This window comes from Rattus norvegicus, chromosome 10 (genome assembly GCF_036323735.1).
Source record: "Rattus norvegicus strain BN/NHsdMcwi chromosome 10, GRCr8, whole genome shotgun sequence".
Classification (NCBI taxonomy): Eukaryota; Metazoa; Chordata; class Mammalia; order Rodentia; family Muridae; genus Rattus; species Rattus norvegicus.
Window position 1 is genome coordinate 35,745,382 of NC_086028.1, and position 121,896 is coordinate 35,867,277.

General features: G+C 44.3%; 10 protein-coding genes, 1 long non-coding RNA gene and 2 pseudogenes across 14 annotated transcripts in view; 9 read left to right on the forward strand and 4 right to left on the reverse strand.

The window, feature by feature from the left end:
• The window catches only part of Znf354b (zinc finger protein 354B), an 18,089-nt gene extending 10,588 nt beyond the window's left edge, over positions 1-7,501 (reverse strand). The window contains exon 1 of one of the 2 annotated variants that reach the window (NM_001399458.1): positions 441-532. The gene's annotated coding sequence lies outside the window, so the exon portion shown is untranslated. Of the gene's footprint in view, positions 1-440; positions 533-6,251 lie in introns of those variants that run through there. The other variant, XM_039087182.2, reaches the window with a different exon arrangement.
• Positions 7,502-18,902: 11,401 nt separating this feature from the next.
• LOC134480687 (uncharacterized) lies at positions 18,903-25,054 on the forward strand. 2 transcript variants are annotated; one of them, XR_010055341.1, is made up of 3 exons: positions 18,903-22,257; positions 24,045-24,223; positions 24,777-25,054. It is a non-coding gene; the product is annotated as an uncharacterized LOC134480687 (long non-coding RNA). The 2 variants fall into 2 exon arrangements; XR_010055340.1 differs by lacking the exon at positions 24,777-25,054 and having other exon boundaries at positions 24,045-24,372.
• Positions 25,055-27,586: 2,532 nt separating this feature from the next.
• Positions 27,587-30,062, reverse strand: Prop1 (PROP paired-like homeobox 1). Its single transcript, NM_153627.2, has 3 exons — positions 29,951-30,062; positions 28,674-28,897; positions 27,587-27,939 (listed from the first exon to the last, which is right to left on the reverse strand). The coding sequence occupies exons 1-3, from the start codon at positions 30,057-30,059 to the stop codon at positions 27,601-27,603; spliced, it is 672 nt and encodes a 223-aa protein (NP_705891.1). The 5' UTR covers positions 30,060-30,062; the 3' UTR covers positions 27,587-27,600.
• Or1ad1b-ps1 (olfactory receptor family 1 subfamily AD member 1B, pseudogene 1) lies at positions 34,324-34,879 on the forward strand (annotated as a pseudogene).
• Positions 43,910-44,857, forward strand: Or1ad6 (olfactory receptor family 1 subfamily AD member 6). The gene has a single exon (NM_001000787.1). It carries the CDS (start codon positions 43,910-43,912, stop codon positions 44,855-44,857), a length of 948 nt encoding a protein of 315 aa, NP_001000787.1.
• A 10,515-nt stretch (positions 44,858-55,372) lies between these two features.
• Or1ad1 (olfactory receptor family 1 subfamily AD member 1) lies at positions 55,373-56,296 on the forward strand. The gene has a single exon (NM_001001012.1). It carries the CDS (start codon positions 55,373-55,375, stop codon positions 56,294-56,296), a length of 924 nt encoding a protein of 307 aa, NP_001001012.1.
• Positions 56,297-63,286: 6,990 nt separating this feature from the next.
• Or1ad5 (olfactory receptor family 1 subfamily AD member 5) lies at positions 63,287-64,198 on the forward strand. The gene has a single exon (NM_001000786.1). The coding sequence runs from the start codon at positions 63,287-63,289 to the stop codon at positions 64,196-64,198; it is 912 nt and encodes a 303-aa protein (NP_001000786.1).
• Positions 64,199-77,042: 12,844 nt separating this feature from the next.
• Positions 77,043-77,966, forward strand: Or1ad8 (olfactory receptor family 1 subfamily AD member 8). Its single transcript, NM_001000005.1, has one exon. It carries the CDS (start codon positions 77,043-77,045, stop codon positions 77,964-77,966), a length of 924 nt encoding a protein of 307 aa, NP_001000005.1.
• A 1,620-nt stretch (positions 77,967-79,586) lies between these two features.
• Cycsl2 (cytochrome c, somatic like 2) lies at positions 79,587-80,048 on the reverse strand. The gene has a single exon (XM_039087827.2). It carries the CDS (start codon positions 79,993-79,995, stop codon positions 79,678-79,680), a length of 318 nt encoding a protein of 105 aa, XP_038943755.1. The 5' UTR covers positions 79,996-80,048; the 3' UTR covers positions 79,587-79,677.
• Positions 80,049-94,849: 14,801 nt separating this feature from the next.
• Positions 94,850-95,791, forward strand: Or1x2b (olfactory receptor family 1 subfamily X member 2B). Its single transcript, NM_001000785.1, has one exon. It carries the CDS (start codon positions 94,850-94,852, stop codon positions 95,789-95,791), a length of 942 nt encoding a protein of 313 aa, NP_001000785.1.
• A 1,554-nt stretch (positions 95,792-97,345) lies between these two features.
• Tubb4b-ps3 (tubulin, beta 4B class IVb, pseudogene 3) lies at positions 97,346-98,772 on the reverse strand (annotated as a pseudogene).
• On the forward strand, positions 98,297-110,065 carry Or1x2 (olfactory receptor family 1 subfamily X member 2). 2 transcript variants are annotated; one of them, XM_063268581.1, is made up of 2 exons: positions 98,297-100,523; positions 108,381-110,065. In XM_063268581.1, the coding sequence occupies exon 2, from the start codon at positions 108,400-108,402 to the stop codon at positions 109,339-109,341; it is 942 nt and encodes a 313-aa protein (XP_063124651.1). In that variant the 5' UTR covers positions 98,297-100,523; positions 108,381-108,399; the 3' UTR covers positions 109,342-110,065. The 2 variants fall into 2 exon arrangements, with proteins under 2 accessions (XP_063124651.1, NP_001000004.1); NM_001000004.1 differs by lacking the exon at positions 98,297-100,523 and having other exon boundaries at positions 108,400-109,341.
• Positions 110,066-120,287: 10,222 nt separating this feature from the next.
• Or1x2c (olfactory receptor family 1 subfamily O member 2C) lies at positions 120,288-121,229 on the forward strand. Its single transcript, NM_001000784.1, has one exon. It carries the CDS (start codon positions 120,288-120,290, stop codon positions 121,227-121,229), a length of 942 nt encoding a protein of 313 aa, NP_001000784.1.
• The last annotated feature ends 667 nt before the right edge of the window (positions 121,230-121,896 follow it).

Here is a 121,896-nt window from a genome sequence, read left to right on the forward strand (position 1 = left end):
GCCCGGCTCTTCTGCTTCCAGAATGGAAAGTGGGAGCCGGGAGTGGGTATTGGGGCATTGACAAGTCACCACTCTTCTGGTCTCTATTTCCAGAAACAAGACTCAGGTGACACTGGACTCCATCACTGAAGAGACTCACTATGCCTCTACGATTCTGGCATCATCCTATGCTGTTCACCACAGCTGAGCTGGCATTGCCAGTCCTCTTCAGATCAGGAAACTGAGGCCAGAGTGCAGCCACAGTAGGGACACAAACACTTTCCTCCCGTTCAGATCTGACCACGGGCCCACTCCAAGTGCTGCCCACCCAAATGCTCTGCTGCTGTCAAGGGGTCAATTTCCACACCCCCAGAGAAAACTCCAGAAAGGGGACCATTGGCTCATGGCGGCTCACGCTGGAGTCGCCACAGGCCTCCGTGTCCTCCAGCCTGGCTGCTCACCTCCCCCCAGGTCCCGCCACGCCTCATGAAGGCTCAGAGCCGCCACGCATGGAGACTTAGCCTGGGGAGCTAACCCAGAACAGCGAATCGCGCCACATACACCCCGAGGCCAGATGAAGCTCACAGGGGGCGGGGCTGGGAAGGTATGAGGATCGCTGACGCCGAGGCCTCTGGGAAATGTAGTTTACTTCAGGACTCAAGGATTCTGGGATATAAAGTTGACCTCTCCGGTGCGCAGCTGCAGTGGAGAGCCCACCTCCCCTTCCCAGCATCCCAAAATGCTGGAGTTCACCAGCTCTGTGAAGTCTTAGATGTGGAGTGTATTGTAATTTCACTTTTGTGGACCGTGGTAAGGCCAGCTGACAGTGGCCGGAAACAGACCCATTTCTCTCAGTCACTCATTGAAATCATATTGTAAGCCTTTTGAAATAAATCAGAAAACAAAAGGCACATCACTTGGTAAGCAGTGGCTTTTAGTAGGATAAAGAGTAGACTGTGAGCTGTGGAAATAATTATATATTGATTTAGACTCAGAGGATAAAGCAGAAGAAGAACCAGCTAGCTGAAACCTAGGGCTCGGGGATTTAAAATAAAAATTAATGAATGAATGGATAGATAGATAAATAGATAGATAGATAGATAGATAGATAGATAGATAGATAGATAGATGGAGAAAGATAGATGAAGACACCTGATATCTACCACTGGTCTGAGTACAATGTAACACACACACACACACACACACACACACACACACACACCCCTGAGATTCTCTGAGATTCTGGAGAGGAAAAGACCAAGTCTACTATTGTCCAATTAAAGCAAATTGTATTTTTGGTGCACCCAGGAGAGCTGGCCAGTTGGCTACCTCATTCTAAGTTGGCATTTGAGAGAGAGAGAGAGAGAGAGAGAGAGAGAGAGAGAGAGAGAGAAGACCCCTCTGGGTTCTTTAACTCTCCCCACCACCCCTTTTAAAAACAAATTGATTCCTTCTGAGTTTCACATCATGCATCCCAGTCCTGTCCTACTCTTCTCCCCATCCCCTCATATCTGCACCTTACCCTTGCAGCCTCCCCCAAAACACACATACAACACACACACACACACACACACAGCATAGAAAGTATTATTGTGGAAGCTGTAGTATGTCACAGTGTGTCCCACAGTACAGTACTGTTCACAGTCCCTCTGTTCACACATCTTCACTTGCAAATATTTATTACAATGAGTCATTGGTCTGGCTCAAGCTCTCACTTCTGTGATACCATTAATATTGGGTTATCACTGGAACTCCTCCCAGTTATCCTGTTGCTGGCCTGTGTGTTGGAGATCCTGCAGCAGCTTTGGGTCAGCAGGACTGGCCCAACAATTCACACATGATACGGATTTTATGGTGGGCCAACTCAGAGCCCTGGATCTGAGCCTGGGTAGCAACTGAGCTGGTCAGCTCAATGACTGTCCCTTATCTGAACCATCAAGGATAAACTCTCCAGCACTGCTCTGGCAAGGCCACCCGATGCCACTATCAGCAGGAGACAGAGTCATCTCTCCTACTCTCATGCCCTTGAGCCAGCTCACCAGTGTCTTTGTCATCATGGCATCTTCACTGTGTTGCCCAGGTGAGCTATACATAGGGTCTGCTCCCCAGGGTGCTACACCCAGTGAGGGGACAGGGCCAGCTCCCCTACTACAGGTGCTACCTCAGGTGGCAAGGGACAAGGTGGGGGAGGGCATCACTCCCATCTCCCCCCACCCGACTAGGCCATTGAAATCCCTCTGATAGGAGAGATAAGGTGTTCCCAGGGGTCAGGGAGTTAAAAGGATACAATGAAAAGGGAAGGAACAGAAGCAAGGATACACGTGGAGTGAATTGGGTTGCAAGCAGTTTGCATCAGGTCTAAGAAAGAGTTACTTTTAATTACAAATAGAAACCTTATTCAGCAAGGTCAAACAAAAACTTATTAACTAGGATTTAGCACAGGACAAACTTTAATTACAATGAGAAGCCTTGCCTTGTGGAGACAAAGCAGGGCAAGCAGGAACTTCTTTTTGACTGTCTGAACTGCAAACAGAACTCATGCTGTAAGGTGTGTTTTCCTGTTTTGGCCTCCCACTACCCTTCTGAGATATTTGTTCCTGTTTTGGTCTCACAGCACCAGCGTGAGTGAACATTCTTAGCTCCTACTCTATAGCTATTGTTGACACACTACTGTAAGCATTCGTTACAGTCACGGGAATTTCCTAATTCTCCTGCAGCTGAACTGTCTTCCTGATGAGTCCCATTCCCGGCTTATAAAATGCCAGCATTGCTCAAGACTGAATCCTGGGGTCTCCTCATCACTGACTCTTGAGTTCTCCCTATTATTGTTTTAGTTGCCTTCAATTCTGCAATATTCTCCCAATTTTCTTCTGAGTTCTGGTAATCCTCCAGATGTGCCCTCTGAACTCTGCCACTATCCAATTTTAATAGGGGCTGAGAGAGGGTCTCAAGTAGCTAGCCTCAGATTTGTTATACACATAAGCTGGCCTTGAACTCATGGTGCTGCTTCCACCTCCCAGTTGTTGGGATAGAAAAATGTGTGCCACCTAGCCTGCACAGAGGCATTCTAAAGAGTGCTGTTTTTATAAGGGCTTCTATTGAGCAACTGAGAAGTATTTCACTGTCACCGTGCCCTGGAGCAATACGTTTGGAGTTTATTGTGGTTAACCACAGCCTGACCTTGAGGTAAGGTCTTGCTCTGAGTTGTTGAAGGGTTTTTGATCACACTGTTGTTGTGGCTCAGCCCTAGCACAAATCTTTAACTCAAGAGTTTCTGTAAACAAAAGCTAAACAAAGTCAAGGATAGGTCCAAAGGTGGAGCAAGCAACCAGTAGATAGGGAGTGAACAAAAGAAAACCCAGGAAAGAGAAAGGAGGGTCTTTGAATTGAAGGGTATTTAAGACAAAATGAAGGAGCCTTTTCCTTCTGGGATGTTGATGAAGTAGGGAGGTCAGCTGGGTGTTCTCTGCCCCTCTGAGCTAGCAGGCTTTCACCACAGCATCTGGCTCCCGAGTCTTCACTTGGTAAATGGAATGTTTGGGATTTTGTTTAAAAACAACACCGCGTCAGACAGAAATGGTTCACCATGACCACTTACCTTAAATTTGGCCTCTGTATTTCCCTACTAATAGATTAACAATGTCAAATATTTGATGTGAAATATATGCCCCTCTGTTGGTAGTAATTTAGAGCTGAGCGGGCACAATACAATGTGCAAAGTCTAGAGCCTCCTTTGTATTTGAACCTGTCACTGGCTCTTTTTCATACTAGACCTGGATGAGAGTGATTAGTGATAACCACATGACACAGTCGATATTAGGGTCTCTTGAAATGTTCTCCTTCAACAAAATTAATCTCTTGATTTTAAATTTAGTCTTGGGTATGTTCTTAGGACAAGGGTTAAAAGGAGTCACATTCTTTGCCAAAATATCACAAGAATGGTCTCTAGCCCAGTTGCTGAAATTGTTTCCCTCTGAAACCTCTTGAACTGGGCTTCCATAGTCCACATTGCTCTCAGCATTGTTTTCTCTCAAGATCCTACTAGGCTGGCCTAAGCTCTACTTACAGCATTCAAGCACCCTTTGATACCAAAGTTCCAAAATCTTCATCCCTCCAGAAAAGCCCAAAGGTCAGGTTATTCATTACAATGTCCCTGTCCTGGTATCAATTTCCGTATGTTACTTTTCTATTGCTATGACAAGACACCATGACCTAGGCAACTTTAGAAGGCAAGGTTCATAGTTCCAGATTGGTAAGAGTCCATCGCCATCATGATGGGAAAGCACTTGCAGTGAGCATCAGGTATAGCATCAGGAGCAGCCGAGAGCTAACATCTCAAACCACAGCAGGAAGCAGAGAAAGGACACTGGAAATGGCCGTTGAACTGTTCCCACTGAAATAATTTCTACAGCAAGACCCACTTCTCCTAAGCCTCCCCAAATACCACCACCCTAGCACCAAGCATTCAAATGCCAGAGACTACAGTGGGAACCCACGGCATCATTCAGATCACTACAGATATCGTGGGGTTAGTTCACGAAATACTGGCCAACACCTTTGTTACGTAACCCATTTGAAGTTGAATCTGCTGTAAGTTGGAAGAAACATTAATGGAACCAAGAACTGCTAGCAAAATAAGAAATTGTAGACGGGTGGGGACTCTTACCATGACTATGCCCTTCCAGCCATGATTTGTAAAGCTGTCCACGAGAAGAATGAACATATGATTTAGCATGAAAAAGATTTGACTGAAAGACCCACCCCATGAGTCTTAACTCAGAGCTGCAACAGGCTTGAACAAGCCCAGGCACGCCCAGATACCTAGGGCCGAGTCACCGTTAAAACTAACAGACCATAAAAGGAAAGGAATACAGAACAGACTAGGAGTACCGGATCTGACTCACAGGCCACCTGGCAGGAAGGGATAAGCCCCTAGCCCCCAACATTCAGGACATCCCAGCCCGCACGTACTCTCTTACCATGTTACAACCTCATTCGAATATGATTCAAACCTGCCAATGTGTGTAGCTATACCTTATTACCTCATCATGTGAAATAACCAATCATATGTGAACATGTCTATATGCCTCGTTTAAATCCACCAATCCCCATAACTATGCATCTGCTTCTGTACGCCCGCTTCTGCTTCCCCAAACCCTATAAAAGCCCCATGCTGGAGCTGCTGGGTGCGCAAGTCCTTCGAAGAGACTGTGTGCCCGCAGGTACCTGTGTTTTTCAATAAACCCTCTTGCTGATTGCATCCGAGTGGCCTCGGCTCGGTCATTGGGCGCTTGGGGTCTCCTCCTGAGGGAAAGGTCCTCTCCGGAGGTCTTTCATGACCATTAGGGAAGAGAAAGAAGTGTGTCAAGACAGTGGGTGGCAGAGTATTTACTCTAGCATTAAGTGTCACCAAGCTCTCTTGCTAGGGTTGCTGTGATAAAACACCACAACCAAAACAACTTGGGGAGGAGAGGTTTTATTTCATTCTGTAGTTCCACACCACAGTTCATCACTGAAGGAAATCAGATCAGGAACTCAAGGCAGGAACCTGGGTGCAGGAGCCGATGCAGAGTGGAGGAGTACTGCTTACTGGCTTACTTCCTGTGACTTGTCCAGTCTAGTTTTTGATAGTACCAAAGGCCACCAGCCCAGGGGTGGCACCATTCACAGTGAGCTGGGCCCTCCCTCACCATCAAGAACATGCTCCACAGCCTTGCCTACAGGACGACCTGTTGGCGGCATTTTCTCAGTTGTGGCTCCTTCTTCCCAAATGAACCTAGCCTGTGTCGTGTTGACATAAAACTAGCCAGCACATGAGAGAAGTGAAAAGCTCTGGTTTCTTTAAAAAGTCAGCTATGTCAAAAGATATTTTCCTTAAGCAGAAACAGGTGAAAGGATGTTTCACGAAGTCAGACGTGTAAAGGAACATTTCACTAGAGCAGACACAGGAGAAAGGATATTTTGCTAATGCAAACACGTAAAAAGACGTGATGAAAGATTCTTCACATAGGTATATTCGTTTGTCTTACACTGCACAGCTGAGCTCCATTTATAATGACTCCCTAGAGGAAAACATACCCAAGGACTTCTGGTGGTATTCTGGTGGCTTCTTGCTGCTTCCACAGACTTGGGCTGACTGACAGAGTGATGTCAGTTGGTACAGACTCACACAGAGTTTTAGTAAGACCGACTCAGGTACTGAGACAAGACACGTGATGAGACCAGACCAGTAGAGGCCACATAATGTTTAGAGGGATATAAATACAACTCACCGGACAGGGACGGGGCTACTTGCATGGCTAGTTTACAACGCTTTGCTGTTCTCACATCTTCGTCTTCACTCCGTGGAGAGAGGCACGGCAAAGAACTCCTGGTGTCCCCAGTGGTCCTAGACCCTCCTGCTGACTTGTGCTGGTTCGTTGGCGGCCTGGCTGTTTCTGCTGGGTCATGCCACCGCTGCTGATTCGTGTTTGCTATCCCAACTACTGGTTACTCGTGAAATATTCGTGAGTGGATAGGGCTGCTGCTGATTTCTGTGAACAAAACTGCTTATTTCCAGACAACACAGACTAGATTTGCTCCAAAGACCGATTTCTAAACAGATCTGCTATCCCCGTATCCTAATTACCTTTCTTCTCTACTACCTCTGGTGGGTGGTGGGCTGGAAGAGAGGTTAAAATATTTAAAAACGACCCTTGGATCCCGGCCCACAGCAGCTCTCTGCTCCCAGACCCCGTGAGAGAGAGAGACCTCACCACCTGGTCAGGTGGGCACTCCTGAGGCTGCAGAGCGGAGGAGACCACCAACACTGCCCACCCCTGCCCACATCCCTGGCCCAAGAGGAAACTGTATAAGGCCTCTGGGTTCCCGTAGGGGAGGGCCCAGGAGCGGCAGGACCCCTGCCTGAGACACCGCCGGAACCTGAAGGAAACAGACCGGATAAACAGTCCTCTGCACCCAAATCCCATGGGAGGGAGAGCTAAACCTTCAGAGAGGCAGACAAGCCTGGGAAACCAGAAGAGACTGCTCTCTGTACATACATCTCGGACGCCAGAGGAAAACACCAAAGGCCATCTGGAACCCTGGTGCACTGAAGCTCCCAGAAGGGGCGGCACAGGTCTTCCTGGTTGCTGCCGCCGCAAAGAGCCCGTGGGCAGCACCCCGCGAGCAAACTTGAGCCTCGGGACCACAGGTAAGACCAACTTTTCTGCTGCAAGAAAGCTGCCTGGTGAACTCAAGACACAGGCCCACAGGAACAGCTGAAGACCTGTAGAGAGGAAAAACTACACGCCTGAAAGCAGAACACTCTGTCCCCATAACTGGCTGAAAGAAAACAGGAAAACAGGTCTACAGCACTCCTGACACACAGGCTTATAGGACAGTCTAGCCACTGTCAGAAATAGCAGAACAGGGGTTGGGGATTTAGCTCAGCGGTAGAGCGCTTGCCTAGCGAGCGCAAGGCCCTGGGTTCGGTCCCCAGCTCCAAAAAAAAAAAAAAAAAAAAAAAAAAAAAAAAAAAAGAAATAGCAGAACAAAGTAACACTAGAGATAATCTGATGGCGAGAGGCAAGCACAGGAACCCAAGCAACAGAAACCAAGACTACATGGCATCATCGGAGCCCAATTCTCCCACCAAAATAAACATGGAATATCCAAACACACCAGAAAAGCAAGATCTAGTTTCAAAATCATATTTGATCATGATGCTGGAGGACTTCAAGAAAGACATGAAGAACTCCCTTAGGGAAACACAGGAAAACATTAATAAACAAGTAGAAGCCTACAGAGAGGAATCGCAAAAATCCCTGAAAGAATTCCAGGAAAACACAATCAAACAGTTGAAGGAATTAAAAATGGAAATAGAAGCAATCAAGAAAGAACACATGGAAACAACCCTGGATATAGAAAACCAAAAGAAGAGACAAGGAGCTGTAGATACAAGCTTCACCAACAGAATACAAGAGATGGAAGAGAGAATCTCGGGAGCAGAAGATTACATAGAAATCATTGACTCAACTGTCAAAGATAATGTAAAGCAGATAAAGCTACTGGTCCAAAACATACAGGATATCCAGGACTCAATGAGAAGATCAAACCTAAGGATAATAGGTATAGAAGAGAGTGAAGACTCCCAGCTCAAAGGACCAGTAAATATCTTCAACAAAATCATAGAAGAAAACTTCCCTAACCTAAAAAAAGAGATACCCATAGGCATACAAGAAGCCTACAGAACTCCAAATAGATTGGACCAGAAAAGAAACACCTCCCGTCACATAATAGTCAAAACATCAAACGCACAAAATAAAGAAAGAATATTAAAAGCAGTAAGGGAAAAAGGTCAAGTAACATATAAAGGCAGACCTATCAGAATCACACCAGACTTCTCGCCAGAAACTATGAAGGCCAGAAGATCCTGGACAGATGTCATACAGACCCTAAGAGAACACAAATGCCAGCCCAGGTTACTGTATCCTGCAAAACTCTCAATTAACATAGATGGAAAAACCAAGATGTTCCATGACAAAAACAAATTTACACAATATCTTTCTACAAATCCAGCACTACAAAGGATAATAAAGGGTAAAACCCAACATAAGGAGGCAAGCTATACCCTAGAAGAAGCAAGAAACTAATCGTCTTGGCAACAAAACAAAGAGAAGAAAAGCACACAAACATAACCTCACATCCAAATATGAATATAACAGGAAGCAATAATCACTATTCCTTAATATCTCTCAACATCAATGGCCTCAACTCCCCAATAAAAAGACATAGATTAACAAACTGGATACGCAACGAGGACCCTGCATTCTGCTGCCTACAGGAAACACACCTCAGAGACAAAGACAGACACTACCTCAAAGTGAAAGGCTGGAAAACAACTTTCCAAGCAAATGGTCAGAAGAAGCAAGCTGGAGTAGCCATTCTAATATCAAATAAAATCAATTTTCAATTAAAAGTCATCAAAAAAGATAAGGAAGGACACTTCATATTCATCAAAGGAAAAATCCACCAAGATGAACTCTCAATCTTAAATATCTATGCCCCAAATACAAGGGCACCTACATACGTAAAAGAAACCTTACTAAAGCTCAAAACACACATTGCACCTCACACAATAATAGTGGGAGATTTCAACACCCCACTCTCATCAATGGACAGATCATGGAAACAGAAATTAAACAGAGACGTAGACAGACTAAGAGAAGTCATGAGCCAAATGGACTTAACGGATATTTATAGAACATTCTATCCTAAAGCAAAAGGATATACCTTCTTCTCAGCTCCTCATGGTACTTTCTCCAAAATTGACCATATAGTTGGTCAAAAAACGGGCCTCAACTGGTACAGAAAGATAGAAATAATCCCATGCGTGCTATCAGACCACCACGGCCTAAAACTGGTCTTCAATAACAATAAGGGAAGAATGCCCACATATACATGGAAATTGAACAATGCTCTACTCAGTGATAACCTAGTCAAGGAAGAAATAAAGAAAGAAATTAAAAACTTTTTAGAACTTAATGAAAATGAAGGTACAACATACCCAAACTTATGGGACACAATGAAAGCTGTGCTAAGAGGAAAACTCATAGCGCTGAGTGCCTGCAGAAAGAAACAGGAAAGAGCATATGTCAGCAGCTTGACAGCACACCTAAAAGCTCTAGAGCAAAAAGAAGCAAATACACCCAGGAGGAGTAGAAGGCAGGAAATAATCAAACTCAGAGCTGAAATCAACCAAGTAGAAACAAAAAGGACCATAGAAAGAATAAACAGAACCAAAAGTTGGTTCTTTGAGAAAATCAACAAGATAGATAAACCCTTAGCCAGACTAACGAGAGGACACAGAGAGTGAGTACAAATAAACGAAATCAGAAATGAAAAGGGAGACATAACTACAGATTCAGAGGAAATTCAAAAAATCATCAGATCTTACTATAAAAGCCTATATTCAACAAAACTTGAAAATCTACAGGAAATGGACAATTTCCTAGACAGATACCAGGTACCGAAGTTAAATCAGGAACAGATAAACCAGTTAAACAACCCCATAACTCCTAAGGAAATAGAAGCAGTCATTAAAGGTCTCCCAACCAAAAAGAGCCCAGGTCCAGATGGGTTTAGTGCAGAATTCTATCAAACCTTCATAGAAGACCTCATACCAATATTATCCAAACTATTCCACAACATTGAAACAGATGGATCACTCCCGAATTCCTTCTATGAAGCCACAATTACTCTTATACCTAAACCACACAAAGACCCAACAAAGAAAGAGAACTTCAGACCAATTTCCCTTATGAATATCGACGCAAAAATATTCAATAAAATTCTGGCAAACCGAATCCAAGAGCACATCAAAACAATCATCCACCATGATCAAGTAGGCTTCATCCCAGGCATGCAGGGATGGTTTAATATACGGAAAACCATCAACGTGATCCATTATATAAACAAACTGAAAGAACAGAACCACATGATCATTTCATTAGATGCTGAGAAAGCATTTGACAAAATTCAACACCCCTTCATGATAAAAGTCCTGGAAAGAATAGGAATTCAAGGCCCATACCTAAACATAGTAAAAGCCATATACAGCAAACCAGTTGCTAACATTAAACTAAATGGAGAGAAACTTGAAGCAATCCCACTAAAATCAGGGACTAGACAAGGCTGCCCACTCTCTCCCTACTTATTCAATATAGTTCTTGAAGTTCTAGCCAGAGCAATCAGACAACAGAAGGAGGTCAAGGGGATACATATTGGAAAAGAAGAAGTCAAAATATCACTATTTGCAGATATGATAGTTTATTTAAGTGATCCCAAAAGTTCCACCAGAGAACTACTAAAGCTGATAAACAACTTCAGCAAAGTGGCTGGGTATAAAATTAACTCAAATAAATCAGTAGCCTTCCTCTACACAAAAGAGAAACAAGCCGAGAAAGAAATTAGGGAAACGACACCCTTCATAATAGACCCAAATAATATAAAGTACCTCGGTGTGACTTTAACCAAGCAAGTAAAAGATCTGTACAATAAGAACTTCAAGACACTGAAGAAAGAAATTGAAGAAGACCTCAGAAGATGGAAAGATCTCCCATGCTCATGGATTGGCAGGATTAATATAGTAAAAATGGCCATTTTACCAAAAGCGATCTACAGATTCAATGCAATCCCCATCAAAATACCAATCCAATTCTTCAAAGAGTTAGACAATTCATCTGGAGTTGCAAATTCATCTGGAATAACAAAAAACCCAGGATAGCTAAAACTATCCTCAACAATAAAAGGACTTCAGGGGGAATGACTATCCCTGAACTCAAGCAGTATTACAGAGCAATAGTGATAAAAACTGCATGGTATTGGTACAGAGACAGACAGATAGACCAATGGAATAGAGTTGAAGACCCAGAAATGAACCCCCACACCTATGGTCACTTGATTTTTGACAAAGGAGCCAAAACCATCCAATGGAAAAAAGATAGCATTTTCAGCAAATGGTGCTGGTTCAACTGGAGGTCAATATGTAGAAGAATGCAGATCGATCCATGCTTATCACCCTGTACAAAGCTTAAGTCCAAGTGGATCAAGGACCTCCACATCAAACCAGACACACTCAAACTAATAGAAGAAAAACTAGGGAAGCATCTGGAACACATGGGCACTGGAAAAAATTTCCTGAACAAAACACCAATGGCTTATGCTCTAAGATCAAGAATCGACAAATGGGATCTCATAAAACTGCAAAGCTTCTGTAAGGCAAAGGACACTGTGGTTAGGACAAATCGGCAACCAACAGATTGGGAAAAGATCTTTACCAATCCTACAACAGATAGAGGCCTTATATCCAAAATATACAAAGAACTCAAGAAGTTAGACCGCAGGGAGACAAATAACCCTATTAAAAATGGGGTTCAGAGCTAAACAAAGAATTCACAGCTGAGGAATGCCGAATGGCTGAGAAACACCTAAAGAAATGTTCAACATCTTTAGTCATAAGGGAAATGCAAATCAAAACAACCCTGAGATTTCACCTCACACCAGTGAGAATGGCTAAGATCAAAAACTCAGGTGACAGCAGATGCTGGCGAGGATTCGGAGAAAGAGGAACACTCCTCCATTGTTGGTGGGATTGCAGACTCGTACAACCATTCTGGAAATCAGTCTGGAGGTTCCTCAGAAAATTGGACATTGAACTGCCTGAGGATCCAGCTATACCTCTCTTGGGCATATACCCAAAAGATGCCCCAACATATAAAAAAGACACGTGCTCCACTATGTTCATCGCAGCCTTATTTATAATAGCCAGAAGCTGGAAAGAACCCAGATGCCCTTCAACAGAGGAATGGATACAGAAAATGTGGTACATCTATACAATGGAATATTACTCAGCTATCAAAAACAATGACTTTATGAAATTCGTAGGCAAATGGTTGGAACTGGAAAATATCATCCTGAGTGAGCTAACCCAATCACAGAAAGACATACATGGTATGCACTCACTGATAAGTGGCTATTAGCCCAAATGCTTGAATTACCCTAGATGCCTAGAACAAATGAAACTCAAGACGGATGATCAAAATGTGAATGCTTCACTCCTTCTCTAAAAGGGGAACAAGAATACCCTTGGCAGGGAAGAGAGAGGCAAAGATTAAAACAGAGACTGAAGGAACACCCATTCAGAGCCTGCCCCACATGTGGCCCATACATATACAGCCACCCAATTAGACAAGATGGATGAAGCAAAGAAGTGCAGACCGACAGGAGCCTGATATAGATCGCTCCTGAGAGACACAGCTAGAATACAGCAAATACAGAGGCGAATGCCAGCAGCAAACCACTGAACTGAGAATAGGACCCCCATTGAAGGAATCAGAAAAAGAACTGGAAGAGCTTGAAGGGGCTCGAGACCCCATATGTACAACAATGCCAAGCAACCAGAGCTTCCAGGGACTAAGCCACTACCTAAAGACTATACATGGACTGACCCTGGACTCTGACCTCATAGATAGCAATGAATATCCTAGTAAGAGCACCAGTGGAAGGGGAAGCCCTGGGTCCTGCTAAGACTGAACCCCCAGTGAACTAGACTGTTGGGGGGAGGGCGGCAATGGGGGGAGGGTTGGGAGGGGAACACCCATAAGGAAGGGGAGGGGGGAGGGGGGAGGGGGATGTTTGCCCGGAAACCAAAGAATTATTATTAAGTATTAAATAAATTTAAAAAAAAAGAAAAGAAAAGAAAAGAAAAAAAATATTTAAAAACCCTTATTAAAAATAAGACTTAAGAAAAATCTAAGCTACACATAAGCTATCTCGCATTTGTATGATTCTAAGATCAAGGCATACATCAGTCTGTAAGTTTGCTTTTCTGTTATTGGTGGTCCCTGAGTTCCTTTCTTCTTATTCATCTTTTCTTTGAAAACTCCACATATGTATATGATATAGTTTGATCATAACCAGCTTCCTCTTCCTCTTCCTACTTCTTCCAGATCCCCTCATACATGGCTCCCAACTTTACATCCTCGTCCTTGTCTTTATAACCCACCGAGTCCAGTGAATGCTGTCCCTGTGTGCCTCTGAGCAGGTCCATCCACTGGGATGAGAGGCCATGAACTGCAAATAGCTCTCAGCTAGGCATGAGGCCTCGTGAGCCTCTCCCTGCCCTGCTGTAATGCTGACTGACCAGGTGGGTCTTGTGTAGGCTGTCACAGCTGTTCTCCCTGCCCTGCTGTAACGCTGACTGACCAGGTGGGTCTTGTGTCACAGCTGTCACAGCTGCTCTGATGCCAATGGCTGCGTCAACTCCAGAAGGCACTGCCTCGCAAAGTCCTTACCAAAGCTCTGGCTCCTCCCAGATGTTCTCTGAGGCTTAGGAGGAGGGGTGACACGTACATCCCATTTGGGACACAGCACTCATATGTCAGCGTTCCTCTTGCCGAGAACCGATTCACTGCTCCAGTAGCAATCTCCTGGAGGTTTTGTGTGCTTTCCAGAAAGTAGGGTCCGGAGCAGTAAACAAGGTTAGCAGATGTTTTGGAGGTCGACACCTGTCAGTGTACCTGATAAGACCGGATAAAGCCTCTTGTAAACAGGCTGAAATACAGGCTGGAAAGAAGACTCGGTAGTTCAGGATGTGTGCTGCTCTTGAGGAGTGCCTGAGTTCAGTTCCCGGGACCCACATGGTACCTCACAGCCACTGTAACTCCAGCTCCAGGGGATTCAATGCCCTTCTCTGAACCCCGTGGGCACCTACACTCACAGACACCCCCACATATGCACATAATTTAAAAATAAATGAAACTTATATGCAGCTGATCGCTTGGATGTTTTTGTGGGGCTAAAGGAGCATCAGGGTTCCTGGCTACTCTTGGTCGGTATGAGCTGTTTACCAAGATCTGGTAGAGTTTGGTTTTCTAATGCCATTTCTTGTTATTCTTGTTATACTTTACCATTGGGTCCTTAAAACCAGCTAGGTGCCAAAAAAGTAATCTTTAAGGATTTAAAACCACTCCAGGGTTTTTGGGGGTGTTGCTTTTAGGGTCTTAGGGCTTGCCCCATTGCTCCTTTAATTTTTCCTCTACCACTGTGCCATGTGAAGTAGTCAGGATTTTTCTGACCCTGTGTCTTCCATTGGAGCATAGGGAATGTTTCCGCCTTTGATGATGCCCCTCCTCCTTGCAGGTAGTGCACTGACAATCTCCATGGCCTCTCTGGAGGTGACTTGGAGGGCAAGGTACAAAAAAGATGGGCTTTTAAAATTATTTTTAAAGATCCTTAACGGTCATTGGTTCAAGCCTCCAAGTTTTGGTTGTTGAACACCCGGAAGGACACTTTAACTAGTCTTGAAGCAATGGATTTTCGCTTCAACTTCTCTGTAACACTTACGAAGCTTAGGAGAATCGCCATGGGTGGAAAATCCGAGCAATGCCCCACTACCCATCCCTCCTTTAGACAAAGCCCACGTAACCGGAGGCAAGGCAAGGGAAATCAGTTCCTGATGGGAAGTAGGCTTACATGGGGCATGAGGAACGCCGGCTATTTCCTGCTGACATACCCATGGGTATCAGGGACTGGAGTACCATAGAAGGTCAGCTGTGCTGAGTTAAGGCTCTGAGAGAAGTGGTGTCTGGTGCCTAGTTCACTGGGTTAGGAAGGACACTGTTTGCAGGAGAGTTAAGATGGACTCCACCAGGGCTGTGGATCTCATGTGAGGGGCTGCAGTGGCTTTGCTGTGTTCTGCGGTGAGATGATCGTTATGAGGTGGGAGAGACTTTGGGAGATGTGGAGGGTGGACTAAGGTATAATTTTTTTTTTTAAAGAAAATGAGCTAAAGCAATCGAGAGAGGATAAAATACGGGAAAAACAGCCAGAGCGGCCTTCCAGGGTCACTCACAGGCAAATGTAAAGTTTGTGTCATTAGAGTTCCCAGGTAGGGAAATGAATAGAAAAATGAAATGCTGTCTACCAGGAAGGGGGTCAAATGACCCTTGCACAGAAGTTGCTGCAGATCATCAGAAGGCAAAGATATTTACATTATGACTGATTCATAATGGCAGCAAAATTACAGTTATGAGGTAGTGATGAATATAATGTTATGGTTGGGAGTCACCACACTATGAGAAACTGTGTTAAAGGGTCTTAGCATTGGATGACTGAAAACCTCTGTCTGAGAGTGTGCAGTGTACACTTCCTATAAGAATACTGGAGATGTGGGCAGGGATTTGTCATTTGGTCTAAGGCCCTTTCCCAGACAGTACAGTTGATAGACGGGCAAAGGTCTGGAACCTATCACAACAGGAGACCCAGCTCCAGAGGCAGCCTTGTCAGGGAATGGCATGGCCCTCTTTTCAGTTATTGTTTTGTTTTGTTTTTGTTTTTCAACTAGACACAAGTTAGTGGTCATCTGGGAAGAGGGAGCCTCAGCTGAGACAATGCCTCAGTGGACTGGCCTGTAGACAAACCTTGGGGCATTTTCTTGGTTGATGACGTGGCTGGGCTGGCCTCTGTGAGCAGTGCCATCCCTGGGCCGGTGGTCCTGGGCTGTGTAAGAAGCAGGCTGAGCAAGCAGTGTGGAGTAAGCCGGACTCCTCCACAATCTCTGCCTCAGTTCCTGCGGCCAGGCCTTGGCTTCCCTAAGTGGTGGCTCTGATCAGGATGTCTAAGGCAAACTCTCTCTCCCCAAGTTGCTCTTGGTCGTGGTGTTTACCAGTGAAAGAAAGCAAACCAGGAAAGCATTGCCTACTCTGACCTTCCTCAGGCAGAGCAGTGCAAATTCCTTACGAAGTCTCAGAGATGGGAAGGTGTTCAATGGCCCCGCAAGAGCAGCAGCCACACCCCAGGATGATGACACTGAATGGCTTCAGGAAATGTGTGTTATAGAGGGCTAGACCAGTGTCTCACAAATATTTCACTGTGCACAACATTGCTCTTCCGATGAAACAATTGGTAGGTGTGATATGGTCCTGTGTATTAGCACTTGCTAACATCTCCCACCCCCACCCCATAGCTAAGAACAATTGTGATTGCTTAGAATAGACAGTGCTGGGACCTTCCGGGATTTTACCCATCTTCTGCAAGGAATTTTCTTTGTATAATGCTAACCTTTGAGGGCTTTATGACTTTGGAGAAGCATCTTAAACAACAAAGTTGACAGTTTGGGAGTTTAAAGGAAGGCACCCAGGAGTCATAATTATTGAAGATCCTGATGCTAGGACTCATTTCCCTACATATTTTTTTTTTTAATAGAGACAGAGTCTCACTATGTAACCCTTGGCTGGATTGGAACTCACTATGGAGATGAGGACAGTATCAATCTCAGGGACCTGTTTAGTCCTTAAGAGTGTGGGGATTGGGGCTGGGGATTTAGCTCAGTGGTAGAGCGCTTACCTAGGAAGCGCAAGGCCCTGGGTTCGGTCCCCAGCTCCGGAAAAAAGAAAAAAAAAAAAAGAACCAAAAAAAAAAAAAAAAGAGTGTGGGGATTAAAAGCATGTGCCACCACCCCCAGAATACCCCCTATAATCTCTTGACCGTAAACTATAAAGCCTATTACTATGGTTGGTTGCGTGCCAAAACTAGATGGTAGCTTCTATTGCTAAAGACACGATAGACTTTGGTTTCAGGATGCTGAGAAATCAGGCTGAGACAAAGCGGAACGTTCCCTCCCTGCTGGACGACTTTCGTAGCCGTAGAAGACATTATGCAAGGTTCTCGGGGAGAATTGTTGGCAGACGGTCCTGCTTGACTTACTGCACTACCGACACACCAGGCAGAAATCGCCTGCTCCTGAGGTAGTGGCGTTGCTGTTGTTGGCACACCTGCTTTCTGTTTGGATTAAGGACCACTCCCTGGAAGCTCATTCATTTTTGATACCAAAAAGGCCATGGATGAGGAGGAAGCAGCTGTCTTGTTAAATGGATGGGTTGTACACGCCCATCTCCCTTCTGCATATTTGTGTTCATACCTGTAAATCTTACTGTCAACTCCAGTCCTGGAGTGAAGCCTTTTGTCATGGGTGGTATGCTGCAGAGACTCAAAACCTATTTGTGTTCCAAGTGATACATGTGGAACAGTGGCCCGAAGCTCAGTCGTAGATGGAGGAAAACAAGCAGACCTCACCTCCTTCAAGGCTTGAATGGGGCGGGGCGGGGCGGGGTGGGGGATGGGGGGCGGGGAGTTAAGGTTAGAATGTTATGTTCTTCCTTCAGGGAGAGGAGCAGGTTCATAAGAAGTTAAGGAAACTTTCAAGGCTAAGGGAGCTAATGAAACACAAGCTTAATGTTGAAGGATTCACAAGTGCCTTGAGAAGCAGCGGACAGCTGTTGGGGAGAGGTGATTCTTCAGCAAATTGTACAGGGAGCTCCCCCTGCTGCTACACTCATGAGGCCTCATCCACACCAAGCTGGACTTTCTGCCTCTGAGTCACCCCTACTTCACTTAGATACCCTGTAAACTCACTGGCTTGCTTGGCCAGACTTGGTTAGAACTATTTCTTTGGTTTGTTATATCCAGTGGTACACATTGGTTCATACTTCTCCAGGAAAAGTCACACAATAGAGAATTTTGACATGGTAGGAATCGGGTCCTGCTCCAAGCGTTCAGATCCTGCTGAGAGATCTGTTAGAGTGGTCAGGTCTGACTCCTTCCTCAAGAGTCTTTGTACATGAGTTGCTCCTTCTACAGTGCGATTGTTTCATTCATACAAATGATAATTATGCCATGTTTTACTTATTAGTCACATCTAGGTGAATGTAGGATATTTGCCCCTCGGCTGGTTGTGTGGTCTACAGTTAGATTTCTCAGTAGAAGTCTAAGCTAAGGACTTTAGTGCCCTCTGATGCAGTTCTCACAGTGGCCACCAGAGGACAGTGTTGTCTACTCTTTTCTGTAGGTCAGGCTCTGCTTCCTGGGATCTTCGATAGTTAGCATATACTCACTCCTCTTGCTCCTGGACCAGAAAGAAGAGCTAGGAGTGTTAGCTGCAAATGCCCAGGCTTGTCAGGTTAGAAAACCCTATACTTTCTGTGCCCCAGATATCACTGTGCTAGCCTGAGGCCTAATCAGCTTAATGTTGGTGCAGCCAACAATGGGTTGGACCATCCCACATCACTCACCAATAAAGATCATCTGTCATGTGTATGGCTTTAGGTGAGACTGATCTGGGAAATCCTTCAGGATGGCTCTAGGCTGTGCCTAGGTGACAGTGAAACTAATAACCAGGATCCTGTCATCAACTAGTTCTGCAGAGAACTCCTAGATCCAGTGGAGGGCCCCCTGAAACCTGGGAAACTCAAAGAAGCTAATAGCTCTCTGAAGGTCTGTTACATGCCATTGAGGGGCTGGCATATAGCCTGGTCTAAGACCATTTGCCCTGGATTGGTTTCTTGTTGCTGTAATAAAAACACTGACCAGAACAAACATTTGGGCAAGAAAGGTTTGATTTGCCTTTACAGAGTAAAATCGACAACAGAGGAAAAGCCAAGGAACTCAAAGCAGGACCCCCTCCCCTTCTGCTCAGCTCCCTTATACAGCTCAAGACCACCTTCTTGGACCACTTTCTAAGGAATGGAGCCACCCACAGTGGGCTAGACCCTCTTTACCCCAATGAATAACTATGAAAATGCCTCACAGACATGGCCACGGGCTAGTCCAATCAAGGCAATTCTTCAGTTGATGTTTCCTTTTCCTAGGTGACTGTTGTGTCATGTTAACTGTGACATTTTCCTGTGTCTTACAGAGAAATGAAGACAAAATTTCAACATTTAAGAAAAATCTGACCACGTAGGTCATTCGCAAAATATATGATTTCACTGGTTGGTTAGGGTTAATAGGCAACTTCTGCTGCCTGGTATTTGGCTCTGGGCAAGGCCCGCACAGCCAGTATAAACCAGATGGTGAGGCTTGGTGTGTAACCTAGTAACATGCCCTTGGGTCAGTACCCGGTACTGTAAAAACAGGGTGTGGTGACACAAACCTGTCACTTGAGCACTGGGAGGGAGAAGCCAGGAGGCTCATCTTTAGCTAGTCTGAGGCTAGACATGAACCCCTCTCCTCAGATACAATAGGCTGGACGATGCCTCCCTAGCTAAGAACACTCAATGCCAATCACAAGGACTAGATTTTTTTTTTTTCATTTCAGCATCTGCATAAGAAACTGTGTAGCCCTGCAGGTCTGAAACTCCACTGGGAGTGTGCCAGAGACAGGAGGATGACTGTGACTTGCTCTGCCTTAGAGGAACAGGCAGAAAATAGTGGAGGAGGACAGCCTGCACCCTCTTCCAGCCTCTCCGCCTGTGCACAGATGTGCGCCAACTACTTATACATGTGCACCTTCCTACGCCTGGATGCACACACCCACACAAGTCTTTAAAACTAAACTGCACGACTGGGGTATCCCCCCACCTCTTGAATTAAGCCCCATGTATTTGAGAATCTAAATGAGGCATCTTCCACCAGGCTGAGGGAATGGTATGCACTCTCCCGCCATTCGCTTACTGAGGAAATTGCTCATTGGCCTTAGGCTAGCGAATCCAGAGTCTCTGCTTCCGCTGGAAGGAAGGGTGGGGAGTAATGAAGTATAGAGCTTCACCGTGGAAGCTCTCAGAAAGGTCCATAAACCAGAGGGCACATGAGGTTGGCTTCCTGCGAGCCCGGGTGGCTTCACGTGGTACAGCAGGGATGGGGGAGCAGTTCTGTGTACTGACTTTTTTTCCTCTGTGATGTGGGTGAAGAGAGCCTGGGAGAGAGAGTCTGAAGAGCGATGAAGATTCTGCAGGGAGGCCGCAGCACAGCATTCCAAACATAAGCCAAAGGGAGGGGCGTCCCAGCAGTCCGGAAGCCTCTCCTGCCTTGGGAGCCTGAGGACCGGAAGGTCTGCGCTTTGGTTTTCTTCATGGCAGTGCCCTGTGAGCTGCAATGATGGGCTCTCCACTTGTGACGATGTCTTTCCTCGACTACCCCTTCTATTCCCGTCCTTGCCCCCAAGCCTTTGGCGGTAGTTAGTAGCAGCAGTCTCTTGGTTCATGTGCTCATGAAGTTCCAGTCTGAGTTTGGGTATCGAGCTGGATTAGGAGGAATCTGGTGGCGTTGGAGACCATCATGGGTGACTCCGGGGATTGTGTGGGCCCGTGCATGCAGCGGGGGGAAAAAGTTCTGCCTCTATCCTTGGGATCCGAGGCAGCGCCCAAAAATTCTCTCCGGATTAGTCCTGGTCCAAAGCAAGGGTGAGAGGGCAGACGGGGTGCAGTCAGTCTGGGTTCATTGCCCAGCATCCAGTGGACCGGGGAGAGAGACACTGTCGCTGACTTGCCTCCAAGTCAGGAAGGTGACTGTGATGGCTGGGGGCAATGGTGCTGCAGATTAAAGCCACAGGGCGGGGCCTCAGAGCAGTCACTTCTCCTCCCTGGGGCACAAAGAAGAATTGAGGATGCACAGTTCCAGCCTGTGCCCCTCAGGCCTATTACAGGAGAACAAAGTCCCCCCTTCCCCCCAGCTCTGTAGTTTTCCAGAAAGTCAAGCATTCCTTAAAGATAAAATGACCCTGCATTCTCTTCTGCAATTAGGCTTTGTGGGTCATTTCTGTGTTTTTATGGAGGAAGACCGATTAGCCCCAGAGCTCAGCCCCAGAGCATCGATACATGTCCAGGAAACCCCGCAGGATAAAGTGAAGGGTACACAGCCTTAGTTAGAGTCACAGAGGACATTTTTATCGCTGTAGGACCCTCAGCACTGCCCGTGTTAGCCGGGATCCCAGGAATCTAGTTCCAGAGTCCTTTGATCATTCACAACAGCACCAATACCTCCTCTATAAAAGCCCATGAGCAAACATCCTTGAGGTCTCTTTAAGACTGTAAGAGAGGTCTGGCTTCTTGTGGAAATTAACCTGTATCTGCAGTCCTCAAGAAAAGTTGAAAGGGTGAATCAGACTATCAAAAATAAAAATTAAAAAAAGTTAAAAAACAAAACAAAACTGTCCCTGTCAGGAGGAGACTTAAGAGTTATGGATTCAAGCCTTCCTTGTTCCTCTGCCGTCAGAAAGCACCTCTCCCCGACCTCTTCCCACCCTTAGAACTCTCTTCTGGGAAAAATCACCTTGCATACCTAGTCTGGTGACAAGCCTCTGCTGATATTTTTTCTTGTTTCTTTTATGATTTTCAAAACCAACTATTCCCAGAGAAAAAATAAATCTCAGATGGAGACTTCAAAAACTTTAGAAATTTCAGGCAAGCGAATGTCTGGCAGACCTGGTTTGGCATTAGGATCGTTGGTGGGTGTCATCCAGGTGGAAGCTCTGGTCACACCCCTCCTTAATGCCCAGGGTTGTAAGGCAAAGCCACAGGAACTGTTACTGCCAACGCAGCTCTGACACTCAGGGTCCTCAGGGCCTGTTATAGAGGTAGCCGTTAACTGACTCTCTGGAAGCCCCGAGAACAGCTGCATAACCCTGTGCGTTTTTTTCTGCCCCATTTGACCCAGGTAGGGCGGAGTCTACCCACCCCACCCCCACTCTACCCCTGCATGCCCGTTTTCTTCCTCTGCAACAAAGAAGTGCCTTTCTAAGATCCGCTAGTACAGCGGAGTGTGGAACTGTCGAGTGCGAGCCAGGCACGTGCGATCGCTTTGTTAACGACAGAGCCGAGTAGTAAAAGCAGAGAAACATTTAATTCAGGGTATTTTACACTAGAAGAAAGGGGACTTCGGTGTGAATTGGAGCTAAGCTCACAGGAAGGAAGGTTGGAATTTATAGTGGGACGAACAGAGGACTAAGGGAAAACAGAAGGGGTAAGAGGGGATTCTGGGGGGCTGGGGATTTAGCTCAGTGGTAGAGCGCTTACCTAGGAAGCGCAAGGCCCTGGGTTCGGTCCCCAGCTCCGAAAAAAAGAACCAAAAAAAAAAAAAAAAAAAGAGGGGATTCTGGGTAAAGGGACCTAAACGGTCTCGTATGGCTTGCGTCAGCTATCACTTGGAGGAGCAGAGGCTAATTAGGAATACCAGATAGGATACTGGCTCAACCATGTTAACGGGATTTTTGCCAAAATTGGACAGTTGCAGATACCTTTAAAAATCATTGTCGAATGACTCCAATCTCTGGCTTATCGAAGAGTTGGAGAGACCCAAGCCTTTTTGGGGGTCAGCTTAATGTATGCAAGGAAACCCCATAATCTCCTCTTCTTTACCTTGCTCTGCTCTAAGGGTGCCCAGAGTCTTCCAAAAACTCATAAAATAAAAACAAAATCTTAAAAAAATAATCTAAGACATTTTAAAAATCTTGAGTAAAGATAGGTACACTAAACTTTGTCCTTGCATTTGCCTATTGAGATTAACCTGAACTGCTTCTTCAACTTTCCTAAAGGGTGCTGTATCTGGAGGGAAGGTAGGTCACTACACATTGGATGAAACATTCCCCAGGACTTCTGGCTTGCCGACCTACTTCAAGATGTCCCTATGTTTCTAGGCATCCTCTGGGTTCCACACTGACAAGCCTTACTGTCTACATGGTCATTTGTTCAACACATTTAAAAATTGACTCTTGTAATCAAAGCAGTGGGTTTGTTTGAAAAACAGCTATTTAAAGGCTTACTTTTTTATTTATGAATGTGTGCACATGCTGCATAAGGGGGCCATGAGGAGGATGTCGTATCCCCTACAGTTAAGAGTTGTAGGCTGTTGTAAGCTACATAACCTGGGTTCTGGGAACTAAACCCAGGTCCTCTTGCAAGAGTAGCAAAGTGTTCTTAACCAGGGAGCCAAATCCGAACCCCTGGATTGGTTTCTCATAATTCTTTTTTAATTTGCATGTATCTGTCTTTTGCTATTTTGTGAGTTTTTTCTTTCACCCTCCTCCACCCTCCCCCCCTTTTCTACCGTTTCAACCCTCCTAACACTGTATGTTAGAGAAAAAAGAATGGGAGGGGTAATGCTATTGTTAAACGACTTCCTGTTGATGGGGGCATTGAGTGACTTGGGGCAAGTTTGATCTTCTCTGTCAGGATATCTACTTTCTCTTCCTCTTCCTCCTCCTCCTCCTCTTCTTCCTCCTCCTCTTCCTCCTCCTCCTCCTCTTCCTCCTCCTCGTCCCCTCCTCCTCCTCTCTTCTTTGTGCATGACTACTTAGCAAGCAGTGACCACAGCAAACAACAGCAGCCAAGAACAGCCAACCAACCATCGACCACCAACCCACCAACCATAACAACCCCACCACTCCAGGCCCTAGCACTTACATACCCTCCCAAGAGTCCCCAGAATTACAAACATCACACGATCACAGAAGCTATCTGCAGCTGGCAAAATCACACCCCTGCTAGAGCACGAGACAAATCATAGTCAGCTGCTGTGGACAATCCGAAGCAGGCCTACGCCCCCACATCTGGGATCAAAATGAAAGCACGTTCCTATTTCTGTGTTTTTAAAACAAACCAAAATTCTCACTGTACTTGCATTTAAAACTTTTTTTTTTAGTGGCATAAAAACAATGTTTTATTCTGACATTTTCATACACAAATGTGATTGTTCTTTACTTCCACCTACTGCTTACCGCCCCTTCCTATCTTCTCTTGGTTCTTTCTCAGTGGTACGGAATTCTCAGAAGAAATACAAGTGGCTCACAAATACTTCTTAGTGCTCAACATCGTTGGCCACCGAGAAGTCCACGGAGACACCACACTCTCCAGTCAGATTGGCATTTCTCTTCTTTGGGGGTCTGGTAGACTCTGACGCTGAGGCCTGGCCTTGTCACTGGGAGGCTGTGGTAGGTCCAGTCTCGCTGCAGATCTGTTAAGCTGTTTGGAGTCTATTTAATTTTGGTGCGTTCCATGTATCTGCGAATTGACCCATCTCTTCTAGATTTTCCAGATCTTTTGGAACAGGTTTTCAAATATTCTCCAACAATTCATCGCATTTCATTGGTGTGCCGTGTGATATCTCTTCTTTATCTCTAGTTCCCTTAATTTGGAATGATGTTTCCCTATCCTTTGGTTAGTTCGTCTAAGGGTTTTGGTTTTCTATTATTTTTCCAATGAACAGACTGCTTCATCGATCTTGCTTTTATTCCCCACTTGACTGATGTCTACCCTGACCACTATGCTGGGATGGACTTACTCTTATTTTTTTTAATCCACCTTAAGGGGCATCATAAGTAGTTTATTTGAACATATATGAAAATTGGTACCAGTTTTATTGTAATATTCTGTTTGGTTTGTTGTTGAAACTAAAGCTACCCTAAAGTACGCTGTTGGTAAGTCGGGTGGTACTATGCACTATGATTTGTTTTACGTCACCTTTCCTCCTCTCCTGCCTTACAGTTTTAAGTGCACATAGCCCTCTGTGCAGCAATGGAACAGCCATGGCAGGGACAGAAAGTCCTGCAGCAGAGGAAATGCAGGGAAAACTGCTTTGATGCAAAAATGTGCCTCAGGACCTTTCTGGGCTGTTTGATTTTCATTCCGTGGAGTCTCTGAAGTCTTTAGCTTACAACCCAGTGAGTAGTGATGCAAAAGTTACTCATATTAACATGTAAATACTGTCCCTGGAACTTCAGTGGGCAGTTCTTCCCAACATATAAAGGCCAGTTTCACCCCTCATAATGTGTCTCTTTTTGGATTGGCCCAGTTAATTACTTAATCATTATCACTTAATCTTTGATCCCTTAATTGCTGTCATTTTAATTCCGAGTCCAGGAAAATCTGGTTTTTCGTTTTCTTGTTTGTTTGTTTGTTTGTTTGCGCTTCTATCTGAGAATCGTCATTTTATTTATTTATTTATTTATTTATTTATTTATTTATTTATTTATTTTTGGTTCTTTTTTTCGGAGCTGGGGACCGAACCCAGGGCCTTGCGGTTCCTAGGCAAGCGCTCTACCACTGAGCTAAATCCCCAACCCCCATCATTTTATTTTTAATCAAACATTTTTCCTTAACAATGAGCCATGTGGGGGGGGGGACAACAACAGAACACACAGTGGCATTTGTGCCGCTCAAACAATAGAACAGAACACCAACTCAACTCTGCCTCTTTCTTGCGCGTTTCGGGAATGGCTGAGAGGCCACGCGCTAGCAACGAGAGCAACGGTGGACACAATTCACTGAAAGTCGTCCACGTGAAAGGAGTTAGCATATGTGGTGCCTCATCTTTATTTTCAGAAAGGAAAGGACAGCTGTGTGCATACTCACAATTTTGATGATTGTAAATAAACGACACATTTACCTGTGACGACTAGCATTTTTCATGGCCAAGATCACTGTTAGGCAACTTTTCTAAATGGTTTCCCTGTTCAAAAAGTCTTAGGACTGATTTATAAATAGATTTGCCCCACAGAGGTCAGCGTTCCTCTGTGTGCACATCCTGGGTCTCCTTCCTTTACTGGGACTTGCTATTCTTCTGTACAGAGTTGATATTTTTCCTCTATGTGAGTAGACTATAATGTATGATGCCAGGATCATTTGCTAATTTTTAAATAATTCTTTTCATATTTTAAGGCCTACGATATGACAAATTGAAGATTTTCTTAAAAAGAAACTTCTCTATAGGAGGCATTTTAAATCGAGAATCACACATATATCAGGAATATGTAAAAATCCCCATTTGAGTTACAAAGAACAAGTATACCTATATAAAGTACTTTTAAGGTATGCCTTCCTTAGATAGAGAAAGAGCTTTTTGGTTGGGATATGTGTGTGCATGATTGTAACACCAGCACTCAGGAGACCGAGACGGGAAGACCGAGAGTTCAAGGCCTGTCTGGGCTGCATAGCAAATTCAAGGCCAGCCTGCAGCACATAGTGAGCCTGTGTCTGAATAAGGTAAAATGAAACCAAACAGCAAACCTTGCTGAGAGTCACAGAAGTCGGAAAGAAACAACAGGAGGCACCTTGTTTTGGGGGTAAGAAACCTTTTAAAGTTACCCAGCATCCTCACAATGCAGTTGTTGGTCATTGGGTTCTGGTACCAGAACAGAGGAAGGCCTTGGTGACCCAAAGCTGTCCCTGTACCCACAAGAACCTGGTGAATGAAAACATATGACTTTACAAAGCTAAGGGCAAGGTTACACCATGGTACAGGAATAACTCGTTAGCGGATTGGGGTAAAGGTGGAGGGGAGGGGAGACAAACACAGAACTATTTAACTACACATAGTCAATTAAATTTCAGTAACTCAAGGCGTAACATTTTTACGATGCTTTATAATATCCAAATGATGAAGAGAACATCGGAGAAGCCACTGAAAGCAACGAGTTCATCAGCTGGGTTCTTCTGCCAAACATGGAACACAGAAAAACAAACCAAACGACCCTTCTAAATTGTACTAGTTCTACAAAATGGACGCGATTCTAGAGCTCTAAAACAAAAGTTAAGTCTTTACATACAAGAAACGCCTAGTGGGTTGGGGTTTAGCTTTCTTAGGGAACCCTTGGTGGAAAAGGCAGAAAACAAGGAAGAAACCATCAAAAGCAGTCTCCACACACACAGCCGCACGCTCGGCCTTCTCTTAGTGAAAGACGGCTGCATGGACCCACAGATACACCTAACTCAGGCTACAGAGAGAGAAAATAAACTTTTAATAAGCCCCCAAGTTTTATCTCTCACTAGAAATAAAGGAACATTTAAAGATGAGCAAAAGTGTCGTCCTTAATTGCCAAGAATGATAAACACGAAACAAAAAAAAAAAAAAAAAAAAAACCACCAAAGATGTGCTGAAGCTAATATTTTCGGTGGTCTCAGGACTAGAGGAGTCACCGCTCAGCGTCTGTGTGCGATTGATTCTAGGCTCTTTTTTTCAGAGACCCAGAGACAGGACCGTTCGGGCATTTGCATATTATTTGCATAATCTATGCACATTCCCTGCTGTATGTTCTCCGTGGCCCTATCTCCACTGCCCTCAGGTCCTCTCTGTGCTTTTTAGCCTGTATCTCCTACCAGTTAACCCCCTCATAGTCTCTCGGCTCCTCACCCCGTGGACAACTCGTCGAACTCTCCCCCCACCTTTTTTCCATTTCCAATCTTGAACTGAGCACCACCCCATCCCTCCCGCCCCGCCCTGCCATGTTTCTAACTTCAACCCTAGGAGGAAAAGAGAAACCCCAATTTCTTGTGTTTCAAGAGGGTTAAGGCGAAAGGGTGACGGCACCGCTCAGTTCCAGGACTTTGGTGTCTCCAGGCTGAGGGAAAACATGGGTGGGGGTGGGGGACAGGCCAGATGACCAGTGTGGGTTGGGTGCAAGGTGGGGTACCAGTCCTCAGGCTGGGCAGGAAGAGTGAGTGAGGCACCCGTACAGGGCTGGGAGGGGAGAGCGTGGTTGTAGGGGTGAGGGAAGCAGGGTACGGGTGGAGGTGGTGTTGTATAGGTGTAGGGGTAAGGAGAGGACTCTGACAAGAAGCCAGAGAAGGTGGCCGGAGACAGATGGGCTGTTGGCTGGAGTAGTGACCGCTCTTGCTTCCGTTGCTTAGCCCTGCGGTTCTGGAACCAGACCTGAGGAGAGGCAAGAGAAGACGCATCAGCACGTCTGTCCCTCATGGGTGGCAGTGTCCCCAAGGACAGGGTAGCTCTCCCTGAGGTTTGTCCCGGTCAGGGCTTCTGAGGACCTAGAAGCCTCACCCATACTTCCAGCCTCCATCTGACTCTCCCAGCTCCGATTACTCTGAGTCTGAAATGGCAGCTTCCAAATGAGACGCCATGACAGTAGGCAGTGCCTTTAAAGCGGGCTGAGAGGTAAAGACTGGGAAAGTGTTACTGGACAGGGAAGGTTTAAGAAAGAGTTTGTAGTTCAGGCCACCTAACTCTAGGCTGAGACTTCAGGAATATGAGGCTTATGGAAATGTAAGACTGGCCAGAGGCAAGAAAGCACATGTGTGAATAGCTGGGGTTGCCTGTTTGCTGGAGTTTGTGACGGTATTAGAGGCTGGGGTGTGGGTCTTGACTTTACTTTTGTTTGTGTGGTGCTGGAGGGTTGGACCCAAGGCTTTGTATGTGTGAGATCTTCACCCCTGAAGTATACACCTCTCCAGACCTACATCCAGGAACCGTCAAGGTAGATGAGCTTAGAGCTGGGGCCAGGTGCACTGGAGAGTATGTTGACTGGTGAATGAATCCTATATTCTGGTGAATATCCCTTGTCAGGGTTAAAAGTCCCATGGTTATGCCCAGACAGTGCCCCCAAGCAGCTAGACAATGTTTCTTTCCCGAGTACCTTAGGGCATCATCACCTGGATTCTGGCTTCGCTGAGGCCAGTGTCTTGGGCAAGCCCCTCTCGAACCCAGATGTCAGGATACTGGTTCCTCCCAAAGGCTGACTCCAGCTGTCCCAGCTGTGCTGGGTTGAAGGTGGTGCGGTGGCGACGCCGGGAGTGGGGACGGCCCCTCTGTGGGCAAAGCTTGGGTCTCCCCAGCCCTGTACCAGAGAGTCTCTTAGAAGTCTCAGGGCTCCTGTCTATGGAGAGAGGGAAATGGAGGGAGACCCCCTTACTAATGGGACCACCCAGCCCATCCTTGCACCACTGTTGCAGGTCCCCTGTGTTCTGCTTCGTTCCTGAGATGTTGCTTCCCCGTGGGACTCACGTTCGCACGAGCTAAACTGTTTTAGCTTTCAAAATCACAGCTTCTGCCTTCTGCCTTTACCGCTGCTCTGGCTACTGGCCCCCCAGGTGTGTGCTTTACCTTCGGGCACGTATGACTCACGGGACACGCTTTGAGATTCTCTTTGCTGTCTACTAAGGACTTCTCTGGTTGCCACACACAGTTTTTAATTTCCTATGCACCTCCTCTTATGTCTCTCCTTCTCCACACAACACCTCCCCACCCTGGCCCCGCTCAGGAGGACGAAGTTTTCCCTCCCCCTCCCCTTCCCCCTTATATGCAGACACATTCTCCACTCTGGGATGAACTTCTTGACTTGTCTCTTACCTCTGCCCTGGCCCTGCCACCAGCCTGCAGGAACTTGAGCTCGTGGGAAAGGTTTGCCTCTCTTCCCCAAAAGCTCCCTAAGCCTCACATTAATTAGTCTAAGAGCCACCAGGGCAGAGAGAACAGGGAGGGAAGAGGAGACACCTGGGAAGGTGGGTGCCAAGGAAAGGAGGGGTCCGGAGTAGAGACACCATCCCCAGAGGAAACCAAAGGTGTGGCTCCCCGCTCTGCACCCAGTGTCTTCAGACAAGTACTGAACAGCCCTCCCAGGAGGAAAACCCCAGTCCCTCCAGCTCCCTCCAAGGAGGAGGGGCCTTGGGCAAGCATAAGGCTTCAGCTTTCCTGCTACCCTAGTGCTGAGCCTGTGCCTTTCCACAGTTCCCTCAGGCAGGGCCTCACTTCTCCACCTGTAAAGCAAAGGGTTTCTGCTGTCTCACTTCCTAAGGTCCCCAAAGCTTCAATTCTTCGTCCCACCTGTCAACCTTCTGAGGTACAAACCATTCCCCAAAGCCAATGCAGCTTTGGGACCCACATCTGCTGCTCCCTCAGGGACACAAGCCCATCCTGGGGATTCACTCACCTACTGTGGAGATCAGAGTCCCAGAGGCCGCCTGTGACTCAGGCAGGGATCGGCCACAGACAGGGCCCTTTGTTTGCTTTTCCTGCTGGCTCCTTCTTTGAGCTTCCATGGCCAGCCACCCAAGCCAAAGATGGTCTAGTGTGCTGTCCTCTAGTCTGCGACTCCCTGCAGTCTTTCACTGCTTCTGTCTATCCTGTCTTGTCTTCTGTTCTCTCTTCTTCCCTGTTTCTACTTTCTAGCTCTTTCTGAGTCTCTCCCTTGCCGTGTGTGTGTGTGTGTGTGTGTGTGTAGTAAGCTAGATACCTGTTTACTCACGGTTTCCCCCTTTTCCTAACTCTCCATCCTTCCTCTGAAATGACATCTCATTTCCCCCCCTCTTGGCTTTGCCCAGTTTTCTTTCTGTCTCTACTGCCTGATGCTGTTCTGCTTTCTCTTAGTTATCTACTTTCTCACGCTACCTTTCTTTCTCCCTTAGTCTCAGAGAAGAGACCTCCTCCTGGCCCCATTAGCCCGTCCAATCACTTCTTGGTCACCAGAGCCCCCAGGCTTGGGGGAGGATCACAAGTCAGATGAGAGAAGGTGGCTCTGTCAGAGGGTCCAGGGGCTGAGGCCAAGAGCTCATATTCCCAGGGGACCAGATTCTTTTGTCCTGTTAAATCTCCCTTCTGGGAGCAGGCAGGGGACCAAGGGAAAAAGACATTCCTACTGAGACACCTCTCCTCTGAACCTCACTGTAGGGAGAGGGAGTAGAGAGAAGGACATGGGTGGGGGTGGTAGGAACAAGGCATGACACCCCAGCATACGAGTGAGCGATACTGAAAAGACTCACTCCCAGGAAACTTCGAGGGTAGAAAAATCACAAGTGCATGCGGGTCTTCTTGGATACCTTGATACTTCTAGGACAGTAGGACCCTCTAGGACACACCGAAGCCAGAGAACCTTCAAACACTACTAGGTGAACCCCACCTACACCCTCCATAAAACCTGGTTTAGGATCCCACGGCAGCTGGCCCTTCCCTGACCCAAGCCCACCCCTTGATTGACTCAGCCCTGAATGAGTGGCCTCACCAGCAAGCAGACATCAGAATTCGCAAGTCTCTCTGATTTCTTCATTCAACCAATACCTCATCACTCTGAACCCTGAAGGTATCATGACCTGGCAAGGTGACCTAGATCCTCCAGAGCATCTTGGTTCCAAGTGTGTCCAACTGAGACTCAGGTCTCACCTTGAAATAAATTCAGGTTCTCAGACTCTGCCATTGTGATTCTTCAAGAATACGCTGACAGCCTCTCTGAGAGGTCAGGAAAAGCTGGTGCCCCTCGTGCTGTCCCTTGAGGTGGTTTTGACTGTGGAAGTCTGTTCTGGTATCCTTAGGATATGCACTTTTAAAGGCAAGCCAACATCTTAGGACAGTCATTAGGATCCTCCAAGACACAATGAAACCAGGGGACTCTTTGATAACCAGGACTTTCCATCTCCACTATATGATTCCCACCCCCTCCATAAAGTCCTGGTTTCTCAGGACACACACACACACACACACACACACACACACACACACACACACACACACACAAACCAATCCCTTACTACTTCACTGTCATCATAGGACAGACAACCTAATACCCAAGGTCAGACTAACTCTAAGGACACATCCCTTAAAACTATCAAGACTATTTAGAACAGGATAGCCATCAAGGTCCACTTTGAAGATTAATTAACTTGTTATCATTATTATGTATATGTGTGTGCATACATAGAGTGTGTGCATAGATAGAGGCCAGAGGATGATTTGTGGTGGGTGGGTTCTTCCCCCCACAACATATGAGTCTCAGGGAAATGACCTGATCCACTGAGCCATCTCATAGGCCCCAGGTCTTAGGTTTTTGTTTTTTTTTTTTAAGATTTATTTATTTTATTATACATAAGTACACTGTAGCTGTCAGACACAACAGAAGAGGGCATCAGATCCCATTACAGATGGTTGTGAGCCACCATGTGGTTGCTAGGGTTTGAACTCAGGACCTCTGGAAGAGCAGTCAGTGCTCTTAACCACTGAGCCATCTCTCCAGTCCAGGTCTTAGGGTCTTAATGCTCACAATATGATCCATAAAACAGCAGCACACAGCAGCTTGGGGTCAGAATCTTGGGCCTTACCTTTCTACTGCACCAGGACCTGTGACCTGCCAAAATCCACAGCAGAACTCCTGCAACGAGCACTTCATCCCCATTTTCTGGTCTGAATCCCCCTGCCACCTCCCACAGAGCTTCCCTGCCCTCCTCAGTTAGTGGAAGGAAAGGTGGATTTTGATGACGACTAGCCTCATGGTTGAGAACACGAATCTTCACTCTCCTTGTTTCTTGGATATTTTGTAGAGGGGGTGCTAAATTTCCATTGTCATTCATTTTTTAAGAAAATTACTTTAAAAAATGATTTGATCATATGAAGACTCTAATTAGAAAGGAATCCAGCGTATATCATAAGGCTATAAAATAGGGCTTAAAGATGCCAACGCCAAGGGAAGGACATGCTCTACTAGGGCTGGAGAGATGGCTGAGCAGTTAAGAGCATGGAGCGCTTGCAGGAGACCCAAGTTGGCTCGCAGCACCCACATGGCCACTTACAATCATCTATGACTCCAGTACCAGTAGCACAGCATCCAATGCCGTCTTCTGGCCCTACTGATGACCAGGGACATGGCGCATAGGTATCTATGCAGACAAAACACGCATACACATACAGATTAAAATGAAACAAATCTTAACATGTTTTATAGTTTTAAGAAAGTATTTACAAGGGAATTGCCAGTTCGGCCTTTTGTGTTTCCTGGGAAAACCCACAGTGAAATGTAAAAATCTTCTTCACTTCTCTAGAAGCTTCTGGTTTTCTGTGTCAGGGATAGATGAACTGTTACAGAGATTAAAGCGCAGAATTGGCTTTCTGTTTTTAGTCATTACTCTCTTAGTATAAATTAGTAAATCGAACCTTAATCCTGAAGGCTTAAGGGCTATTCACCGTCCCCAGGGAGGGAGGGAGAGAGAGAGGGAGGCTCTATTTATTGGCTGCCATTCTTCTAACTGACCCGAGAAAGCCCCCATGTCTTACTAGAGTCTTCTCCAGTGAGAAAAAACCTCAGCTCTAAGGTTGAGCTGTGACTTTTCATCATCCAGGCTTAAACAGGGAGTCAACAGGGACAAGGACTCTATAAAGGCATCCGACTGCAGAAGAAAGCAGCCAGTGAGAGGGCCTGCGGAAGTTAAAATGCCACTATCTCAACAGCATAGATGTTCCCACAAGCACATGCTTCCTATAAATTTCCCATCTTCCTTCCAAATGTAGAACTGAGTGCCACATCTAACTCATTTTCTTACTTTATTTAGACGAAGAAGTCTCTGAGTAGACTTGAGGATGCCCCTTGAGGATGGGGCAATGTGGATCAAGTTGCCAACTTTGAGGGCCACCAGGGCTGACTCCTTATAACTCCTCATCAGAGGTACATATGCACCCTGGACATAGAGCACCTCAGGATGAGAACAGTCTGGTGTTACCTGAATCTGGACATGCAATGTAGTTTTTCTGAGTTTGTTTTTCTATTCTGCACAGTGACAACCGTTCTGTGGTCCACAAGCACATTCTGATGCTGTGTTACAAGCTTGGGGATAGACTATCAGGCTGGTCCTTCACAGCCTTGAAGTACCAAGTGCAGGGAGCAATTAAAAGGAACCTGAACCAATCTGAGTTGCACAAACAGTGTTGTCCTCAGCTGGAGGAACCGATGAGATCCCTGAGAGACATGCCTACGTGCTTTTGTTTTGGGGGTTTCCCTCTGTTAAATGAAGCTATTTCTAACTTTCAGACTTTGATATAGAGGACCTGAGAAGATGCAGTGAGTGGCTCTCAGTTCATCTATAAATGATAGATAATGAAAATTTGGAGGAAAGAATGGGGAAGAACTAAACAGAAGCCTTAGCTATTCTACATTGTCTGAGTATTATGGGATCCATGACCGGGAAACACCATTCACTTCTGACCCTCTGTCTCCACCTCTAGGGCCTCTCCTTGAATTCTTTATATATTATAATTATCAGAGGATCAAAAAAGAGTACATGAGAGAAATGTGCATACTAGATGTTCATTAAATATGAGATGTGAATAAGTTCATGCAGTCAAATATGAATAAGTATTATAGAGATTGACCAGCTATGCATCAGCAAAATAAACACCATAGGACTGTCCTAGCCTCCGAGGGTGCAGCTCAGTGGCATAGCATTGCCCCAACATGTGTGAGATGGCCACCTTAGTTTCCAACATCCCCTACTCTAAGTAAAATCCCTGTAGTACGTGGAGCCTGGCCAATTAAATCTTCCTTTTACATTCAGCTGCACTTTGTCCACCAAGGGACATGGGCTCTTCCTGGGACTCTCTGGAAAGTCAGAGAAAGAAGAGGTCATTTTCAGGCTGTTCTTGTGGATATACTTGGTCAGTGTCTGTGGGAACCTTCTCATCATCCTGGCCATCAGCTGTGACCCTCGACTCCACACACCCATGTATTTCTTCTTGGCCAACCTCTCCAGTGTTGACATCTGCTTTTCCTCAGTCACCGTCCCCAAGGCTCTGGTGAACCACGTGTTGGGAAGCAAGACCATCTCTTACACAGAGTGTATGGCCCAGATCTATTTCTTGATCACATTCATCAACATGGATGGCTTCCTCCTGAGTGTGGTGGCCCTAGTGATCCTATCACTGCTATGTGGCCATCTGTCACATACTCCACTACACCATGATGATGAGGCCCAGACTCTGTGTCCTCCTGGTGGCCATAACATGGTTCATCACAAACCCGCAAGCTCTCTTCATGGTCCGACTCACCTTCTGTTCCCACAGTGCAGTGCACCACTTCTTCTGTGACCCATACCTGTTGTGGTAGTTTAGCTAAACCACTTTGTGCTCCAGATGGGTCACATGTGCTCACCCACCCAAGAGCTATCTAGATTCAGACAGACAGACAGACAGATAGACAGACAGACAGGCACACACACACACACACACACACACACACACACACACACACACACACACACACACACCAGTTAATTTTAAATATTTCTTGACTAGCTCAAAGGTTGGGCAGTTCTAATTCTCCCCACAACTAGCACACATTTCTCTCCTGTAATTCTGGCTTAACCCCCTAATTCTATCTTTTATCTTTGTTGCCCTGGCTCCTTCTGGGTGGCCCCCTAGTCTTTGCTGCCCAATATGCTTCTGGGCAGCCCTTCCAGGAACCACATTCCTTTCTGCCTATATTTTGGATGATTTTTCTTCTGCAAGTTCTAAGTCTGATCCATCTCGTCTCCCTCTAAATTACCAAATCATCATGATTCTCCTCATTTCTCTCTCCCAGTCCCTAACCTGAGCAAATCTAAAGGTCCTGCCTCCATCTACCTGCCCAGCCATTGGTCATTGTCTCTTTATTGATTGATTGAAAACCAACTGGGGACAAGGACTTTCAGCGTTTGGACATACTAATGCCCACTTTTGGGGACTGGTTTAATTCAAAGCATTAGAACCAATCCCCTACACATACCCTATCCTGAAGCTCTCTTGTTCTGATACCTTTATCAATGACATCACATCCTTCACTGTGGGTGGGCTGACCTTTATCACACCATTCACATGTATCACTGTTTCGTATGCCTTTCCAATGTACTGAAGTTCCCATCTATTCAAGGAATAAGGAACGCCCTGTCCACATGTGGGTCTCACCTCACTGTGATCTCTTTTACAGGTGACCTGACCATCTGTTTGTACCCTTCATCCTCCTAGAAAAAGACATGGTGGCCACTGTCATCTTAATAGTGGTGACACCACTGACCAATTCCTTGATCTAAAGCCCTAGGAATCTGGTCATGAAATAAACCACGAGAAAACTAATTATGAGAAGGTTAGTTTTGTCAAGATTCCAGAACTATAACATTTTAGAAGTAAGATCAGAAATGCCCAGTTGATCTAAGAAGCTCACTGCCATCTCTTAATGTTATATCATTCTGTGTATCCTTCGGAATTGGAGACTGACACATGTACACAAACCATTCTCTCTCTCTCTCTCTCTCTCTCTCTCTCTCTCTCTCTCCCTCCCTCCCTCCTATCTATGTATCTTTTATCTATAATCTCTCTATCATCTATCAGTATCTGTCTGTCTAGCATCTATTTGCATCTATCTATCCATCTATTATCATCTATCTACTGTCTATCTATCTATCTATCTATCTATCTATCTATCTATCTATCATCCGTTTACCTCTATCATGTGTCCATCATCTATTTACTCTATCAGATACTTCTCTATTATATATTTATCTATCTCTCTATCTCTTTCATCTGTTTATATCTAACTATCTATCTGTCTGTCTATCTATCTATCTATCTATCTATCTATCTATCTATCTATCTATCTAAATGAGACTGAGACCCAGAAGAATTATTTTACTGATACAGTGAATCCCAGATGTATCTTTAAGGGTGAGTATAGCAGCTAACACTCTGATTTGGGGCTGTAAATCATGAGTGAAAATTGTATATGCCAGACGTTCATCAGCCTTTAATCAAGTATGAATTCAGTTGTATCTAATCAAATATGATTAAACATTATAAAAATTAACCAGATATTCATTTCAACAAAGCAGACACCATAGGATTGATTAAAGAGAGTTAATTTTCAAACAACAGCAAAGGAAATTTGCATAAAATTTTTGCTTGAGAGCTGTTTATAATAACTGAAGTTCCGATTTAATACACCATATTACAACATGGTTGTAACCAAACTACAGAATGGTCAAAGGTTCTATAGACTAGAGATGAAAGTCTAGACATGGCTACAGGGCCAGAATGGTGGGCCAGAAATTTCCAGAAGCTAATCTCTCCAAAAGCAGTATCAGAAAACAACAATTACAATTATTTCAGAACTTTGAATCTAGCTTGGCCAGTTAAAGCAACCAGGAAGTTTTTCATGAGGGAAGAGTCCACAGCTTGGTAATCACCAGCGTTCCCTACTCATCAGCTCCACTGTGTACATGGGGAGCTTCTACTTCAGAGGAATCCATGGAATGTTTTCCTACCAAAATGTGGGTCTGGGTGGTTTGGATGATCTAACAGAACTCCAAGGGAATGGCAGAAGTATACTTTGATTACAGCCATTTAGGCTGTAGTGGCTTTTATCAATAGTCTTTGTAGGAGAGTTCAGGGGGGTACTGCAAGAAATAAGTCATTATGACTCACTTTCAGTCTGAGAAATGTACTCCATCAAGAAGTATAGATAGTAGAAGACACCAGACCCTTGTGTTCCCTAGCTAACAGCTTGGCACCTTTCTACCTGGGTGCTTTCAGTTCATCTCAGGATTGAAAAGTTGCAGAAAATACAGAGTCTGCAGGTCAGAAAAATGGGGGCTATCAGGCCCCAGGCAGATATCTGGGATGGGGACTATGCTATAGGTCATAGCATTGTATCACCTTGAAAACTCCAGATGATGAAGAACTCAGGGGACAATGTAGTATGATTAGGTGTGAGAACCTCTCTTTCTGTTGCTTTGTGGTGCTTGCAGTTAGGAGCCTAGCATAGCAGCCCTCTGAGAGGCTCTACCCAGCAGCTGACTGAGATAAATGCAGATATTCACAGACAAACTTTAGATGGAGGTTGGAAACCCCTATGGAAGAGTTAGGGGAAAGCTTGAAGTCCCTCAAGGAGAAGGTAACTTCCAAGGAGATGGAAGGCCAACAGTACCAGTCAATCTGACACCAGGGAGCTGCCAGAGACTGAGCCACCAACCAAAGAGCATACATGGGCTGGTCCAGGGCTGCCTTGTCTGGCCTCATGGGAGAGGATGCGCCTAATCCTGCAGACACTTGATGCACTAAGGTTGGGAGATACAGGGTGGGAGAGGCTCTACCTTCTCAGAGGCAGAGGAGAGGACTGGGAGGAGCCAGCATTTGGGATGTAAATCTGGAAAACTGTGAGAACCCCTGTTTTGTACCAAATAGGCATGCTGACATGTGACTCCAAGCTGACATGTGACTCCAAGCTGACATGTGACTCTTCGGGGTCAAAAACAAAAGCATTTGGTTTACTCCTCTGAGTCTCCTCCAGTACTCTCACTATGGAGCAAGGATCAGTGTTTCTAACACTTTCACTTCACATGTCTCTTCTTTTTCTCTTTTGCCCAGGTTTTTATAGAGGCGCCAGTCAAGTCACTGATCTACATAAGAATCAGAAACCTCAAGGTCAGTATAATCTTAGTACTGAAAATGTAAATGTTACAAGAAATCAAACCACACAACCACCAATAGCAGCAGCATTGATATGGACTAAAGAAAAGAAAAATGGAACCTGTATCCATTATTAGAGGAACTAGTCAATTACCAAACTTACCAATTGTAATAGATGCTGTTATGACTGTAGGCACTGATGCAGTAAAAGTAACAAGAGAAAATTAAGAATTATAGACATACCCAATACACTCCAAATCAAAAGACTCCTTGACCTAACAAAGAGCTTTTTATCAAACACATAGAGCTAGAGCTGGGAATATAGGTCAGAGGTAGAGTGCTTGCCTAACACACTTAAAGCTCTAGGTTCAATTCCCAGCACTGCAAAAGAAAATACAACACACCATCTAAACAACAGCATCAAAACGCAGGGGTAAACGTATCTAAGATGAATACTAAATGTTGCTCTCTGTATAAATGTGCCTCCAAGGCAAGGTAATGTCCTACACAACCTTGAGTAGAAACATTAGCCCATGCAATAAGGCAAAAGAAGATGAAAAGAAAACAATTTAAAATTCATCTTGTCGGGGTTGGGGATTTAGCTCAGTGGTAGAGTGCTTGCCTAGGAAGCGCAAGGCCCTGGGTTCGGTCCCCAGCTCCGAAAAAAAGAACCAAAAAAAAAAAAAAATTCATCTTGTCTGTAGACCATGTGACTTCCTATAACACATTTTTTTTTAATTTCACAAAGAAAGAAACAGACAGAAACGTTATCAAATATCTAAATCTGTTGTTAGGGGGGTGTCTTGGTTTGGTTTCTATTGCTGTGATAAATACCATGCCAACAGAAATTTGGAGATGAAAGCATATTTACATCTTGCAGGTCAGAGTCCATCATCAGAGGAAGCTAAGGAACAGAGAAGGAAGCAGAAGCTACCGAGATCTGCCATCAACCGCCTTGCTCCGCTTGCACCAGCCCATCTGCCTAGGACTCCTATTTCCCACAGTACCTAAATCTGTGAGCAATTGGGAAAATGTTGTGCAAGCACGTTCACATCTCTTTCTGATCTGGGCAATTCCTCTGTTGAGGATTGCTCTTCCCAGGTGACTCTGGGTTGTGTCAAGTGGCAGCTGAAGCCACTATTCCAGAGGGCGGTGGGATGTGAGTCAAAACTCAAAGTCCATCATCTTGTTATACAACAATGGTGGACAAGTGGAAATCCGTGCTTTCTCAAGTGATAGTTTAAAGTAGTATAAAATCATTTGAGCTGGTGTAGTGCCACATGCCTTTACTCTGCACCCGAGAAGCAGAACCAGGAGAATCTCTGGAATTCAGGCCAGCCTGGTCTACTTGGCAAGTTCCAGGCCAGCCAAGTCTAAACGGTGACACTCTGCCTCAAAAGATAAATAAGATAAAAATTAAAATAGGAAGTCGCAGTTAATGCATATATCCTGAAAACATAAACAGGAAACCTAAAAAGTGAAAGAGAGAGAGAGAGAGAGAGAGAGAGAGAGAGAGAGAGAGAGAGAGAGAGACTTGAAAACCCCTTATCTACAGGAAACCATTGGGTTATTTACAGGAAATCATTGGCTTATCTATGAAAAACCATTGGTTTATCTAAAGGAAAACATTGATTTATCTTTAGGAAACCATTGGCTTAGCTATAGGAAACCATTGCTTTATCTACAGAAAACTATTGGTTTATCTTCAGTAAACCATTGGCTTATCTACAGGAAACCATTGATTTAGCTACAGGAAACCTTTTGCCTAGCTACAGGAAAACGTTGGTTGATCTTTAGGAAACCATTGGTATAGAAAACAACACATAGTTTTCTGTGAGCCAAATCACTGTATTACATAGAAGAATTTATTTTTCAAGAGACTGACAAACTGGTGTTACCCTTTTATGTGGGAAATGAACTAAAATCACACAACTAGAAAAAGAACAGGGCTGGGGAGTCCTGTCACTAGGTCTCAAGAGTCACTAGAAAATCACAGAAGTTTAGCAGAGACATAGACATGTGGATCATGGAACATGTTGAGTTCGCCTGTATGTCCCCTCATATGTGACCAGTGACTATGAGACAAAGTTTCCCGATCAAACCAATGGGAGAGTATAATTTTTCAACAAATAATCATTGTAATCAAATGACCATATTAAAAACACCCAACGCAGCTTAGCTTCATATTAAATAAAAATTAACTCTAAAACAGATATTAAAAAGTTAAGGGGTTGGGGATTTAGCTCAGTGGTAGAGCACTTGCCTAGCAAGCACAAGGCCCTGGGTTTGGTCCCCAGCTCAAAAAAAAAAAAAAAAAAAAGTTAAAACGATGAGTTTCTAGGGGAAATAAATAGGAATATATTGGGCAAATATTTTGTAGCAACAAAAGTATGTTTCAAAAACACTCTTAAAAATTACCAATCCCACTTTAGTACAATTTGAGATGTGTCCTCTTCAAATATTTGCTTAAGGAAATAGAGGGCTATGGAGGGGGGGAGAGGGAGGGGTCTAGCCTCGGTGTGGAAGGAGGAACAAAGGGGGATAATGGGGGAAGAAGGCACAAGGAGAGAGACTCGTACACATAGAGAATGTCATGTCTCCTCTCATGTGGATATAGTTTCAAATATACGTGTACATGTATGCATGTATGACCTGTGTATGTGTGTATGAACATAGAAAGTAGATTAAGACATACTGAGGGAGAGAAAATCAGCAAGGAGGTAAGATGGAGACACGGGGGATTATAAGGGAGGTGGACATGAGCAGAGTACAGTGATACATATTCTACCATACATAAACATGTGATGTATACATATACATATGCATGTACATACATACATATATATACACATTACATGTACATGAAAATATCAGAATGAAAGCCATTATTTCACCAAAACTAATAAGTTAATGAAGCAAACAGCTGAAAACATTCAAAGGAAGACGTGGGAAGAGTCTCTGCGGGCCCATTTCCTGAGTCCGGGAAGGATACGTACACAACGCGCTCTAGCACATGACCTTAATGAGGACTTCTGAGGTCTCAGCCCAAGGGGCGCTCGAACTTGGCAGCGATCTTTACGAAAAGCTGGATCCCAAGGGATGGAGGATCTGCTTATTAGCTTCCAACCACTTAAACTTGACCAGAGGGAGCCATGTGCTTCTCCAGTGAGGAAGGCGCCTTCGGTTTTCAACCTCAACAGTGACTTCGTGTCCTCCAGCGTCAAGCACAGAGGCAGCAGAGATGGGGACTCTGTGAAGGCCCTCACATCAGAGAACAGCAGGTGAGAGGGCCCAGCAAGCAATGAGGGAGGGGCGCCTTCACCCCCAACGGCGGGTGGATTCACATGGATGCAAACGTGTGAAAGGATATCAAGAAAAACAAAGATAGACCTACCCAGTTCTCTCGCATCTGACCAAGCTCGAAGGAGAAAAGGCCTATTTTCCCTCACACGGTCTCTTCTGTCAGGGTACGCTGTCTGCTGAGAGTACAGCAAAATCACATTCAGGGTAGAAACAGAAAAGTACAAACTGCTAAACAGCACATGACCGCCAGCAGGCTTGGCTAGGAGCTCAGAGGCCAGAGCCCTGTTCCCTATACCCTACGCCCCTATGCCCTTGCTTGGACATCTGGGGCACATAAGGCAGCCTTGCTCACCCTTTAATCTCCATGTTTGTGCCCACTGCTTGCCCTCGTTCATCCTCTTTACTGTCAATTATACAATGCAGTGTCTCCAAGTCTGGCCACTCAGATATTCTGTCCAGTCCCACAGAAGGGTCTTGGCTTGGACCTGAGCCCATGGGTTAAGCAGCTTTAATTTTCTGGTCCAGGATCACCAACACTGATACAGATATGCTTGTTGTCTCCAATAGCTATACACTCGCTCAGCTCACAGGAGATAACGGATGAAAACAGAGTCAATGTATTGAAGTCAGTGAAACTAAAAAAAATCACAGTTTAACAGAGTAATAGAAACACCATCTCCCAGTGAGGAGGCTGCAGGGTGGAGATGGCGCAGAATTCTATTGCAGAGGATACCCAAGAACCCCCAAGCAATAAGAGGACTTAGGTACATGGCATACTGTACTGTGTGACTTCCTTTGGAGGCTCAACTTGCCAGGGGTTTAAACCATGGAATGAGTTTATCGTCCAGTAAGAGCCAATCATTACAGAGGCACTGTAACAAGGGCGCCCAGCCTAATGACAGTCCCATATGATAATTCAAACACTAGAATTCTCCCTTGAAATCCTTTCTCTATCTCTGACCTCACTATGGGATCTGTCCAGAAGAGCAGATGCTAATGTATACCAGACCTGCACTCTGATATGTGACTTGATATCACCATCACTCCCTCACCCCAACTTATTTTTTAAAAATATTCTTATAATGTTTATTTGTGTGAGAGAGCGTGAGTGCACATGCCAAGGTACACAAGTGGAGGTCAGAGAAGAACATGTTGGAGTTGGCTCTCCCTCCCATCACATGGGTCCTCCGACTGAACTCAGCTCACTGGCCTTGATGACAGGCACTTATGCTCTTCTGAGCCTTTTCTGTGGCCCGCATTCCTCACGTTCTAAGGAATATGTTAGCTACACTCCACTGGGAACATTTTCCAATTTTAAAAAGATACTCCCCACCTCATCTCAGATCTGGGTATTAATCCTGGGTTGATGATTGCAAATCTCAGCATTTTGGCTTTATTTCCCTGGTGGGACTCACATGACTGGTTGGTTCGCTACCCCAAAGCGTCTACACACTAGCCAGTCTTCTCCAAATGTTCATGTCAGGCTCACGAGTGCACCCCGTGTCCCAGCAGGCAGGCAGTATCACACACGTTATCTCTTCTGCCTCTCTTTCCCCAGGACTTTGGTCACCCAGAGACCAGATTCCCTCTCTTCATATTTAAGCACCCTGAATCTTTACAAAGACACAGCAGCTAAAACTTCTTCCATTAGCCCTCCCTGTCTGCTGGTTTCTCAGTCCTGAAGTTTGTTTTTAGATGGTCTTATGAATTTGCTCCTTTTCAGTCTGTAGATCTCTTTCTTCCAATAGACAAAAAATCCCAGTTGTTTCAGGAATGTACCCTTTCTTTTGACTGAAGGAAGGGAGAGAAAGCCCCTTACACAGCTCACTACATCCCTGCAGCTGAGGCGTGACAGTGTAAGGGCAGGTAAAATACTGAGCAAAACCATTGGTCTGGGCTCTTGACTCTGCAAAGATTTCAGCTTCTGAGGACATTGGAATAGTTGCCGATAAAACCTTCAAGATTCTAGTGTGGCACCAGCTAGAGGATTTACTTCTTGGTTAAAATTTCAACAAATGCTAGCTACTCAAATTCAGTGTAAAGAAATAACAACATTTGGAAAAAAAATCACCTCATGACCTCAAGTTTCCACAATTTCGCCTATAAAATGGCAATATAATAGCACATTTTATAATCTATAAAATGAAATATAATTATTAGACCAAGGAAAGTTTTGTACAGTAAAGAACTTATATATGTAAACGGGAGTGAACAAGAACTCAGTCCTTGTAATCAAAGTCAAGTTAACCAGACCCTTCTATAAAATTACTCAGACCACTTAGATTTAGTAAATTCAAAACTCACAATTACGTTCTTCCAAATTATATCAATGATTTTTGCTTATGTGTTGACATCCAATCATACCTTGCAATGGAACTTTCTCTCCCCCACAGATATGGTCAGAGAGAACCAGTCAACAGCCATAGAATTCCTCCTTCTGGGACTTGCTGGGCAGTCAGAGCAGGAAGAGGTTGTCTTCGGGTTGTTCTTGTGGATGTACTTAGTCACTGTCTGTGGGAACCTTCTCATCATCCTGGCTATCAGCTGTGACCCTCGACTCCACACACCCATGTACTTCTTCTTGGCCAACCTCTCCAGTGTTGACATCTGCTTTTCCTCAGTCACTGTCCCCAAGGCTCTGGTGAACCACGTGTTGGGAAGCAAGACCATCTCTTACACAGAGTGTATGATCCAGATCTATTTCTTCATCACATTCATCAACATGGATGGCTTCCTCCTGAGTGTGATGGCCTATGACCGCTATGTGGCTATCTGTCACCCTCTCCACTACACCATGATGATGAGACCCAGACTCTGTGTCCTCCTGGTGGCCGTATCATGGGTCATCACAAACCTGCATGCTCTCTTGCACACTCTCCTCATGGTTCGACTCACCTTCTGTTCTCACAATGCAGTGCACCACTTCTTCTGTGATCCATACCCTATCCTGAAGCTCTCTTGTTCAGACACCTTTATCAATGACATCACAGCCTTCACTGTGGGTGGGCTGACCTCTATCACACCATTCACATGTATCACTGTTTCGTACGCCTACATTCTCTCCAGTGTACTGAAGTTCCCATCTATTCAAGGAATAAGGAAAGCCCTGTCCACGTGTGGGTCTCACCTCACTGTGGTCTCTCTCTTCTATGGAGCGATCCTGGGGGTCTATATGCACCCGTCATCTACATACTCATTACAGGACACAGTGGCCACTGCCTTTTTCACAGTGGTGACACCCATGGTCAATCCCTTCATCTACAGCCTGAGGAATCATGACGTCAAAGGAGCCCTAAGGAAACTCATGTTTAAGAGACTCCTTTCTTCAAGAGTCTACAACTAGACAATTTTAGAACAGAGAAGACTGATAATGAAGCAGCTGAGTCTGAGATAAGTATAAACTTCATGATTGCTTTTCTTACTCATGTTATAGACTTATGTTACCATCTTTAAATATGACACTGATGAATGCTTATAACTATAAAACCGCGAATTTATTGTCTCCAGATAGAACCAATCCTGTGACCCTTATTTTAGAGATGAACACACACCCAGGGCTTAGGTGAGCGTGTTTGCTGATCTCATGTGACACCTCATTGTGCTCTGCATGGTTGTGTCTGCAGTGTTAGAAGATGCTAGTAGACGCAAGAACTTGAGATTGCATCCGAGGGTCACAGGCAATAAGGAAATCTGCAAGTGATCTTTCCCGCACAGTGTTGAATGAATAAAATATATCAAGATACTTATTGGATAACTGCAATATATTAAAGAGTTTCTGCATCAAATTTGTCTTGAGACGGGTCTCACTGTGTAACCCCGACTGCCTTGGAACTTGCTGTGTAGATGAGGTTGGTCTCGAACTCTCAGAGATCCACCTGCTTCTGGCTTCTGAGTACTGGGACTTAAGGTGTGTGCCACCTTTCCAGTTTATCTTTGCATCATCTTAGGACTCACACATCCTTGTGACATAAGGCTGCGCACAATCCTGTCTAGAGCTCAAGGAAATTGGAAAAACAAAGAAATTGACCTGTGCAGGTCTGTGGAATCACTAATGATCCTAGAAGTAGCCAAGCCTCATTTAAACAGAAAAAATGACTGCCAAACACTGGGAAGCATGAAGGACTTAGAAAGATAAAAGTGTATTTTATTCCTGCTTGGGGAGAAAGGATGTGTGGTAGTCGTTTCTGCAACATCTTCAACTATTGAATGGTCTGCTATTAGGGACCAGTTCTGTCTCCTTTCCTGACTCTTTGGAGAACTGCATAAGCCAGCCATGGAGGTAGAGGTCTGAAAATAAGTCCCAGGAACTCTCTCTGAGTCCATGAATAGTTTCTGAAAGTGGCACTTAAATGGGTGTGAAGGAGACTCTGCATGGTTCCTACTTTTAATCACCTCAAAAGTTACTGAAGAAATGAATACCTTTTTGAATGTCTCTGTGCGTCATGCCAGGCACAGAGTGTGACTTTAATGTACAAGCACTGTGCTCACAGTCTCCAGATTCTGTGGCATTCACCCGGATGTAACCCATCAGCATGCAAGGTATCAGCCTGGAGCTCTGACAAAGGTACTTGTATTGGGGAGCTCTGCTAGATTCACTTATCAGTTGCTTCCACCAAGAGGGGATTTTGTTTTTGCTGCCATGATGCCTGGGGTCAACCCTTCTCTCTCCCTGTCAGATAATTCCATGCAGAACTAATTCACCACTTGGACTTGGCTCTTTAGTAGCCACAGGGACCAGTTTAACACCACAGAGCAGGCACTCCTGCCCACTGAACCATCTCCCTAGCCCTGAGCATGGTGAGGTCAGGGGACCTGTGTCCACTTGAAAGTACACTACAGTCTAACGTCAAGTGATGTCAAACTGGTGAATGACGGCCTCAGTTCTTTTCTACTCTTGCTGACTTTCAGATTTATGTGTTCAGTTCCACATAAACTGAGTGCCAAGTCAAGGCTGACCCCTCACACTTCATTCTGCAATTCATATGGCACAAAACATGGGACGAGCCAGGTGTGGTGGCCCCTGCTTGTGACCCCAACACACAGGGAACTGAGGCAGGAAGATTCGAGTCCGATACCAGTCTGAACTCCAGGGCTGCAGTTTTTCCCTGCAGGGTTGGGAGGGGAAGAGACTGTAACAAATGAAACATCAGCAAACTATTTGTCAGGAACATAAATATTGGCACTAAATTTTCATGAAACTGGACATTTATAATTTTTCATATAATACATTATATTACATTACATATATATATATGTACATTAATATACATAATAACATTTTATAAGCAATTCAGTAAGTATGTAAAAATTTCAGTTGATTTGAATAGAAAAGTTTGAAATTAGGTCCAGGTGCAAAAAAGTGGGTTGGAAATCTCTGAGGGTTGATCTCTCGCCTCAGACACAAGGTAAAGCAAAAACCTCACACTATTTTGGAATTCCATATCGTGCTCAACAATGGCAAAGCCTAGCTTCACCTCATGAGAAATGGCCATAGTTCTTTGGCAAGAGGATGGTAGGCATGAACTACCCACTTTTCTCCATTGCTCAGCCCTAATGTGTTTGTAGGGATAACAGTCCACAACCCCAGAGGGTTCCATGCACACATGCACACATGAACACATACACACACAGACATGAATGTTGCACACAGAAAGGCCCTGATGGTCACCCATCGATAAACTGGTTTGGAAAGTTGACAAGTGGTCAGGTCCACTCTAATGCAAGCAGAAATATCCATGACCCCCACCATTCCAAAGGGTTAGCCTAATACCACTAACACAATACAGTACTCAGACGTAGATCTGTTTTTGAGACAGGGTCTCACTATGTAGATCAGGCTATCGTGGAACTCACAGAACTTTTCTTGCTTCTGCCTCCCAAGTACTGGGATTTAAAGGTATATGCCACCATGATTGGAAGAAATAGATCGTTAATAAAAATCATATTTTAATAAATCTTAAATTAGTCTTATTTACAAGTTAGTTGTTATAATTTCAGGATCGCCACTAAGAAAGTAGCCTAAAAAATAAACAGAACAAGCGAGGAAGAGAGGCAAACTGGCATGCTACAGACAACTAACGTCTAAAAGTGTGACACTGGTGAAAGATATGACAAAAAGCTATAAAATAAATACCCAATGATAGGAGGAAATGATTTTTGACAAATAACCACACTCAGTGCAAGTGTATTAAACGCTCAGGTTTAAAGGCAGAAGTTCGGCTACTGGGTATATGTTCACCTGTTCCCCTAACTGGGCTGCCTTGTCTGGCCTCAGTGGGAGAAGATGTGCTTGCCCTGCAGGGGTTTGATGTGCCAGTGTGGGGGGATGGCCAGGGGGACCCACACTCTCAGAGGAGAAGGAGAGGGATGGGGGAAGGGACAGTGTGGGAGAGGTATTGGGAGGTGGGGCAGTGACCAGGATGTAAAGTGAATAAATGAATTACATGATTCATTTGAATATGTATGTACAGTTTGAGGGACTCTTTAAAAAAGTGGATCTAGAGTAATTCTAACAGGTTTACCATTGCCTTGAAAACGACTTTAAAAACTGGATAAACTATCTGGTGAAACTCCATCAGCGATTGGAAGTTAAAGATGGAAACCTATACGCCATGCAAACAGCAAATTTACAAAAAGAGACGTGGTTATGTTAATGTAAGACAAAAATATACTTTGAGAAAGTATATTTTCTGGCATTAAAAAGGAAGTTTCTGTTCACGAGAAAGACAGTACAATTTAAAAATACATGTACACTCAAAGTGTAAGCTCAGCATGCATGTGAAATAAAAATTAGCTGGAATAAAACTCTCCCAGGAACTGAACACATAAATCAGAAAGTCAGCAAGAGTAGAAAAGAACTGAGGCCGTCATTCACCAGTTTGACATCACTTGACGTTAGACTGTAGTGTACTTTCAAGTGGACACAGGTCCCCTGACCTCACCATGCTCAGGGCTAGGGAGATGATGGTTCAGTGGGCAGGAGTGCCTGCTCTGTGGGCTTGAGGACCTGAGTTGGAATCTTCAAACCTCCAGCACCCACATAAAAAACCAAGTATGGCTGTGCACGCCTGTGGCCCCGGCACTGAGAGACGGCTGCCGGTGGATGCCAAGAGCCAGCCTCTCTGAAGTGGCAAGCTCCTATTTAGAGAAAGACCCTCCTGTCTCAAGGCAACAAAATGGAGAGGCATAGTAGAAGGCACCGGATATCCTGTTATTGTTGATAGTGGTCATAGGTGCCAGAGATAGATAGATAGATAGATAGATAGATAGATAGATAGATAGATAGATAGATAGATAGATAGATAGATAGAAGCTCACCAAGATGCATTCAATTTCTGAAAGAACAGAGGGCTCCAGCCTTCTTGGAAAAGACTGACCCCAGCTAGCTCATTCCAGTTACATTTACTCGGTCATTATAAATGGGGGCTGGGAAAGGTTCCAACTACTGACGTGATCTTGCCCCTGGTGCCCGAGAGAGCAGAGAACCCACACAAATCTCAGGCCCTTCTGACCCTGGCTATCCATAATCAAAAGTAAGAACCCCGGGTTTGCCAGGAATGTCTCCGGACCAAGGTTTATGCCGATGCTCATGTGACACCAAGTGCAGTCTTTCCAGGGAGATAAAATTTCTTCAAGATTCAGTCTCAGAACAATTTCTCAGCCTTAGCTGATTAACCCAAACACATCAAAGGCTCTCTGCTGAGGCATTTCCCTCAAAGCCAGACACAAAGGTTTTACTAAACATTTCACTTAAAGCCGGACATAAAGACTTTATGTATCACTGCACCCTGCTCTGGCTTCCTCATGTGCACATCACACACACACACACACACACACACACACACACACACACACACACACACACAGAGCTCACACACACACACACAGCTCACACACACACACACAGCTCACACACACACAGCTCACACACACACACACAGCTCACACACACACATGGCTCACACATAATCTCTGATCAAAACAAAAAATCAATCAAAAAGGAACACCAATAATATTTCAAGAAAATAATCCCCCCACACACCCGGCTTCTATGAGGGTGCTCCCTCACCCAACCACCCACTCCCTTTCACCTCCCCACCTTCTGGCCCTGGCATTCTCCTACACTGGGGTATCAAGCCTTCACAGGACCAAGGGCCTCTCCTCCCACTGATGCCAGGCAAGGCCATCCTCTGCTACAAATGGAGCTGGAGCCATAGGTCCATCCCTGTGAATTCTTGGGATGGTGTTTTAGTCCCTGGAAGCTCTGGGGGTCTGGTTGGTTGATATTGTTGTTCTTCCTATGGGTTTGCAAACCCCTTCAGCTCCTTCAGTCCTTTCTCTAACTCCTCCATTCAGGACCCCATTCTCAGTTCAGTGGTTGCCTTTGAGCATCTGCCCCTGTATTTGTCAGACTCTGGCAAAGCCTCTTAGGAGACAGCTATATCAGGCTCCTGTCAATATGCACTTCTTGGCATCTACAATATTGTTGGGGTTTGATGGCTGTATATGGGATAGATCCCCAGGTGCAGCAGTGTCTGGACAGCCTTTCCTTCAGTCTCCACACTTTGTCTCTGTATTTCCTCCTGTGAGCATTTTTGTTCCCCCTTCCAAGAAGGACTGAAGCATTCATACTTTGTTCTTCCTTCTTCTTAAGCTTCATGTGATCTGTGAATTGTTTATTGGGTATTCTGAGATTTGGGGCTGATATCTGCTTTCCAGTGAGTGCATACCATGTGTGTTCTTTGGTGATTGGCTCACTTCACTCAGGATGATATTTTCTAGTCCCATTCATTTGCCTGAGAATTTCATGAAGTCATTGTTTTTAATAGCTGAGTAGTACTCCATTGTGCAGATGTACCATGTATTCTATATCCATTCCTCTGTTGAAGGGCATCTGGGTTCTTTCCAGCTTCTGGCTATTATAAATAAGGCTGCTATGAACATAGTGGACCACGTGTCCTGGTTATATGTTGGGGCATCTTTTGGGTGTAAGCCCAGGAGTGGTATAGCAGTGTTCTCAGGTAGCACTATGTCCAACTTTCTGAGGAACTGCCAGACTGCTTTCCAGAGTGGTAGTACCAGCTTGCAGTCCACCAACAATGGAGGCGTCTTCCTCTTTCTCCACATCCTCACCAGCATCTGCTGTCTGTAGGTTGATGTCTATGTGCAGGTGAGGGCTGGCACAAGTTAGGTCAAGGCCATGATTGGACAGTAAAAAAAAAATAAGTTGGGGACAAAGCTTCTGTAAGGTGGGAGAGAAGAAGGAAGGGGATTCAAGATGGAGATGGAAAAGAATGACCCAGATCTGGGTGGTCTTGAATTGCCAAGGTAGTTGGGATGGATTTCTATAGGCAAATTTTATCTTATCAATTGGATCAGAGGATATCGTGTGGTGACTTAATTGAGTTCAAGAGAGTGTATGGTGGCGGGACGCACCAGACCTGCCATGGAATTGGGATGTGTATGCATGGCGTGGTAACAACCTGCCAAGGAGCTGGGAGAGAGGGCAGGGCAGCTTGGCAGGGTGCCTCTCTGAAACAGCTCTTGGACTGCCTGGGTCAGAGGAATCCTGGGGGAGAAAGTGCAGAACAGTATGCATGGTAACCAGACACACGCCTTTTTTATTTTTTACCGAAACAGCTGTCACCTGAGTTTTTGATTTTAGTCATTCTGACTGGTGCAAGGTGGCATCTCAGGGCTGTTTTGATTTGCATTTCCCTGATGACTAAGGATGTTGAACATTTCTTTAGGTGCTTCTTGGCCGTTAAATATTCCTCAGTTGAGAACTCTTTGTTTAGCTCTGTATCCCATTTTAAAATAGAGTTACTTGATTCCCTGGAGTCCAACTTCTTGAGTTCTTTGTATATTTTGGATATTAGCCCTCTATTGGATGTAGGATTGGTAAAGATCTTTCCCCAATCTGTTGGTTGCTGTTTTGTCCTAATGACAGTGTCCTTTGCCTTACAGAACCTTTGCAATTTTATGAGGTCCCATTTGTCAATCCTTGATCTTAGAGCACAAGCCATTGGTGTTCTGTTCAGGAAAATTTCCCTTGTGCCCATGTGTTCAAGCCTCTTCCCCACTTTCTTTCTATTAGTTTGAGTGTATCTGGTTTGATGTGGAGGTCCTTAATCCACTTGGACAACACACGCACAAACACACATAGGCCCACACACAGTCACAGACACATGCAGTCACACTCAGATACACACTCACACTCACATACTAATAATAGAAGTCCAGGGTTGGGGCTGGGGATTTAGCTCAGTGGTAGAACGCTTACCTAGGAAGCACAAGGCCCTGGGTTCGGTCCCCAGCTCCGAAAAAAAAGAACCAAAAAAAAAAAAAAAAAGAAGTCCAGGGTTGATGTCTGACATTTGTCATGTTAATTGAACATCCCCTACATATACAGCACATTGCAAGCTTTAGCTCCAGTCCTTTGTGAGTGTGCTGTTTGTACTGTAGACACCCGTGGCAAAGGGGTCATACTGGAAGTGAATCGATGGCTCTCCACCTCACATGCCAACAGGAAAACCACGGTGGAAACGAGTGAGGATTTTAACTGAGTCATAATGGAAATAAATTATATACAAACATGTGTGCGTGTGAGATGTTTAGAGAATGTGTCTTTTAAATGGCGACATTAATAAAAACACAGGGGGACAAGTACTTATGCAGGAACTAAGTTTTCCCATTCTTATTTCTTTGGTCCAAGCAGACAGAATGCAAACACTGGGCTCTGAGCACACATCCCTAATGAGGACCTCTGAGGAATCAACCCTCGGGATGCCCCAGTGCGATGACAAACCCTCATGGAACCCCTCATCTCCAGGGATAGAGCCTGGCTTGTTTTCCCCCCATTGCCTAAACTACTATAAAAGAAGCCAGGCATGTCACTTTAAATGTCTTTGTAAAAAGAGCTCCCTCAGATCTCACCTCTCATTATGAATTTCCCATCATCCAAGTCCAGGATGGGACCAGCAGAGATGGGATTCTGAGAGCCTCTGAGAGCCGCAGGTGAGAGGGCTGGGGACACAGGTTAGTAAATAATTCACCCAATGTCATTCATTCCCAGAGACACTGACATGAGGCACAGCACTGGGAGGAGTCCCCACCAAAGCTTTCTGTATCTAGACAAGTTCAAGAGAAAAATAGTCCTTGTCTCAGTAATGGATAACGAGGAGACAACAGGCTGGGATGCTCTGGCAACAGACTCCTCACAGCCTTCATTGGAAAAAGACTCCCATTCCCCTCTCAGACATGCAAGGCTGTCCCATTCCACCCCTAATCTCTGTGTTTGTGCCAGCTGCTCCCCTATGTACACTGACTGTGGCCGGTAATTCCCTAACAAAGGGGCCTCAGACTTAAGTTATTTTGGATACTATTCTGAGCTCCATATAGGGAACTAGGTTGGTCTAGCAACTACTCGGTTTTAATTGTATCGCCCAGGGATCCGAGCCCAGGGACACACTGTGTCAGACACAGTCGTTAGCACGGCTTGCAGGAAGCTGAAGGATGACGTCAACTGCTTGAGTCCCACAAATGAAGAATCACCGTCAATGATAGCAGCGCTGTCCCTAGGAGGAAGTTGATGCGGATACTGGATTCTACTTCGGAGCATGCCTTCCGAGTCAGAGTGGGAGGGGTTAGGAGTGTGACGTCAGAGCACTCGGGTTTTCTAAGGAAGTGCAGCTGGCTGAAGTATCACTACCACTTTCCCGCCTATAATAAGCCACCTCCTGTCACAAGTAGGATAGTAGGAGAGCATGGGAGAATTTCACCAATTTCTAGTATGTAGGGCAAATCCATTTCAGATGGCGATTCCTCTCTTTTCTTTGTTTCTGCTTTGGGAACTGTCTTTCCTTAGGACCTGCCAGTCTAGGCACTCTTAATATCTGTCTTGACAGCGTGTATCAAAACTTCACCATTCAGATTATGTGGTTGCCATAGCCATCAAGACCGCAAGGCCATTGTCTAGGTTTCTCTAACCCTGTTCCATGTACCGCGGCTCTAGGAGTTATTCTAGGTGTTTTGTTTGTTTGTTTGTTTGTTTGTTTGTTTGTTTGTTTGTATTTCTTGGTGCCTAGAGAGACAGCTCAATGGTCAGGAAAACTTGTTGTTCTTATGGAAGACCGACATGGTGACTCACAGCCATTTGTAACTCCAGTGCAAGGGAATCCAATGCCCCCCCCTTCTGACCCTGAAGGGCACCAGGCATGCATATGGAACACATGCGTACTTGCAAACAAAACATGTATACATACAATAAAATAAACAAGCCTAATAAATGTTTTAACGATTTTTTATCTCGGCACTTTCCACTTAACTTCATGAATTTAACTCTCCCCGGAGAGGTCACCATGCCCACAGTAAGCATTTCTTATAACCAGCTTTTCACATACTCCCTGTATAACCCCCATCCTAGCCGTAGGGCTCATCACATAGAGCAGTGGTTCTCACCCTTCCTAATGCTGCGATCCTTTAATGTAGTTGTGCTGACCCCAACCATAAAATTATGTTTGCTGCTTCCTCATACCTGTAGGTTTGCTACTGTTATGAATCATACTGTAGATATCTGATATGCAGAATATTTGATATGCAACCTCTCGAAAAGATCATTTGACCGCCAAAGGGGTCACGACCCATAGGTTGAGAACCACCAACGGAGGCTCTGCCCCCTTCTTTGCCTTTGATCAGCAAGGCAGGCAGTGCTCTCATTGCCAGGGGAAACACTTTGGATTATGCCAGGAGCATTGCAGCCAACACATTTCAGCTGACCCACCTATCGCTCCACTCAGCAGAGAGGATTATCAGGCCTGGCTTAACTTTGGCATAGGCTGCATTCGATTTTTTTTTTTATGAGTTGGTAATTGCTTTTCATCACAGGAAAAATACTCTGGTGTGGTAGCACGTGGCTTTCCTTTCTGGAGTGCAGTGAGGACGTGGATAATGCTCACACTGGAGCCTGAGAAGCAGACTCACAGCACCTGTGAGCAGCTCTGATGCTATCATAGCTTTTTGTTTTGTTTTGTTTTGTTTTGTTTTGTTTTGTTTTGTTTTGAAGACAGGGCTTCTCTGTGCAGCTCTAGCTGTCCTGGAACTCTCTCTGTAGATCAGGCTGGCCTCAAACTCAGACATCCATCTTCCTCTGCCTCTCAAGTGCTGGGACTAAAGGAGCCCACCACCATATCCTGACTCCCTGATGGCAACTTAGTGACAGATATAACACCAAGAAAATCTAACCAACAGGTCAATGAGAGGCCACACATTTTTCAATTTCTCTGGAAGTAGAAAAGACAAAAAGAAAATCTTAAGGACTATACTTTAGAGACCTGACGTGGCACTTGCTCCTTGGTTAATTTTTCCATAGATGAAAGCTATTAAAATATAGGCTAGGGGTTGGGGATTTAGCTCAGCGGAAGAGCGCTTGCCTAGCGAGCGCAAGGCCCTGGGTTCGGTCCCCAGTTCCGGAAAAAAATATATATATATAGGCTAAAGAACAAAGACTAAGCTGGTCTTGAACTTTTTATTTCATTGGCTTCACAAATGTATTTTAATGACATATCAGCCCCATCCTGAATTTCATCATCTATAAGCAAATTGCTTTATCTATTAGACAAAGGTAAATATTATGCAGGAAAGGTTCTGCAAGTGGGGCTTAACAAAGAGGAATGGAGTTTAGAAGATGTGGATGGTAGAATTGCATGCTGCTGAGTTTAGCAGGGATTTTACTGTAAGATTCTACAATATGAGAACTGTACTTGCATTCATTCACCACCAACCAGTAAAGTTTCTACTGCTTCTTCTTAAATATTGGCAAATGACCTTACTAGCTGGTAATCCTTTCTTCCCCACAGACATGGATAGAGACAATGAGACCATGGTGGCAGGATTCCTCCTTCTGGGACTCTCTGGAAAATCAGAGCAGGAAGAGGTTGTCTTTGGAATGTTCTTGGGCATGTACATGGTCACCATCTCTGGGAACCTTCTCATCATCCTGGCCATCAGCTGTGACCCTCGACTCCACACACCCATGTACTTCTTCTTGGCCAACCTCTCCAGTGTTGACATCTGCTTTTCCTCAGTCACCATCCCCAAGGCTCTGATGAACCACGTGTTGGGAAGCAAGTCCATCTCTTACACAGAGTGTATGATCCAGATCTATTTCTTCATCACATTCATCAACATGGATGGCTTCCTCCTGAGTGTGATGGCCTATGACCGCTATGTGGCCATCTGTCACCCTCTCCACTACACCATGATGATGAGGCCCAGACTCTGTGTCCTCCTGGTGGCCGTATCATGGGTCATCACAAACCTGCATGCTCTCTTGCACACTCTCCTCATGGTTCGACTCACCTTCTGTTCCCACAATGCAGTGCACCACTTCTTCTGTGACCCCTACCCTATCCTGAAGCTCTCTTGTTCTGACACCTTCATCAATGACCTGATGGTCTTCACTGTGGGTGGAGTGATATTCCTGACACCGTTTTCATGCATCGTTGTCTCCTATGTTTATATCTTCTCTAAAGTCCTGAAGATACCCTCTGCCCGAGGTATAAGGAAAGCTCTGTCCACGTGTGGGTCTCACCTCACTGTGGTCTCTCTCTTCTATGGGGCGATCCTGGGGGTCTACATGCGTCCTTCATCTACATACTCATTACAGGACACAGTGGCCACCGTCATCTTTACAGTGGTGACACCGTTGGTCAATCCCTTCATCTACAGCCTGAGGAACCAGGACATGAAAGGGGCCCTGAGGAAGATAATTCTCAGATCCTAGTATCTGAGGGGACTCCTGGACCTCATGCATTTGTTCATCATTCTGGAGAAACGGACGCACAGATTGCTATAGAATCCATGCACGGATTTTCCTGTGACTAATAACAAATGCTTGCGGTTGTATTTTCTCTCAAGGTGGCAGATACTCATTTTCATAAAAGCAAGCATTTGCCAACTCTGAAAAGGGCTTGTTCTGAGGAGCTGGTTTCACAGACCAGAAGCACTGGGATAACTAGTTGTACTGTGGTTTGATGTGGTCCCACCAAACCTGTCAGGTGCTCCCTCCCACAATGCCCCGGGGCTTTTACAGGACTCTAGAGCGGACCCTTCTCTGATCTGCTTTCGCTGGCTTCTGCTGGGGAACATCCAGTTCATCTGCTGGTGGGAGCCTGGCATGTTTAACTCTGCCTCAGACTTAAGCCTCTCTTCTACATTTTACATATCAGAATGCATGCTTCATAGACCCTCTGCCCCTCCTACCCTATTGCTTTTCCTCCTCAGCATGGGCATCCGTCAGGGATGAGTGCCACGTAGGGATAAATATCAGGAGCTGCAGACAGTAAGCAACACTGTTCTTGTAGGCAGAGGATATGGTGGCATGATAAAAAATGTTTAATGAAGCAATGTAAAACTAAATCAAATATAGAAATAATAAAGCAAGTTATTTTCAATTAACAAGTAGCAATCAATAGCCTTCGTATGCATGGACAGTGTCCAGGTACAAAGCAGAATGGGCAAGGAGATCACACTTATAATAGAAACGCACTATGGGGAACACAAGAATAAAGTCAACAGTAAACGTGAGTAGACACAGCATTGTACAAGGGAATGCATCTTTCTAATAAACAGCTGATCTCAACATTACTGAGATGTGGTTTTCTGTTTGTCTCTAACTGAAAAGCAGTAAACAATAATAAAATGCCAGTTTCATCTGTCACTATAAGGGTTGGCACTAGAGCTGTGTAGAAACAGGCATGTGTCTCTATGTTATATAAATACACATTACAAATGCCTGAACCAAACCAGAGAATAGTCTAGACGCCCCTAGACTAGAGCAGGAAGAATGGAATTGGACGCTAGTGCACAACAGTGGACAAGAGCATGCAGGCATTCGTCACCCCATAGTAACCACGAAGCAGAAAACCAGTCATAACTAGCTATTTCGGAGCTCTGGAGCCTGCTCACAGTGTGTAACCTGGGACTCTGACAAGTAAAAGGCTATAACTCTTGGTAGGAAAAGGCTTGGCTTGCATGGATCATTCTCCCTAGTCCTAAGCATAGAGCATGTTCCGTTCACTGAAGCAGTTGGTGTTAAAGGGGGCTGAGAGCCCCTGCCTTCCAAAACTAGTGGGTGGATGTTTTGAGTGATTGACAGGACCTCTGAGAGAATGGCAGGGCTGTGAGCCCCAGTGGAGGAACTAGGGCTTCAACGGCTTTATCAAAAGAGTGAGTACCAGCTTTCCTTCTTATTCCAGTGCTTGTAGCCAGGCATTTAAGGAAGTCAAAAGGATGTCCTTCACCCCAAAAGGGCTTTTTACAAACAAACGAGCAACCTTGCAGAGGACATTATATTTAAGATGAAACACTAAATCTTTTCTACCTCTGTGGACAAGGTAAAGAGGTTCTGGTCATCCCAGTTCAGCGTTGCTCTGGGAGTCCTACCTGATTCAATGGTGCAAGGCCAAAAGGATACAGGGATTGAAATGGAAACTAAGACCATTAATAGCATCAATTGCTGGCTATTGAAAATGCCAAGGCATATATCAAAAGCAAGCCAAAGCAAGCAAGCATACAAAACCCATGACGAAAATGCAAAAGATGGCCAGCTCTCAGGTTTTGAAGATCATAGTGTGTGGGGTCAATACTGAAAATGAAATGATTTTTCTATGTGGCAGTTACGGAAACTGGAAGTCAACCTTTTTTTTAAAGCACGTGTAACAAAGTATCAAATACGACGCCAATCAGGGTAGTGAGTGTCAGGTTCAAAGGAGACCCCTATTTCCCAAACAACAAAGGGCAGTCTGTATGTCCAGAAATGAGCTCAAGTCGCACTATAGGATTTCTGAGAGGTAGATAAAAGACAGCATTCCTCAAGGATTTGTAAAATTGGTTTCCATTTGGTGAAAGGAGTCATTTCCCTAACCTTCAGCGAAAGGAACATATGGCTACCTGTGGCGCCTATCAGCAAATCAAAGTGCCTGCTGGTCTCCAGGTTTCCTCACTATCACAAGTACCTGCTACATATTTTAAAGGCCATGTTAGCATCCTAACTCTCCCACCTCTGCCCTTCCTTTTAACTCCCTTTGTTCACAGGTCATTGTACCCCATCTACTCACGAACTTCCCACCCCATCTACTCTTCCTTCTCATAACCCAGCTACCACCTCTTTGCTGATCTCCATCCCTCGTCTCCTCACTCTGCTCTCTCTACACTCTATCTCTGGTTGTTTCTCTTCTCTCACAGGTAACCTTGGCCAGGTCCAGTCTGCTGGCCTTGTTCAGTCTATTTCTTTCTCTCTCTGCTCTCAAACCTTCCAGACGCCTGTGGCCGTTCTTTCTTGTATCAATAATAAAAACCTTCCTATAAGGAAAGTGGAGTAGTGATGCTTATAGTTTCTTAACTGTGCACTTCATATATAGTAAGTTTAACTCCAGCTCTTGGAAGCCTGAGAAACAAAAGGATATGATTTCAAGGCTGTCAGAGGCTATGTGGGGAGACCTGCTACAAAAGAGAGAAAAGAAGAAAGAATAAAATTTAATGAAATGTGTGCAAAGTCTTATGTTGATGTCTGCAAGACTTTTAAAAATTTCATCTCTCTCTCTCTCTCTCTCTCTCTCTCTCTCTCTCTGTGTGTGTGTGTGTGTGTGTGTATACATACATGTGTACATGGCATGTGTGCCATGGTGTTCATATGAAGGTCAGAGAACAGCTTTCAGAGACCAGTTCTCTCCTTTCACTTCACATGTTCTGAGGATCAAATGCACACTTTGTGACAAATGTCTTTACCTGCTAAGTGGTTAAATTGGACCTACAAATAATTTTCTTGTTTTCTACAAGCTGAAAAAAGAAAAGGAAGAGTTAAATGATTGGAGATGAATGATATTGAAAGCTCGGAAGACTCTCTGTCAGTAGGAAATAAATTACTTTTAAAAATAGTGAATGAATTTATTGCTGCCAAATCAAATACCTTAAGTTCTTTATATACACTGATGAGCACAATCTAACAGTTACATGAACAGGGCATGAACTAGAATAGCAAAATCACTTGGAGAAAGAGAAGGTAGAATACACAATAGATGAAGATTAGTATTGGGCACTTTATTGGTTGTAATTAAATATTTTTTTAAATCAAGGTGAGTAGTTCTTTGATTTGGGATTTATTGGAAATTTTTACAGTAATTAATACTTTTAAAATTTTGTCAGGTGCTTTTTCTGCATCATTTCATATGACTGTTATAGAAGACAAGGCACAAGTGTTTGGTAATTGATTAATTCTTGATAGAGGACTCCAATTCTGTGTTTTAGTTCATAATGATAATGATAAAACTAGTTGGATTGTGGTTTAATTTTTAGTAATGTATTCATTAGATTTCTGTATCAAGTTCATACTAACTTCTTAACCTCTGCTGTTACTTGACAAAATTTTCATTGTATTGCAATGTGATGCATAATATTCATATATTGTGATATTATATATACATACATCTATATATACACATGCACACATGCATGTGTGCACCCACACATACTTATGCACAATGCTTAGCAGACATTATTAAATATAAATAACTATCCAAGGACAGAGCCCTAGAAATGAGGACCTGCACAAGAATGACTTTCTGAAGATCCTAATTCTTGCTGCCCAGACAGAATACAGACTAGGAGCACTTTGCCTGCGTCTCCAGTCAGAACCTCCGAGGATTCCACCTTAGGGGAGCACAAACTTGGCAGCCATCTTCATGGCACCTTCTCTAGGGATGGAGCATTTATTTATTTGCTCCCAACCATCTGAGCTTGACCAGAGAGAGCAGCATACCTCATTCTAAATGTTGTTTTCTAGGGAGAAAAGACCCTTTCTTCCTCAGCTTCAAGTGTGGGTTTCTCAAAACCCAGCCTCAAACATGACACCAGCAGAGAGAGAACTTTCCTGAAGACATCTAATAACAGCCAAGAGCACCCAAGTAAGGGGGCTAACGAAGCAGCAGGGGCACCCTCACTGCACCAGCAGACAGATTCCCGTGGACTTGATCTTATGCAATGGCATTTAGAGAAGGAACTTCACTCAATCCCCCTGCATCTGACCAAGTTCAGAGGAAGAAACGCTTCTCATTCCGGTACGTGCATGTCCCTGTTCCGCCATGAACTGCACTGCACTGAGAGCACAGTGGAAGCTGTAATGTGGGCAGAGAAAGCAGGACACAGCTAAGTTTATTAGGTTGGGACCAGTACTACAGGCTGTTTGGTAAATAGCGTGTTCAGAACCAGAATGGGGTGGGAAAGGGAGACAGAGACAGAGAACAGAGAGAGGCAGAGACACACAGAGAGACAGAGACAGAAAGGCAGAGAGAGAGAGAGAGAGAGAGAGAGAGAGAGAGAGAGAGAGAGAGAGAGAATGTTATTATTTTATCCTGACCTTCGTATTTGTTCTGTGTTGACCCTCTGAGGTATGTGGTTTTATCATGAATGTGTCTCACAGTGTGGCTGCTCAGATGCTACTGAAACCCGAAAGTCACATGTTGGGTCTGACTGGAATCCAGAGACAAAGAAGCCTTTAAGGTCTCCAGGACCCTGTGGTGAAGTCACATCTGCACACCTGACATCTCAGACACCCCTCCACCTCCCAACACCCTCACACTCCCACAGCTCACAGAGGTTAGTGGAGCAAAACAGATGCACATTTAGGTTAAAAATGTTAGGTTGGAAAAATCCCTGAGGTTCTTTTTGACACTCTTGGCAGAAGCCTTCCCTCTCCACAAGGATGCTTAAGGGGGGTGGAGCTGAAATCCCCAAACAGGAGGTTAAGAACCAAAGTAAGGGGCATCTGTGCATAACTTACCATGATGCACCGGTGTCCTGCAGGAGCTGTACAGCTAGAGCTCAACCTATGATATACTAGCACTGCTCCTAGCAATTGGCCATCTCCAGGGCTGTCTCTCAACGCACAGCACAGGAAAATACACAAGTCCTGCAGCTTACTGTTCTCAGGACTGATCTGTAGCTGTGGTCCTGCTCCACTGGGACAAGCGTTGCACTGCACCTCTCTTTCTACGTCTTCAGTGGGAAGCTGTCTGGAGTCTAAAACATTAGCATCTCCAGTCAAAGGACTCTTGTTTGTCCTTTTTGACTACCCATCACTCCCCAGTCCACTGACCCCGAGACCCATCGGAAGCATATACTAGCTTTTTAAACTTCGGTATGTGTATGGTGTGCACGTATGTTATTGAGTGGGTACACATGTGCTGTAGCACTCATATAGAAATCTGCTACTCATTTCACCATGAGAGTTCTGGGGCAGAAGATGTGCTCTGTGGTGTGGAGTTTTTAAATGGGCTCTGGGGATTTGAACTCAAGTCTTTAAAATTGCATGGCAAGTGCCTTACCCACTGAGCCATCTCCCTAGCACATGCTCTAGCATTGTTTATTTGATTATTACATTGTTCTACAACCACTGCAATGTTCTGGAAGTTAACTTGGATTTCACCTCTCAGCACGTTGCCTAATTTTACCCCTAAAATCGCAGCCCACCGCCCTGTCCCTATAATATGCACATCTTATAACCAATATTATCAATTTCCTATATTATGTTCTGTTCCTGAAGTCAGGCTACTTCACGTGATAGTTTCTGCCCATCTCTCTTCTCTGTTCCCAGGCCTTTGATCACCTCTGGGATGACTCTCCTTCCCCTTCCCAGCTTGAACTTCCTTGTACTGCTCCATGGACATTGTGGTCCCGATATTTTCCTGGCCTCCTGCCCATGTGATCTTTTTAACCCTAGAATTATCTTTTGAGATACATATGAATTTTTATTTTATCCACCTGTAAACACATTGCTTCAAATAGAAAATGCACTTAGAACCATCTTCAGAGTGCAGAAAGGAGAGGGACATAGCACACAGGAGTCTGGCCAGCAGCTCAGGTCAGCAGACAAACCACTGTGAGATGTGGTGAAGACAGTCCAGATAGAATGGGCAGGCCTATCAAAGACTATTGGCTTTCCAAATTATGAGAAAGTAGAAAAGCCATAGTAAAACCCTCAGGTTTCTATACGACACTTAGTAGTCTTTTTTTATTTGATTAAAATTCAATCGGTGGTAGCTAATATAACATAAAAATAACTGGGGATGTGGTAACTGTCTATAGTCCCAACCAGCTGAGGCAGGAGGATTATTTGAGCCTATACATTTTTGGTCAAAAAAAAGAACTTGTGAGAAAAAGTGTGTGTGTGTGTGTGTGTGTGTGTGTGTGTGTGTTTCATGATATGTGTGTGTTGTGCATGGTTTGTGTTCATGGGTGCACATGTGGTTGTGTGTGTGTGTGTGTGTGTGAACATACATGCCCATATGTGTATATGTATAACACAGAGAACAAGACCATCAGCTCATTTTGAACTCTCATTGATATTGGTCAGCAAATTTTGATAAATCACTTGGATGTCCACTTCTCGGTTTCCTTATACATACAGTGGAATATATTATATCAATTCCTAGACTGAGTTAACTATTGTATAAAATGTGCATTCATATATAATATAATACTATAGTATAGTTTATACATATATAATTAAGCAAACAAGAGAAGAATCAATAAAACTACAGTCATTAGAATTCAATCCTCTCAAAATGGACCATTCTTTTGTTACAAAAATACACCGTGAGGCAATTTACTAGCAGTAGATTCTCAACCAGTGAGTAAATATTTCTAAACTTCATTTTCTTCCAGGTGTTGGTGAAATAAAATTTCACTGTATGATCTCACTTTCTCCTATAAAGATATGGATGGTCCCAATCAGACAGCTACAGAATTTCTCCTCCTGGGATTCTCAGAGCAGGAAGAGGTTGTCTTTGGAATGTTCTTGGGCATGTACATGGTCACCATCTCTGGGAACCTTCTCATCATCCTGGTCATCAGCTGTGACCCTCGACTCCACACACCCATGTACTTCTTCTTGGCCAACCTCTCCAGTGTTGACATCTGCTTTTCCTCAGTCACTGTCCCCAAGGCTCTGGTGAACCACATGTTGGGAAGCAAGACCATCTCTTACACAGAGTGTATGGCCCAGATGTACTTCTTGTTCATATTTGGCAACATGGATGGCTTCCTTCTGAGTGTGATGGCCTATGACCGCTATGTGGCCATCTGTCACCCACTCCACTACACCATGATGATGAGGCCCAGACTCTGTGTCCTCCTGGTGGCCATATCATGGGTCATCACAAACCTGCATGCTCTCTTGCACATTCTCCTCATGGTTCAACTCACCTTCTGTTCCTACAATGCAGTGCGGCACTTCTTCTGTGACCCCTATCTTATCCTGAAGCTCTCTTGTTCTGATACCTTCATTAATGATGTTGCAGCCTTCACTGAGGGCCCCTTGATATTCCTGACACCGTTTATATGCATTGTCGTTTCTTATGCCTACATCTACGCTAAGGTCTTGAAGATTCCCTCTGCCCATGGAATAAAAAAAGCTCTATCCACATGTGGGTCTCACCTCACTGTGGTCTGCCTCTTCTATGGGGCAATCCTGGGAGTTTATATGCATCCTTCTTCCTCATACTCACTCCAAGATGCAGTGGCCTCTGTCATCTTCACTGTGGTGACACCCATGGTCAACCCTTTCATCTACAGCATGAGGAATCGTGACATCAAAGGAGCCCTAAGAAAGATAATTCTCACATCCTAGAATATGAAATTTCTAGAGCTGAGAAGACTCCTAGATATCATGTATTTCTTCAGTTTTATAAACAGAGATCCAGACAAGTCCAATGCTTAGCATGACTGTGCCTGGGGTTAGTGAGAGATAATCAAGATCATGGTTTTGAAATTGATCCTGCCACATACTCTCTGTTAAACAGTCCAAAATGTATCTCTTCAAAGGGGTAATTCTAAGACACTCATTTTATAGACAAAAAAGGAAAAAACTGAGAACGTTTGAAATTACTCTTATGATGTGTTTAACATTTCTCTAAGACGCTAGCTGTCACAATGATCAGGGAATTTTGATCAATGATCAAGTCACCTGCCCCCATGGCCTCAGACAAGTAGGTCTGTGACTAATCTGGTGAATTACCCACATAAAGTTTAGTCCACTCATGCTAGACAACTAGAAGTTGTTGGTTATAGAATTCTCCATGCTTAGAGCCTCTGGTGGCTGTGGTGTTGGTAATTTCCCTTTGTTCTCAACCTGGGGTCCCTCTCCTGCATCCCACAGCTCAGAACATCACTTCCTGCCTTCTCTTCCCACCTAAAATTTCGGGGTTTTGTTCTTCAACATGAGCACTGCATGAGGATGTACTCTTAGGGATGCTTAAGAACTACCAGGAAGCTTGGGCAGTGACTGTGCCTATCCATAAAATTCTTGATGTCTCTTCAACTTTCCATGGGCTGCAGGAAGCCAAGACTTTCTTACAAAGCTGAAGTGTCTGTCTAGAGTTTCAGCAAGGATGAGGGGCAATGGGACTTGAATTGATGTCAGGTTTATTGTAGTGGGTTGGTCTGGTACTGCTATGTGTTCAAATGCTAAATACTGGTCCCCAAGATCTGGTTGCCTGTGATGAGGAGATCCTCAAGTACACCAAATGGTGCTATGTAACCTGGCTCCCCAAGTTAGTTGGACAATGAAAGGTTAAGTCCTGTGATTGGGCAGTAGATAGAGGCAGGTGGGGTTTCTGTTACCTGGCTGGGGCTCACAGATAGAAAAAGAAAGGACACAGAGGGTAGAAAAGGCCACCAAGAGAGAACCATGAGCAAGTAGCAAGGGACATATGGCTAAGGTACAAGTTATAATAGCTCTAAAACCTGCCTAAGCTAGGCTTACAGCTTATAATTAACATGCCCGGATTGTGAGTCTTTTATATGGGCTAACAAGAATTTATAATTCATTTTACAAATTCTAATTGGATCTCAGGACTTCAGAGTACAAATTTAACTCTGGCCAAATTGTCCAGAGCTCCAGCCCTCTTCTAGAGTGCCCTAAAGACTAGGTGCCCACAATGTCAGGTGTAATGTTCTTTCCTCATGTCCAGACATATCTGCCCTCCGCCTACTGGGCCTTTCCCTTTGTAGCCTCTGGATCCCTACTTCTTTTCCCCCCAAGTCTCCTGGCTTATGGGCCCTTGCTAGCATCCCCATTAGCTCCTTCCAGAATGTCCTGCCTCTGACTTCAGTGTTCTTGATGCTGATCTCACTGCTTTCCTATACGCCGGCTCTATATGTTCCTCCTCAGGCATTGACTGGGTCCTGTCACCCAACTCTCACAGAAACAGAGGCAAGGTAAAAATACTCCTTCTTCATTATAGAAAAGCCTTACAGTGAGTTGGCTTCAAATAATACTCTTCTCCTGTCCCCCAGGAGCTCAGAGTATAGTACCAATAGGTTCCAGGTGGCTCTTGGAACTGACTACAATCTCCCCCAAGTCTCCTCTATTCTGGTGGCAGGAATATCTCCTCCCATGTTTATCACAACATACAATGGCCTTTGTTAAAATAGTGTTGGAATCACAATCCTAGACCAAATAGTTATTGTGGTGGTTTGGATGAGAATGTCCCTTAAAGGTTCTGATATTTGAACACTTGGTCTTCAGTTGGTAGTGCTATTTATGGGGGTGTGGCCTTGCTGGAAGGAGTGTGCTATATGATCTTTCTGGTTCATTCTTGCCTTTGAAGGTGAATCCTCAGCATCCACATCCTATAGCTTGCTGCTATGCTTCTCTGTTGTGACGGACTCTCATCCCTCTGGAACCATCAGCCAAAATAAACTCTCTTTTCTACGTTGTCTTGGTCATGGTGTTCTATCACAGCAACAGGAAGGTAGCCAATGCTGTTACTCTCCTGCAAGAGTTGTTTTCCCTCGGCCTTTTGGTAACAGCACAGCTCCTTCCTGTTCTCTACAGTGTCTGCTTTGACCACTCTAGAATTAGTCAGCTGCTGAGTAAGCTGAGGGCTGACAGTGACAGAAATCTTCTGAGACTATTAGTCTTGAGGATCACCTGTTGGTCACAAGAAGCATCGCTGAGTGCCTGGAGTTTGAAGCTCAGTATTTCATCCTTTTGTTTGTATCCTTGATGCTACTGGTTTGGCTCCCTCTGGCTAAGGGCCACAAGTAGATAATTTTATAAAGTAGGACTTAGCAGAGGCTTTTATTGAGGGGTTACAGCCCAGCATGGAGGCAGTCTTGCCTGTCTGACAATGAATCTGAAAACTGATGTGGAAACTTCTAGTTCTTTGGAAAGTTAATTATATCAAATGATGTTTTGCTGGGGCACACAGGTGAAGGACGTCTTGCTAAAGCAACCACATGAAAGACCGTTTTTCCTGAAGTAGACACAGGGGAAAGAATATTTGGATATAGCAAATATATAAAAGGACCAGTGATGGAGTATAAATACAATCCCACAGACGGTGGGAGGGACACACTGAGCATTGGTTTGATTTGCTCCGTCTCCCTGTTCTTCGCTAAGACACACATATATTGGTTTGCCTTACATAGCGTTGCTGAGCTCAACTCTTGGTAACGCTGCCATTGAGAGAAACTCACCCCAGAACTGCCCGTGAAGTTCCTACAGCAGCTTGCTGCCCCCTCGGCCTCGCCTCAGGCCAGTTGGCAACTGTCTTAGTTAGGGTTTGACTTCCATGAACAGACACCATGGCCAAGAAAGCTCTTATAAAGTACAATGTTTAACTGGAGTTGGCTTCTAGGTTCAGAGGTTCATCAAGGTGGAAGCATGGCAGCATCCAGGCAGGCATGGTGCCGGCAGAGCTGAGAGGTTCTTCATCAGAAGGCTGCTAGTGGAAGACTTCCAGGCAGCTAGGATGAGTATCTTAAAGCCCACACCCACAGTGACACACCTACTCCAACAGGGCTACACCTTCTAATAGTGCCACTCCCTGGACTGAGCACATACAAACCATCACAGCAGGCTGGGTGTTCCCTTCAGGGTTGCACTGCAGATGCCTGGTATCTGCTTGCTGAAAGGACTGGACCGTAGCTGCAGTTGTTAAGTTGGATTTGGTGTTTGCTACGGGACTGATCTACAGCGAAAGATAAATCAAGCTCATCCCCAAAGAACTTTCACAACAAATCCACTTCCCCATCTCCTAATAACCTTTCTCTTCCACTGTCTCTCCTGAGTGGTGGGCTAGAGGAGAGGTTGAACCCATATTAAAAGTAGGTTGCCAAAAATGTATGCCTATGGAAACCCATGTCGCGTCTCTAGCTAGAAGGTGGCTGTGGTGTGTGTGCACACAGCTTCTAGACTCTTCCAGCAGCCTCTTCTCACATGTGGACTCCAGTTCCACCAATTGCAGGTCTGTGTGTGCAGTCTCCTCAGTTAATCATGAGCTCGCCACTGAGCTTCTTGTCTCTGGTCTCTGTGCTCTTCTAAGACTGGCGTAAGAACAGCTCTATCTCTGAGGCAAGGTCACCCAGAACTCACTGAAGTTTGTCATGGCCACCGAGAGCTGTTCTGAAGCCAGCATAAGTTGTCTGGAATAGCCATGACTAGAGCATGGTCTCTTGAGAAGTTCTAACTTCAGCAGCCTATCTCAACTACGTAGCAACTTTGAGGCCAGTCTGGGATACATGAGGTTCTGTCTTTAACTAACTAACTAACTAACTAACCAACCAACCAACCAATTAACTAACTAATCATATATCTAACTAATTAAATAAATAAATAGTAATTGTTTGATGGACAGCTCTTGTTCAAGATACCTGGGCACAAGGGCAGGGTCTGACCATTGCCAATCAAAGGGTCAAAACAGTTCAGTTCCCAAGAACCCAGCTGTTCTGGCTAGTTTAATGTCAACTTGACACAAACTTAGAGTAAACTGAAAGGAGGGAACTTCAACTGGGAAAATGTCTACATATTATCCAGCTATAAGGCTTTTTTTCTTTTTTGCACTTTTTTTTTTTTTGGTTCTTTTTTTTTTTTTTTTTTTTCGGAGCTGGGGACCGAACCCAGGGCCTTGCGCTTCCTAGGTAAGCGCTCTACCACTGAGCTAAATCCCCAGCCCCCTTTTTTTCTTTTTTAAAAGGTATTTTTATTCTCTGAGAATTTCATGCAATATATTTTGTCCACATACAGCCTTTACTCCTTCCTCAACCCTTCCAAGGTCTACCCCTCCTCCACTCCCTCCAAACTCCATATCTTCACCTTTGTTTATTTTAATAACCCAAGGAGTCTAATATGTGCTGCCCATATACTCCTGAGTATGGGGCATTTGTATTTTCTTAGTATTGATTGAAGGTAGTGCCATTCCTGGGCTGGTCCTGGATTCTATAAGAAAGCAGACTGAGCAAATCATGGGAGCAAGCCAGTAAGCAGTCCTGTCATGGCTTCTGCATCAGCTCCTGTCTCCAGGATCCTGTTCTATTTGAGTTCTCGTCCAGACTTCCTTCAACAATAAACAGTGCTGTGGAAGTGTAAGCTGAATAAACCCTTTCCTCCACAAGTTTCTTAGGTCACTGTGTTTCATAACAGTGACAGTAACCCTAACTAAGACACTAACTTAATTAAAGGAAAGCGAATATTAAAGAGTGCCTACATTAAAGGCCTTCGGAACATTGTTGGTGTTCATAACTTTATATAACAGGACTTGATGCTCAAGCAAAGCTTTCGGGAGAGTTGGGATTTTCTATCTGAGTCCGTGGGAAATTGAAAGGTAACAGACAACAAAACTTAGAGCCATGAAAATTAGAATCTAGAGAACTCAAGCCCTGCAAACCCACTGTGGAATATAAGAAGTTTCATTGAATTCTGGACCCAGAGAAACAGTAACTGAAAGAACCGTGTGCAGAGCCCAGGGTTTTATTTGGCTGTTTCTAGGGTTGAGTCTTCTTGTGCTTTCCATTCTAGATTAAAACTCTTGTGTTCATCAATCCTCCTGCCTCGGGTGCCAAATAACTAGTACTGCTTGTGTCTGAGCTTCAAAAGTTGGATGTGAATGATACTCATCTGATGGTATAAAGACAGATATTGAAAGTGTAGTTAAGAATTATGTAGGTCGTGCTGGAGAGATGGCTCAGTGGTTAACAGCACTGACCGCTCTTCCAGAGGTCCTGAGTTCAATTCCCAGCAACCACATGGTGACTCACAGCCATCTGTAATGTGATCTGATGCCCTCTTCTGGTGTGTCTGAAGATAGCAACAGTGTACTCACATAGAAATAAATAAATCTTTTTGAAAAATGACGTAGGTTTAGTAGTGTTGCTTGTAGGTTCTCCTCTAAGAATCATGCTATCACTAGCTATGGGTAGTTGGTTAGCTTTTGAGTAGCATGACTTTTCTGTTTGTGAGCAAATCCTGAGTCCAATTTAGAAAGCTGCTGGTTACTGCCAAGGTAAGCATGTCACTACAGTATCCTTAGGAATGTGGTGCTATTTTTTTTCTTTTTTTTCGGAGCTGGGAACCGAACCCAGGGCCTTGCGCTTCCTAGGCAAGCGCTCTACCACTGAGCTAAATCCCCAACCCCTGGAATGTGGTGCTATTAAGGTCACTCCTCCTTACAACAGAGGAGATCAGCACAGAAGACCACAACCAATCAGAATGTACAGTAGTGGAGCCCAGAGGAACTCATGAGTAAGAAGTATAAGGTCCCATGGAGGGTCCCTGGTGCCCTCTTCCCTCAGAGGCAGATCCTGTACCAAAGTGGCATCTTGCTCCCCAGTGGTGGCAGCCACATTGTCTGGTGACTTACCTCCCAGGACCTGAGATAATAGAGATCATACCTGGCCCTTTCTTTCCTCAGCCTAGACTCCAGGGAGACTCTGTGTACTCCTTTCCACATGCAATTCCTATTTGCTATTAATTAGCCTTTGGGGAGTTGTCTCTTGGTGTGCCAATTAAACAATTTTTAAAAAGTTTGATATCAGCTCAGTGGATGTTGAAACAGTCATCCCTCAATGCTGCACAGTCCCCCCAGACACTGCTTTCCCAGAAGGACCTGTGACTGTGGCACATTAGGGCCACTGGAGTCTCATGGAATCACTTCCCTTACACGTGTGCACCAAGGCTATGAGCCTGCCAGGCCTATGTCTGTCACAAGCAGAAGAAGCCTCCATGCCATGGGCTGCCTATTATGACCTTCTGGAAATTATTGCTCTGTGGTAGTTTGACTCTTGGGACCTCAAAGTATGGGCAAAGCTTTTTGGAACTTTCTTTCACACAAAGTCAATGAATGTTCAGTGGATGGCTTTGTTCTGGGCATTGCCCTCTTGCCATGTGGACTTAGCTGTTGGCTTTGTCTACTTCCTGAGCTGAGTCCTGATGAACTTGGCTGTCTAGACTGAGTTCTCCCATTTATGTCTGAACATGTTTCCAAATGCCTGGCCAGTGTGTGTGTGTGTGTGTGTGTGTGTGTGTGTGTGTGTGTGTGTGTTAAAGTTCTGGGGCACCTTGTTCTGTAGAAAGGGAGTGATTTCCAAGAAGTGGGAAGGAAAGGGAGGAGACAGGGAGAAGGGGTGAAGAAAAAAGACCAGAGAAAAAAGAGGGATAAGGCATGCCAAAAAGACACAGAAGCCAAAATGAAGGTGCTTCCCATGGCTAACAGTCAACAGATAGAATGTGGAAGAGTCCAAATTCTGAAATTTTAGCATCCCCCACCCCAAAACTGAGACTTTTTGGATGCGGACAGGATACATAAATCCTTCAGGTGACCTACTATCCCCTGAAACAGGCATACTAAAGACACTGTGTAAAATCACCTCAGGCTACGTATGCACATGCAGGGGACCCATGAAACTAATACAGAGCTTCATGTTTAGGCTGGGACCCCAGTCCCATGGCATTTCATTATCTATGTGCAAATATTTCAAGATTTGAAGAATTTGAAACACTAAACACTTCTGTTCTCAAGCACAAAATGTATATTTCTCTCCATTTAGATATAAACACACATTATAAGATTTTTATAATCAAACCTGTGAGCAGTCTAAAAGTTCTGCAAGTTATAATAGAAAACCTAGAAATACATAAAGATGCAAAACGGTGGAGCAGTTATCTCTAGGGTCTTCTGCTCAAAAATAATCAGTAAAGATAAAGAGGGCTGGAGAGATGACTCAGCAATGAAGAGCACTGACTGCTCTTCCAGAGGTCCTGAGTTCAATTCCCAGCAACCCTGTACTAGGAGGTCAGGACAGGCGTTTCATGAGGTTTGATTCATCCTAGGCTTCATAAGGAGTTCCAGGCCACTCCAAGCTACTTAGCAAGACACAATTTTTAAAATGCAAAAGTAAATAAATAAGAAAACAAACAAAAGGAAACAAAACCTTACGATTATTTATTGGAAACAACTATTCTTCCAAAATGAAGAGAAAATTAAGGTGTTTCTGTATTAGCACACACTGGGGAGTACATTTTCAGTAAATTTGTACAATATATAGTAAAAGGAAACCTTTAGGCTGAGATGAAAGTGTGCTAGACATTGATGGTGGTAAACACACAGGCTGGTGATTATTGTGCTTGGGCCAACAATTCTCCCTTTCTATGTGATTCAAAGGCCAATGCATAAAATATTAATTATGCATTGATATTAGTTGTCATACAATGTATAAAGATGTAATATGTGACCTAGATAAAAGGGAGAGACAGCAACATTTATGAACTCATTTGAACCCAAGATATTGAATCTTAAGTTGGTTTTACTCAGGCAAGGTTGTTAAAAGATTAAGATGTTAATTTCAGTTTTCAAAGTAATAGTCAAGAAAACAACTTAAAATACAAAGAAAAGGAGATGAGAGGATCAAAGTAGAATGATACAAAAACAAAACAAAAAAAGAATCAACTGAATAACAAAAATTGACAATAAGAACTGAGAAACCAAGGATAAGACATGGAAAAAACAACTTAATGGTAGAGGTAAACCCTTCTTTGATGGTAATCCTATTAAATATAAATGAATTAAATTAGTTTTGATAAGCCGAGATGCATTTCAAAAAATATCCTTCTGCACTGAAGTTCTCACAGGCATCTGTAATCAAACAGTGTGTGTGTGTGTGTGTGTGTGTGTGTGTGTGTGTGTGTGTGTGTGTGTGTGAGCAGACAGCATGCAGGAAGGAAATTGTTAGGAAGAAGGGTTTGGGGTAGGGAGGTGGAGGGAAGGTAGGGAGGATGAGAGGATCTGGGGTGTGAAAATGCCCTAAACTCAGTATTTACGTATATGAAATTGTCAAAGAAAAAAAACAAGGCTGGCATAGAATCCCCATGTAAATTGTATCCTGCTACCTGAAGTACTCTTATAATGTAGGGGAGGCAGGCATTTATTTTATTTTGTAGCCATATCTGGGCTACTATAAAGGTCCTTGCTATGACAACTTAAAACTGTCGCTTTATATATTTGGATAAGAGGGCAGGAAAAACATGGCTTAGTTAGTAAAGATGCTTGCAGGCAAGCTCTGGGCTCACTGGGTCCCCAGAACCAACACAGTAGAAGGAGAGAACCAGCTCTGACCTGCATATGTGCCCTCCCTCACCTACACATACAGGAAAGAAGGCGGAGAGGAAGGAAGGATAAAACAAGGCTGGAGGAACAAAGCACCTTGCCTAGCATGTGTGAAGCTCTGGTTTAAAACCCCAGCACAGCAATAAAATAATAAAATGAAAATAGTGAAGACAGCATGCTCACATTAATTGATGATAAATTAGCAAAATTATCCAGTGACAATTGAGTCATCCTCACTGTCTACTTGGGGCTTGAATAGTGGCTCTATCTTGAGAAGTACTCTAGTATCCCAGTAGACATATAAATAGAGTAAAACTTGGGGCCGAAGAGGAGGATGATGGGTTAAGAACACTTGTTGCTCTTCTAGAGGACCCAGGATGAACTCTCAGCCCCCACATGGTGCTTGCTAATGTCTCTAACTCCAGCGACACTCCTAGCTCCTCCATCATTGCACGTGTGGTGCATAGACGTGAAAAGGCTCATATGCATAAAAAATAAAAATTAGAAACAGCAAAAAAATTATATCTCCAAGGGTTTTCCGTTTCTGTTTTGTGTGTACTGCATTTCCTATCTATTTCCTATCTCAGAGTTTCCAACTGACTTTGGTTATAAGCTACTTCGTCATGACAGTGTGGGATGCTTTGTATATGCTCAGCCCAGGGAGCAGCACTATTAGAAGGTGTGACCCTGTTGGAGTAGGTGCGTCACTGTGGGTGTGGGCTTTAAGACCCTTATCCTAGCTCCCTGGAGTTAGTATTTTGCTATCAGCCTTCAGATGAAGATGTAGAACTCTCAGCTCCTCCTGCACCGTGCCTACCTGGATGTTGCCATGCACCTGCCTTATGATAATGGACTAAACTTCTGACCCTGTAAGGCAGCCCCAATTAAATGTTGGCCTTATAAGAGTTGCCTTGGTCATGGTGTCTGTTCACAGTAGTAAAACCCTAACTAAGACACAGTGCATCCTCCTCTCTGCCCTTTTTCTCACTGGCTTGTCAAAGAACAGGAAAGGAAAGAGAGGCAAGGAGGCCATGTCTGTACCAGTGTTTCATAAGAATTGATTTCAGGACAATATTTTCAGTGTTCAGACAGAACACAAACAGGGAACACTTAGTATTTTTCCCTAGTGGAGACCTCCAGGGAATGGGCCCTAGGGGTGCCCCAGTGTGTTAGTCATTGTCACGGCAACCATGATCACCAGGGGTGGTGAGTCTATTAATTTACTCACTGAAGCTTGACCATAGACAGCCAGGCATCTCTTCTAGATGCTCTCCATTGGTGAATGCCCCACAAATGAATTGGCCCAAATCTTGCACCAAGCATGGAGTCCACAGAGATGGGAATTATGTGAAAGCCACAGATGACACAGACAGTAACAGGTGAGTCAAACTGGGCAGGTAAGTGGGCATCCCGGCATCAGACAGGGTCACTGAGCCACAACCCAGGGAATGTATGTGGTATAAACTAGGTCCAGGATCAGAGGGAGCTTCTTGGTCAACACTCAGAACTTCGTCAAGATGTGCTGCTGCCCACCAAGAACAGGGCAGTCTCTCCCCAAGACAAAAGTTCCTGATAGGAAAAGGAAGGGGGCCAGTTAGGTTTAGCAGGGCAAGAAACAGAGACTGCAGTTTACTGAGAAGCTTGGCCAGATGTAGCCAACCAAGAGGTGGGAGGGAGGAGGAGGAAGGGAAGAAAGATAGGAAAGAAGTAGGAAGGAGAGAACAAGAGCGTGAGAGTGACAGGGAGTGGGGAGAAGGTGGAGTGAGTGAAATTGAGGGAGAAAGGGACATAGAGAAAGAGAGACACTGAAAGATGGTCTCTAGGTTAAGATGCTCCAGACTTCTGCTTTGGTATTTCACTTTTATGTCTATTCATTGTGATCTGTGATCACACGAGGAATGTGCTTCTGACTAAAGCTACTTGGATACTTAGTCCCACGGAAGGACAGTGGTTGATTCTAGCCCAGGGAGTAACATCCTGCATTTGGAGATTCAGGGTCACCAGCACCCAATCATGTAGTCACATCAGGCATTTCAAACACAGCCACACATCCTGTGACTCCCAAAAGATTAATGTAAGTCAACTAAATGTACATGTCAAAGGTAGTATTGGAGACTTCTCTCTCTCTCTCTCTCTCTCTCTCTCTCTCTCTCTGAAACCTTCAAAGGAGCTGAGTAAGATTTATAAGATATGTGGTGACTCTCCAGTCACAGCAGGTTCCCTACTGAATCAGAATATGACACTTTAAACCATGAAATGTACAATTCCAACACAACTGAACAGATCCCTCTTGCCATCCTACTCTCTCTCCCATGGAAGCCATCTACCATGAAGACCAGCATAGTATAAGCAGCAGCCAGCATGCTCCCTTTCTGCCTCATGACCTATCCCACAATCTCCCCTGACCCCTGACCTCTCAATTCCATGTCCCCCTCCCTTTACCTGTGACCCATTGGCACTGTCTTCTAGCTTATCCACTGTGGTTCTAGATGATAGTGCAGGTAAGATGAGCTTACATCTCTGCACTGTGCTCCTGTTTTCACCAATTTCATTCACATGTGCTGGCACCTCACTGTCTCTATGATGTACATCTTTAGCCAACCCCACCAGGGCTCTCTCTGCTCTGGGCGATCCAATATCTTCTTTTGGCTCTATAGACAGTACACTCAGCTGTACATATACACACAGAGACATACACAATAAAGAAAGGAAGGACGGAAGAAAGAAAGAAAGGGAGAGAGAGGGAGGGAGGGAGAGAGAGAGAGAGAGAGAAAGGAAGAAAGAAAATCCTCAACAGAAATTCATTCAATTGTATCTGCCCTTCTTCTTGGAATGGAAGAAGTTGTTGGAGCTTGTGTGGAACTAGAGCAGTAGACCAAGAGCCGTGAACTAGGGTGACAATGGCTTTGTGGTAGATAAAATGCTGAGAGTTTAAAACCAGTACACAGACCTATCGAAGCCCAAGGACATCCCAAAATTCTAAGAGCATAGCTGTAAATACAAGTGCACTTTTGTAGGACAGCCTTTAACTAACACTTTGCTGTGTGGTTAAACTACCGACAAATGGCAACTGTATGCAGCACACCAGAGAGATTGCCAGTTGGGTACTTCAACCCGCAATCCCCAGTGCTGAGACCCCTAAGAGTGGGGGGGGGTATAGCAAATCGCTTGAGTCCATGATATCAAGACCAACCTGAGTGCCATAACAATACCACGTGTACCTGCTGGTTTTGTGTCAACTTGACACAAACTAGAGCCATCAGGGAGGACAGAGCTTCGATTCATGGAGGCATTTTCTCTATGGGGCAGTCCTGAGCATTTTCTCAGATCAATGACAGAGGGCCTATTGCACTGTGAGTGGTTCCATCCCTGGTCTGGTGGTCCTGGGTTCTATAAGAAAGCAGGCCGAGAAAGCCATGGACAGCAAGCTAGTAAGCAGCATTCCTCCATGGCCTCTTCCTCAGCTCCTGCCTCCAGGTTCTAGCCTTGTTTGAGTTCCTGTCCTGACTTCTTTCAATGCTGGACTATGATCTGGAAGTGCAAGCAGAATAAATTCTTTCCTCCTCAGCTTACATTTTGGTCATGGTGTTTCATTGCAGCAATAGTAACCCTAAGACATCCTATCTCAAAAATATATAGCTTGTGTACACACACGTGTGCATGTGCACACAGACACACACACACACACACACACACACACACGTATGTGTGTTTATATGATAAAAGGAAAATCACCAGATTATTTTGAATTCTTCTTTTTAATGTGTAATTGATTAATTGCATGACAGCTTCTATAGGTTTCTTTATCCATAAAGTGAATTATATTACCTCAATCATTAGACTAAATTTAATATTGTGTGTGGGGGGGAAGCAATCAAGTTTTGACAAACCAGTAGGAGTAGTTTACAAAGCAACAGCCACTTATAAGTGAAACATGTTGAAACTAACCAGGACTTTATTTAAAATGACAAAAGAGACAATTCAGTTTGTGTTAGTTCTCAACCAATCACTAAACTGTTTTAAATTTTATGTTTTTGTTCAAATGCTAGCAAATGATCTGACTGCATGACAAAACTGTCCTCCACAGACATGGATGGGGACAATCAAACAACAGTCACAGAATTCATCCTCCTGGGACTCACTGAACAGTCCGAGAAAGAAGAGATTGTGTTTGGAATGTTCTTGTGGATGTACTTGGTCACCATTTCTGGGAACCTTCTCATCATCCTGGCGATCAGCTGTGACCCTCATCTCCACACACCCATGTACTTCTTCTTGGCTAACCTCTCCAGTGTTGACATTAGTGCTCCATCTGTCATTGTCCCCAAGGCACTGGTGAATCATATGTTGGGAAGCAAGTCCATCTCTTACATGGGGTGTATGATCCAGATCTATTTCTTCATCACATTCAGCAACATGGATGGCTTCCTCCTGAGTGTGATGGCCTACGACCGCTATGTGGCCATCTGTCACCCTCTCCACTACACCATGATGATGAGGCCCAGACTCTGTGTCCTCCTGGTGGCCGTATCATGGGTCATCACAAACCTGCATGCTCTCTTGCACACTCTCCTCATGGTTCGACTCACCTTCTGTTCCCACAATGCAGTGCACCACTTCTTCTGTGACCCCTACCCTATCATGAAGCTCTCTTGTTCTGACACCTTCATCAATGACCTGATGGTCTTCACCATTGGTGGACTGGTATTTCTGACTCCATTTACATGCATTATTGTTTCCTATGCCTACATCTTCTCTAAGGTTCTGAAGTTAAAATCTGCCCATGGAATAAGGAAATCCCTGTCTACATGTGGGTCTCACCTCACTGTGGTCTCCCTCTTCTATGGGGCGATCCTGGGCATCTATATGCATCCTTCATCTACATACACAGTACAGGACACAGTGGCCACCGTCATCTTCACAGTGGTAACACCGATGGTCAATCCCTTCATCTATAGCTTGAGGAATCGTGACATTAAAGGGGCTCTGAGGAAGATAATTCTCCGACCTTAGTATTTGAAGAAAATTTTTTATTTATTTGTTTATTTTATATGAGTACACTGTAGCTGTCTTCAGACACACCAGAAGAGCGAATCAGATCCCATTACAGATGGTTGTGAGCCACCATGTGGTTGCTGGGATTTGAACTCAGGACCTCTGGAAGAGCAGTCAGTGCTCTTGGCCACTGAGCCATCTCTCCAGCCCAGTATTTGAAAAATTTAGGACTGAGAGGACACTGTGCTTTGTTCATCTTTACAGAGAAAACAATGTATATAGGTCCACACCTCACTGTAACCATTCCTGGAATTAAGGCTATGTGATCATGATCACCTTTTAAATATGAAATTGACAAGAGGTTATTATCCCCCCAAAAACAATTTCTTATGTTTTTAAAGTGCTAGTTTTTAAACGTATTCACTTTATAGTCAGGAAAATTTGAAGTTTGGACATATTTGAAATTATTTGTCTGGGGAAAGTTTCAAAAATCATCTAAGGCAAAGCTCCTACAGTGTACCAGGGACTTCAGAGGACTTACAGAGGACCCTCTTCAGAGTTTCAGGTCCCCAGAGGCCTCAGTTATCCTGGTGAATTACATAGAAAGACTAGTTTTCTTGGGCCTTAATAACTATGGGCTGTTAATTACAGAATGGTCATCTCTGTTGTAAGGGTTCCTTCATTGCTGTCGGGAGCAGAGGGAACCCTGAGTAAACGTGCTTTGTTGGCACAGGCACAGCCATGTAGAGGAGTCCGTGGAGAGGCAGGTAAGGCTCAATTGGACTGGTAAAGCTTTCCTTGGGAATGCACATGTGAGTGAGTGACCAGGGTGTGCAGTGATTACCAACTATAGCTTTCTCCTCCAGCATGTTGACAGCTTGACACTCCTCACCTACAGAGACCTCCTATGGAGAATAGCTAACCACTGTCCCTATGGAGTGGGTAATAAACACACTGAGGTTCTGAGGTGTGGTGATAGTAGGTGCCCTCCATCAGGGTGAGCACACCTCCACCTGATCCCACCTTTCCTTTACATGGGCCTGCCCTTTCTCCATTGCTTCATCACCATGTGTCAGGGTTCCAGGATCCAAGCTGCACCAGGTGACAGTTCCTTTCTATTTGGATGCCCCTTCCTGTGTCTTATGCCTATCATAGCTCAGGTTACAGTTCTTTTTTTAAATGTTAAATACTCTTTATTTGGTATCATACATAAACCACAGTAAATGCCTTTCAGTGGTGAAAGGCAGCATCATTGATGTAGGGAATTCTAATTAAAACAGCATTGTCAAGAATAGTTCCTTCTTGGTGTTTAGCATTGCCTGTCAGAGGCCAGTGAACACACACTGAAGCACGGGTGAATCTTCTTGTTTCTGAGACAGTGATAGAATTTTCCCAGTGTTTAAACATATTCATATACCCAGTTATATAAATCTAAGTATAAAACCATTCAATAGGTTTGAGGCGACACCCCCATATTTATGGAAAGTAAAACATTACTAATTAAGTCCAGTCTTATCTTGAGAAAGGGAGAGCAGGGATAGCATGTATACAACTGGAAGTGTTTAAAAAAGATCACATTCACTTTATGACAAGTCAGTTTTACTTAAATCGGGGCTGTCCAACAAAAACATTGTTCGCCATTCATGATCTGAATTTGGTGTATGAATTAAATTATGGTTTACATTAAAAGCCATGAGACATTTGCTTTGTAATAAATAAGGCAGTGGAATTACTCATTAGTAGTCTTTTTAAGATAAGCTATTAGGTCTGCCCTTTCTCCCTTCTTCTTAATTCCAGCAAAGATCATTTTTGTTCCAGGGATGTACTTTTTGGGATTTTCCAAATACTCCATCAGGGTATCCTCTCCCCAGGTGATGCCTTTGTTCTTGTTGGCATCTGTGTAAGAGAATCCAGCAGCCTGGCCTGTCTTCCGCCCAAACAGACCATGGAGGTTTGGTCCAGTCTTATGCTTGCCTCCTTTTTCCACAGTGTGGCACTGGGCACACTTCTGAACAAAAATCTTCTTGCCTTTTTCAACATCACCCATTTTAAATTCGGTCCGGGCTGGTCAACACCACAAACGATCAGACTCTTGGACAGCCGTCCCACTCTCTAGGCTACAGGTCTTTATGAGCTCTCCAAGATACACATATACACACAACCTGACCTTTTTGGTGTTTCCTACTGAGCACAGGTACTAGACAGGGACGGGCAGTAGAAGCTTCAGACAGCATCTGCATCCCAGATGCAATTCTCACTGTCCCTTCCAGTCTCTGCTGGAATCAGAGATTATATTAAAGCTGAAGTGTCCTACATTACTATGGCATCTTAGGGAGATAGGGACATACATAACAAGAAGAGTAAGGGGCTGGTGAGATAGCCTACTATATAACCTGACCACTTGGGTGTATCCCTGGATCACACAATGAACAGAGAGAATTGATACTCAAAAGATGTCCCCTGACCTCCATACATGTTCTGTGCCACATATGGAACCCCACTCTACAATAGTAAAATAATTAAAAAGGAGGATGAGGACAGTCAGTGGGTTCGTCAAAGGGTAATGAGTCAAAAGGAGAAAAAAATCACTCCACCTCCAATCTCTTGGTAAATCATAGTGAATGTTATGCTCAGAAGGAGTAAAAGAGTGTATATAGTTGAAATATATTATGTACACTTGGGAAAAAGTCATATTGGAACTCATCATTCTTTATAGGTAATATCCGCTAATTAAAAAAAAAAACAATAAAGCTTTAAAAAGAAGTGGGAATACACAAGACCTCCATAAAAACCCTGGCAATTTTTTTAAGGCTTGAGTTAGTAGACTTTAGGCCTAGTCCAAGAGTCCCTTTTCCCCCAGGCTAGACACTGAGAGCACCGTAGGGACAATCTCTGTCTAGAACTAATAAGCCTTTGGAGACTAACTATTTGTAAACCAATGAAAACAGGAGAAATGTTTGACTTCAGTGGTTGTTGAGATGGCTGTCCCTCCCTCTGTACAGTTCTCCAGACACCCCTGTATCTGGACAAACCAGAGATCATGGATTGTCCTGGGTCAGGACATATAGAGCCCCATGAATCACCTCCCCCAGGGTCTCCAAGTGTTCATTCCACAGCTAGACCCACAGCTGTCTATCAATGTCCCAGTGAGGCTGGGGATGCAAACTCCCAGAGACCATTATGGTTCTCCTGCTGGTGTTGCAGGGCAGAAGCAAAGCTTTCTGCTTTTGACCCTGTCAGCAGATGACTCAGTTTGGGACACAGCCTTTTTGGCTCATGGTTTCCATCGATTCAGTGGATTCTGAGCCTTTTACCTGGTTGTCTAGACTATGTGTGAGTCTCAGAGCTCTGCCAGGACCATTTTCAACAGACCCTCGAAATATACCCTTGGCTGGTATGTTCATTAATTTTCGGTTGCTGTGATGAAATGCCTTGACTAAAAATAACTTAGAGGAGAAAAGTTCCAGAAGGGTTATATGCAGAGAAAGAGGGACAGAGATGACATTTCCTCCCTACAAGGAACATAGAGGAAGAACAGGGAGTGGGAACAGGTTATAAATCTCGAGACCCACACCCAGTGACACACTTCCTCCAGCAAGGCCCTATCCCCTAAAGGTTCCATAACCTTCCAAAATAGTGCCACCAACTGGGGTCCAAGTGTTAATGAGCCCATTGGGGGCATCTTTCATTCAAGCCATCACATCAGGGAATGTAGCTCAGCCTACAAATTTGCCAAGTGTTCTAGAGGCCCTAGGTTTAGTCTCCAGTGTGCTGCTACTAACCCTCTTCTAATCCTACTCAGATTCAAACATGCCATCTAGTGTTTGTACCAAAGTTCAAAGTTATGCTGTATTTCTGATCCACCATTTCTGGTTCATGATCTTGGGGGAAAAAAAACCTACTTAGTTTAGGTTTGTGACATCTTGGAGTATAGGTCAAGGAAGGGAAGGAAGGAATGGGCTGTGCGAAGACACCCACAAAGTCAACCCAAATGAACTCCAGATAGTCAAAGCCAGAACCATTTATCAAGAAGTAAATGTAGTATTACAGTGTGAGTACCCTGGCAAGAAAATCGAAACTCTAAGATAACCCCAAAATCTCATAGTGACAAGTACCAACATGATACTACAGGTAGAAAATTCCATAACTGACCTTACCAGGCAGGTAGCAATCAAAACGTGGGTGCACTAAAATATTGTATGAAGTTACTTTTCAGTTATATGTGTAAGTTACATATAAAACACAAATATTCATTTTACATTTATGATTAGTCGCATTCCAAGTTGTTTTATTATACAGACAAAAATACTATGAAATACGAGAATACCTGAAGCCTGAAATATGATTGATCCCAGGCGTTTTGGACCCAAGATATCCAACTTGTATTGCATTGTGACTTAAAACATGAAATAGATTTCAGAAATCCTACTGATTAAAATAATTATTTTATCAAAGCGATGAATAGGAACAGGTTTTGCATATAGGAAAAAATTCCAAATGGGATGGGTATCCTGTAGTGGTTTGGATAAAAATGTCTCCCCAAGGACCATGTTCAAATGATTATTCACCAAGGGGTGGAACTGATTGAGAAGGATTACAAGGATTAGGAGGTGTGGCCTTCTTGGAGGAGGTGTGGCCTTCTTGGAGGAGGTGTGGCCTTCTTGGAGGAGGTGTGGCCTTGTTGGAGGAGGCATGTCACTGGGGGTGGCTTTGAGGTTTCAAAGGCTCATGCCAGGCCCAAACTCTCTTTCTGCCTATGGATCAGGATATAGAGCTCTGAGCTATTTCTCCAGCACTGGGAGGGGAAAGATGCCTTAATAACTCATAGGCACCAGCAAGGAGAACCTGGGCAAGTCATATTTACTCCCTCAACCACCATGTTCATTCTGTCCAGGAGTCGAACCCATAACTGAAAGAATTTTTTTCTGGCTCATTGCAAGTAGTTTTTAGAAGCTGCATTACCTACCATACCAAAGAAAAATCCTTAGGGAGAGATGTAGTGAGACGATTCAGACAGGAGTTTGGGAACCCTGTGATCATCTACCGCATTAAATTGTTATTGGGATTCACCATTAAGTCCCATGGGTTAAAGGGACACAGACAGAAGAATAAGAGGATTTAAGCTCATTTCTCCTCCCACTCACATATTTCTCACCCACTAAAGCCGAGTGAAAGCTATGAAGTCATGCCACAGACAGAACCCCTCCTGGCAATTCTAAGCCAGTGGATGGAAAGGCAGTGCTTTTGGGACTGTGTTCTTATATCCACCCCAGAGTTCAAGGCTGGACACAGTGCCAATTTGCTTCTGGGGAAGATGCTTCCAGACAAGAAGGTCCTCGTGAAAGCCTTGGCATGTTTCGTTTGCTCAGTAGGCGAATATCGCTTAGTACCAGAATGCAAACAAACACTATGCACACGGCTTCCCTGACTCTGACAAGAACTGCAGGATACACTTTAATAAAAAGATGTCTAGGCACTGCAGGAGACCATGAAACGTCTTCCAAGTACAAAATAGATATAAGATGTAATGATTACATCTGTCACAATGGCATCTAATATCACACGGTTCCCTGGAAACTAGAAAGGTATGTACGTTCCAGTCCCCAAAAGTTGGGGGATTGAAAATCCTAATCAGAATGCTGTGGTGCTGTGGTGCTGTGGTGCTGTGGTGCTGTGGTGCTGGGATGCTGGGATGCTGGGATGCTGGGATGCTGGGATGCTGGGATGCTATGATGCTGTAGTGATGTGGTACTGTCGTGGTGTAAGGCTGTGATGCTGTGATGCTGTGATGCTGTGATGCTGTGATGCTGGGATGCTGGGATGCTGGGATGCTGTTATGCTGGGATGCTGTGATGCTGTGATGCTGGGATGCTGGGATGCTGTGATGCTGTGTTTCTGTGATGCTGGGATGCTGGGAAGCTATGATGCTGTCATTCTATGACGCTGTGATGCTGGAATACTGTGGTGCTGTGATGCTGTGATTCTAGGATGCTGTGATGCTGTGATGCTGGGATGCTGTGATTCTAGGGTGCTGTGATGCTGGGATGCTGGGATGCTGTTATGCTGTGATGCTGAGATGCTGTGATGCTGGGATACTGTGATGCTGTAGTGATGTGGTACTGTCGTGGTGTAAGGCTGTGGTTGTTGTGATGCTGTGATGCTGTGATGCTGTGATGCTGTGATGCTGTGATGCTGTGATGCTGTGATGCTGTGATGCTGTGATGCTGGGATGCTGGGATGCTGGGATGCTGGGATGCTGGGATGCTGGGATGCTGGGATGCTGGGATGCTGTGATGGTGGGATGCTGTGATGCTGTGATGCTGTGATGCTGTGATGCTGTGATGCTGTGATGCTGGGATGCTGTGATGCTGTGATGCTGTGATGCTGGGATGCTGGGATGCTGGGATGCTGTTATGCTGGGATGCTGTGATGCTGGGATGCTGTGATGCTGTGATGCTGGGATGCTGGGATGCTGTGATGCTGTGTTTCTGTGATGCTGGGATGCTGGGAAGCTATGATGCTGTCATTCTATGACGCTGTGATGCTGGAATACTGTGATGCTGTGATGCTGTGATTCTAGGATGCTGTGATGCTGTGATGCTGGGATGCTGTGATTCTAGGGTGCTGTGATGCTGGGATGCTGGGATGCTGTTATGCTGTGATGCTGAGATGCTGTGATGCTGGGATACTGTGATGCTGTAGTGATGTGGTACTGTCGTGGTGTAAGGCTGTGGTTGTTATGCTGTGATGCTGTGATGCTGTGATGCTGTGATGCTGTGATGCTGTGATGCTGTGATGCTGTGATGCTGTGATGCTGTGATGCTGTGATGCTGGGATGCTGGGATGCTGGGATGCTGGGATGCTGGGATGCTGGGATGCTGGGATGCTGGGATGCTGTGATGGTGGGATGCTGTGATGCTGTGATGCTGTGATGCTGTGATGCTGTGATGCTGTGATGCTGGGATGCTGGGATGCTGGGATGCTGGGATGCTGGGATGCTATGATGCTGTAGTGATGTGGTACTGCGTGGTGTAAGGCTGTGATGCTGGGATGCTGTGATGCTGTGATGCTGGGATGCTGTGATGCTGTATTTCTGTGATGCTGGGATGCTGGGAAGCTATGATGCTGTCATTCTATGACGGTGTGATGCTGGAATACTGTGGTGCTGTGATGCTATTACACTATGGCTGTGTGATGATGTGGTGCTGGGATGCTGTGATTCTAGGATGCTGTGATGCTGTGATGCTGTGATGCTGTGATTCTAGGATGCTGTGATGCTGTGATGCTGGGATGCTGTGATTCTAGGGTGCTGTGATGCTGGGATGCTGTGATGTTGTAATGCTGTGATGCTGGGATGCTGGGATGCTATGATGCTGTAGTGATGTGGTACTGTCGTGGTGTAAGGCTGTGATGCTGGGATGCTGTGATGCTGGGATGCTGTGATGCTGTAATGCTGTGATGCTGTGATGCTGTGATGCTGTGATGCTGTGATGCTGTGATGCTGTGATGCTGTGATGCTGTGATGCTGGGATGCTGTGATGCTGTGATGCTGGGATGCTGTGTTTCTGTGATGCTGGGATGCTGGGATGCTGTGATGCTGTGATGCTGTGATGCTGGGATGCTGGGATGCTGGGATGCTGGGATGCTGGGATGCTGGGATGCTGGGATGCTGGGATGCTGGGATGCTGGGATGCTGTCATTCTATGATGCTGGGATGCTGTGTTTCTGTGATGCTGTGATGCTGTGATGCTGTGATGCTGGGATGCTGGGAAGCTATGATGCTGTCATTCTATGACGCTGTGATGCTGGAATACTGTGGTGCTGTGATGCTATTACACTATGGCTGTGTGATGATGTGGTGCTGAGATGTTGTGGTGCTGGGCTGTGATGCTCTGATGATCCACCTTAATATTAGACTTTTATGGACTTAGGTTCAACATGGGAACCTACCTTTGAGCATGTCTACACGTATGACTCCAAAAAAAGTTTAGCTGAGGGGATACCTACCCTGAATGTAGGAGCCACCATCCCAGGTGAGTTGAGCACCTCTCTCTCTGCTTCCTGACCGTAATGTGACGAGCTGCCTCATATGCCACCATCATCGTGTTTCTCTATGGTACACTGTGTCCCCTCAAACTAGGAGCCAGAACAAACCATTCCTCACCTACTTTAGTCAGACATTTTGTCATAGAAGTAAGAAGAGACACTGAAGGGCAGAACCCGGTCCCGTGTCCCTTTCCTGAAATTCTCTAGCTCTTGGTGTCAATCAAATCTCCCCAAACTTTATTTTATTTTATTATTTTTTCCATTTCATCCAACTTCAAACAAATATACTATAACTACACACTAGTTGGGTCCACTGCCAAATAGGATCTGTGCTCTTCACGTTTCTCCTCATCTTTTGATAAGAGTATATGAATGAGCACGGAATATTTAGAAAGGACACGGACAACATCTTTAGTGATTCTACAGGAGTCCCATTTCTACTGGGATTGAATTATTTTTAAGTGACCCACTTTGAATGTACTATTAATCTACAGTATGGACAATCTTCCCCTTCCTTCGTAAGTCCTTAGGGAGTCAGAGGAAGCAGACAAACTCCCTCCTGAATCACCTGTAATAAGGCACTTGGGGGTTTCTCTCACTTCTAGACATCATAAAATGAACAACATGCATTAAATGCAACTATGTTCCAGCCCTAAAGGAAAGCAAACTATTCTTCCAGGAGGCCAGGTACAGCAACATCACCACAGAGCAGTGAGAACACAGGGGCCTGCAACCTACACAGGGGTAGACGTTGTTGGTTAGCTTTTGCTTTAATTGCTCAAAGGTTCATGGCACTTGCTCTCGTGCCTAGGAAGAGTCAACAGTGAAGAAGGTAAGGAATTGACCTGTGGGAGAAGTCTTAATACATATTGATGTCTAGATAATATTTTGGATGCCGTTTCATAGTGGCTTGAGAGGACTATACCTCACCAACTGTATACCAAGTGGAAAACGTGTATTCATTCATCTCTGGAACCAGTGCTGTGGCCTCCTTATGTCCATAGTCACCCAGGTAGCTGCATATTCTCTGTCCCAAAAGTTCCCCCAGATTTACTTTGTCCCCTACACAGTGACTTTGTAAAGTGTGCTTCAGACCACACCGCCTAAGAACTCAGAGCCACCCTAAACCCCAAAACTATAGAGGTTTTAAACATGTGAGTGGGAAGGAAGTAGACCACTTTGGGGAAATGGAAGTTCTCACGCCTGATGGGAGCCATGTGTTAGAAGGGTCAGATAGGTTTCAGCAAGGGGTTCCATGGGTGGCAGGTGGAACCATCCATGTCACCTCCCAGGACTCTTGTCAAACTCCTCTGCTCAGGTGGACAGACGTGGAACAGAGAGGGTGCCGGGGCCAGAATCAAGGGGTAGGAATTCAGATCAGTTCAGGCAGTTGGGTAAGATGAGGTTAGTTGGAATTGAGGAGTTGATTTGTCACCTATGCCACCTAAGACTTGGGCCAGCATGTTACACGAATGGACTGGGGTCTTGAGCCTGGGTTTCCATGTTCTTATGTCATTGTGTAAAACTAAGGACAGAGATGTGTGCATAGTAGAAAACTGGAGAAGGTCTGGTGAAGGAGAAAGACAATTGTCCAGGGCAGGTGAAAGCCCAAAAGCTCAATGAGGCCAGGTACACTGAAACATTTGCACAAACCCTAGGTTTTCAGCACATGCTCCATTTCCTGTCAGCCCTGGTGTGATCTCTGTCCTTGCTTTCTCTCATGATAAACTACTGTGGCACTAATACTCAAACCCAGTGCCTTGTGCATGTGAAGTCAGTCCTTAACCACCAAATTATCCCCTAGGTCCTCTCAATGCCTCTCCCTCCACCTTACTCTTCTGTTACTGTCCCCTTGGCCACATTGTGACTTTACTCAGTGTGGGAAGGGCCCACATTCTCTTAGTGTTCTGTCTGGTAGTGACTGTGATCAAATGAAATGTAGGACAGCCTGGTAGCTGCAACTACCATTTACCAGGGTGGAGTCAGACACTGTGATCACCCCCTCCCCATGTTTCTCACTATTGTCACCCAGACCAGGTGATGGGGGAAACTGAGAAAAGCCAACTGCTCAATTTCTAAATTAACCAGGAGCCAGGATGGGAGCAGAAGCACCAGCCTCCTCTGTCTTTGTCTGCCCCGCTTTCCTCTTGTATAGCAGAGGAGGGGATGTTGAGATCAGGATTGGGTCCCACTCAAAGTACAAGGTTCTGATCAACCAGAAAGGGTGCTAATGTTTCTCTTGAGATTTTTTAAATGATGGTAGGTAATATTGACTTTCAAAGGCAATATTTTTAAATTGCTTTTTATCCTGTCATATTCTCCATACATTTTCCCAGTAAGCCAATCACCACGTACCTCAGACTCTTAATAATTTTGATACATCTGAACTGTCCCTTCATTGTTTTTATTCTTCCTTCTTCCTCCCCTCCCTTCCTTCCTTCCTCTATGCCTTTCTACCTGTTTGTAAGTGTATGTATGAATGCATTTTTTGAGACAGGGTGTCATATACCTCTAGGCTGAACTCAAATTATATGGTTGAGGATGACCTTGAATTTCTGATCCTCTTGCCTCCACCTCTCAAGTGCTAGAATCACAGGTATGCACCACCACCCCTGGTTTGTGCTGTGCTAGCGTTCAAAGCCAGAACCTCATGGATGCTAGGCTAGTGCTCCACTGAGTTACAGCCCTGTCCTTCCTGCCAAGGCTCAAAGTAGGAACCTCAGGAACACTAGACAAGAACTCCACTGAGCTGCAGCCCTGCTCATCCGCCTCTCCTTCAAACTTGTCACTTATGTGTCTCTTTGGAGCTTTCTGGAACATATCAGTCTTATTAGAGGACAGGATCTGGTCCTGATAATCTGGTGGTCTAACAAGGATAAAACAGCACACTGCATGTGCACCTTCTCAATGCCTTAGTGAGCTACTGGACAAGAGTCCCTCATTTCTGCCATTTACTTTGGACCTGAATGAAAGTAAAAGGTGTTCTGTAAGAATTCAAACTCTGTGATGGCTGCTATGTCTGTACCAGGAGGTGGAGGCAGAGTTCAGAAGTTCAGGGTTCATCTTCTGCTATATAGCAAGGTCAAGGCCACCCTGATCTACATCAGACCAAGTGTCCAAAAAAAAAAAAAAAAAAAACAGGAAAAAAGGAAAAAGAAAAAAGAAAACCATTAAGAATTTCTTATATGTTGTTTCTGTTTCAAATGATAAAATGAATGGTCTATATCTAAAATTGCCTTGTCTTATATTTTTGGTTATCAGCTTAACCTTTAACAGCTGAGCTGTCTCTCCAGCCCTAAAATTGCCTTTTCTTAACAGACAGAGCTCTGTCTTTTTCTCAGCTTTTAGAACTGCTTCAGCATCTCCACCAAACTGATCACCAGGCAGAACCTAGAAAGGGTAACAGGCAGGAAGTGTTCATACTGTGGACATTTCCCCCAATGACTCCAAGACCAGATTAACAGGGGACCATGGTGATCAGAACTGACGGCATGGAGCAGAGAATGTATCTCTGCTGTGCTTCCTAGTCTACTGGGGACATGTGTAAACTTACTACAGAGGAAGGCTGTTAAGGGACACAAAGCAAGTCAGCATAGAGAGCATAGAGGGCATTTTCTAAAGCACAGTGGTTTTTCATTATTATTGTTTCCACTTTCCTGACTGACTGACGCCCTATGAGAAGGTGTGGAGAATTGTTCTCTGACTAAGCTTTCCCAAGAATCAGAAATCCAGGTTTCCTATGAAACTTTTGAACTATCATCGTGACTGAAATGTTTTGCAGTACATTATCAATCTGTATTCATCAGGTTCCATTGCTGTAAGTCACATCTGAGGCAGTCGACTTGAGAGATGGAAGGTTGATTTGGGCTCATGGTTTTAGAGGGGTTTTGCTCCAGAGTTCACTGCCTTCTTTGTTTGTGGCCTATGGTAAGGCAACACATGGTGGTAGGAATGTGTGATGTATCAAAGACATGCATGTGGTAGGCAGAACAAGAAATATGAAAATGGAAGGACTGGGGTCACCTCACACACAACCCAGGTGCTAGAAGACCTACCAGCAGTTCAATTCCAAAAAAAATTGTCTGTCTGTCATTCTGTCTGTCTGTCTGTCTATCCAGATATATATAATTTCTATCTACCTATGAATCTATCATCTTTATGTACCTATCTTTTTGTGTACCACATATCTATCACCTAACTATTCAATATCACCTATCTATTATCTATCATCTCTACCTATTCATGTTTGTTTGTCTATTATCATCTATCTATCTATCTATCTATCTATCTATCTATCTATCTATCTATCTATCTATCTACCTTTCTATTTATCTATCTATATTATCTATTTATCTATCTATCTATCTATCTATCTATCTATCTATCTATCTATCTATCTATCTATCTATCTACTATTACTTGCATGAGTATTTTGCCTGGAGCCCAGAAGAGGTCATATATCCCCTAAAACTGGAAGTGCATATTTTGAGCTGGCATGAGTGGCCAGCACACTTATCCAGCCTAGACACTGCTCCCAGCCCAGTCCCTTCTCCTTCAAATTTTCACCACTTCCCAGCAGTTCACCCTGGAAACCACAACAACATAGAAGCCTTCGTGGAACAGTCCAGACACAAGCAAATAGAAATACACATGGTGGCGACGTGTGACTGGTAGAAACCAGTTTACCCACCTCTGATCTGAGTAGTCACAGGCCCTGTGTTACTAGGAGGCTCCACATGTCATCCTCTTTCATGGTGTCACAGAAGAAACTCCTATAGGCCTTAGACTTGTCAACACTGGCCCTGACTGAACACTGTAAGGGTCAACTCTCAATTCTAACTATATAGGACTGAATCTCATGCTTTAAATGTCTGTTTTATTTTATTTTATTTAAAAACATTTGTGTAGGGGGGAGTATGTTCAGGCAGATACTTTTGGAGGCCAGAAGAGGGCACTGGACCAATGGAACTGGAGATTCAGATAGAGTGGTTAACCTCCTGCCTTGGATGCTGGAAACTATACTCCTGTACTCTGAAAGAGTAGGAAGTCCTCTTTTTTTTTTTTTTTTTTTTAATTAACTTGAGTATTTCTTATATACATTTCGGGTGTTATTCCCTTTCCCGGTTTCCGGGCAAACATCCCCCTTCCCCCTCCCCTTCCTTATGGGTGTTCCCCTCCCCACCCTCCCCCCATTGCCGCCCTCCCCCCACCAGTCTAGTTCACTGGGGGTTCAGTCTTAGCAGGACCCAGGGCTTCCCCTTCCACTGGTGCTCTTACTAGGATATTCATTGCTACCTATGAGGTCAGAGTCCAGGGTCGGTCCATGTATAGTCTTTAGGTAGTGGCTTAGTCCCTGGAAGCTCTGGTTGCTTGGCATTGTTGTACATATGGGGTCTCAAGCCCCTTCAAGCTCTTCCAGTTCTTTCTCTGATTCCTTCAACGGGGGTCCTATTCTCAGTTCAGTGGTTTGCTGCTGGCATTCTCCTCTGTATTTGCTGTATTCTGGCTGTGTCTCTCAGGAGCGATCTACATCCGGCTCCTGTCGGTCTGCACTTCTTTGCTTCATCCATCTTGTCTAATTGGGTGGCTGTATATGTATGGGCCACATGTGGGGCAGGCTCTGAATGGGTGTTCCTTCAGTCTCTGTTTTAATCTTTGCCTCTCTCTTCCCTGCCAAGGGTATTCTTGTTCCCCTTTTAAAGAAGGAGTGAAGCAAGGAAGTCCTCTTAAGCACTGAGTCCCCTCAGTTTTATTTCGTCAATGGGCTTCTTAATTACAACCTGACATTTCTACTGCAGCTGCACTTTTATGTTGCTGGATTTTAGTGTGCAAGGCCTTTGTGAACATTCTTTCCTTTGACTACTTTCTTGGGCACCTACTATGTGTCAGGCATTGTTCCAAGCACTGAGCAGTGACTGAGACGGATGTGTCTCTGTTCTGGGGAATGCATAGCCTCATGAGGAAAACACACCATAAATGACTCACTGAGGAAGCAAATTTGCATAGAGGTGTAAGTAAGGAGCTTGCACACAAAGGAACGCATATTGAAATTGCAGACAGAGTCCTGGGAGGTGGCTCAGAAGGTAGTCCTGGCTATGTGCCTTAATTAGTGATTGATGGGAGGGCCTAGCACATTGTAGATGGGACCAACCCTGAGCTGAAGGCCCTGGATCAATAAGGAAGCAGACTGAGCAAGCCACTAAGCAGCACCCCTTCATGGCTTCTGCATCTGCCATAGTTAGGGCTACTATTTCTGTAATAAAACTCCATCACCAACACAACTTGGGGACGTAAAGGTTATTTCTCTTAGACCTACACATTACTGTTCATCATTGGAGGAAGTCAGGACAGGAACTCAAACAGGACAGGAACCTGGAGGCAGAAGCTGATGACATGGAAGGGTCCTGCTTTCTGGCTTGCTCCCTTTGGCTTGATTAGCCTGCTTTCTTATAGAATCCAGAACCCCAGGCACAGGCTTGGTACTAACCACAATGCCCCTCCCCCTGCTTCAATCCCTATTTAAGAAAATGCCCTAAATATCTGACTGCAGCCTGATCTTATGGTTGAGTTTTCTCAGTTACAGCTCTCTCCTTTCCTATGACCACAGCCTGTGTCAAGTTTACATAAAACTCTCCAGCATACAATATGACCTTGCTTGCCTGAGTCTCATCCCTACAGCCAATGGTAGTGGGAGAGAACTGTCTCCTTAAAGTTCTCCTGTGACTTATACACACATACAAACAGAGAGAGAGAGAGAGAGAGAGAGAGAGAGAGAGAGAGAGAGAGAGAGAGAGAGAGAGAGAAATAAAATAAAAGAGCAATAATAAAGAAAATAGGGTAAACAAAAGGTTTTTGTTGAGAAGGTGACTGGAGACAAAACAGAAAGAATCCCAGGTCAAAATCACAGGCAGCACAAAGGCCCCGAGACAGGAAAGGCTTGAAATCTGGTGAGCCTGGCAGGAGATGCAGTAAGAAAAGTGAGTGAAAATCAGGAAACAGAAGACTTGGTACACTTTGCTGGAGGGTGAACATTAGCACTGGGGCGTTTTAAGCAGCTGAGTATCTCAATCCCTTTGAGCATTTAATTGAGGAGATGCTGAAGCTTGGGGAGGGTGTGAGGTGCGGGCTGACACATTCTGAGCATTCTTGAAACCCTGCTATGGAAAACAAGGGCTGTACTGCCTCTTGATTTGGTTTCATGGGGACAGACTCTTCAAAGTGTGTATCCTAATTACAGTTTTAGTGCTGTGAACAGACAACATGACCAAAAAAAGTCTTAAAAGGACAACATTTAATTGAGGCTGCCTTACAGGTTCAGAGGTTCAGTCCATTATCATCAAGGCAACAACATGGCAGCATCCAATCAGTCATGGGTGCAGGAGGAGCTGAGGATTCTAGGTATCCATCTGTCGGCTTCTAGTGGAAGACCTCCAACAGGAAGCAGGGATGAGGGAGGATATTGAGCCCACAACCACAGTGACCCACCTACTCCAACAGGGATAGAGCTTCTAATAGTGCCAGTCCCTGGGTCGAGCATATAAAAACCATCACAGGGTGAGACCCTGTGGGACACAGGGAGACACACAGAGCAAAGGACATGTGTTGGGCCATGCAGGAAACAACAGCTTTGTGCGTATGTCTATTACAGGCTGGTCACACACTGCTTCTGAACATTCTGGAAATGTTTGCCAGCACTTTCCCACTGTGCTCTGCCTCCTCACTGTGGGTGCTCTGAAGCCAGGGCTCATTTCCTGGTGTCGTCTCACTTCAGAGATGCTTTGATATAAGGAGCTCACTCTGTGGTCAATGCCCTACTGCCCAAGTCCTTTCCCTTATAACATAGCACCTGAGGACCAACCAGGCTGTGCTCACCGGATGCCAGAGAGAGCAGAGCTGTGGACTCAGACCCTGGTGGATTTGAAGTCCTTTGTCCCTCCAGTGTCAGTGTCTCCCATTTGAAGAGTAGACACAAGGAAAGAGCTTTTGTCGTGAGAATGAGGAAAATCACACATGATCTCTAATACAAGGGAACTCAATTAAAACATGGTTATTACAGGCTAAAGCATGGGTCACAACCCCTTGGAGGCTGGGCAACCCTTCTACAGGGATCACCTAAGATAATCAGAGAACATAAATATTTACATTATGATTCATACCAGTATCAAAATTACAGTTATGAAGTAACAATGAAAACGAGTTCATGGTTGGGGGTCACCAAAGCCTGAGGAACAGTATTAAAGGGTCACTCACGGCAGTAGGAAAGCTGAGAACCACTGGGCTAGAGAGATGGCTCTGTAGGTACTGCTTGTCAGACAAGCATGAGCACCTGAGTTTGATGTCCTAAGTCCCCTTGGGCAAATAGAGAATCACAGATGGACAGGACAATTCCAGTGCTGGGAAGGCAGACAGGGGGATCACTGGGGCTCACTGGTGAGCCAAGTGAGTGGAACTGGCAATTTTCAGACCACCAAGAGACTCTGCCTCAAAAAAGGGAGGGCAAAACCTCTATTAATAAGGAAGGGAAGCTGGAGAGAGGATTCAGGAGGAAAGAATACATGGATCACCAGAGGATTCAAGTTTAGCTCCTGGCTCCAACATATGGTGACTCACAGCTACCTATAACTCCAGTATCAGGGAATATGATGCCCTCTTCTGGACACACACACACACACACACACACACACACACACACACAGAACAGAGAGAGAGAGAGAGAGAGAGAGAGAGAGAGAGAGAGAGAGAGAGAGAGAGAATTCTGATAGGAAGCTCTTCTATATGAGCTATGACTTGATTCTGAACACAAAATGAGTTGTAGTGTTTGACTTATTTGCCTCAGGAGCCTAAGCAGCTGCAAGATGTCCAAGTGGGGAGAGAATGAGACTGGAGTCATTGAGTTTCTCCTGCTTGGCATCACAAATGACCCACAACAGCAACGAATCCTCTTCTGGGCTTTCCTGTGCATGTACCTGGTCACGGTGGCTGGGAACACACTCATCTTCCTGGCCATCAGCTCTGACCCGCACTTGCACACCCCCATGTATTTCTTCCTTGCTAACCTTTCCTTTGATGATGTCTGCTTCACCACCAATATCATCCCCAGGCTGTTGGCTGGCCACGTGTCTGGAACGGAGACCATCTCTTATGCCTACTGCCTGACTCAGATGTATTTTCTAATTTCCTTTGGAAATGTGGACACCTTTCTGCTTGCTGCCATGGCACTAGACAGATTTGTGGCCATCTGCTACCCACTACAGTACCACACTATCATAACACCCCGGCTCTGTGTGGGGCTGGCATCCGTTGTGTGGATAAGCTCTGGGCTCATAGCTCTGGTGCACACACTCCTCATGAGCAGACTGACCTTCTGTTCCTCCATTCCAGAGATCTCTCACTTCTACTGTGATGCTTATCTGCTCATGAAGTTGGCCTGTTCAGACACACGGATCAATCAACTTGTCTTCCTGGGAGCCGTGGTCTTCTTTGTGGCCCCCTGCATTCTCATTGTGTTCTCTTATGTCCGAATCGCTATGGCAGTCTTTCAGATACCTTCTGCCAAGGGCAGGCACAAGGCATTTTCCACGTGTAGCTCCCACTTAACTGTGGTCATTCTGTTCTATGGGACAGTTCTGGGGATCTACATACGACCTCCAGACTCCTTCTCCACTCAGGACACAGTAGCCACCATCATGTTTACTGTGGTTACCCCCATGCTGAACCCCTTCATTTACAGCCTGAGGAACAAGGACATGAAGGAGACGGTGACAAGGCTCCTCCATAGAGGCTCAAAGTCCTCGTAGCATGGACATATCTGTTTGGTGCCAGGATATCCCAGATCACAAAAATGGGGACTGACCTTGAATGTCACCTGTACTATCTCCTCCCTTTCTGCTACTCTGACTGTGTTTTTGAAGAGAAAGAAAAATCAGACATTAAAATAGAATATCACTATTATTAGCAGATATACTTGAATCTCAGTTTCGGGGAACAGAAAATCCTGATTATATTTAGTTAAACTAAACAAGAGTTTATGAGTATCATTATTTCCATAATTACAAATCCAAAGTAGAAAATCCAAAGCCAGAAATGAGATTCTGTCCAGGCCTCTCCTCCATGATCCCTGCAGTAGGCCTGCCCTAGTGGGGACTTCACTGTTGTTGGTTCTTCTTGAGGCAGTGAAGGGATAAGAGTGTCGATAGAGGGTAACACTTTGTCCTAGGAAATATTTATGTTTGCTGTATAATAATAAAAATTTTACCTATGTCGAAGTTACTATGGTACTGTAGTTGACCTGCCTTCTGTGATCCTCTGAGGCCAGAAACTGCAGTCTCTGGCACTTAGCACTTTGTCCTAAAACAGCAGGAGATTAAGTAAAGGATGAATTGCTAGAGCCTTTTCCCTTTTGTCCAGATGCTTCTTGCTTTTCAGGCTAAGGGGAAGTTTGGAGCAATAAATTTCTACTGAATCAAGCAAAGAGAATAATACTTGTAGAAGGAAAACTTTTACATAGGCCAATATGCATAAATTCACATACATATGAGAATTTATACATTTCCATTCATACACGTTGGGTCCACCTTGCATGCAGTCTCACAATTACATACTTACATACACTTATCCATACTTAGATATGCATATGGAGATAAAGACCAAGCACTGGTGCAGAAAGAACTCACTCATTCTGGATAAAAATGCAAGGTAAATCTTTATTGCATGGAGAAAGAAAAAGTGTCTATCCTTTTAATGCTAAATGAATTAAACCAAAGTTTGTAAGAAGAAAGCTTTGTTCCTTTAATAAGACTATGTCTGCCTTGTTATTGTGAAAAGACCTGTTCTGTCCTTGGTAAGGTGAAGCCTGCCTGCACCTTCTGCTCTCTACAGCTTCTTCTTTTTCCTCTGCATTCTGCACATTGTTCTCTTAGTTTTTTATGTTACCTATAGTTTCTAAGTTATTCCATTCTGTATTCTCCTTATAATCTTGCTCTCTCCTCTTGCTCTGATGTCACAGTAATGCTCTTACTCTCAATGCCTTTTCCCCCAAATGCTATGCCTATACTTCTCAGTTCCTCTTGAGTTAAGTTCTGTCTAAAAAGTGTTGTGTCTAAAAACTTCTCCTCAGCTCCATTCTCTCTCTTCTCTTTTTCCTCAGCATTTAAAACATCTTTCAGAGTACATGATCACATGTTAAAAAGCTTATTACAAGTTCACACATCAAATCAAATCACAAATTGAAATAGAAGTTTACAACAGAGAATGTTTACATGCATAGCCATTAGGAACGATTATCTGGCTAAGCACCATCACAAGTGATGTCAGGACACAGGATGTCAAATGCACAGAGGACATGACTAGCAGACAAGCTGTGAATGAGTAAAGAATCCATACTGCTCCCATGCTGTAGTGACTAAGACAGCTCTAAGCCACATCCTCATCAGCCTCCTCCTCAAACTCTCCCTCCTCCTCAGCTGTAGCATCCTGGTACTGCTGGTACTCAGACACCAGGTCATTTATGTTGCTCTCAGTCTTGGTGAACTCCATCTCATCCATGCCCTCGCCCGTGTACCAGTGTAGGAAGGCCTTGCGTCAGAACATGGCTGTGAACTGCTCTGAGATGCATTTGAACAGCTCCTTAATAGCTGTGCTGTTGCCAATGAATGTGGCAGATATTTTTAGGCCCCGAGGTGTAATGTCACAGACAGCTGTTTTCACATTGTTGGGGATCCACCCAACAAAGTAGTTACTATTCTTGTTTTGGATGTTAAGCATCTGTTCGTCCACCTCCTTCATAGACATGTGGCCCCTGAATATGGCAGCCACTGTCAAGTAGCGCCCATGGCAGGAATCACAGGCAGCCATCATGTTCTTGGCATCAAACATCTGTTGCATGAGCTCAGGAACTGTCAGGGCATGGTAATGCTGGCTTCCTCAGCTTGTCAAGGGGGCAAAGCTAGGCATGAAGAAGTGCAGGCGAGGGAAAGGCACCATATTTACAGCCAGTTTCCTCAGGTCAGCATTTATCTGGCCAGGGAATCACAGGCCAGATTCTTCTTGCTTTTCAGAAGTAGTCACCCCACTCATGCTGGCAGACACCATAAGTGGGTGTGGTCAGCTTTAAGGTTCTGAAGCAGATGTCATAAAGTGATTCATTATCAATATAATAGGTCTCATCTGTGTTTTCAACAAGCTGGTGGACTGAAAGGGTGGCATTGTAGGGCTCAACCACTGTGTCCAACACCTTGGTGGAAGGAAACACACTGAAGGTGATCATGATTCTGTCTGGGTACTCCTCCCAGATCTTGCTGATAAGGAGGGTAACCATCCCAGACCCAATCCCCCCACACAGGGAGTGGGTCAGCTGGAAGCCCTGCAGGCAGTCACAGCTCTCAATTTCCTTCCTTACAGGGTCTAACACGGAGTCAACCAGCTCTGCACCTTCTGTGTAGTGCCCCTTGGCCCAGTTGTTCCCAGTCCCACTCTGACCAAAGAGTAAGTTATCAGGTCTGAAGATCTGCCCAAAGGGCCCTGAACACACTGAGTCCATGGTGCCGGGCTCTAAGTCCATGAGCACAGTGTCAGGCACATATTTGCCACCAGTACAGGTTGTACTGTACTTGTAGTACAGGTTGATGCACTCCAGCTGGAGGTTGCTATCTCCATGGTACGTAACAGTGGGATCAATGCCATGCTAGTCACTGATTACCTACCAGAACTTGGCACCAATCTGGTTGTCACACTGCCCAGCCTACAGGTGCATGATCTCCCTCATAGCGGCGGTCACTGTAGAGCTGTTGTAGAAGAGGAACACTTAGGGAGGAGCAGGAGCACAGAGTCAAGTCAATATTTTATCTTCTGACCTACCATCTATGTAAATCATTAGTTCTCTTTTTATGAACTTTGGATAATTGTTTTATAACCTCTTTGAATGTGCTTTGAGTAGGAGAAAGTCTGGTTACTATGTAAGAGCAATTAACTGCTGACACATCAGAGACTGAGAGAGGTCTTATTGCAATTTTGACTATCAGAAAAGGTCCTAATAGCAGTTCCACAATAAAAGAGCTTAATAATCACTGATATAATTTTAGGAAATCTTATAGGATCATCACTAAGACTTAAGTCATCTATTTGTCTACATACCGTCACTATAGTGGAGTATAACCACATAGATTTGCAGACATCTAAAAAAGACAGGCTAATACCCAGGGACTATTATATATTTAATAATAAGATGAAAAGCATATCAATAACAGGAAAAATTCCTAAAATGAAATCTCTTAAGTCCTTGTCGACAGGAGTAAGTCTGTCACAGATTAATCCGAAGCAGACTATGTCAGGAAAATCACCTGCTAGTTATTAGCTTGTCCTATTGTGGCTCCTTTCAGGCCCCAAGAACACACATTGACACCAATGTTTCCAAGGTGGCTAATGTGGCAACACCCATTCGTAGCATCCCAGGTAAGGAAAAGAAAGTCAAAGGGAGCTTCCCAAAGTCATTTTGAGAAACTTCACTTGCCACACATTGGCCACATGGCAGTGACTCTCAGAGAAGCCTATGGGAGACAGCTGTGGGTTTGGTCATGACTGCTATTATCCAGCCTTTCATTGGCTAGAGTTAGGCTCGTTGCAGCTCAAAGTAGAGTAGGATTCCCCTTAGGAAAGGAAGGGTCAAACAACAAGCAGGGAATAGGCTGGACACACATCCAATCTTGCTTTCAATTCCAGGTGAGCTGAGCACCAGCATCTACCTCTCTTTCTGCTTCATGACTGTGGCTGTGACAGCTGCCTCATACACCACCACCACTGCATTTCTCTATGGTAGACTGTGTGCCCTCAAACCATGAACCAGAACAAACAATTGTTTAAGCTACTTTTTTCAGACATTTTGTCATATCAGTAAGAAGAGAAAACTGAAGAGACACTGAAAAAGAACTGGACCCAATCCAGTTACCCCTCCCAGATATTTTCTAGCTCTTGGTATCAGTCAAATCCACCAACAATATATTTTGGGCTATTTTACCCAACTTCAAACAAATATATTCTAAACACAGAATAGTTAGGGCCATTGCCAATTAGGATCTGTGTTCTTCATGTCTCTCCTCATCCTTTGATAAGAGTACATAAATGAGCACATAATATTATATTTATAAGACTTGAGTTAGTTTGAACTTCCCCACTTTAAATTTACCATTAATCTGCAGTAAGGACAATCTTCCCTTTCCTTTATAATTCCTTAGGGAGTCAGAGGAAGTAGACAAGCTCCCTCCTGAATCACCAGTAATGAGGCACTTTGGGGGTTCTCTCACTTCTAGACATCATAAAACAAACAAAATGCATGAAATGAAAATATGTTCCAGCCTGAAAGGAAGGCAAATTATTCTTCCAGGAGCCCATGTACAGCACCCTTAATACAGAGCAGTGAGAACACAAGGGGCTGGCACCAACACAGAGGTAGCCGTTGTTGGTTAGTTTTGCTTTAATTGCTCAAGGGTTCATGGTACTTGCTCTCATGCCTGGGAACAGCCAACAGTGAAGAAGGTAAGGAATTAACCTGTGGGAGAAGTCTTTTTTTTAAAGATTTTATTTATTTGTTTATTATAAATAAGTACATTGTAGCTGTCTTCGGACACACCAGAAGAGGGCATCAGATCCCATTACAGATGGTTGTGAGTCACAATGTGGTTGCTGGGAATTGAACTCAGAACCTCTGGAAGAGCAGTCAGTGCCCTTAACCTCTGAGTCATCTCTCCAGCCCGGGAGAAGTCTTAATACATTTAGATGTCTAGATAATATGTTGGATGCCGTTTCATAGTGGCTTGAGAGCACTAGACCTCACCAACTCTACACCAATTAGAAAATGTGTATTCGTTCATCCCTGGAACTAGGGCAGTGGTCCCATTATGTTGACGGTCACCCAGGTAACTGCACATTCTCTGTCGCAAAAGTTCCCCCAGATTTACTTCGTTCTCTACACAATGACTCTGTAAAGTGTGTTTCGAACCACCCCACATAAGACCTCAGGGCCACCCTTAGCCTCCAAACTATAGAGGTTTTAAAGATGTGAGTGGAAAGGAAGTAGACCACTTTGGGGAAATGGAAAGTCCCACCCCTGATGGGAGACATGTGTTTGAATGATCAGATAGGTTTTAGCAAGGGGTTCCATGGATGGCAGATGGAACCATTCATGTCACCTCCCAGGACTCCTGCCAAACTCCTCCGCTCAGGGAGGCAGACATGGAACTTCAGTTTGCTTCCAGAGAGACAAGAGGTAGCCAGGGCCAGAATCAAGGGGTAGAAATTCAGACCAGCTTAGGCGATAGTAAGTTAAGGTTGATTGTAATTAGGGATTGTTCTGTTACCTATGTCACCTGAGACTGGAGCCAGCATGCTATAGGAATGAACTGGCTTATTGAGCATGGGTTTCTATGTTCATATTGTTCTTGTAAAAAAGTATGCACAGAGATATGTGCATAGTAAGAAAACTGAAGATGGTCCGGTGAAGGAGAAAGACCCTTCAGAGTAGGACAATTGTCCAGTGCTAATAAAAGCCCAAAAGCTCAGTGATGCCAGATACACTGAAACATTTGCATGAAGTATAGGTTTTCAGCACATGCTCTATTTTCTGTCAGCCCTGGTGTGTTCTCTGTTCTTGCTTTCTCTCATTTGATAAACTTCTATGGTGCTGATACTCAAACCCAGTGCCTCAGGTGAGCTCAGTACTTAAATAATGAATTATCCCCTTGGTCCTCTCAATGCCTCTCCACCCTACTCTTTTGTTACTGTTCCCTTGGCCACATTGTGACTTTACTTAGTGTGGGAAGGGCCTGATATTTTATTCTGCATTCTCTTACTGTTCTGTCTGGTAGTGACTGTGATCAAATAAAATGTAGGACACCCTGGTAGCTGCAACTACCAATTACCAGGGTGGAGTCAAACACTGTGAACACACCCTTCCCCTGTTTCTCACTATTGTCACCCAGACCAGGTGATGGGGGAAACTGAGAAGAGCCAACTGCTCAATTTCTAGATTAATCAGGAGCCAGGATGGGAGCAGAAGCACCACCCTCCTCTGACTTTGTCTGCCCCACTTTCTTTTTGTATAGCAGAGGAGGGGATGTTGAGATCAGGATTGGTTTCCACTCAATGTTCAAGTTTCTGTTCAACCCGAGAGCATGCTATTATTTCTCTTGAGATTTTTAAATGATGCTAGGTAATACTGACTTTCAAAGACAGTATTTTTAAATTGCATTTCATCGTGTGATATTCTCCATACATCTTCCCTGTAAGCCAATCACTGTCTATCTGAGACTCTAAATAAACTTTGGTACATCTCAATTGTACCTTCATTGTCTTTCTTATTTTTCCTTCATCCTCCCCTCCATTCCTCCCTTCCTGTATGCCTTTCTACCTGTTTGTAAGTGTATATATGAATGCATTTTTGAGACATGGTGTCATATACCTCCAGGCTGGTCTCAAATTATATGGTTGAGGTTGACCTTTGATATCTGACCCTCTTGCCTACACTTCTTGAGTGCTAGAATCACAGGAAGGCACCACAACTCCTGCCTTATGCTGTGCTAGGGCTCAAACCAGAACCTCATGGATGCTAGGCTAGTGCTCCACTGAGCTACAGCCCTGTCCATCCAGCTAAGCTTCAAAGCAGGAACATCATGAACACTGGGCAAGAAGTCCACTGAGCTGCAGCCTGCCCATCCTCCTTTCCTTGGATCGTGTCACTTATGTGTCTCTTTGGAGCTCTCAGGAATATATCAGTATTTTTAAAGAACAGGATATGGTCCTGAGTATCTGACAGTCTGAGAAGGACAAAATAACACACAACATGTGCAACCTTCTCGATGTCTGAGTGAGCTACTAGACAAGAAATACTCATATCTTCCATTTCACTTTGAACCTGAATGAAAGTACAAGGTGTTCTTTAAGAATTTAAACTCTCTGATAGCTGTTATGTCAGTACCAGGAGGCAGAATTCAGGAGTTCAGGGGTCATCTTCTGCCATATAGCAAGTTCAAGACTTCAAGGCCACCCTGAGCTACATTGGACCCTGTTTCAAAAAAAAAAAAAAAAAACCACTCACAATTTCTTTCATTTTGTTTCTGTTTTGAAGGATAAAATGAATGATCTATATCTAAAATTGCCTTTTCTTAAAAGACAGAGCTCTGTTTTCATCTCAGCTTTTAAATTTTTTTCTTTTATTTTTCTTTTTCTATTTTTCGGAGCTGGGGACCGAACCCAGGGCCTTGCGTTTGCTAGGCGAGCGCTCTACCACTGAGCTAAGTCCCCAACCTCATCTCAGCTTTTAGAACTGCTTCAGAGTCTCCATCATCCAGAGCACCAGACAGGTCCTAGAAAGGGTAACAGGCAGAAAATGTTCATACTGTGGACGTATCCACCAATGACTCTGGGGCCAGATAAACTAGGGAACATGGTGATTACAGCAGAAAAAAATTTTTTCTCTGCCACCTGGGGAGTCCCTGATCTCTGCTGTGCTTCGTAGTCTACTGGGAACATGTATAAACTTACTACAGAGGAAGACTCTTAAGGGACACAAAGGAAGTCAGCATAGAGAGCTGCCACAGGGCATTTTCTAAAGCACAGTGGTTTTTTCATTGACTATTAGTGTTTCCACTTTCCTGAGTGAGTAACACCCTATGAGAACATGTGAAGAATTGTTCCCAGACTAACATTTCCCAAGAGTCTGAAGTCCAGATTTCTTATGAAATTTTTGACCTATCATCCTGCATTTTAAACATCTGTATTTATCAGTTTCCATTGCAGTAAGTAATATGTGAGGCAGAAAACTGGAGAGATGGGAGGTTGATTTGGGCTCACGGGTTTAGAAGGGGTTCCCTCCAGAATAAGTGGATCCTTTCTTGGTGGCCTGTTGGGAGGCAACACATGGTGGTAACATTTGTGTGATGTAACAAAGCCATGTATCTTGTGAACAGGACAAGAAATCAGAGAGGGGAAGGACTGGGGTCCCCTCAAGCACACAACCCAATAGCCAGAAGAACTACCAGCACTTCAACTCCAAAAAATTCATCTGTGTGTTTGTCTATCATCTATGTATCTAACATCTATGCCTCTCTCATCTATCACATAGCTATAATCTAGTTATCTATCATCTATCATCTCTCTATCTGCCTATCTATCAATCATCTATTTACCTATCTTCTATCAAAATATCATCTTTTATCTATAATCTCTCATCTCTTTATCCATCTAATATTTATCATCTACCTCTCTATCTATCTGCATAACTATTATCTACCTATCATCTATCTATATATCAATAATCTCTCTATCTCTCTACCCATCTATCTATTTATCCATTTATCACTTCACTTTATCATCTATCTTTTTATCATCTATTGTGTATCTTTATCTTATTTATTTATTATCTATCCATCTAATATCTGTCATCTACCTATCTATCATCTATCTATTATCAATCAATCAATCATTTATCTACCTATGTACCTATAATTTATTTATTATCTACCTATCATCTACCTATCTAGCTATCCATCATCATATATCATCTAACTCTACTCTTTTTGTCTCTCTCTCTCTCATCTCTGTATCATTTCTATACCTATCTCCCATTCTACCTTTTTATCCATCTATCTATCATCAATTCATTTTAGTGCATGTGACTATTTTGCCTGCCATCTATGCATTGAAAAACCCGTGTAAAGTACCCATGGAGGCCAAAAGGGAGCATCACATTCCCTAAAACTGGAAGTATGTATTTTGAGCTGCCATGAGTGGCCAGCAAGCTTATCCAGCCAAGACATGAATCTACCACTTCCCAGCAGTTCGCCCTGAAAAACAAAACATAGAAGTCTTCTGGAAACATCCAGACATAAGCTCATAGAAATACACATGGTGAGGAGGTGTGACTGTTAGAAACCTGCTTACCTACCTCTGAACTGAGTAGTCACAGGCCCTCTGTTACTAGGAGTCTCTACATGCCATCCTCTTTCATGGTGTCCTATAGGCCTTAGACTTGTCAACACTGGCCCTGGGTGAACACTGTCAAAGACAACTCTCAATTCTAACTATGTAGGACTGCATCTCACGCTTTAAATGTCTGTTGTGTTTTTTTTTTAATTTGGGGGGGGGAGGGCAGAAGAGGGCACTGGATCCCCATGAGTTGGAGATACAGACAGTGGTTAACTTCCTGCTTTGGGTGCTGGGAACTGTTCTCCTGTACTGTCAAAGAGAAGGAAGTCCTCTTAAACACTGAGTCCCCTCAGTTTTGTTTCTTGAATGGGCTGCTTAATTACAACCTGACATTTCTACTGCAGCTGCATTTTTATGTTGCTGGATTTTAGTGTACAAGGCCTTTCTGAACATTCTTTCTTTAGACTACTTTCTTGGGCACCTACTATGTGTCAGGCATTGTTCCAGGCACTGAACAGTGACTGAGACAAACGTGTCTCTGTTCTGGGGAATGCATAGTGCTCATGAGGAAAACATGCCATAAATGACTCAATGAGGAAAGAAATTTGCATAGAGATATAAGTAAGGAGCTTGCACACAAAGGAACACATTGAAATTTTAGACAGGGGCCAGTGATGTGGCTCAGAAGGTAGCCCTGGGTATGTGCATTAATTAGTGATGGATGGGGAGAGCCTACTCCATTATAGGTGGGGCCGTGTCTGACCTGGAGTGACTGGGTCAATAAAAAAGCAGGCTGAGCAAGCCAGTAAGCAGCACCCCTTCATGGCTCCTGCATCTGCCATAGTTAAGATTATTATTTCAGTAATAAAACATCATGAACAATACATCTTGGGGAGGTAAAGGTTTATTTCCCTTAGACCTCCACATTACTGTTCATAATTTGAGGAAATCAGGACAGAAACTCAAACAGGACAGGACCCGGTAAGCAGAAGTGAAACCATGGAAGGGTACTGCATTCTGGATTGCTCCCCTTGGCTTGATTAGCCTGCTTTCTTATAGAACCCAGAACCCTTGGCCCAGGGATGGTACTAATCACAATGCCCCTCCCCGCATTTAACCACTATTTAAGAAAATGTCCTACATATCTGAGTACAGCCTGATCTTATGGTTGAGTTTTCTTAGTCACAGCTCTCTCCTATGACCACAGCTTGTGTCAAGTTTACATAAAACTCTCCAAAACACACTGTGAGTTTGGTCACCTGAGATTCACCCCTAAAGTCAATGGTAGAGGGAGAGAACTTACTCCTTCAAGTTCTCCTGTGAAGTTTACACAGACACAGACACAGACACAGACACAGACACAGACACAGACACAGACACAGACACAGACACAGACACACAGAGAGAGAGAGAGAGAGAGAGAGAGAGAGAGAGAGAGAGAGAGAGAGAGAGAGAGATGAAATAAAAGAACAACAATAAAGAATATAGGGCAAGCAATAGCCTTTTTGTTTTTGAGAAGGTGCCACTTGACAGAAGACAAAGCAGAAAGAATTCCAGGCCAAAATCACAGGCATCACAAAGGCCCTAAAGCAGGAAGGCCTTGAAGTCTGGTGATCCTGGCAGGAGATGCAATAAGAAAAGTGAGTGAAAATCAGGGAACAGAGGACTTGGTACACTTTGGAGAACACTGTACTCCAGCACTGGGGAGTTTTAAACACCTGAGTGTCTCAATCCCTTTGAGCATTTAATCAAGGAAATGCTGAAGCTTGGGTGGAATGTGGTGTAGGCTGACACATTCTGGACTTTCTTGAATCCCTGCTGTAAAAATCAAGGGCTGCACTGCCTCTTGGTTTGGCTTCCTGGGGACAGACTCTTCAAAGGGTGTGTCTTAGGGTTTTACTGCTGTGAACAGATAAGATGACCACAGCAACTCTTATAAGGACAACATATAATTGAGGCTGCCTTAGAGGTCCAGAGATTCAGCCCAGTATCTTCAAGACAGGAACATGGCAGCATCTAGGCAGCCATGGTGCAAGAGGAGCTGAGAGTTCTAGCTTTTCATCTGTAGGCTCCTGGTGGAAGGCTGACTTCAGGAACCTAGGATGAGGGAGAATCTTAAGCCCACATCCACAGTGACACACCTACTCCAACAGGGCTACAGGTTCTAATAGTGACAGGCCCTGGGTCGAACATATACAAACAATCACCAGCTGAGACCCTGTGGGACACAGGGAGACACACAGGGACGAGGACTGGTGTGAAATTCTCCAGGGAGCAGTATGTTGGGCCTTGCAGGGAACAATGGCTTTGTGCATGTGTCTATTACAGGCTGGTCACACATTGCTTCTGAACATTCTGGAAATGTTTGCCAGCACTTTCCCACTGTGCTCTGCCTCCTCACTGTGGACACTCTGAGGCCTGGCTCGTTTCCTGGTGTCCCTCACTTCCCAGCTGCTGTGGGATGAGGAAGAGTGCACTGTGTGGTCAAAGCCCTAATGTCCAATCCTTGCCCTCAGCACATAGCACCTGAGGACCAACAAGGGTGTGCTCACCGGATGCCAGAGACAGCAGAGCTGTGGATTCAGACCCTGGTGGATTTGAAGTCCTTTGTCCCTCTATTGTGGGTGTGTTCCATTTGAAGATTAGGCACAAGGAAAGAGCTCATATGGTGAGAACAAGGAAAATCGCACATGATCTCTAGTACGATTGAACTCAATTAAAGCATGGCTATTACAGGCTAAAGCATGGGTCACAACCCCCTTGGAGTCTGGGCAACCTTTCTACAAGGGTCACCTAAGACAATCAGAAAACATAGATATTTACATTATGATTTCAACCAATATCAAAATGACAGGTATGAAGTAGCATGGAAAATAAGTTTATGATTGGGGGTTACAAACAGCGTGAGGAACTGTATTAAAGAGTCACGGCAGTAGCTGAGAACCACTGGGTTAGAGAGATGGCTCTGTAGGTAGTGCTTGTCAGACAAGCATGAGCACCTGAGCTTGATGTCCAAAGTCCCATTGGACAAAGAGACAGTCCCAGCTGGACAGGACAACAATTCCAGTGCTGGGAAGGCAGACAAGGGGATGATTGTGGTTCACAGGTGAGCCAAGACCAGAAAGAGACTCTGACTCAACCAAAGTTGTAGAAAAACCCTATTAATAAGGGGGTGTAAGGTGAAGAGAGAATTCAGTGGGAAAGAGCACATGGATCTTATAGAGACTCAAGTTCAGTTCCTAGCACCCACATATGGAGGCTCAAAGCTACCTATAACTTCAATATCAGGGAAAATGATGCCCTCTTCTGAAAACACACACACACACACACACACAAACACACACAGAGAGAGACAGAGACAGAGACAGAGAGAGGGAGAAACACACAGTTCTGGTAGGAAGCTCCTACACATGAGGTATGACCTGATTCTGAACACATGATGAGTTACAGTCTCTGACCTGTTCCCTTCAGGAGCCTGAGCCTCTGGAAGATGTCCAAATGGGGAGAGAATGAGACTAGAGCCAGTGGGTTTCTCCTTCTTGGCATCACCAATGACCCACAACAGCAACAAATTCTCTTCTGGGCTTTCCTGTGCATGTACCTGGTCACGGTGGCTGGGAACACACTCATCTTCCTGGCCATCAGCTCTGACCCGCGCTTGCACACCCCCATGTACTTCTTCCTTGCCAACCTTTCCTTTGTTGATGTCTGCTTCACCACCAATCTCATTCCCAGGCTCTTGGCTAGCCACGTGTCTGGAACGGAGATCATCTCTTATGCCCATTGCCTCACTCAGATGTACTTTCTAATTTCCTTTGCCAATGTGGACACCTTTCTCCTCGCTGCCATGGCACTGGACAGATTCGTGGCCATCTGCTACCCACTACAGTACCACACTATCATAACACCCCAGCTCTGTGTGGGACTGGCAGCTGTTGTGTGGATATGCTCTGGGCTCATATCTCTGGTGCACACACTCCTCATGAACAGACTGACCTTCTGCTCCTCCATTCCAGAGATCTCTCACTTCTACTGTGATGCTTACCTGCTCATGAAGTTGGCCTGTTCAGACACACGGATCAATCAACTTGTCTTCCTGGGAGCCGTGGTCCTCTTTGTGGCCCCCTGTATTCTCATTGTGTTTTCTTATGTCCGAATCGCTATGGCAGTCTTTCAGATACCTTCTGCCAAGGGCAGGCACAAGGCATTTTCCACGTGTAGCTCCCACTTAACTGTGGTCATTTTGTTCTATGGGACAGTTCTGGGGATCTACATACGACCTCCAGACTCCTTCTCCACCCAGGACACAGTAGCCACCATCATGTACACTGTGGTTACCCCCATGCTGAACCCCTTCATTTACAGCCTGAGGAACAAGGACATGAAGCAGACAGTGACAAGGCTCTTCAACAGAGGCTCACAGTCCTCATAGCATAAACATATCAGCTTGGTTCCAGGATGTCTCAGATTGAAAGACATGGGGTCTGACCTTGAATGTCACCTGTACTATCTCCTCAGTCATTCAGCCACTGAGACAATTTTTTGAAAAGAAAGAACATCCAGAAATTAAAATAGAATATCACTATGATTAGGGGAGACACTTGAATCTCAGTTCCGGGGAACAGAAAACCCTTAATATACTTAGTTAAACTAAACAAGAGTTTATGAGTATCATTATTTCCATAATGACAAATCCAGCGTAGAAAATGCAAAGCAAGAAATGAGGTTCCATCCAGTCCTCTCCCACATGGTCCCTGCTGTGGGCCTGCCCTAGTGGGTTCTTCCCTCTTGTCAGTTCTTCTTGAGGCAGTGGAGGCATAAGAGTGTCATGGAAAGTTAAGACTATGTCTTATGAAATAATAGGTGTGGTGTATAATAATAAAAAGTTTACTTGCGTCTAAGTTACTATGATACTGATCTGCCTTCTGTGACACTGTGAGGCCAGAAACTGCAGTCTCTGGCACTTAGAATTTCATCTTAAAACAACAGGAGATTAAGTAAAGAATTAATTGCTAGAGGCTTCTCCCTTTTGTCCAGATGCCTCTGGATTTTCCGGCTAAGGGGGAAATTTGGAGCAATAAATTTCTATTGAACCAATAGAAGAGAATAGCACGTACAGAACGAAAAACTTTTACATAGGCAAATATGCATAAACTCACATACATAGATTCACAAATGAGAATTTGCACATTTCTTTTACAACAAGTTGGGGCCAGCTTGCATGCAGTCTTACAAATACATACTTACATACACTTACACATACTTACATATGCATATGGAGCAAAAGACCAAGCACCAGTGTAGAAAGAACTCACTCATTCTGGATAAACATATGAGCTAAATCTTTATTGCATGGAGAAAGAAAAAGCTTCTACCCTTTTAATGCTAAATGAACTAAATCCAAGGTTGTAAGAAGAAAGCATCATTTCTTTAATAAGCCTAAGTCTGCCTTGTTATTATGAAAAGACCTGTGTTCTGTCCCATGGTAAGGAGAAGCCTGCCTGCTCCTTCTGCTCTCGGCAGTGTCTCCTTTACTCTCTTTCCCTCTGCATACTGCACATTGATCTCTTAGTTTTTATGTTACCTATAGTTTTTAAGTTATTCTATTCTGCCTTCTCTTTCTAAACTTTCTCTCTCCTCTTGCTCTGATGTCACAATAATGTTCTTACTCTCAATGCCTTTTCCCCCAATGCTGTGCCTCTCCTTCTAAATTCTTCTTGAGTTAACTTCTGTCTAAAAAGTATTCTGTCTAAAATCTTCTCCTCAGCTCCATTCTCACTCTTCTCTTTGTCCTCAGCACTTAAAACGTCTTTCAGAATACATGATCACATGTTAAAAAGCTTATCACAAGTTCACACATAAAATCAAATCATAAATTGAAATAGAAGCTTACAACAGAGAATGTTTACATGCATATCCTTATCTGGCTAAGCACCATCACCTGTCACAGCTCCACAGAAAGTTAAAAACCATAACTAAGTTACCTGAGTAGTTCTGTATAAATAAACATAGTCAATATTTTATCTTCTGACCTAACACCTATAAGAAATCATTAGTTCCCTTTTATGACCTTTAGGTAATCATTTTGTAACATCTTGGAATGTGCTTTTAGTAGGAGAAAGTCTGGTTATATCTAAAAGCAACTAAGTGGTGACACATCAGAGACTGACAGAGTTCTTATTGCAATTTTGACTATCAGAAATGGACCTAATAGCAGCTCCACAATAAAAGAGCTTAATAATCACTGATATAACTTTAGGAAATCTTATAAGATCATCACTAAGACTTAAGTCATCTATTTGTCTATGTGGTGTCACTATAAGAAAGTATATCTACATAGATTTGCAGACATCTGCTCAAAAAGTCAGGCTAATGCCCACTGATTATTATATATATATATATTTAATAATAACATGAAAAGCATATAAATAACAGGAAAAATTCCTAAAATGAAAATTTTTCAATCCTTGTCTATAAGAGTAAGTCTGTCACAGATTAATCCGATGCAGACCATGTCAGGAAGATTACCTTCTAGTTATTAGCTTGTCCTATTGTGGGTCCTGGAAGGCTCCCAGTAAAACAAATTAACACTAATGTTTCCAAGGTGGCTAATGTGGCATGTGCCATTCTGTAGCGTCCCAGGCAAGGAGAGGAAAGTCAAAGAGGGCTTCCCAAACACGTTCTGAGAAACTTCACTTGTCAACCATTGGCCACATGGCAGTGATGCTCAGAGAAGCCTACGGGAGACGGCTGTGGGTTTGGTCATTACTTCTATTATCCAGCCTTTCATTGGCTAGAGTTAGGCTCATTGCAGCTCAAAGTAGAGTAGAATTTCCCTTAGAAAGGAAAGGAACGATCAAACAATAAGCAGGGGACAGGCTGGACACACATCCAATCTTGTCTTTCAATTCCAGGTGAACTGAGCACCAGCATCTACCTCTTTTTTCTGCTTCCTGACTGTGGATGTGACATGACCAGCTGCCTCATACACCACCACCACTGCATTTCTCTATGGTAGACTGTGTGCCCTCAAACCATGAACCATAACAAACAATCCTTTAAGCTACTTTTGTCACACATTTTGTCATATCAGTACGAAGAGACACTGAAGAGGAGCTGGACCTACTCCAGTGACCCCTCCCAGATATTTTCTAGCTCTTGGTATTATTCAAGTCACCCAACAATTTTTTGGGCCTTTTCATCCAACTTTACACAAATATATTATAAATACAGAATAGTTAAGTCCATTGCCAGATAGGATCTGTGTTCTTCATGTCTATCCTCATCCTTTGATAAGAGTATATATATGAGCACAGAATATTATATTCAGAAGTCTTGGATTAATTTGAAGTTCCCCACTTTGAATTAGCCATTAATATGCAGTAAGGACAATCTTTCCCTTCCTTTGTAAGTCCTTAGGGAGTCAGAGGAAGAAGATAAACTCCCTCCTGAATCACCTGTAATAAGGCACTTTGGGGGCTCTCTTGCTTCTAGACATCATAAAACAAACAACATTCATGAAATGAAGCTATGTTCCAACCCTAAATGAAGGCAAACTATTTTTCCAGAAGCCCAGGTACAACACCCTCACCACAGAGAAGTGAGAACACAGGGGGCTGCCACCTACACAGAGGTAACCGTTGTTGATTAGCTTTTGCCTTAATTGAGCAAAGTTTCATGGCACTTGCTCTCATGCCTGGGAACAGTCAACAGTGAAGAAGGTAAGAAATTGACCTGTAGGAAAGACTATATCTCACCATCTCTATACCAAGTAGAAATCGTGTCTTTAATCAACCCTGGAACCAGGGCAGTGGTCCTGTTGTGTCCACAGTCACCCAGGTAACTGCAGATCCTCCACACCAAATGTTCCTCCAGATTTACTTTGTCCTCTACACAATGACTTTGTAAAGTGTGCTGCAAACTACCCCACATAAGACCTCAGGGTCACCCTAAGCTCCCAAACTGTAGAGGTTTTAAACATGTGAGTGCAAAGGATATAGACCACTTTGGGGAAATGGAGGTTCCAACCCTTGATGGCTGGACTCCTACCAATCTCTTTTCAGGTGGGCATTCATGGAGTATCAGTTTGCTTCCAAAGAGACAAGAGGGTGCCAGGACCAGAAACAAGGGATAGGAATTTAGATCAGTTCAGGCAGTTGGGTAAGATGAGGTTAGTTGGAATTGAGGAGTTGATTTGTCACCTATGTCATCTAGGACTGGGGCCAGCATGATACATGAATGGACTGGGGTCTTGTGCCTGTGTTTCCCAGTTCCTATGTTCTTCTATAAAATTATGCACAGAAATATGTGCATGGTAACAAAACTGAAAATTGTCTGGTGAAGAAGAAGACACTTCAGAGTAGGACAATTGTCCAGGGCTGGTGAAAGCCCAAAAGCTCAATGAGACCAGGTACACTGGAACATTTGTACAAAGACTAGGTTTTCAGCACATGCTCCATTTCCTGTCAGCCCTGGTGTGTTCTCTGTCCTTGTTCTCTCTCATATGATAAACTGCCATGGTGCTAATACTCAAACCCAGTGCCTTGTGCATGTAAAGTCAGTCCTTAACCACCAAATTATCTCCTAGGTTCTCTCAATGCCTCTCCCTCCGTGTTACTCTTCTGTTACTGTCTCCTTGGCACATTGTGACTTTACTCAGTGTGGGAAGGGCCTGATAGTCTATTGTGTGTTTTCTTAGTGTTCTGTCTGGTAGTGACTGTGATCAAATAAAATGTAGGACAGCCTGGTAGCTGTAACTACCATTTACCAGGGTCAGTCAGCCCCTGTGAACACACCTTCCCCCTGTTTCTCACTCTGTCACCTAGACTAGGTGATGGGGGAGACTGAGCAAACAGGATCCAGGATGGGAGCAGAAGCACCAGCCTCCTTTGTCTTTGTCTGTCCCAATTTCTTCTTGTGTAACAGAATAGAGAGGAGGGGATGTGGAAATCAGGATTGGGTTCCACTCAAAATACAAGGTTCTGTTCATAGGGAAAGGGTACTAATTGTTCTCTTGAGATTATTAAACAATGGTAGGTAATATCGACTCAAAGAGAATTTTTTAAATTCCATTTGATGATGTTATATTCTCCACACATTTTCCCTGTAAGCCAAGCACTCTTTGAAACTCTTAATAATTTTTGATACATCTCAATTGTCTCTTCATTGTCTTTCTTATTCTTCCTTCTTCCTTCCGTCTTGCTCATCTAACTTTCTTCCTTCTTCCCAGTATGCTTTTCTACCTGTTTGTACGTGCTTATACGAATGCACTTTTTGAGACAGGGTGTCATATACCTCCAGGCTTGTCTCAAATTATGTGATTGAAGAGGACCTTGGATTTCTGACCCTCTTGCCTTCACCTCCAGAGTGCTGGAATCACAGGTGTTCACCACCACCCCAGCCTTGTGCTGTGCACAGGTCAAGCCAGAGCCACATGGATGCTAAGCTAGTGCTCCACTGAGCTACAGCCTCAGTCATCCTGCTAAGCATCAAAGGAGGACCCCATAAACGCTGGGCAAGAACTCCACTAAGCTACAGCCCTGCCCATCCTCCTCTCCTTGGATCTTTAGAGCATTCTGGTGCATATCAGTATTATAGAAGGAGAGGATCTGGTCCTGATTATCTGGTGGTCTGACAAGGACAAAACAGCTCACTGCATGTGCAGCCTTCTCAATGCCTGAGCGGGCAACTGGACAACAACTTCTCAATTCTTCCATTTCACTTTGAATCTGAATGAAACTAAAAGGTACTCTTTAAGAATTCAAATTCAGTGATGGCTGCTATATCAGTACCAGGAGGTGGAGGCAAAGTTCAGTAATTCAGGGTTCATCTTTTGCTATGCAGAAATTTCAGGGCCACACTGGGCAACACTGGACCCTGTTTCAAAAAAAGAAAGAAAGAAAGAAAGAGAGAAAGAAAGAAAGAAAGAAAGAAAGAAAGAAAGAAAGAAAGAAAGAAAAGAAAAGAAAAGAAAAGAAGGAAGAAAAATCAAAACCATTAAGAATTTCTCATATTTTGTTTCTATTTCAAGGGATAAAATGAATGCTCTATATCTAATATTGCCTTTTCTTCACAGTCAGACCTCTGTTTTCATCTCAGCTTTTAGAACTGCTTCAGAGTCTCCACCACCCAGAGCACCAGACAGATCCTAGAAAGGGTAACAGGTAGGAAGCATTCACACTGTGGACATTTCCCCCAATGACTCCAGGACCAAATTAACAGGGCACCATGGTGATCAGAACCACCTGCATGGAGCAGAGAATGTTTTCTCTTGTGTTTGGGGAGTCCCCTATCTCTGCTGTGCTTCCTAGTCTGCTGGGGACATGTGTAAACTTACTACAGAGGAAGGCTCTTAAGGGACACAGAAGAAGTCAGCATAGAGAGCTGCCATAGGGCATTTTCTATAGCACAGTGGTTTTTCATTGATTATTAGTATTTCCACTTTCGTGACTGACTGACACCCTATGAGAATGTGTGGAGAATTGTTCTCAGACTAACATTTCCTAAGAGTCCGAAATCCAGATTTCTTATGAAAATTTTAAACTATTTGCCTGAGTGAACTGTCTTGCAGAACATTAAAAAATCTGTATTTATCAGTTTCCATTGTTGTAAGTCACATCTGAGGCAGTCAACTTGAGAGGTGGAAGGTTGATTTGTGCTCATGGTTTTAGAGGGGGTTTACTCCAGAATCAAGTCTTTCCTTTGTTTGTGGCCTATAGAGAGAGAGCACATGCTGGTAACATTTGTGTGATGTAACAAAGCCCTATATGTTGTGGACAGGACAAGAAAGAGGAGAGGGGAAGGACTGGAGTCCCCTCAAGCACACAACCCAATGGCCAGAAGACCTACCAGAAGTTCAACTCCAAAAAATTTATCTGTGTGTCTGTCTACCATCTGTCTATTTATCATGTATACATCTCCCAGCTACCTATCAGCTATCTATCATGCAGCTATCATCTAGTTATCTATCATCTATCATCTCTCTACTATCTATCAATCATGTATTTACTTATCTATCAATCTATCATCAGTTATCTATCATCTATCTATCATCTCTTCATTGATCTAAAATTTATCATCTACCTATCTGTCAATGTATCATCTACCTATCATCTATCTGTCATCTTTTACTCATCTATTTATCTATCATCTATTTGTCTATCGTCTATCTACATAACTATCCCTTATCTATCATCTATCTATATGTCTATCTACCTATCTACCTATTTATCCATTTATCGCCTCTCTTTTTATTTAGATGTGTATCCATCTAATATCTATCATCTACCTATCTATTTTTCATCTATCTATTATCTATCAGTCAACCAATCATTTATCTACCTATGCACCTATCATTTATCTATTATCTATTTATCATCTAATTACCTACCTATCCATCATCATCCATCATCTAACTATACTCTTTCTGTCTCTGTCTCTCATCTCTGTATCATATCTATCTATCTATCATCTATATATATCATCTCTATACCTATATACAATTCTACCTTTTTATCCATCTATCTATCATTTATTCATTTTAGTGTATATGACTATTTTGCCTGCCATCTATGCACTGCAAATCTGTGTGAAGTACCCATGGAGGCCAGAACACAGCATCACATCCTCTAAAACTGGAAGTACTTATTTTGAGCTGCCATGAGCAGCCAGCACTCTTGTCCAGCCCAGACATGGCTCAAGGCCCATGCCCTGCTTCTTCGTTTACCACTTCCCAGCAGATCACCCTGGAAACCACAAAACCATAGAATCCTTCTGGGAACCTCCAGACACAATCTCATAGAAGTACACATGGTGGGGAGGTATAATTTTAGAAACCAGTTTACCCGCCTCTGATCTGAGTAGTCAGAGATGCTGTGTTACTAGGAGGCTCTACATGCCATCCTCTTTCCTTGTGTCACAGAAGAAACTCCTATAGACTTTAGACTTGTCAACACTGACCCTGGGTGAACACTGTAAGGGTCAACTATCAATTCTAACTATGCATAACTACATCTCATGCTTGAAATGTCTGTTTTATTTTACTTTATTTAAAAAAATTGTGTGTGGGAGGCCAGAAGAGGGCACTGGATCCCTGGGAGCTGGAGATACAAATAGTGGTTAACCTCCTGCTTTTGGTGCTGAGAACGGTTCTCCTGTACACTGAACGAGTAGGAAGTCCTGTTAAGCGCTGAGACCTCTCAGTTTTATTTCTCGAATGGGCTGCTTAATTACAACCTGACGTTTCTACTGCAGCTGCATTTTTATGTTGCTGGATTTTAGTGTGCAAGGCCTTTCTGAACATTCTTTCCTTTGACTACATTCTTGGGCAACTACTATGTGTCAGGCATTGCTCCAGGCACTGAACAGTGACTGAGACAAACGTGTCTCTGTTCTGGGGAATGCATAACCTCATGAGGAAAACACAACATAAATGACTGAACGAGGAAACAAATTTCATAGAGATGTAAGTAAGGAGCTTGCGCACAAAGGAACACATTGAAATTCCAGACATAGTCTGGTGATGTATCTCAGAAGGTAATCCTGGCTATGTTCCGTAATTAATGATCAATGGGGAGGGCCTAGCTCATTGTAGCTGGGGCAAACCCTGAGCTGAAGGCCCTGGATCAATAAGGAAGCAGACTGAGCAAGCCACTAAGCAGCACCCCTTCACGGCTTCTGCATCTGCCATAGTTAGGGTTACTATTTCTGTAATAAAACTCCATGACCAACACAACTTGGGGAGGTAAAGGTTTATTTTTCTTAGACCTCCACATTACTGTTCATCATTGGAGGAAGTCAGGACAGGAACTCAAACAGGACAGGAACCTGGAGGCAGAAGCTGATGCCATGGAAGGTTGCTGCTTTCTGGATTGCTCCCCTCGACTTGATTGGCCAAGTTTCTTATAGAATCCAGAACACATGGCTCAGGGTTGGTACTAACCACAATGCCCCTCACCCCCTTCAATCACTATTTGAGAAAATGCCCTACATATCTGACTGCACCTTGATCTTATGGTTGAGTTTTCTCAGTTACAGCTCTCTACTGTCCTATGACCACAGCCTGTGTCAAGTTTACATAAAACTCTCCAGCACACAATTTGAGCTTGGTCATCTGAGTCCCATCCCTAGAGCCAATAGTAGAGGGAGAGAACTAACTCCTTAAAGTTCTCCTGTGACTTATACAGACACACACACACACACACACACACACACACACACACACACACACACATATATATATATATATATATATAGAGAGAGAGAGAGAGAGAGAGAGAGAGAGAGAGAGAATGAAATAAAAGAACAACAATAAAGAATATAGGGCAAGGAAGAGGCTTTTGTTAAGAAGTTCCCATTTAAAACAAAAAAAAAAAAAAAACAAAAAAAAAAAAAAGAAGTTCCCATTTGACTGGAGACAAAACAAAAAGAATCCCAGGCCAAAATTACAGGCATCACAAAGGCCCCAAGGCAGGAAGGGCTTGAAATCTGGTGAGCCTGGCAGGAGATGCAGTAAGAAAAGTGAGTGAAAATCAGGGAACAGAAGACTTGGTACACTTTGGTGGAGAGTTAACTTCAGCACTGGGGCGTTTTAAGCAGCTGAATGTTTCAATCCCTTTGAGCATTTAATTGAGGAGATGCTGAAGCTTGGGGAGGGTGTGAGGTGCGGGCTGACACATTCTGGGCCTTCTTGAAACCCTGCTGTGAAAAACAAGTACTATACTGCCTCTTGGTTTGGTTTCATTGGAACAGACTCTTCAATGTGTTTTTCTTAATTAGGGTTTTACTGCTGTGAACAGGCAACATGACCAAGGCAAGACTTAGAAGGACTACATTTAATGGAGGTTCATTTAAAGGTTCAGATGTTCAGTCTGTTTTCATGAGGGCAAGACGATTGCAGTGTCCAATCAGTCATGGCTGCAGGAGGAGCTGAGAGGTCTAGGTATTCATATGTAGGCTTCTAGTGGAAGACTGATAACAGGAAGCAGGGATGAGGGAGGATATTGAGCCCACAACCACAGTGACCCACCTACTCCAACAGGGATACAGTTTCTAATAGTGCCAGACACTGAGTCAAGCATCTACAAACCATCAAATGGTAAGACACTGTGTGACACAGGGAGACACACAGAGCAGAAGACTGCTCTGAAATTCTCCAGGGAGCAGTGTGTTGGGCCATGCATGGAGCAATGGCTTTGTGCATGTGTCTATTACAGCCTGGTCACACACTGCTTCTGAGCATTCTGGAAATGTTTGCCAGCACTTTCCCACTGTGCTCTCCCTCCTCACTGTGGGTGCTCTGAAGCCAGGGCTCATTTCCTAGTGTCCTCTCACTTCACAGCTGCTGTGTGATAAGGAGGAGTTCACTGTGTGGCCAAAGCCCTAGTTCCCAAGCCTTTGCCTTCAGCACATAGCATCTGAGGACCAACCAGGCTGTGCTCACCGGATGCCAGAGAGAGCAGAGCTGTGGACTCAGACCCTGGTGGATTTGAAGTCCTTTGTCCCTCCAGTGTCAGTGTCTTCCATTTGAAGACTAGACACAAGGAAAGAGCTCATATGGTGAGAATGAGGAAAATCGCACTTGATCTCTAGCACAATGAAACTCAATTAAACTATGGTTATTACAGGCTAAAGCATGGGTCACAACCCCTTGGAGGCTGGGCAACCCTTCTACAGGGATCAAGTAAGACCATCAGAAATCATAGACATTTACATTATGATTCATAACATTATCAAAATTACACTTACGAAGTAGCAACGAAAATGAGCTCATGGTCGGGGGTCACCACAGCCTGAGGAACAGTATTAAAGGGTCACGGCAGTAGGAAAGCTGAGAACCACTGGGTTAGAGAGATGGCTCTGTATGTATTGCTTGTCAGACAAGCATGAGCACCTGAGCTTGATGTTCTAAGTCCCCTTGGGCAAACAGACAAGCATAGCTTGACAGGAAGGTAATTCCAGTGTTGGGAAGGCAGAGAGGGGGATGATTGGGGCTCACTGGTCAGCCACCTGAGAAAAACTGGCAATGTTCAGAACCCAAGAGACTCTGTCTCAAAAAAAAAGGAGGGCAAGACCTCTATTAATAAGGAAGGGTAAGCTGGAGAGAGGATTCAGGAGGAAAAAACACATGGATTTTCCAGAGGACTCAAGTTCAGTTCCTACCACATATGGTGACTCACACCTACCTATTACTCCAGCATCAGGGAAAATGATTCCCTCTTCTGGACACACACACACACACACACACACACACACACACACACACACACACACATTCTGTTGTGGTAGGAAGCTCTTACATATAAGCTGTGACCTGATTCTGAACACACAATGGATTGCAGTGTCTCACCCGTTCCCTCCAGGAGCCTGAAACGCTGGAAGATGTCCAAGTGGGGAGAGAATGAGACTGGAGTCAGTGAATTTCTCCTGCTCGGTATCACCAATGACCCACAACAGCAACGAATCCTCTTCTGGGCTTTCTTGTGCATGTACCTAGTCACGGTGGCTGGGAACACACTCATCTTCATGGCCATCAGCTCTGACCCTCGCTTACACACCCCCATGTACTTCTTCCTTGCCAACCTTTCTTTCAATGAAGTCTGCTTCACCACCAATCTCATCCCCAGGCTCTTGGCTAGCCACGTGTCTGGAATAGGAACCATCTCTTATGCCCACTGCCTCACTCAGATGTACTTTCTAATTTCCTTTGCCGATGTGGACTTCTGTCTGCTAACTGCCATGGCACTGGACAGATTTGTGGCCATCTGCTACCCACTACAATATCACACAATCATAACACCCCGGCTCTGTGTGGGGCTGGCAGCTGTTGTGTGGATAAGCTGTGGGCTCATAGCTCTAGTGCACACACTCTTCATGAGCAGACTGACCTTCTGCTCCTCGATTCCAGAGATCTCTCACTTCTACTGTGATCCTTACCTGCTCATGAAGTTGGCCTGTTCAGACACTCGAGTTGATCAACTTCTCTTCCTGGGAGCCGTGGTCCTTTTTGTGGCCCCCTGCATTCTCATTGTGTTCTCTTATGCTCGAATTGCTGTCGCAGTCTTTCAGATACCTTCTGCCAAGGGCAGGCACAAGGCATTTTCCACGTGTAGCTCCCACTTAACTGTGGTCATTTTGTTCTATGGGACAGTTCTGGGGATCTACATACGACCTCCAGACTCCTTCTCCACCCAGGATACAGTAGCCACCATCATGTATACTGTGGTTACTCCCATGCTGAACCCCTTCATTTACAGCCTGAGGAACAAGGACATGAAGGAGACGGTGACAAGGCTCCTCCATAGATGTTCAAAGTCCTCATAGCATGGACATATCTGCTTGTGCCAGGATGTCTCAGATTGTAAGACATGGGGACTGACCTTGAATGTCACCTGCACTCTCTCCTCCCTCTCAGCCACTCTGACTGTGTTTTTGAAAAAAAAAGAACTTCCAGACATTAAAATAGAATATCACTATTATTAGGAAAGACACTTAAATCTCAGTTCAGGGGAAAAGAAAATCCTGATTATATTTAGTTAAACCACACTAGAGTTCATGAGTATCATTATTTCTATAATGACAAATCCAGAGTAGAAAATGCAAAGCCAGAAATGAGGTTTCATCCAGGCCTGTCCCCCATGATCCCTGCTTTAGGCCTGACCTAGTAGGGTCTTTCCTCTTGTTGGTTCTTCTTGAGGCAGTGAAGGAGCAAGACTGTCAAAGGAGTGTACGACTTTGTTTTAGGAAATATTTAGGTTCCATGTATAATAATAAAAATTTATTTAAGTCTATGTTATTATGGTACTTTAGTTGTCCTGTTTTCTGTGATCCTGTGAGGCCAGAAACTGCAGTCTATGACACTCAGCATTTCATCCTAAAATAGCAGGAGATTAAGTAAAAGATGAATTGCTAGCGTGTTTTCCCTTTTGTCCAGATCCTTCTTGCTTTTCAGGGTAAAGGGAAGTTTGGAGCAATAAATTTCTATTGAACC

What these genes read in the sequence shown, in the direction of transcription:
- Prop1 (NM_153627.2), bottom strand. Translation starts at nt 30,059, where the DNA reads ATGGAAGCTCAAAGAAGGAGCCAGCAGGAAAAGCAAACAAAGGGCCCT. An exon ending in GACTCTGATCTCCACAGTAG is followed by an intron (nt 28,898 to 29,950) that starts GTGAGTGAATCC and finishes CTCTCTCCATAG; the next exon opens with ACAGGAGCCCTGAGACTTCT. An exon ending in TCAGCGAAGCCAGAATCCAG is followed by an intron (nt 27,940 to 28,673) that starts GTGATGATGCCC and finishes GCCTCTCCTCAG; the next exon opens with GTCTGGTTCCAGAACCGCAG.
- Or1ad6 (NM_001000787.1), top strand. Translation starts at nt 43,910, where the DNA reads ATGGTCAGAGAGAACCAGTCAACAGCCATAGAATTCCTCCTTCTGGGA.
- Or1ad1 (NM_001001012.1), top strand. Translation starts at nt 55,373, where the DNA reads ATGGATAGAGACAATGAGACCATGGTGGCAGGATTCCTCCTTCTGGGA.
- Or1ad5 (NM_001000786.1), top strand. Translation starts at nt 63,287, where the DNA reads ATGGATGGTCCCAATCAGACAGCTACAGAATTTCTCCTCCTGGGATTC.
- Or1ad8 (NM_001000005.1), top strand. Translation starts at nt 77,043, where the DNA reads ATGGATGGGGACAATCAAACAACAGTCACAGAATTCATCCTCCTGGGA.
- Cycsl2 (XM_039087827.2), bottom strand. Translation starts at nt 79,995, where the DNA reads ATGGGTGATGTTGAAAAAGGCAAGAAGATTTTTGTTCAGAAGTGTGCC.
- Or1x2b (NM_001000785.1), top strand. Translation starts at nt 94,850, where the DNA reads ATGTCCAAGTGGGGAGAGAATGAGACTGGAGTCATTGAGTTTCTCCTG.
- Or1x2 (XM_063268581.1), top strand. Translation starts at nt 108,400, where the DNA reads ATGTCCAAATGGGGAGAGAATGAGACTAGAGCCAGTGGGTTTCTCCTT.
- Or1x2c (NM_001000784.1), top strand. Translation starts at nt 120,288, where the DNA reads ATGTCCAAGTGGGGAGAGAATGAGACTGGAGTCAGTGAATTTCTCCTG.